This window comes from Lepisma saccharinum, chromosome 23 (genome assembly GCF_977018435.1).
Source record: "Lepisma saccharinum chromosome 23, izLepSacc3.1, whole genome shotgun sequence".
Taxonomy (NCBI): Eukaryota; Metazoa; Arthropoda; class Insecta; order Zygentoma; family Lepismatidae; genus Lepisma; species Lepisma saccharinum.
Genome location: NC_139251.1, coordinates 40,557,324 through 40,701,502, shown reverse-complemented (window position 1 = coordinate 40,701,502; position 144,179 = coordinate 40,557,324). Strand labels below are relative to the sequence as shown.

General features: G+C 37.8%; 1 protein-coding gene across 3 annotated transcripts; it reads right to left on the bottom strand.

The window, feature by feature from the left end:
- Positions 1-92,030: 92,030 nt before the first annotated feature.
- Positions 92,031-139,372, bottom strand: LOC146005194 (valine--tRNA ligase-like). Of its 3 annotated transcripts, XM_083144236.1 has the most exons (18): positions 138,938-139,372; positions 133,979-134,189; positions 130,148-130,394; positions 127,330-127,558; positions 124,704-124,883; positions 121,183-121,304; positions 120,495-120,640; positions 118,130-118,246; positions 115,969-116,215; positions 109,154-109,276; positions 106,686-106,793; positions 104,734-104,893; positions 99,461-99,747; positions 98,120-98,329; positions 94,881-94,995; positions 94,196-94,368; positions 92,780-92,926; positions 92,031-92,221 (listed from the first exon to the last, which is right to left on the bottom strand). In XM_083144236.1, exons 1-18 carry the CDS (start codon positions 139,086-139,088, stop codon positions 92,150-92,152), a joined length of 3,045 nt encoding a protein of 1,014 aa, XP_083000362.1. In that variant the 5' UTR covers positions 139,089-139,372; the 3' UTR covers positions 92,031-92,149. The 3 variants fall into 3 exon arrangements, with proteins under 3 accessions (XP_083000362.1, XP_083000363.1, XP_083000364.1); XM_083144237.1 differs by lacking the exon at positions 133,979-134,189 and having other exon boundaries at positions 138,938-139,018; XM_083144238.1 differs by lacking the exon at positions 138,938-139,372 and having other exon boundaries at positions 130,148-130,356; positions 133,979-134,111.
- Between the last annotated feature and the right edge of the window lie 4,807 nt (positions 139,373-144,179).

Sequence of the window (144,179 nt, the reverse complement as noted above, 5' to 3'; positions counted from 1 at the left end):
GAAACAATCTTGTCAGAGCCCTCCATGTCAACAGTACAATAAATCTCTAATGCATTTCCCGGGTTGATGTTTCGGAACTCAAAAGTAGCTGGGACAAATGCTCTACATGCGATGATTCCCACTAAATGGGCCATGAAACGCTCTTCGCTGGTCATTCGGGGCTGTTTACCGCTTCCAACTGCCAATTGAGAGTGATGGAGAGTTTCGCACATGGTGTACACTTTCCGCACATTCCACGTTCGCTGGATTGCATGAATAAAAAGTCTCAGTTTCGTTTGAAAGGATATCGGCAGTGTTGCCAACTGGACGTTTCTTACCCTACAGGCATGGAAATTTCTGGGTCGGGCCCAGAAGTGTAGAGATAGTTTCTTTTAGGAGTGACTGTCCAGAAGTGTGCAGAGAGTTTATTTTATGAGTTACTGTCCAGAAGTGTACAGAGAGTTTCTTTTAGGAGTGACTCTCCAGAAGTACTCAGAGAGATTTTAGGAATGACTGTCCAGAAGTGTACAGAGGATTTCTTTTAGGAGTGACTGTCCAGAAGTGTACAGAGAGTTTTTTAGGAGTGACTGTCCAGAAGTGTACAGAGGGTTTATTTTAGGAGTGACTCTCCAGAAGTCCTCAGAGAGATTTTAGGAATGACTGTCCAGAAGTGTACAGAGGATTTCTTTTAGGAGTGACTGTCCAGAAGTGTACAGAGGGTTTCTTTTAGGAGTGACTGTCCAGAAGTATACAGAGAGTTTTCTTTAGGAGTGACTGTCCAGAAGTGTACAGATGGTTTCTTTTAGGAATGACTGTCCAGAAGTGTACAGAGGGTATATTTTAGGAGTGACTGTCCAGAAGTGTACAGAGAGTTTCATTTAGGAGTTAACTGTCCAGAAGTGCACAGAGGGTTTATTTTAGGAGTAACTGAAAACCTGCTACTTACAGACAGACCCGGATTGTGATTGTCAAGAGGGCGGTGACAATTTTCATAAATGCCGTCCACTCACCTTGAATAATGTAATTAAAAATAAATCGTTGATTGTAATGGACATTCTTAGCAATATTATTACAATTTTGTCTCAACTTCGTGCACTACTAGAAAAGTCTTAGGTGTCTTGGCTACAGCGCCTTGAACAACGTAGTGTGGAAAACGACCCAAGAAACTGGTTCCCGAGACGATGATAACATAGATGGCAAGTGCGATCAGCACAGCTGCTAATTTTCTTATGAAAGTAATGCGGCTTAGTTAGTTTTTTGAATATATTGTGTAGATTTGTTTGTCTTGAAAGGCGGTACGTGAATTGATGGAAACAGTTATATTTGTGGAGTGATTTGCAGTCACGAAATGGCATTAATTTGGAAAGAAAAGTAAAATAAAATTAATAAATAAATAGCATGCCTAATACAAGAAGAAACATCGCAATGTGATTCCGGACGTGAGGTATTGGATTGTGTACTAGAGTTTATTTTTCTATGTTATTAGAATATAAATAGTATCGTGAGAGATATTTCATACCGAGGCGACAAACCACAAGTGTCGCTTGGAAGCGAGCCGTTGGTAATCAATGCAGCCTTTCGAACCGTAGGGACACAAGCTCTGACTGCACAGTTTCCTTAAGGAGATTAGATCAAGGCGACACGCGACACGCGACAAACGATACGGGGATTTCACACCAAAGCGACACGGGTCCTTCGGTCCAAGGCAACTTTCATACCGAAGCGACACGCGACACATGTCCCTTGGAAACGAGCCAATCAAGAGCAACATTTCACATCGTAGCGGCATGACGGGCAGCACAGGCCAGCGTTCGGTTGGTGAAATCCTCAAACGATAAGTGTCGCGTGCCGCTTTGGTGTGCAATCTCCCTACAGCAAGACACTTATTGCATCGCGCATGCGCGAAAAACAAACCACGGCAAAACTTTGCAAGCTATTGGGGAAAAGGGTCCAGTATGAGCGACACGCAAGCGACACGTGTGGCTTATCGTGTCGCCTAGATCTGTTGTTGTAACATGCGGTTTATCGTGTTGCCTAGATCTGCTGTTCACATAATTAGCAGCAAACGCTTGCTAATAGACTGAAGGCACGAACTTCTCGCTTGTCATTTAGCTGGGAACTCTCCCTGTGGCGCGTCGCTTCGGTCTGAGCACCCTTCCTTTAAGGGGCTTTCCGACCGAAGTAACAAGTAGCACGCGAATACGACAAATGAACGTGTCGTTTGCTGTTTGGACCCTCATGCGCAATGAATGATATTTTACAGTCTGGAAGTGTCTGGGTCACTAGTCGCATCAGTGTGAACATCCCGTGTCTTGTCCCATTGGTCTGAAAGTTTCCTTACACTCATGTCGATGGCACTAAGGAAGTTTTATGGGTTTCGACTTGTCGTTTCATGCAATCATTATCATCATCGCCGCAATTAGTTTAAAGCGGAAAAAAGAGACCAAAAATACAAATGCTTCAGTGTGTATATCTTTAAAACAAATGATGATGATGATAATAATAATAATGAACTTAATTCATACACAAGAATTTAGTTACCAAGAGCATCTCACGCGTATATTTTGTCCCGTATTATTAACGAAAGTATGACGATAACAGGACGTGGTCGACTGTCTAGAATGTTCGTTAATATATTCGCAACCACTGTACCAAATATCATAGCAATTATCACATTCATAGAAATCCATCATGTAAAAGAACCTGACGTTGCAGCGAAAACTCCATTTACTTCCATTATAAGCGGACGAATACCATGCAGCTGTGCCGACACCAGCGCCTCTAGCGAGTGGAACCAGCAAGAGAGCCCAGAACAGTGCCGTTTTCTACACTACGTTATTCAAGGCGCTGTATACCTTGGCTGCATAAAGACGAAACAGTCATTCGACAAAAAGTGCGAATTGAGTACTTGGCATTATTTACTTTTGTGTTCTATTGGGTAATTTACAATGCAATATTGAGTACAACTATTAGTTATTGCATTGATTGATTTCGTTATTTCAGTTCGCTTTTCTGCCACTTTTGGCTAATCGCGACGATGAGAAATGAATGGTGATAAGATGATCGGAAAGTATCGTTTGAATTTTCTTTATACCCAGGTCTTTAGACCTCGTACGGGTCCGTAAATATGCCACGTGACACTTCAACAAAGTCTAATTATCCTTAAATTATACAAAATTCAAAGTTTCTATTTATTTTGGACCAATATTGCTAACAAGCTTAAAGAAAGCCGCACTTATAATCATGTCGAGGAGAGCGTGAGGAAGTAAAGTCCGACTTCTCCCAAAATAGTGGAGCCTCCCCCATGGCGTAGTGGTAGCGTCGTCGCCTTGTAATCAAGGGGTCCCGGGTTCGATACCCGGTGGAGGCACAAGTGGTTGGGATCCCACTTTAAACTGTAGGTCCAGTCCCGATTAGCCTTACTGTGCATAAAGTGGACTTAAAACAGCAACTCAAACCCAAAATAGTGTTTACCGTATCGTACCCAAGGTATTGGATAGAAATTACAAGTCTTTATTATTTATTTATTATTATTATTAAACACAACAGGCCCAATTACAGTGTTCTACATTTCTTGCTTTGAGTTTGTAAATTTACAGTTTGATAAGAAATATTATTGTGCAGAAATGTAAATACACATAAAACATGTCAACGCTAAATTATATGTGTATACAACAGTTAACAAAGCGAGTTATAATAATACATATTAATTGAAGAGAGTGGAATAAAATATCTAACTATTATCTACAAAAATAGCCTACATGAATACAATATTTCAATTATTACAATGCACAACGTGTTTATCTTTACACTCAGTATTTCAGATCTTTACCACCATGTACAAAAAAAATATATATGTAGGGAGATACTAATATAATATATTATAAATTACATAAAATATGGAAATAAAATAAACACAGTATAAATCAAGGATAGAAGTCATTTACCTTGAAGAAATACATTAATTATTTATGTAATAATGGACCTGTAAATAATTGACACTCTAGAAAGTATGTACATATATGTAATTGGGTATAAACTACGAAAGAAATATATATATATTTACAAGAATTGTGTTTATGTTTACATTGTTGACATTTATTCTTCCATTCTTTGAATAGCTTTTTTAATGTCCCAATAGGCATGTGAAATATATCTAATTTTGGTTCCCTTTCGGAACATCTGCTGTACAGTTCACAGATTCTCCTGATAGTTGATTTATTTATAACGTTCGATCTTCTGTTACTACTTTGGATCGTGTCTTGGAGATAGGAACACGTATGTGTATTTGTTCTAGAAGATGTTGCACTTGAATATTATTGTTCATGATTTTGTATAAGAAACAGAGCAATTGCATCTTCCTTCTTTTGCTGAGAGAAGGCAGGTTGTTGTGTTTACAGAGGGAAGTGTATGATTCATATCGGGGATATATGCTTGTTTCTTTATAAGTGGCGTACTTTACGAATTTACACTGTAGCATTTCTATTTTATGCGTGTATTTTTTGTCCTGAGGAGCCCATATTTCTGCTGTATATTCTACTTTGCTTCGGACTAAAGCGTTAAATATTATTTTCATTATTTGTTTGTTCATAAACTCTTTACTCATTCTAATTGCGTACCCTAGGTTCCTGTGTGCCTCATTTACGACCCTTTCAACATGTGTTGCAAATGTAAGTTTTGAATCAAATGTAACTCCTAGATCTCTCATCTCGTTAACCCTTTTAATTTTTGTGTTATTTACTTTGTAATTTAATTAAATTTGCTTTCTGTTGCGCGAGTATGTCATCGCGCAGCATTTTTCTATGTTCAGATTAAGATCATTTATTCTGCACCATTTTGTTACTGTAATGATTTCATTTTGTAACGATTTGCAGTCATCAATATTACAAATAGTCCTACCGAATTTTAAGTCATCCGCGTATAAGAGTCTGAATGAGTCACACAGGTACTTTGGTAAGTCATTGATTAGAATTAAAAACAACAGAGGTCCGAGATTCGAACCCTGGGGGACTCCTGAGAAAACTGCGAATTCTTCTGTTAAAATTCAATTATAAGATATGTTCTGCTTACGGTCTTTTAGATAAGAAGCAAATACATTTAGTGCGAGTTTGGAGAGGTCGTAACACGAGAGTTTACTCAACAAAATATCGTGGTTTACTCTATCGAAGGCCTTGGATATATCTGTATAGATGACATCTACTTGCTTTCTTTCTTCTAGATTAGTTGCAACGAAATGACTTAGGAGGGATAGGTTCGTAACAGTGGATCTACCTGGGACGAAGCCGTGTCTTATGCCATTCTTAGCATAGTAGGAAACAGAGATAGGAATGCGGAATAAGCAATTAGGAAAACGTGAGGTTATTGACTTGGGAGACGAGGAGGCTTGGAGTGTTGGCATTGACAGGGAGTGAGATCAGTTGGCGAGAATACGAGACAGAGTAAGGACTGCAGATTGTGATAGAGAAGCGAAGTGGAGAAAGATTAGGACAATGGTGTGTGATGAGATTGATGTCAGACATGGAGGTCAGGCAAGTGATATTCGAGAGGACAAGTGTGGGAATAATCTTCATCTAATTGAAAGCAAGTAATATACTTTTCTAAACCAATCCATATCGGTTCAGTCATGGAGAGTACAAAAACCCAAATCTAATTTAAGTTAATTTCTATCGCCATTCCTTTAAAGGTAACCTCTCGCATTTATCACATTTAGGCCAAGCGAGTGATAACCATCTGAGAGATGAATACAATTTAAAGGTTCTTGGCTCGATCCCAAACGCAGAAGTAACATAGCGTTACTTGATGTAGCTGCGTTACGTTACACTCTTTGAATGTTAATAGCAGAGAAGCTACTAAAGATAAATTGACTGGACCTTTTGTATTTGAAGCTGCAATATCTACATCGAGTGTGTGCTGTGTGTGTGAGCATGTGTAGGCATTCTGTTGTCTTTAGTTCCATCACAGCCCACCAGGTGGTAGGCGGCATGTATACCCAAAGTGGCAGGGGTTTTCTTTTGAGCAATGTAAGAAGTGTCAAATAACCACCCAGATATCCCGTTTTAACACCGTTAGATTTCTATCTCTGGGCAACTGAAGAACGATGTGTACACCCACAAAGCTATGGTCACTGGATGACATGAAACATGCGATTGACACTACCTGTGCTTTCCTTTCTGTGGAAACCATATCTGCTGTTTGTTGATTTGTCGATCTTTTCTGTGGCCTTGCAGAGAAGGTATTGCTGCCAATGAACATCTATAACTTTAAGGTATGTGACACGCAGAAAAGTTCATACCTTCTGTTGTTAATGTACGCATTATTAACGTTCAAAGAGTGTAAGCACTATTTTGGGACACTCTGTATATACATATTAAAATATATTCCGTTTGCTCGGAACTGTAGCTGTATTCCTCTTGTTCTCCACCCCTTGATGTCCTTGGCAGCCCCCCTCTCTCTTTTGGCACCCCATTACCCTCTTCTAGCTACGGCCCTAATCACATCCCGCTTTGTTATGCATACCTTCTCGCACCGTGCACCATTACTTGTTAAGTCCAGGTTGTGGAACAGCACTTACGACGTCACTTCCGCTGAAATGCATACTTGAAGGAGGTACTTAACGGTTGCTACAGCAATCGATGCGCAGGGGACGTTTCTTTGAAGTGTTTCGGGACTCGACGAGTCAGCGATTAATAGATTCGTAGGAACAAGCGGGAAGCCTGCGATTTGAACAAAAAAGAAAGCTTATCTGGGGCAAGTGCTCTATCTTTAACGGGCTTATTCGCACCTTTGCAGACAACGGACGATCGATTTGCTGTTTAAAGAGGATGAACCCTTTTCTGTACGCTGATGACATTGCTTTTAGTCTCTGTCGTTAATGTCCCATGACTTTAAAGAGCTTTGTGGCGTCCATGATCGAGCTAAACGATCGAGAAAGCAGTCATCACGGATGTCTCATGATGAACCAAGTGATATAAGTGAGTGGTTATAGTAAAGACTTTGTATTCAAGTTCCTTTGACCATCCTGACTGTAGTTTTCAATTGTTTATCTCGTACACACCTAGGAGGATGTTGGGATGGTACTTTCCAGGGTAGTGACAATAAAAAGTTTCTTGGAGGGGTTGATGGTGTCATAATTTTCAAAAACAGTGTATGTACATTAGGGTGATGACTTTTTTACAACCTCATTTCCCTGTATCATAATTTGATGAGCTTTCATTAAAGATTACATAAAATCTTATTTTCAAGGTGATTAGATAAAAAAAACTCACGCACAAAATGATTTTTAAGATTTTATTTATCAGTTTTTTTGCCCATTTTTTGAAGTCACTGTAAGTAGATATAAAATTGAACACAAGCTTTAGAGTCACATATATACAACATTATATAGGGTCATCAAACACACAAGGAAGTCAATTATTCACGATAATGTCATTGGACAGGATGAATCTCAGTGGGAGGCTGTCCTTGTTGCGGCAGGAGTCGTGCAAGTCTTGCATAACTTTGATCGCACGCTCACAGCACTGGTTGCTTTGGGCAATGTTGATTGGAGATTCATCTGTTTTCCAGTGGGTTTTCAAGCATTTGAGACCTGTTGGGTAGTCATTCAGAACTGCAGATAGTTCATCAAAATCTTCAGCACTGAACAATTGACTGCTGAACCAATGGTCAGCCCATGAGTAGGAAATGAATGAACAAATTTCACGCAGCCTGTTCCGGGTTTCAGGCATCAGAATAAACTCAAGAAGGGCTAGAATGGCACGAGAGTTCCATCGTGCATTGCTGATGTTTGGGATCTGTTGAAACTTCATGAAGGGGATCTCCTTCCTGTCAGTGAAATGACGGAAGACACGAGTGAGGTGGTAGAGAAACTTCATGTCGTCTCTCCAGCTGCCTGTTTCCTTTATCTCAGTTTTACCGTTGCTGAAGGCTGCTTTCAATTTATCATAATTGCTCATCAAATCCTGCACAAAGAAGTACTCGATTTTGGTGATTTAGTCGAACCATGGAGTTCATCGTCCATGACAACGCGAAGAACGCGATCCAGCACATGGTGCTGGCAACTGATGAACTTGGGTTTGGGGTGACCTTTCTCTTCGAACATTTGCTGCAGCTGAACAACAACGCCCGTCTTCTTGCCGGTATTCACGCTTGTTGTGTCAGCAACAATCATCACACTTGATCCCCACAGGTTGAACTCCTCTAACACATCCTGGAGTCCTTCTGCGATTGTTTGAACTTTCCCATCTTTCATTTGAGTACAGACAACTTAATTTCTTTTGCTTCATTCTTGAGGACCACGGCCTGATATTCAAAGCCATCAATGTGTTTGCCGTCAAAGTGTATGCTCCACTTCTCCAGATGAAGCGTGCTCACCAAGTGCTTCTTCATCTGAGCAGCTCTCGTGTAGATAGCCTTGTGGATTGCTGACTGACATGGGGTTGGGATTTCAATGCCCTCACCAGAAAGCTGGCGGCACACCTTTGCTGCTTCGATGGACGACAGCTTTCAGCTTGTAACAAGGCATCTTGCAATGCCCGTTGTGTTATGCTTCCTTGTGCTCGTTGATGCTTCATTGTCGTCCTCCCAAGGACTGTCTTTGCTGTTGTCGGATGAGTCCGTGTAACTGTCGGAACAATCAGGTGATGCTGAGCTGGTAAGTGTTGACACAGTCGCTTCCATTGCCTTCTTTTACTTGGATGGGTGGATGGTCTTTGCACTAGCATGTTTGCAAATGGAATAACCAACCTGGCCCTTGCTCTCAATTTGCAGTTTGTAGAGGTTTTCTCATCCTCTTTGCACATCCATTCGTCTTTCACCTTGGTCACATCAAACAGTTCATTCAATGAATCAAAGTTTGTTTCTTTCTGCATCGCTCATAGTCTTTCAGAAGGTTTGCTAGTTTTGCACAAATGGCTTTATCAGACACATGCGGGAAGTTCAATGTTTTGCTCCATAGGGCTTTAAGCTCCACAGCAATTAGACTGATCCTCTCTCTCCGTTCTTTGGCAGTGGATTCAAGAAATTAGAAGCATCCAATGACGTGGCTTTTCAGGAGCATGCGACTCCGTTCACTCAAGGGTGCTACATAAATTGCCACGTTGCCTCTTCTTGATGGCGCTTGAAACTGGACTAAGTTCTTTGTCCAGGTTTCCTTGTTCTTCTCCGTGTTAGAAGAGGTCTTCTTGAACGACATGTTGTCTTCTACTCAGCAACAGAAATAGAAAAGGCCTTAACGTAAATATTAAATACGTAACAAATTAAAGAAACTGTTATTGAGTTTCCATATACTTTATTTAAAAACAAGCAAAAAACAATTATAGAAAATAAAAAAAAAGACAGATACTAATAATATATTAGATGCTCAATTATAATTAGCGAGAGAGTTCAATGTAGCTCACCAAATAATACAAGGATTTATTTATAATATACTCTGGATAATGCGAAATTGCGCATTGCGCAATAGTTATAAGGCAATAATAATGTTGACACCAAATTAATCTAATCAAAACTCAACTACCCGCTTTTAACACTTCGCTTATATAGCAGTTTAGTACTGTACAGAAGCTTCCCATGTAATTACGTCACCGTGACGTCACAATCCGGCCAGACGGCGCACAGCGTTCTATGATTTTCTGGAATATTCCATACAATTCTCTGGTGCATAAATTATTGCACAACTCTGTTTGCTGAATTATATTATATATAAATATTGTTAATACAATTTTATGAAATGGTAAAATGGCATACATAAAATTTAAAAATGGTTTGTGCGTGACCTTTTTCAATATTTCAGTGGAATATACCTCATTTTAGTCATTAATAGGCAAAAGTTCATCCATTTGTGCTACAGGAAATATTTTTTGAGAAAAAAAATGAAAAAGTCATCACCCTAATGTACATATAAGACACGCGGTGGTCCGGTAGGGTATTTGGCTGCCACGCAGAAGACCCGAGTTTAATTCTCGGGGTGGGTGTTTTCACATGGGAGCTTTTCCAGCAATACTTAGAACGGCTCGACTGGCTCTATGGTTCACTCAGCCTCTAATAATATGTTAGCCGGGAGCAACCCTGGAGTATAAAGGCGGTTGTAGCGTTTCGAACTCTAATTATAATATAATTACTTTAATTGCTTACTTCACAACTAACCATATGAAATGGCCGAAAGGGAAGAACTCTAATCATGGAATAATTACTTTTCATAGTTTGCTTCATAACTAACCATATGAAATGGCTGAAAGGGAAGAACTCTAATCATGATATAATTACTTTTCATAGTTTGCTTCATAACTAACCATATGAAATGGCTGAAAGGGAAGAACTCTAATCATGATATATTGTAATTACTTTCATCGTTTGCTTCATAACTAACCATATGAAATGGCTGAAAGGGAAGAACTCTAATCATGATATAATTACTTTCATCGTTTGCTTCATAACTAACCATATGAAATGGCTGAAAGGGAAGAACTCTAATCATGATATAATTACTTTTCATAGTTTGCTTCATAACTAACCATATGAAATGGCTGAAAGGGAAGAACTCTAATCATGATATAATTACTTTTCATCGTTTGCTTCATAACTAACCATATGAAATGGCTGAAAGGGAAGAACTCTAATCATGATATATTGTAATTACTTTCATCGTTTGCTTCATAACTAACCATATGAAATGGCTGAAAGGGAAGAACTCTAATCATGATATAATTACTTTCATCGTTTGCTTCATAACTAACCATATGAAATGGCTGAAAGGGAAGAACTCTAATCATGATATATTGTAATTACTTTCATCGTTTGCTTCATAACTAACCATATGAAATGGCTGAAAGGGAAGAACTCTAATCATGATATTACTTTCATTGCTTGCTTCATAACTAACCATATGAAATGGCTGAAAGGGAAGAACTCTAATCATGATATATTATAATTACTTTCATCGTTTGCTTCATAACTAACCATATGAAACGGCTAAAAGGGAAGAACTCTAATCATGATATAATTACTTTTCATAGTTTGCTTCATAACTAACCATATGAAATGGCTGAAAGGGAAGAACTCTAATCATGATATATTATAATTACTTTCATCGTTTGCTTCATAACTAACCATATGAAATGGCTAAAAGGGAAGAACTCTAATCAGGATATAATTACTTTCATTGTTTGCTTCATAACTACCCATATTAAATGGCTGAAAGGGAAGAACTCTAATCATGATATATTATAATTACTTTCATCGTTTGCTTCATAACTAACCATATGAAATGGCTAAAAGGGAAGAACTCTAATCATGATATAATTACTTTCATTGTTTCCTTCATAACTAACCATATGAAATGGCTGAAAGGGAAGAACTCTAATCATGATATAATTACTTTCATTATTTGCTTCATAACTAACCATGTGAAGTGGCTGAAAGAGAAGAACTGTAATCATTATATAATTACTTTCATAGTTTGCTTCATAATTAACCATATGAAATAGCTGAAAGTAACTTTTCGAACTCTAATCATAATATAATTACTATAATCGTTTACTTCATAACTAACCACATGAAACGTCTGAAAATAACTTTTCGAACTCTAAGTATGATTCAAATATTTTCAGTACACGTGTTTCCTCCATAACTAACCATACAAAATGGCTGATGGATCCTCACATCTAAATACAGTATATTTCACACTGCTTCAAAATGTTGCGAAACAGGAGAAAGCCTGTTTTGCATTCGCTCCAGCAAGATTAAAATAATAGTCCAGAAGACAGGCAAACCAAGAACACAGACAGCCTCTCCTGCAGATGAATATTCCACAAGCAAGCTTGTTTTACAAAAGCCCTCGCTCCCATTATTAACAAAGCGAATGACTTGTTTTGTATGCGCATCTTCAGAAAGCTTCGTTGTACAAACTTTGCGCCCAACTTTCGGCTCGAACTTGCTCTTAGCGTTGCATCGCAAGCGTCTCGTCAGGACATTTGCATACGGGAGGTTGAAAGCTGACGCAGAGAGCAGAACAACCCGAGTTCTGGAGGGAGGTAATTTGACCCACGTTTCCTTCTTTTTATTTCCGGGAAGCCTTTCTGGTGATGTTGACACAATAAGTCCTCAACAATGCTCTGTTGTCTGAATTAATTGTTCCAGAGGAATCTTTCACTTACACGAAGACAAAGGGATACATGGGAAGTTAGATGAACAGTTTGGTTTTGTAAAGGGGAAAGGTACAAGAAGTGCGATTGGATTACTGGGTCCAATTGGTGAATTGTGCGTGGGGAATGGATAGGAAGTGTTTGTATTTGTGTATATGCAGAAAGCATTTGATAAGGTGAATTGGGAGAACTTACCAGATGCTGAAGAGAATTCGTGTAGATTGGAAGAAGAGTCTTAAGCAATCTACATGAGACAACCAGTTAAAGTAAGAATAGGAGAAGACATGACAGAGGAAATGAAATTGGGAGAGTACGACAAGGTTACTGCCTATCACCTCCGCTATTCAACTTCTATTTAGGAGAATTGTTAAAGAACTGTTTCCAGAACAATTGAAGAAGAATACAATATGTAAGATTTGCCGACATGTTCTTATTAAAGCTTCTTTCCAGTCTTACGGCGGGCGCTATATATGCTGGCAATGGAAGTGAGGAGCAATCAAATTGATGTTAGGACAATCACAAAAAACAACGATACCCAACCAGAGATTCGAACCCGGGACCCCTGACGTCTCACGAATCAACCAATGCTGCTCAGTTGAAAATAATAGTTTACATATTTATACAAGGCAAAGTGACGCAATTGCTTTGTAAACACGATACGCTGCCAAGTGTTAACCGGTTAACCGCTATCATCATGTACAAATTTACGTAATTTATTTCTGACTGCACATTCACAAGATGAATGTTTATTCCATCCCCTTGTCATGAATACGTGTAACTTGTCAGCGGAAAATTAATTAATATTGAGCCTGATTGTTTGCCAAACGGTGTGTTATTAATGGTTTGTTGTTTTTGTTTGTGTTTATCCTTTTTCCATGTGCTAACTACATGTGCCTGCTTTTGTTTAGCACTGAAATTGAGGAAGCTGAGTGAGATATGCATATATCCATGCACAGAAAGAGCGTTAAAATAACTTACAATGTTTTGGTTGTAAAAATAAACGTTATAATGGATTTGAAAATTCGTATGGTGTGGTGTTACATTCAGTAAGATGCAGATTTTCTTACTGAATTAACATAGCTCAACAAGTAATTCCATAATTTCATAAGCTCAAATCTTGATACTGTGTACGCCCTCCCTCCATCTCTCTCTCTGTCTCTCTCTCTCTCTCTCTCTCTCTCTCTTTCTTTCTCCGTGTGTGTGTAAGGGAATGTGTGCTTGTAGATATATATCATCAGGGAACGGATTTATATGTAAATACATGTTTACATCTGAAGCTCAAATCAGTTATATTTTGTATTATCTTAGCGCATCATGGTATGTAGACTCGAGAGATTCAGTTTTTATTTTCCAAAAGTTTGCATATATTAGGTTTTGGCTCTATATTTCACATATTTTTACATATTATTTCAACATTTCTCAACATATATTCCATATTCGGGCAATAACTACACGTCCCCGTGTGATCGAAAGAACTGAGTGAATTTCTCGCGAATAACTGAGAAATTTTAAATACGCTCCCATTACATCTTGCGATATTGAACGCAGTTTTAGTCAATATAAATCCATCTTAAGAGACAAAGAAGGAAATTCACGTTCGAACACTTACAAGAAAATTTTGTTATTCATTGTTTTGGAAACAGAATATGAAAATACATTTTGTGTTATTTTACAATAAATATCAATGTAAGTGTACTGCATTTTATGTAGCTCGTGTAGTGTCATATTTTTTTTTTACAATTTTAAGTCCATATTTAACTCCATATTTTGGTAGAAATAACTACATATTTAGCACATTTTTACTACATATAAATTTGTTCCCTGTATATACGTATGTGAATGCATATGTCTACAGGTGTTATCTTCGCGATTAGCCAAAAGTGTCACAAAAGCGACGATAAAACATATCAATCAATTGATCACTCAACATATAAGCAATACACTAAAGTTCAGTGTTTTCTTGCAAGATGTATGTTTACCCATTGGTGACGTACCGTAGTTTTGTGTGGCTCTCCTGCCGCAAGTAAAATATTCGGTTCTCTCAGTAATACACACACACACAGGGTGATTCACATGAAACTAACACAATTCTTTCACTGGTATCACAGTTAAGCCTTGTTTCCATGTTAATAAAACATTGAAATGCTGAACAAGGCAAAATTTATTGTAGAAAAAAAATATATACGTATATACATATATATAAAATATAACTTTTTATTTTTTCTACAATACATTTTTCCTTGGTCAGCATTTCATTGTTTTATTTCTTTCACGTTTAATTTCAACAAAAATACGTCGTAGTAATCTGTGTTAGTTTCAGATGAGGCGGGAGATCTGGGAGATTTATATTTTCAAGAGAGTACGCAGTTTTTTATGATTTTGTAACTATCGTCGCCGTATTGCCTCAGTTGTTTTGAAGATGCAGTACACGCTACGAATTTCCATGGTGTTTGTTGAGCAACTGAATGGCATAGAGCTGCGTCAAGAGTACTTTAAATAAGATGGCACCACCTGCCATACAGCAAATAAGTCCAAAATCACGATTTTTATTATTTTTAAATCATTTCTGACGATTTTTTTTATTTATATCGATTTTTTTGTTTAATTAAAAAACACGCTTAAAATTGTTTGTATCGTTTTTGGCATCACACAAATAGATATAGTTTCTTTATATAGAAAGTATTTTTCTGTAAACAGCCCTGAAATTTTTCGAACAATTTGATTAAAGCAAATAAAAAATTATATGTAAATATATATTTTTCTATATGAACCTACTATGGAAATGTTTGTTGAGTGTGTTAATGAAACTATTATAATTTCAGCAATTTTTATTCCAGTGAAAATAAAACATTGTGGATGTACTCTAAAATTGCAACTTAAAATATTTTTTTGTAGTTCTTGTAGCTGAATTTTGGCAATTCTTCCTGTTTTGTATCTTATTTCATTTGTATTTGGTACAGAGTCTGAAGAAGACCTCCCTGGAAGGTTGAAACGTAACGTTCAGTTTATGTTTTAAAATAAAATAAATTCTGCCTTGGTCAGCATATTGGATTTTTGGTTATCATGGAAACAAGGCTTAATGGTGTTATAATTACAGCTTAATGATAATGACACTAGTTTTGGTTTAACATGATTAGTATTTTGTATATTATTATACACAAAATGTTTGCATTTTTTGCCTATAAAAATTATTGAATTTTAAATCAAAATAAATTTAATTGTGATTACACTTTACATATTGTATTTCCTTTCGTATGAGCTTCACCCCATTAGTACTTATATCTTGTTTCCTTTCTTTTCCTTTCTTAGAGCTAATAAACACCATAAAATGATTACGAGATTATTGTAATTTCACCAAAAGTGATTCTGATATCTACAAAATCTTTATGTGCATTATTCTATAAATTATTTCTTCAATCACCTGATTTAAATCAATCCACTTTGGCTTGAGGACAGGACAATTTGCTGAAACCTATGACCACGGAGATTATCTGATTTGACAGGATATCTTAAGAAAACGTCACTGGACGAATTGAATGAGGACATTGCAAACGAAATCACAAGTGAAGACGACAGCATTCTCCAACGAACAGCCAGGAACCTGGGACGACCAATCCAGCCGTGCCTTCAGTGGGCAGTAGGACATTTTCAGCATGTAACGTAAAGATTATTAAACTCCAGTATCTACGCTACATTTCACATGAAATAACTTGTTGCTGCTTTCTTTATTTGCTCACATTCATTGATAATGAAATGTGTCAGTTTTATATGAATCACCCTGTATATATCGAGAATACTACGTATAATATATATACGTACTAATGGTATCAGAGAGGGAGGTGGACATACAATAGTTTGCTACCCCCACCCCCACCCCCCTCCTCACCTTCTCCCATAGCCGCAAGGGGCAAGAAACTAACTTTTACTCCAAATATGCTCCACTCTGCTTCCCGATTCTTTGCTATCGACTTGCGTATATTTGGGAAGTTCTTCCTGGAAACTGAGTCAGGATGGTATGAGTCTCCCTGATAAATAACTAGAAGAGGAAATATGAAATATTCAACGCATTGAGAATTCTCCCTTCGTTGAGGAAGGAAGTTTCATTCGGCCAAATATTTAATGCGTGCTTTTTAGTAACTTTTGCTTGAGACAATGTTAAGACAAAAATGTCCGCAAAACTTTAACATGGAAGAAAAATGAACTTCACAAAATCGCCCAAATAGTATTAAGCCTTACGGCAAGCGTGTAACAGATAAAATAGAAATCAACCTTGTCACAGTATAGCTAAAAATCGAGTATAACGTGTAACACAACAGGTGTGTACAATGTGGGAAATTTATCTTAAATCTTATTTGAATCTAAAAAAAAATATTTCCAACTAGAGCAAATATGTGAAAAGGTGTCGAAGCATATTACGTGACAGTTTTCTATCAGCAAAATAATAGTTGTATTGTTTTACTTCTTAACTTCTCACATTTTGTTGAAATGAAAGCTACACGCATGAACTTGTGGGAAGATGGCAGCATTGTTGTATATTTTAATATCATTTGTTTCTTCGGATACCTTGAATATTTAAATAACATTGGTTTACATTCTAATCAAATTATATTTCTCGTGCTAAACATTCACTCATTTGTTCATATAGATTGGTAGCTATTATACTTCTTAGAAGTAACACATGACTATTGTTTCCATACTCGTAGTGCCAATAGTAGCTGTTTCATTGTTGATTATGTAAATTCAGGTCCCTGGTCTGAACATTCGTTTGTGTTTGTCTTGTCAGAAGTTTTATCTAATTATCATTCATTCTCCATAGGTGCGACTAACCTAGAGAGTCAGAAAAACTATGTACAATTATGCGAAACACAAATAGTATATTTTCTGGAAAGGGCCAAGTAGAATCATGCTTGGAAATTTCTTGATGGGCGGTAACCTGCTATAGTGTTGAAATGTGATTACAACGTTTGTTCTTAGCATGTACTAATTTTAGAAGGAAAATTAGGGAAGCGGTTTTAAAATGTTAGGGCATAATTTCATTAAGCACACGATATCTTCTTTACAAAATTTATATAAAAAGAAGCCCTTAGACTTTTTCATCGACAAAGAAGGCCTAATTAGGAGACCCAAAAACTCCCAGCAAATCCTTGTCTCGCAGCATAATAATATAGGATGAACCAACTTCATTATCCTAATGAGAATTTTCCTTGCAGCTGAACGAGTTCACGGCTCTATTTCCGGGGATAATTAGCCCAATCATCCGTCAAACCGCATGCAGGAAATCTGGACCCCTTAGTGTAGCGTCAGTGACTCTCAGCATATTAAAGTCTTGTCAGAATTCCACTTCCTGTTCTTTATTCGATAAGTCAAATAAATACTCCAGAACTGCACGCACGCCTTATTTGTGATTCGATACGTGAACCTATATTCTGTCTGTGAGAAATCCTTTTGGTTGTTCGAATGGCAGCTGGGCAGAAATCTTGCACATAGCGATGGATATACGTAGAATTGTGATAAAGTCTTGCCACTCAACGTAGCTGCTACATTGAAATTGTGGGCCCTTGTGCTGACCAACACATTCATGGGCAAAGTAATTGATGCGGATCAAGATAATAATTTCACCCGGGCGAGATGAATTATTGCCGCCCCTTATCTTCCACCCCTACATCTTTCTACCCTGGTCCTCCTATTCTCCACTATTCCTCCAATAAAAAAACATGGCCATGTTATATATTTAAGGTTTTAATGACGATAAATAGTAGCCTCATTTTTAAAATATTTTAAGTGTTACTATTAAAGAACACGTTTATTGTAGATATGTGTGTATTTAATACCTACATAATAATATCAAAATAACAGTAATATCTTATCATAAATTACTAGATGATTTTGTAATATACTTATTATGTTATTCAGCAGTAACTTCAATTAATTCTTTTCAGCAATAAATCCAACTCTTTTGAAACAAATAGACACGAACCGTTGAGGCAAATAGTAGCTAAATCCACTTTACACTGTAGATCCAATCACGGTTAGTCATTCTGTCTTTAAAGTGGACTTAAAATAATCTCAAGCAAGCAAACAGCCACGCTTATGTAATCAGAAATAAGGTTTCAGCGCTAATGAAGGAGGATGTTTTTTTTTGTTTCTTTTTTCTTTTATTGAACATACCCAATAAAAGTGGTAATGCTTCACAAAGTAATATCTTATGAGGCATTAAATAAAGCGAACTATTAATTGTTAGATTTGATTTCATTTAGATTATTTAACGTCGCATTAAATTTCCGAAACTTTTGGCTAATGGCGACGATATGGATGAATGGTGATAAGATGAAATGGATGAAGAGACAAGCACAAACATATATGGACAGGGCCGGCTCTACCGTACGTGCAACAAGTGCATTTTCACGGGGCGGCAAGCTCAAGGGGAACAAAATGGAAGCTGCATTTTTTGAGGCAGTTTGGTCATCTTGGGGCGCAGAAAATTCAAATTAAATCCATTTGCATATGCAGAAACTGATAAGAAGAGCAAAGATTAACTGCCGAAAGTTTATATTAGTTGTCCTCTTACAAAAGCAGCTATTATTGTTTTGTTTGTGAAAATGGTAAGCAACGTCTACTGTGCGTGTGCGGTGCCAAGTTACAACACTATCTATTGTTTGATCGCGCGCCAGTCCGCCAGTTCTCCGCCTCTGCTCCCTGTTATCGAGGTTTGAGTTAAACTGACGTGTCGCATTCGGTAGTCTAAATAGAGCTGCATTGTTCTTTGACGTGTTGATCGCGAAAAGTGGTGATGATAGGTATTGCCGAATCGCAATAGAAAGTACGAATATCCGCTATTTCTGTCGTTGCTGGTTGCACCTCATTTATGATCTTGACGGTGTAACGATAGTGTAGTTAGTGTCTGTCGTGTGTGAGAACGCGCTCGCGTTTGAGTGTGACAGTGTACTGAGATGAGAGACTTGTGTATTTCAGCTGCCATTAAAACAACCGGTTTCTCAAGTCGTCGTAAGAGATTTAAAGATTATTTGTTGCATTTGTAATTGTAAACTAAGTTATGTTTGATAAAAGGAAAAAAACTCTCGGGTGCAAAATATGGTAAACGCAAACGAGAAACATAGTTTTTCGAAACTGAAGCTTATTAAAATTTATTTACGTTCCACAATGGGCGAATCGCGGTTAGAAGGAGTTGCCATGATCTCAATTGAACATGAAATTGGTCAAAAATTAGACTGGTTCTGTTATTCGCGACTTGCAAATAGAAAAGCTAGAAAAGTTCAATTGTAAGCTTTCCAACTTAAAGGGGGGGAGGTACAAAGTGAATAGTGTAATCATGAAGAAATCGTGGTTTACGAGGCGTACATAATTGTACATACATAGTTTATTGTAAATAGTGATGAAGTGAAGATATGTTACTTAATGTACAACGTTGTGGAAATACATAATTATGTACAGTATAAATAGTCACGAAGAAATAGTGAAACAAAACAGGAGAGCTGAGAGTTCTGCACGTCGGCAGAAACTATGGTGGGTAGATAAATGCAACAGATATGTTATTATTATTAGGCTTAAATATATATTATTTTTTATTTATGAATAACTTATTTCCTCACATTATGTATTCTTTCATTTTATTATGTTAAAAATTGGTCTATGTGAAATTGCCACGGATAACAAGCTTAGATGTCCATACAGTACGTTTTCTTTGTTCGTATTTTGGGGTGGGGCGGCAAGAAGTAAAATTGCACTGGGAGGCAAAATTTCTAGGGCCGGGGCTGTATATGGATGACACAACACAAGCACCATAGGAGATTATACTGGCTGCGGTGACAGGCGCCAGAGCCTCGTTAGCCTGCAAAGAAAGCAACCCAGGATGTACTAGATAGAATTAAATAACTGTTGTTCTGGGGCATTGTGAGGTAGCTTAAGCCCGATAGCAAATTCTCAACACACGCCACTGTGCTGCACGATAGATTGCCCTTTTTTATTTTCTTTTTCAAACTGAAGATACACAGAGTTATTGAAAAGGCGAGAGAGAAATTTACGAGTTGGAACTATAGGCCCGGAACTTAACGCCCAGATTTGAGCCGTCGTATTTTCGAATGTCTGCGAGGGTCGTAAACCATACATAAACAATTTTTACGGCACCTTCGAGAACTCCACCTCTGTCCAGCTGCCAGCGCTTGTTTCCTAGCTCCTAGCAAGTCTGCAATAGCACACCTACATTATCTAGAATGCTAGAATCTAGCCCAAATTAGGGTATTTCTCCTCAGTTTCCCTAATATTTAGATCCTCTCGTGAAGGAATTAACGCCATTTTGCAATGAATTTACCCCGCGCTGCCGTAAAAGCTTTTAAGTGTTAATGTGTTTAGTTTATATCCTTTGCAATGTCTATATTTCAGATTTCATTGCGCCTCAGTGGCTGTAATGTTCATAACAAGTAAGAGCAATATTGAAGATATTGCAGAGAAAGTTCTGCAATTAAGCCAGCAAGGGAAAGTACTGCAGAAGTAGAAGTATCCAATCAATAAATCATGCAATGTTTTCATGAACTAAGATTAATCGAAATAATGAATTGTGGTTAGAGGTGGTTATAGTGAGTATTCATGTTCCGTTTGCCTCCCACTAGATCACACTCAAATCTAGAATTGATTCTGTGAGAAACATACAAAAATGTTTCCACAATATAACCAAGGTCTCTTCTTTATTTAACATTTGATGTCTTGTGAAATCATTTAGCATTTATTTTGATATCTAGTTTTTCATGCGCAAAGTTTGTTTCTAAGTCTACTTTATGGTCAGATGGACTAATCGAGTTTAAAGTGAGATACGAACCACTATGAAATACGCCTCCACCAGGGATTGAACACGGGACCCCTTCATTACAAGGCGACAGCGTTACCAGTGTGCAATGTGGGGAAATGTGCGTGAGGCTCATGTGCGTGCACAATGGAAGTAAGGTTATGTAATATACACACACACAAATTCATACAAGAGGGGGCATTTACCCTCCCTAATACCCGGCTGGCTGTAGAATAAATTGCCCAAGCATTGTTTGAAATCTGCTCTGTGAAAACATGTTTATACTTTTGCAAATTAGGCTCTGAAATTTAGAGGTAGGAAATAAAGGGGGGATTGTAATTTTTCATTGATAGATTTAACTTTCATGAGGGCTCTTAGCCTGGTGCAAATTCTCAGAAATGTGGCTGTAAAAAGTGTAGGAAGCATTTTTGAGGAAAAGCCGGCAAACAACATTTTCTGAATGTAATTGATGTGCTGATTACGAATATTTTGTTTGCCACTCTCGATTTTGATGTTATGTGCTTCAAATCGCTAAAAAACAAAATGGCGGCCATACGAAATGAGCTCCAAATAACTTTTGAAGGAACAGAAACAAAATAGTAATCTTGGTGTCAAACATTATGTTTTTGAGTATGCTAAATCCAAATATTATGTTTTGTAATATGAAATTTGAAGCTATTTGCTCCAAATCGCTAAAAAACAAAATGGCGGCAATACGAAATGAGATCCAAATAACTTTTGAAGGAGCAGAAAGAAAATAGTGATCTTGGTGTCAAACATTATGTTTTTGGGTATGCTGAATCCAAATATTATGTTTTCTAATCTGAAATTTGAAGCTATTTGCTCCAAATCACTAAAAAACAAAATGGCGGCAATACGAAATGAGATCCAAATAACTTTTGAAGGAGCAGAAACAAAATAGTGATCTTGGTGTCAAACATTATGTTTTTGGGTATGCTGAATCCAAATATTATGTTTTCTAATCTGAAATTTGAAGCTATTTGCTCCAAATCGCTAAAAAACAAAATGGCGGCAATACGAAATGAGATCCAAATAACTTTTGAAGGAGCAGAAAGAAAATAGTGATCTTGGTGTCAAACATTATGTTTTTGGGTATGCTGAATCCAAATATTATGTTTTCTAATCTGAAATTTGAAGCTATTTGCTCCAAATCGCTAAAAAACAAAATGGCGGCAATACGAAATGAGATCCAAATAACTTTTGAAGGAGCAGAAAGAAAATAGTGATCTTGGTGTCAAACATTATGTTTTTGGGTATGCTGAATCCAAATATTATGTTTTCTAATCTGAAATTTGAAGCTATTTGCTCCAAATCGCTAAAAAAACAAAATGGCGGCCATACGAAATGAGCTCCAAATAACTTTTGAAGGAGCAGAAAGAAAATAGTGATCTTGGTGTCAAACATTATGTTTTTGGGTATGCTGAATCCAAATATTATGTTTTCTAATCTGAAATTTTAAGCTATGTGATCCAAATCGCTAAAAAACAAAATGAGGGCCATACGAAATGAGCTCCAAATAACTTTTGAAGGAGCAGAAAGAAAATAGTGATCTTGGTGTCAAACATTATCTTTTTGGGTATGCTGAATCCGAATATTATGTTTTCTAATCTGACATTTTTGAAAATGGTTGTTGTTTTTTTTCCTCTTTTTTTAAACAAATGAACCACAAAAATGACTAAACCTATAATATATATTTTTATTTTTTTTACTTTATCTCAGAATGATAGGACCCGGTGGAGGCACAAGTGGTTCGGATCCCACTTTAAACTGTAGGTCCAGTCCCGATTAGCCTTACTGTGCATAAAGTGGACTTAAAACAACAAATCAATCAATCAATCAGAATGATAGAAACATAGAACCATGGATCCACTTATAAAGTTGAAAGACCTGCACCTATGATCCATCATCTTCAGATGTTTCTAATCAGTTCCTCCAAAACATTGCCACAAACAAAGGATTTAGCTACTTCAGATATTCAAGATACTCTCCTTAAAGCTAAAACACTGGGCCAGGTAAAGCTAGACACCTTCGTGAAGGAAAGGATGATGGCCCCTGGTAAAAGTCACACACAAGTCAAGTTAAGTGATCCTCTACATAAGTCAAATGCACAGACCTTCAAGTCCCTCTATGAAGTTAAATTGGTAGTAAGTGGCAAGGAAACCATTTTGAAAACTGACAGGAATATTCTCCAGCGTCTCGTAACTGCCTATGAGGCAGGTCGTAATGTGGATCTAAATCGCATTTTGTGTCATTAACTGATGCCAATTTCAATCTCCCTTGCCAACACAAACGGAAGTCTGAGAACAGGAAAGAAAACCATTCTAGTTGATGTGATGACCAAGGATGTAATTTGTCCACCTGATATATCAATTCCGTCTGCGTCATGCCTTATAATAGATGGTCAAGCATTAGTTGTTGCACTTGGAAAGCCTGCAGGAGTTTTTACAATTTGGTCAACTGGCAGATGTATTTCTTAACCTTGTTGTTTCTATGGGAAGAAGATTTAAGAGGATTGATGTCACCTTTGATCGGTATAACGCAACTTCAATCAAGGCTGGAACAAGGGATAGGCGCTTGAAACATGCTCATTTAGTAAGAAAAGTAATAGAAAATGGATCCGTCCCAATCCCCAACAAATTCAGTGACTTTCTTGCTAACTCAGAGAATAAAAAAATTTGGCCTGTTTTCTCTCTAATCATTTGATCAACAATGCTCCTGAAGACAAAATATTTGTGGTTTCCGGTGGATTTTACAAGGAGGATGACGTACGAACAAACAATCGTAATTTGTCTATTGAAGGATTGCAGGCAAACCACGAAGAGGCGGACACGCGTATTATAGTTCACTGTCTTAATTCTGGTGCTGATAACATTGTTGTCTCAGCACGTGATGCAGATGTATTAGTGCAATAGGTAGATTAGATGTACGAAATTGTGGTTGCGAGCAGGAACATACATTCCAGTACATGAAGTCAGGCAGGAGCTTTCATTTACGGATCCTGTCTTCGAAACTCTCATCCCATTCCACGCCATAACAGGATGCGACACAGCATCCTACATTGCTGGGATCAGTAAGAAGACGGTATGGAAAATATTTAACACTACTAAATCTTGGTGTTGACGAATTGAAACAAGAAACAGCACACAAGGCAGAGAAGTTCATGCAAGTTGTATGGTATACCGGATGCAAGCAGCTGTGATGAAGCCAGAGTAAAGCTATTCAGCAAAGGTAAAACACCACAAGCACTGCCCCCCCACTACCGATGCTCTACGGTTACATGTACAACGGGTCCACTATCACGCCATGGTGTGGAGGTAGTCGGTCATACCAAAACCTGTGTTACCACCACCTACTATCTTGGGATGAAAAATGGTTGATGGACAGCTCGTTCCAAAACTTCAATCGCTGCCACCAATTCCACAATCCTGCTACGACATTGTCACCTGTGGATGTTTGGGTGGTTGTATATCCGCTACATGTTCCTGCAGGGAAGGCCAGCTTGTATGTACTGCAGCTTGCAAATGTGCGGATACTGGCACTAAGGAGTGCATGAATATCCGTGACTAGATAAATGTTATACTATTTTTGTAGGCAAAATAAGGTTGAATAAGGATAACGTGCGGATTTATCATACACTGGTACTGTTAATATTTCAATATGGTCTTATGCTTTGAATAATATTATAATTTTGCATCTTTACTTCAGAAATGTTCTATACTTTTTTCTGTATTAAAAACCTACTGTTACACATTTTTATTCCTAGTTCAAAAGTATGGATACGAAACATTGCATGGATGCACGTAGCCGCCATTTTGTTTTTTAGCGATTTGGAGCAAATAGCTTCAAATTTCAGATTAGAAAACATAATATTTGGATTCAGCATATCAAAATACATAATGTTTGACACCAAGATCACTATTTTCTTTCTGCTCCCTCAAAAGTTATTACGACCTCATTTCGTATTGCCGCCATTTTGTTTTTTAGCGATTTGGAGCAAATAGCTTCAAATTTCATATTACAAAACATAATATTTGGATTCAGCATACCCAAAAACATAATGTTTGACACCAAGATTACTATTTTGTTTCTGTTCCTTCAAAAGTTATTTGGAGCTCATCTCGTATGGCCGCCATTTTGTTTTTTAACGATTTGAAGCATATAACATAAAAATCGAGAGTGGCAAACAAAATATTCGTAATCAGCACATCAAACACATTTAGAAAATGTTGTTTGTTGGCTATTCCTCAAAATTGCTTCCTACAGTCAGAATTTTCGAAAATTGTCCCAGTCCAGCTTGCTTCTCCATAATCAGAGGGTACGCACACGCCTATGATAACATACACATATGGAATGAAATTAATTTTGGTTCGCACATGTTAAACATTTTTCCCATGCAGAGATAAATACAAATTCATCCTGACCATGTTATATCATAAAAAAAAATATCGTCAACAGATACAAATCATGACCAATACAGTAAGAAAAAGGATTGCTTCATATTATGCGTCAAATCAGGTACAAAAGTATCAGATTCGACGTAATACCCATATTTCTTTCATTTTATAAACTCTCATTTTTAGGTATAAAATAGGGCGAAATATACTTATATGTGAGCGTCAGGTTTCGATGTGGTTACAGTAATAATGAGTTTCCGCTTTTGTACTATGTAATTGTCTTTCCGAATGAGTTTCGGGAAATCGGGGTTGCTTTGATGACGTGGAGACGACGTAAAAGTTCGGTTTAGTTTAATTCATCACGTGAAACCGCTTTAACCCTTCACTTCAATGTGGTTACATCTATTTTAATTCAACACGAGATCGACGAGGGTTGCGTTAGTAGGTGCGTCGTTTATTAAGTTATCCTACTCTTACTCTCCTCGCCAGTGAATTTTTAACATTGGAAAAGTTTTAAATTAAATTGTGGATTTCAAACCAACCAGGAACATTTTTATCCTGGGAAGGCTTATTTGTGAATTCTCAATAAGATAAAAAGCAAATTATACATAAGTAGTGGTGTGGTCGTACCAGGGCCTACCAGGATACCGCAAAATGACAGTGAATATCTAGTTTTTAAACTTGTTTCATTTAACATTAATTTGTTATGTGTGTGTCTAAACGAAACGTAGCACAATGTTGTTGTTAATAATTAAACAACTTTCCTAAGGACTTTTTTCTAGATTATTTCATATTGTACATGATTCTATCTGACACTTCTTCTTAAACAAACAGTATCTCAATTACCAAAACGTACTGTGATCCCAAGAAATATGAAATATATGTGATCCTAACAAGCAAGTTCACAGAATATAAACCTACTTGCTACTGGCTATTCTTCTATCCTGACATGATGACCATAAGACTAACGTTACCACGCCCATCAGCAACAATTTATATTGAAATGTATGCTTATGATTGCACGGCTAACTTAACAATTGATTATATCATCTTTTAGTCAATAGATCCTGGATTCAGTTCCTGCCGAAAGCACGAATTAGTTGTTAGGATCCCACTTTTATAGACTGCCCAGCGAATATAATAATCTAGGAAGCCAAATAGACATTTTTGAAAATCTGGATCGTTTTAGAAGAAAGTTAACTAAAAGTATGTAAGTCTCTTAACCACATGTAATTTTATTCTATGTTATTAATTTTGTTGTTTATGTTATTATTTTTGTCCTTATGTTCTGTTAATTCGTTCCAATGTAAAATGGCTAACGCTGTATTTGGAATCTTTTATTAAATGAATAAAATAAATAATAAATAAATAGTCAATCTGTGACTAAAGAGGACTTAAAATATGAGATCCGATGAGCTGGTTGTGACTTCATAATTTTTTGGCGGAGCAGAAGAAATTAATCTGTGAAAATTGTTTACGTAAATAAGTAAAATAGTTCTCCATATTTATTATAGGTACGTTTGGCAGCTATTTTTAAGAATAAATGGAAAATATGAGGAAGGTGCAATATTGAAATGTTTATACTTTTGTTTTGTATAATAATATGGAGTACAAATGTAAGGTTTACTGTGTCATTATGACTTATTGTGACTATTATACTTTGACAAGGTGCTGTATCTGGGGGGGCGGGGGCTGGCTGTTAATGGCACAAAAACATTAATATTAAGTTAGATAAGGCCCAATTGTCCCGTGTAGGTAGGCCCACTCAGGTGATGTGGTCAGCATGACGCTCTGTCCGCATTTCACCTGGTATCACCAGGTACCCATTTATTATAGGCTTGGTGACCCCTAGAGTCACTTTATACAGGAAGAAGGTCATAAAATTTTCCAACATTTATACTTATATCACCCACCCCGGAAATCGAACCCGGACCTCCAGCGTGACGGTCAAACATATACCGACTATACTAACGCAGTTCCAAGACACTAATATTGACAGTGATAATATTATTGTTATTGTTATTATTATTACTTCATTAGATTTTATCTGTATGGTATTTACATTCTAAGCTCCACAATTAACTAGCATATTCTAGTATTGGACGGAACACTTGTGATATATAAAAACCTGAAAAATACAAGTATAAAGCCTAGTATATTAGTTTCTAGCTTTTTTACAGGTTTGTTTTATGTGTTCATCAAATAATATTGCTGAATCAATAATTATTCCTGAATCCCTACAACTAGAACACGGTAGCTCGTTTTGAAATTTGATAAAATAATTGGAAACAACAGGGTTTTTTATTTTTTATTTTTTTTATTGTGTTGTTTCCAATAATTTACCAAGATAAATTTCATTCTATTTTTTTCACACCATTCCACACTCTCTAAAGATAATTTTGTAACTTTAAAACATCTGAGTTACTTTTCATTTATCGATGACATTTGCCCCCGCACCCCTTGCGAAAATTTGTGGTGACGCCCATGTATAGTGCCCCTTATTTAATCCTTCAGGGAGCGGAAAGCCAGTATTGCTGCTACTGACATCAGTAATACGAACGCAACCATCTAATTTCGGCAGGGAGCAATGTTTAAAGCTCTTGGTCGCCGGTGTCTTAATTACTTCCGGTTGCAGGAGCGAGAGGCTATTGACGGTTCCGCCAGAGGCAGGAGAGGATCATTCCGGGAAACAAATTGCGACCCTTTTTCTTCCCCTCGGCTGGGGAATGGCGTCTCGACCGGGGGGATGGAAAACTCCAAGAGGGTTCATTGAGACGCGGGCATCCATCTTCATCGGATCCAGCCACCGAAAGTTCTTCACGCCGGAAGTGGCTTGCGAGTCAGCGGAACACGCTCTTATAAATCTCATTTCGGGAAATCTAATTCTTTCTCTCCTCGCAACATGAAGGGAAGGGGAGGAGAAACGTTGACTAGACTTTGCCAACCGTCGGTTTTAGAGGATTCTCGAAGCTGAATACATCTTCACCCTGAGATAGTGACGTCAGCTGGATTTTCGTAGCGACGCGAACAAACCCTAATATCCTCCGACACCGACCGTCTGGGATGGTAACTTTAACAAAGCGCGCGTACGCTTCTTGGTATTTTCTTCTATCCGTTGTATCATATTCGCCGTCGCGGTTATTTTGAAGTTAGAAATAAGCGACGTTAAAGAAATCAGCCAATGGATGAAATCTTGAAATATTTTATTTATTTATAGGTAGGCAGATATTAAAGCAACAATAGACCACTCAAAATGGTGACCAAGACAGAATTTGCGTAACGTTTCCACCCTATAACTTCAAAGATTCACAATAGGCCTAATCCAAATTATATTCAGACAATCATAATATTCTCTAGTTGCATAAATACTTAATCATATATATAAGTAGAACCAGCTTTACTGTGATCGTCAGGTATGGGCAAAGGGCTACAAATCTTGAAAATTATCTCTCTCTCATGTTACAAATGGAAATTTGTAAAAACTATTTTGTTCATTCATGAAAGGAGCTCATATTTGAGTGTGTGTGAAAGAGAGAGAGAGAGCTTTAAGTCCACTCCCATGCAGAGACAGACTAATCGGGATAGACCTACAGTTTAAAGTGAGATCCACCTTTACTATGCGTCTTCAATGGATATCGAACCCGGTACCTTTTATTTACCAGGCAACAACGTTACCACTTCGCCATCGGGGAGGCCCAGAGAGAGGGGTTCATGAAGAAATATTAATTGAAACACAGATGGCGTTTCTTCAAACATCACAGTATCTCCCATTCTCTTTCCTTCCCTCGACTTCTCTCTCGAGGTGTGTGAGAGAGAGAAAGAGAGAAAGAGAATGACTCATTTGGCTGACGACAGAAAAGCACTATTCAAAATTTCTTCTTTCGAAAAACCGCTATGGTATTCCAAATTCCGAAAAAGATGCACGTAAATATTCGTATGTTTTGAATTCGCTGTTATTTGCATATTCGCAATAGTTTAATCGCCTTCTTCGGCCAGAAAACTACTGCCAAAATATGTATAAAATTCGCCAGATGTTCAGTTGTCTGTGAAGTTTATTGCAGCAAACGGTTTTATTATCAAGCCCTCACACAGTTATGGCCATTTCCAGTTCATAATGACGTCCCCGCAGATGAAAACGTCCCCGAATATTGTACATCCACCGGCAAAAAAAATGGGGCACCTACATCCTGAAATGCTCGCTAGCCCGCATGGCGTTATGTGTGTTGCCTAAGTCTACGGCGATGTGAGAAGGTCGTTACAAAGCGTTCCTTTTACACTAAAGTGAGAAACCTAATATGCAGTGTTTCAAACTTCACGCAATTCTAACTTTGGTCGCTTCAAATTCGAAAGCCGTAAAATATACTTACACTTGGATTTTTACTTTTCTACATATTTGTATGCCAATTTGTGCCGTAACCCCTAGAAATTAATTAATGGGGAGATTTAGTACAAATATTTCTCCCAAATAACAATTCCTGGAGAGAGAAATAAATTTACCATAGGATCACAATTATTATAAATTTAGTAAACTATTGACAAAGAGACCCGGAAAGTGAGCAGAACAAATTGCATTACCTCTTTTTTTACCTTTGCCAGGAGCCTGTATTGCAAAGGTATTCCTTTTCATTACCTGAGACGTTGTTTATCCTCACCTTGTAATAAAAAAGGATTAGCAGTTTAATAGAGTTAAATGTTGTCGAGAGCAAAAGCCTATTAAACCGTTGGCGCGAGGTTACATAAATTTCCTACGAAAGGGGCGAACGCTCTTAAAGCATCCAAAAGCCAATTAAGGTGAACATCGACTTGCAGGAAATACGGTTAAGCGCTGTAAGTGAGCTGCCCGTTGGCATACTCTTCTGAGAGGAAAGACTTTAACAGACATCGCAAGCGACAGGTTTGGCAGGTCGGAGGACGCTAGTTTCACGCTTGGCGATCGTTCACAATTTCAAGAAATGGGCGATCAATCAATACTAAGTTCCTCCAATGGAAGACTAAGGAAGCGAAAACTTGAAGCAAGTTTGGGAGACATAGACAGTTGAATTGGAGGAAGCACAATGCACACTGGTTCGGACTCCACTTTAAACCCCTTCTTTAAACAGTAGGCCCAATCCCGACATGATTACGTAACTGATAGGCAAAATTTATGTGTGGAATTAGGATTTCTAAATAGAATTAGCCACCCATTATCAATTCAATAATTCTGTTGCTGTTTCCAAACCCACACACACTTAAATGTCGAACTTGTCTTTCTTTCCATAAATTCGACACCTTTTCTTCTTTACTTCATCTGCATCTACAGATTATGTTGATCTTTTCGGCTAAACCTCTGACGCCCTCAAAACAAAGCACATCGTCAGCGCCAGGATTAATCATCTAGGGGTGCGGAATGAAATTTAAGGAGTGCGATGTTGAAAATAAAAGAAACATAAAACACGCATACATACTTTAGACACAACATCAAATACCAACCAACTTTTAATGGGCATCTATGATAATATGCCAATGAAACTAGAATACTAGTTAGCGACTTGCCTCATTTTCCCTTGATTTTAGCACAACAACGACATTTTTTTGGAAAAAAGAACAGCTTGTTCAAGAGAGGCCATTGGCGTACATGGATGTCGGAAGGACTTTTTGCCAGGGAAAGTCAAGCAAGGTATTTTTTTTCTTCAGAAGGGTGGGCGGAGGTGTGGGGTGGCAATCGAGGCATACTTTCTCTCCTAATAGTGTTTCCGTCTAAAAAAAACAGTCATTCAGTTTGAAGTTATGATGTTTCTGTAACGCTCTAATAATAATTAACAAATTACTGTCACTGAAATTAAACTTGACATCCACTTTCCAGAGGAGGCCGTGGCCCCTTGCCACTCCTTCTGGACGTCCATGATGACATATATTATGTCATATATTATTATAATGACTATTTAAGTCCATTTAAATGGAAGTGATGGAAATGTACGCGGAAATGTTTAAGCTGCATCAAGCTTAGATTGCCTGAACGTAACTAACTTTATGTTACAGAAATATAGTATCCATTATTACAGCATGGCGATTACACTAAATGCTGGCGATATTACTGTCCCATACAAAGCATTGTAGTCTATCGGCATAGAGCATGATGAAAATTTGGTTTCATGTGTAGTCTCATTTTATTGGATTTGTTGTGTGTACGTGAACTGGTATTTTGTGAGTCTAGTCTTATCATGTCGGGTTTGTACATACATTGTTGAGTTTCAGTCTTTGCGGAACTATGCCTAGGATATGTCATTTGTCTCTTCTTTTTCATGTCGGTTTATGCTGTAAATGTCAAGTGTCATGCCCTACAACTGTCGTAGAGTTTTTAGGTGTAGTGATATGGTGGAGAGGTAGAGTATGTTGCCGATGAGGCGTACAGGTGGGGTGGGTTTTCGAAGTTTGTATTTGGATTTCCGGAGGGTGCGGAGGGTCATTATGTTATTCTATCCTAGGCACTTTGTGGACATGTCGTGCAGGTTGGACTTGACCAATAAGGTGAATGGTAGGGTTGAAGTGATGAGGAACGGAAGCCCAAACTTTGGTCCGCATTCTTTGCATGAATTCAAATAACGTTTCAATATCCAAATCGTCATGTAGTTGCACGTTGGTGGTGAATCTGTCGACTCCAGCGATGACTCTTAGTGCTCTGTTCTGGACACTGTAATCTGCGCAAGGTGGTAGTAGCTGCGTGACCCCAAACTGCACACGCGTAGATTAGCATGGAGCGGATCACTATTTTATAGATGGAAACTCTAGTACTTAGAGGTAGCACTTGGCTTTTAAAGAGACTAAATAAGTTTCCTATTCATTGCGACCCTTTATTGGCGGTATCAAGAATATGCTGGCGAAAGGTGAGGCCTTTATCGAGTAGAACTTCTAGATATTTTGCAGAAGTTTGCAATGGAATGTTTCTTCGGTGGAACCGTAGTTGAGGATGGAATCTCTCTAGCTTCTTGGCAAAAAGGACTCCCGAACTCTTCTCCGGGTTTACTTCTATTCTCCATTTGGTGGTCCAATCTTCGTACAGCTGAAGGTAGCGCTGCATATAGGTCTTAGCATAACGTGCTCGTAAACTCGACGCAAAGATCGGCATAGACAGCTACCATGACTGAAGGAGCTGGCATATCATGAGTATACAGTGCATATAAAAGTGGCGATAGTAGAGAGCCCTGGGGCACACCTGCAGTGATTGGCCTCGTCGTGGATGTTCCGCCGTTGAATCGGACGATCAGTTGCTGATTGTGGAAAAAGGAATGAAGTAAATGTATGTCTGAGTCCGGAAACCCGAGACGGTGGAGCTTATAGAACAACCCCTCGTGCCGTGATCACGAGTGAAATTTGTGTTAAGATTTTTTCAAGTCGCCGAATGTGCTGAATCAAGGAGATCCAATAACATCGCTCCTCTCGTGATTGGCTGAAAAATCTACAGGGTATTTCAAACTTGTCACTTTTTTTTCTCATGAAATACGGCTCTCACAGTCTCATTATCAGTGAATGTGGTCTTAACATGGGTTGCCAATACAATTAGCATCATTATGTATGCAGAACCAGGTATAAATGGGGAGGGGTGATGACATAGAACGCGAGGCTGGTGTGCACATAGACCCAAACCACCAACCGCCACTGCATAGCAGTGTTGTTAAATAACAAGGAATGTTGTTGATAATAACATGCAACACTGTTCATAATGACAAAGCGTAACTGCTCGTAATAAACAACGCTGTTGATAATAACAAAGCAATAACGCTGTGGCTGTTCATAATTCCAATAAGTACTGCTGACAATAACAGAGGTTCACAGAATGCAAAAGACGAGAAAGATTTGAGTAAACCGATCCTTATTACTGTGACGTCACGTGAAGATCATGCCGTGACGCATTTACTTGTGACTACTTTGCGAGGAAGCAAGGCAATTGTTTGCTGATCAAGAGACGGACTAGCATGCGTACAAACTCTGCAGCTTTCAGAGAGAGAGAGAGAACGGGGCTCTCTTCGACATAATCAAACGAAGCCAATTTCCACGCTAATGACGTTCGGGTCGCGTTTCAGTGATCCTGCGGTTTTTATGGAGATGTGTGTCGTGTTCAGTGTCGAGCCGGTACTTGGGATTTTTCGAAAGGGTGGCTCGAGCACAGGCAACCAAAAACAACAAAGATTGTTTAGAATTGAGTGTAAACCGTTGTAATGTTTTTGTCAACTGTCGAAATTGGAGGATAAATGGATTGCGTGTTGTTTCGCACGACTTTAATTTCGTGTTTGTTCGCACGGTTTCTTATCTCATCGCAATCAGGGTGTTATTTCGCCCGGTGCACCAGGCGAACAGAAAGCATAGAGGAATTAAAGATTAATCGAATTAAAATCAAAATAAATGAGGAATGAAAATAACCACAAACGAAAACAAAACAAAGACACTAATAAACCCTTTGACGCAAAACTTGGAAAAATAAATGACAAAATTGAATTTTAAAAACATTTATTTATATTTTATATAAATATGTGCGGAGAACTCCTGGATATTGTTGAGTTTAATTTGAGGTGCCAACCCTCGACAGCAATGTTGGTTCTGTGTCTCTGACCGTAGCAGTTCCATGTTCTAACGGAATGGTTTGGTTTTCTAGTCATTGTTGTACAAAGTAATCGTTATACAGTTCAATTTTCTCTCCCGTTGGACAATCTTCCATAACGATCAGCCATCCATCACTAATACTTTCCCTAGGAATCAACGACAGAGATGAACACATCCTGAAATGGTGGCGTATATCTTCGTTATTTTTGTATTTCTCCGAGAGACCTAGGCTCTGAACTTTTCGCCAGATACTATGGCCGAAGTGGTAGTTCTATCCTGACACCTGGGCATCGGGGAATGTAATTTTTAACGAGTTTATAGCTGCTTGTTGGAAATCAACCTTCATCACCTTTGGCTGGTACCCACCACACCAGGCTTTCACAAAAGAAAACAGTAGACTGTAGATGCTCTGGGTTTTGTTGGGGAGCAATGTGTACAACACAGGAACAACTGCTGTGCAGTCAACTATGCTTCCAAGATCTGCGTGTATTGTGTACAACTGCGAAAAGTACTTGCAACAACTTTTAAATGTTCCGTCCAGAAACCATTCTTCGCTTCCCCGTGCTGCAGCCGCCATACCCTCGTATTCGAAACGCAATAATCGTTTCTCTCCTTCCACTTTGTCAAACTGCAAAATCGAGGTTTCATCTTCGAAACGTAGAACATCGGGAGGGAAAGATACATTGGCGGGGTAGGTGTTTCTTGGTGTATTCCCAGGGTTTTCCTCCTAACAGCGTTCAAACCTCCTTTGCGGTTACTGTATACTAGAACGGTGGTCACTAAGTCACTGGTTAACGGCCACAGCCATTGCCTCCTTACAAATGGTTAATATTTCTTCCCGCGCTCTCTTTTTGCAGTTAGCAAGTCGTTATCAGATCTCGCATTCCTCTATGCTTTCTGTTCGCCTGGTGCAGCCGTGCAAAACAACACCCTGATTCCGACGAGATAAGAAACCGTGCGAACAAACACGAAAATGACTATCGTTCGAAACAACACCGCACCGGATAAATGGGTGAGTATTGAGGTATCAAGAAAATCTGGTGAGAATCTCACGAATTCAGCACGAAAAACATATTTAAGTAACACAAGAATGTAGGAAATTTATCTCCAATTTAACTACATCAAATACGGCAAAATGAATCAGTATTTGCAACTCTGTATATACAGGGTCAGTCATAACTTCGTAACAGGCTTATAATTTCGAAAGGGATAATAAATGTCACATTTGAAGCAAACTTTCTAGGAAACATTTGTTTGCTTCGGCTGTTATTTTCAAATGAGCCTGAAAACAAAATTTCGCATTTCTATTTGTATTTTTTGTTATTTAGCATCGGTTTTTATCCACTTCTCGCTAATCACAACGCCTGAGGATGAATGGGGAAAAGGTGAAGGGACAATCACAAACGCACGCGGACAGCAAGTAATACAAATCCGTCCGAGTATTATACAGAGCCTTGTTGGTCTGCAAGACAGCAGTTCCCGGGGTGTCACTGAGACTGACTTTCGGGTGCCTTCGCAGCAGGTCAACCCTTACACCTAGAGGATGAGTGATGATTAGATAAAATTGATGAAGGGGCACTCACAAAGAACGCTCATACTCAGGCCGGAGTCTATGTGCCGAGAAGAACAGAAAAAACAGGCAGGAAGTCTGAAAGAATACAAATGAAACAAAGCAGTTGAACTAACACAGGGTGGCGCATATTGTATCTACCAATATAAGTTGGCAACCCTGTTGTAACGCAGCTGCGCATGCGCAGAAGTGCCCCATGCTTAAGCATCTGCAAGCAGTGTTGCCACACGAAGGGAAATTTCCCCTTTTGCAGGGAAATTCGGATCAAAATTTTAACGAAAAGACAATTTCAATGAAAAATATCACAATTGCAGGGACATTTCAAGGTCATCTGACTACATTACATTACAGTTTATGTTAATTTCGAATTTCATATCTACATTTTTATGTTATTTATTTTGCTATTCCTACTTGCTTCTGCTGCTTTAAGTTTATTGTACGTTGCTTTTATGTATCTGGAATAGTAACGATGATGATTAACAAATAAATGGATTCCTGACCAGGATTCAAACCTAGGACATATGGTCCCAGGTTTGAATCCTGGTCAGGAAATTATGAAACTGAAATGTGAAAATGTTTTAAAATATTTTTTATTCAAACAATTCAACGGAATACTTAACTACGTACTGCTACTGCTTCAACCACTATCACTAATAATGCTGCTACTACTACTACTACTAATTACTTTTATTACTTTTATTATATGATTTGCTTAGGTGAAAGGAAAAATTGGTCCAAAAAGGGAAATGTTGCCCCTTGGAAAGGGAAATTGTTCCTTCATATTGTGGCAACACTGTCTGCAAGTCTGCCAATCAGTCTGAAATGGAATGTTCACGTGTTCAGACAAGAATCGTGGCAGTGGAGGCGTTCATCCGAACAGATTCCATTCAGGAGACTCAGCAGGCACTGCGACGGCAGTCCAAGGAGGGTCGTCATAAACCCGTGCCAGAGTGTCACAACATGATACGATGGATCAGACAATAGAGAGCCAGTGGCAGCGCGCAGAAACAGGTCTCCAGGTCGGAGGAAGCGTATGCTCTGGCGTCTGATGCTTCTCGGTGCTGTGTCTCCTGAATAGAACCCGTTCGGATGAACGACTCCACAATCACTATTCGTGTCTCAAGTGAACATTCCATGGGGGACCACGCCTCCCCGATAGCGCAGTGGTAGCGTAGTCGCCTTGTAAACAAGGGGTCCCGGGTTCGATACCCGGTGGAGGCACAAGTGGTTCGGATCCCACTTTAAACTGTAGGTCCAGTCCCGATTAGCCTAAATGTGCATAAAGTGCACTTAAAACACCAAATCAATAAATGAACCATGGCAGACCGATTGCCACGATTTCCATCTGCCTAAACAGGGACTTCTGCGCATGCGCAGCTGCGTTTCGACAGGGTTGCCAACTGATATTGGTAGATACAATATGCGGCACCCTGTATAAGCAGTTTTTCCACATTCCAGGCAGAATGTCCAAGTGTCCCCCCATGTGAAAGTATTCCGTTGTGGATATGATAGATTTTCCCATAAATTCATCATAAAAATTCAGATCCGAATTTGTTTTCTGGATGTGAGACATGAAGAAGCTACAAACCTTGCGTTGACAGTTTCCAATTCACAGGTCATTTTTTGGGATGAAAATGGGAAATTTCGAGTCATAATTTGCTCCAATGGCTTCTCATCTCTATGATTAGTGTGTAATTCTATCTCCCGAAGGTTTTTTTTTCTTTTTTTCAACAGGTCGTCAGCATATTGTTGCAGCGTAAAAGCCCTTCCGAAACTAACAATATATCGCGTGCCTTGTTTCAGCGAACAAAGCAGACGGGACAGTGTATTTTGAACAAAGTGATAGGGCATTTACCTTCTCGCACGTCGTAATAAACCGCATTATCGTCTCGCTGAAAGGCGCCATTGTCGATGCAAGAGACTCCATTGAATTGGATTCAGCACCACCTGGTGTCGGGAGGGGAAAAAAGGGATCTACCGGGCGAGTGTAAACAGGCCCTGCGGGCAATTAAAACTTGTAATGACTTTGAACGATCAATGGATCAGCGCATTGTGTTCTTCTTTTGTCTTCTCTTGCTTTTCATTAGCAAATTCAAATTCCTCCTGGTAAACTAATCACAGATGGCGCGAGAGACTTGGGTGCGGAGTTCATTCAACGTGACGTAGCGAAGGGGAAATGGATCCAGATAAGAATCTCGCAGGTACTGCCGCTTTCATTGGATGTTGCGTAGATGGTAAATTCATGCTTCCATTTACTGGTCTCCCTTATCGCACAACGCGCCAGTAACCTTGCGTTCTGACGTTACCGCGGAATACTTTCATCGTTAGGCTAAATACCTAAGTTTGTTAGGTTCAATTCTCTCAGAATAAATAATACATTTGCAGTGTATTTATGCTAAGAAAACCAAACCTGCTTACAGACTTAACATAACAACGCAGGCATTCCGCCTGACCTCAGAACACAAAGTTGGTAGTTGTGCGATCCAACGCAGACCCAACAAGATTTATGGCTGGAACTAAGGCTACTATTCTGTAGAATGAAAGACGTTCTGTCACCGCTCTATAACTTCAAACAGTGCCACAGGAACGGGAGGGTACAGGGGTATATTCTACCCCAAAATTGCCTTAGAGGTGAATTTTACACTTGATTTATATCACTTAGTATTAAGTAGGTTTTTCTGTCCACCAAATTTTACGTTTCCATCTTCATAAGTTTTGAGAAATCGATATATATCGATTAGTCTCGATTGTCGACTAGAACAGACGGACCGATCGAGAAGTTGGATATGGTATCATCTAGAGAATTCAGTTCTTTCAACCCACCCAATTCCATACTCACAACTCGATTGATTTCGGAGATATCGAATCATTAAAAAATGTGCCGATTGTTTGAGTTACATTTGTTTGACCCCCACGGACATACGGACGTGTCGATCAAAATAATTTATGCCGTGTTAAGCCAGCATTTACTAGGTCCTCGTTTGTAGTAAATTTTAGATTTTCAGATTCGCTAGTTTCCGAGATATCGACAGGTCGATTGTGGCCCTCCATGACCAGACTAATCGAGTTGACTGTGTGTTGAACTATTCTTTCGGAGGTCCATCGGTCCTCCAAATTTTGGCTGTATCGCTCTTGTAGTTTTTGAGACATTAATAGCTGACACGGACGGACGGGTGGACGGACAGACAGGCAGACGAAGAGACGGACGGGCACACCTGGCGCATAATGGTACTTTTCTCCAGCTGAATTACAGTCAGAATGCTTCTTCTTCTTACGGTCATAATCAACCTTCCCCTCTCTCTCTTTCTCGAAATTAGAAATGGCCCTTCGTGTAGATTTTGAATACGGTGTAAAGATATGAGTTTATGAATGCGGTGTAAAGACATGAGTTAATGTTACGTTCAGACTGAGTGCACGGGAACACGGGCTATTTTTCAATAATGAAATAATTAAAGTTGAAAACACTCCCCTTCCTCCTTTTCGTGTCCATTACAGCTTGGTGGGTTTAAAAAAAAAGTGAGTAGTGGTCCTTTAAAAATATCTTCTAGAAGCACTGATGTACGTGGTAAATATTTTTTTTTCTTTGCTCACGTGAACCCAGCAGAATGAATTGCTGGTAGGATTAAATAGAGAAGATGTATGAGATGAATGTGAGGTAAGGAGGAGAAGAAATGGAGTCGGAACAATTGGAGAGAGTGATATTCTTTGTGGGAGAAAGGTAACAAATTAAAAAACCAAATACATTTCCCAGAAAAGAGAATGAACTGGAAGCGCGAGCGGATTAAGGGAGATAACCGCTTCAATTGACGTCTGAAACGAGAAAAAAAATGTCCCAAAAAAATTGCAGCGGAAATAAAAGGTCAGTGCCCTCTTTTCCGACAAGAAGCAGTTTATCCGCCAATGATAGGTAGGTAATACGAAAATAAAACAAACAAAGGGTAATTTACTCCTTATCGGAGAAGTCTAATCGTGGCCGAGAGCTTTAACGAGTATCCTTCCAGGGATTCATTCCATTCTCTGACGCAAGATGTCTCTGCAAACAGTCGTTCCGCAACGAGTGCAGCCAGTCATACAAACAGCCGTGCCATAACGAGCCACTTCTTCGCCCAATGTTTTGCCAGACTGATCTCAGGGTTAACAGAAGTGATAGAGTGAAAATCGCTGGGGCAAGTAAAGTGTAAATAATCACATGCGAAATATCAACATCTTCTATTCGCAATATTCGTGGCTCTTGTTCGAAAAGCATGATACAGAGCGGAAATATACGTATATCTCTTCACGTACAGTCACATGTCAAATATGGTTGTAGCACACACGCAATGAAATTAGAACTTTTAACCACATTCACATCTTAATGAATAAATACGAGTGTTTGTATGTGTGATTTGTTTGTAAATAAATCCAAGCTCAATAATGCAAGATCCGAGAAAATCTACTACATGTGACTAGTTACTTTCGCTCGAATTCTACACTTAATATCCGTGCCAGTTTAATTTTTCTTTGCGTCGTTCAATCGCGTTTAGGTCTGTTGTTAAAATGTTCGCGAATAGACATTCGCTCCTGTCCAATAGAGTGATATAAATTGTAAACAGTTGATTCCAACATTATCGCACAATAAACACAATACCATGGGTTTTGAAAAATGTATACCGCGATAAACCATCTCTAACTTAAGAAAAAATATTTTTCATCAGTCATCTTAAAACTTGCCGTCCGACTTTGCTCAAATGCAATACAGTTCCTTCCTTTAAAGCTGCACACAAGTCCCTTTCTTTGACTTCCTTTTCTTGAATAAAAATAGTCCAATATCATATCGATTCATTTTCCAACCCATAATGATGTTTAAAATGCTTTTTGAGCAGCTGAATGCGCTCATATTTAGCTTTAGGAAGACAGCTAAATGGCTCCAAACTTTAAATAAATTCTCCCTCCTACTGTCCTAAATCACATAAAAAAGAACTTACTGCCAAGTTGTATCCGAAGTTTTATCGCAACGTTCCTGAGTTACTGTCCATAATTTCTAAAATGATAGCGGAAGCAGAGGTTTGAAAAGTGTCAAAAATGGCCTATTAACATTATCGAGGGCATTTTCAACTTCATGTACATTCGTGTAAAGCACAGTCCGGGACTCAAATTTTTATATAGTCAGGAATAAATTGTCGTTGTTGGGGACTTGTTGAAAAGCACGCTGAAATTCCTAAGGATCCTAAGACCCTATCAAATATTTGAAAGAAGTATTTACTAAGGCACGGAACGCCTCATGAAAAAGAGCATTGGGCAAAGTTGGGAAATTGAAATTTTGTGGTAACATTTCGACAACAGGTGGCAGCACTATTGTCATAACAAAAATACGTTGGTTTAATACATATTAATGGGAAAATAATCTTCTATGATATCATAAGCTAATTTGAAAAATATAGAATGCATTTTATTCAACCAAAAATAGGACATCGTATATCGTATGGACTTAGCATTTGAGTTTCTAATATTTATTCTTTGGCTACACCTACTTACTTTACTATGTATCTTTGTATCACTGGTAGTTACTGAGATTGTCATCCTGAATATATGAGAAACCCTGCACCCAGGTTCAAAGATGCCACTTACGAATTAATTTTGCAATTACGATAAACTACACACACACACACACACATATATCTCTTTCGCTGCGGAATTCTCTGGCACACAATATCCCTTGGCTGCGTAATTAAATTTGAAAAAATATTTTTTTTATAAACAAATAATTTTCACAATTACATTGCGTTATATATGATAGAGAAATTACAAAAGTCATTCCTTGCACTGTGCAAACCATTCTGTAGTGCCTGATGGTATGGTATTTCTCAAAACACGGGATGACGCAGAGTGGTGGACCGGCGTGGAAATTCGTAAGTAGTATCAAGATACTGGGTGGCGAAATCTTCAGTTTGTTCTGCTGTGTGTTCAAGTACTGAGCGGGGGAAATATTTGATAAAACAAGAAAATGGTGTGCTAAATACTGTACTGTCACCAAGTAACTTAGCACTTGCCTGTGTCGAACTTCCCGCACCTAGATCAATGCTGCTTTGCAGTCTGCTCCATGATGTTACGGACGGCGGTACAAATTCTTCATCAGACACTACACAATCACTGTCACCACTTGAAGTCTCATAAAAACTGTCGCTATTATCGTCACAACTTAATTCACATTCTGATTCAACAGTTGAGTAACATCACTATCAGACAAGTGTTGACGACTTGACGAAGCCATGTTGTTTACATTCGAACATGCATTAGAAACTGACATGTCAGAGCACTCAACGCTCGCATTCTAAACGGAGGCGTAATTAGCGAATCATACGGATATAAAAAAAACTACAAGTTAAAATAGTTCCAAATAGTATCAACAGATGTCTGAAGGCTACTAAAAGTGACGTACTGCTGAAATGCGACACCCGCAGCGAGTGGAAGTATGAACTCGCAATAATGCGACTTCCGCAGAGCAAGGCACCTGGCGTGCTGTGCATAAATGCGACGAGCGCAGCGAAAGATATATATTTATGTATATATATATGTCAAATCAGGCAAGAGTTCACCCTCATAGTCACCGATTTTGATGATATTTTGTACACAGGTTTGCATTGCTCCAAAACCGATACCTGTGAACGGATTTTCCTTAAATATGATTATTACGAATTATATGAGGGTAGTTCAAAATGTCCACTTTTGAGCAACATGCTCTTTTCAATAAGTTATATCTCGGGAACGAATGAAGATACAGAAGCGTTCTTGACCTCGTTGTAAAGAGGAAAGATGGTTGCATATTATGAGATGATCAAATGTTGAAATTTATTAAAATTTGAACACTCTGTTCAAATGTTCAAATTTTAAGTTTGAACAGCTCAAAACACCCTCCCCCCAATCGACTTTTCTCATTTTTGGATATTTTTAACTACCATCCTTCCTCTTCATACTGAGAAAGTTTTATCGAAGTGTTGATTGATATAAGGGAGAAAAATGAGATTGAAATTTGTCCTGCATCAGCAATGAACTGAGCTGCAGCGTCCTTATGATGAGACTTTTCGTTTGTGTCGCGCTAAAGGATATACGTGCTCAGGGACAGATTATATTCCACTTGATAATTGGCTTCATTTTGTGCTGTTATTGCAAATTTATATGTTACTGTTTCCATATTTTTAACCGCGTTCGTGGGGACGAGATGTGGACGCACTGAAAAAACATATATGAGTGTTAAAACAACACAGACAGGCCCAGGAAGTCCACACCCCATTTTGGTCAACGTTTCACCTCAGTGGTGTTGAAATAACACAGATCAATGGTAAAAATCAACAGCTTTTTAACACCACTGAGGTGAAACTTTGACCAAAATGTGGTGTAGACTTCCTGGGACCACTGTCTGTGTTGTTTTAACACCGATATTTTTTTCAGTGCGTGTTGTGTTAAACTTCTGTGTTAGCCAAAAAAAATTAAGGCGGGAAAAACGACGATTGTCGGGAATCTTTGAGAACAAAATCATTACTTATAATACTTTATGAGAATAATTGTGAGTTAGAAGCAATGGCGGCGAGTAGGGGGACTTGGGGAAAATACCCCCAACTTTTTGCCACTTTTTTGCCTCGCACTATGGCCTCTTAATGCTAAGTCTTGTCTTATAAGAAAATTAACTGCCCTTTCCCCCATCGCCCAAGGTTCGGAACCCAATCGCCGCCATTAGTTAGCAGTCTTAAAAATATTCCCGAATCAAACGATAGTAATATTGGGTAATATTTGTTAGAAGTTTTAATTTAAATTTTAGATGAACTGAATACTTGAAATACTATTTTTATATTTATAAAGTTACTGGACAAATGACAATTATACAAAGTTTTATTGCTTGAGACTTCATTTCAAGATATTGGGATGAGCTCTAATTTATATGACTGAAAATGTAAGGAGATTACCATCAACATAACTTACACCACGCAGTTATTCTCACAAAATGCTTTGAAAAATGAGTTTTTCACAAAATAATCGCTTATTTTTTAGATATAGATTGATTGATTTAATGTGAAAGTTTATACTATTTAGAGCACTTCTGACGAAACCAGACATTGATAGGCGTCACCGTTCCCGAGATATATCAAACCAAAAGTATCCAATATGGCGGACTCTTTTCAACATGGGAGGCGTCAGCACGCACATAGCGATTGGCTCCTCGACTGAAAATACCTTAACTGACGTAACAGTTTTATTACTAAGTCTTTGCTTTTATCAAAAAGTGTAACAATTCGTCAATCATTAAGCACTTTGCCGCTGGAGAGTAATCAAGATGGTGGGTACGAAGTCCCCTATTTGGAGACACATTTCAATTTCAATTTCAATTTTCGTTTATTAAAGGGCAAGGTTCAGCCTGCGGCAGTTCTACCACCTTATGACGATCCTTTGATTAAACACATTAAAACTTATACCAGTTTAACGTTTGTAAATTAGGCTATAATTTTTATTCCAAATAATTTTCTGTCGCATAATTTATTCCAAAGTTACAATGGAGAAACTTCTAAAGGTACAGGAAGAATTGCCTTTTTTAAAAAGATAATTTCTTACATAACGTGAAAACCACTTACATTATTGAACAACGAAACATTACCTTTTCATCAGTGCATCTAATGAGGTGAGAATTAAAAGTTCAATAGAAAATAACTGCTTAGATATAGGCCAGTAACTAAGAGTCTGTGTGAATTCGATGCTTTAGGGAAAGCACAGGGGACAAGGGCGTGAACTTTTGAGATTTTGTACTTCTAGTAGTGATCTAACAACTAACCTAAATCCATCTTTCTGGAAATATTCCCGACATTCATCGTTTCTCCCCCTTCATTTTTTTTGGCTAACACTGAAGTTTTCACAACACGCCCACATCTCGTCTCTACGAACGCGGCTAAAAATATGGAAACAGTAACGTATAAATTAGCAATAACAGCACTATACAACAACACGATATACGACGGGAACGGTGACACCTATCAATGTCTGGTTTTCTCAGAAGTGCTCTAAATAGTATAAACTCGGACACAAAATCATTAAATCTATTTTCAAAAACAGACTATTATTTTGTGAGAAACTCATTTTTCAAAGCATTTTGTGAGAATAAGTGCGTGTTGGAAGTTATGTTGATGGTAATCTCCTTACATTTTCAGTCATATAAATTAGAGCTCATCCCAACATCTTGAAATGAGGTCTCAAACAATAAAACTTTGTATAATTGTCATTTGTCCAGTAACTTTATAAATATAAAAATAGTATTTCAAGTATTCAGTTCATCTAAAATTTAAATTAAAACTTCTAACAAACATTACCCAATATTACAATATATATAATACTATCGTTTGATTCGGGAATATTTTTAAGACTGCTAACTAATAGCGGCGATTGGGTTCCGAACCTTGGGCGATGGGGGAAAGGGCAGTTAATTTTCTTATTAGACAAGACTTAGCATTAAGAGGCCATAGTGCGAGGCAAAAAAGTGACAAAAAGTTGGGGGTATTTGCCCCAAGTCCCCCTAATCGCCGCCATTGCTTCTAACTCACAATTATTCTCATAAAGTATTTTTCCCTTGACATTCCCGACATTCGTCGATTTTCCCCGCTTCATTTTTTTGGCTAACACAGAAGTTTTCACAACACGCCCACATCTCATCCCCACGAACGCGGTTAAAAATATGGAAACAGTAACGTATAATTTAACAATAACAGCACAAAATGAGGCCAATTATGAAGTAGAATATCATCTGTCTCTGAGCACGTATATCCTTTAGCACGACACAAATTAAAAGTCTCATCATAAGGACGCTGCAGCTCAGTTCATTGCTGATGCAGGACAAATTTCAATCTCATTTTTCTCCCTTATATCAAAAAACACATCGATAAAACTTTCTCAGTATGAAGAGGAAGGATGGTAGTTAAAAATATCCAAAAATGAGAAAAATCGATTTGGGGGGGGAGGTGTTTTGAGCTGTTCAAACTTGAAATTTGAACATTTGAACAGAGTGTTCAAATTTTACTAAGTTTCAACATTTGATCATCTCATAATATGCAACCATCTTTCCTCTTTACAACGAGCTCAGAACGCTTCTGTATCTTCATTCGTTCCCGAGATATACTTAATTGAAAAGAGCATGTTGTTCAAAAATGAAATTCTGAATAAACCTCATATAATTCGTAATGATCGTATTTCAGCAAAATCCGTTCACAGGTATCGGTTTTGGAGCAAAGCAAAGCTGTGTACCAAATATCATCAAAATCGGTAACTATGAGGGTCAACTTCTGTCTGATTTGACATGGAATGACCCATCAGAACTGAGCCGATACCACTTTGAACCGATACCGATACTTGAAAATTACAATAATTAAAATTTGCTCAAAATATTGATCAATATTTGGTGTGTAAATAATATTTTCCAATTGTATGCACATATTTACCAATAAATTTGCTTTAGAATATTCAAGAATTACATCAGAATATTAAAATAGATTTTATGTAATTAAAAATACAGTTTTTCTTGCATAATTTGTGTAAATTAAAAAGTAATTTAGAATTGTTCATAATTTCCAAGATAATCAGACTCCGCAGAAGTGTTCCGCGGCATTAAAGACCAATATGGCGGAAAAGTATCGGCTGGTATCAGTAGATGAATTCCAACCGATACTTTCCGATACCGATACATCGGTATTGGTATCGGCTCAGCTCTAAAATATATAATCAGGTGAGGAAAAATTCGTCTTGACGACAGTCCGAGACACCCAGTCTCGTCTCTGTGTCTCGTTACGGGTTTGTCCTGACACATTTCGAACGGTGTAGTCTCGTTCTCGTCTCATAAACGGCTATCTCGGTGTTCGCGCCATGCCCAGTGCCTTCAGGCGTGGAAGAACTTGACTTGTATTTTTCTATAATTTCACTATAATTCAAATCTCTCATTTTTTTTCATTTTGCAGTCTTTTCAAAGCAATTTTTCCCAGTGGAGGGTAACCATTGAAGAAGATGGAAGGTTCAGGGCTATAGCCCCAACCCCCAAATCAGAGTTTGCGTGAAATGAGGCTCAATTGAACACCCATGTCCAGGCTGGGATTCGAACCACTCCACCATGCAGATCGGCTATAATATCAACATTCTTACATTATTCATTGCATGTTAACATTATAAAATATAATTTTGAGACAAATTCTCATTATTTGTACCCATTAAGATATTTAGTGCATTAGTTAACCATTCTCTTACTGTTGAATTGCAACAAAGTCTCCCAAATTCCCCTCTTGCTTCTTCAAGAAGTAACTCCGCCTAATTCTCGCCCACCAACCAACCCCACGCTCTACATTTAAATGAACATGCTGGTGAGTCTGGTAATGAACGAGCGGAGATGAGGCTAATCTGGTTAGAATTTGTTGCACGAGCGTTCCCAGCGCAGCCTTTCCCTTGGCTTTTCCCTTTTAATCCATCTTCCGGGTTGGCTCCGGGAACTCCGGCGTGGAGGCCCCCACCTGTTGCCTCTGGACTGGAGTCAACCGCCTCCCTAATATTCAGGGGAGGCGGCGAGCATTTTACGGTCTGCATCATAAGCAGCGAACACCAAGAAGCAACATGTTCTGAACACCCGGGAACTTGCTCTGTTTCTCTTTATCTGGTGTTTCGTTCCGTACCGAAAGAGGAAAGAAATAGTCACATTGAGACGTACTCTCGCGAGTTGTTTCTTTTTTTCTGCAGGTGGCGACGTTTTCTTTCCACTGTCCACCCACTACTTCACGATTGCGAACGCTCTTCTTAAGTCACATCCAGAGTACAAATAATTATGTACTAAAAAACAGGAAACTATGCACACCTCGTGAACTCATGCTGTGCGTGCTGCGCATGCGTCAATTGTGGGAAAAAGGACAGCTTGCTCTGCGACGACATTCATGATCGTTTCTACATTCTAATGTCTTCATATAGGAAAAGAATCATTACTTTCTTTCACTTCAGATCCAAGAAATGTAATATAAGCTTAGTTGAGCACTCTCGTGTAAAATAAATACTTCTCCTATATGAAGAAATTAGAATGTAGAAATGTTCATGAATGTCGCCGCAGAGCAAGCTGTCTTTTTCCCCACAATTGACGCATGCGCAGCATTCACCGCATGCGTTCACGAGACGCCTCTGTATGCACATATATATATATGCATTAAATTCCAAATATGAACTTCATTTTTTCTTAAAGAAAGTTACATATTTCGGTCATGGTGATTCATATCTGTGAAAACAATCCCATTTACAAAAGCATTCTCTTTCAAGCATCCACTGTTTGGAAAAACTAAAGTCCTTGCACCCCCCCCCCAAAAAAAAATTTAGCACCTTTCTCCCCCCCCCCCCCCCTACTTTTGGAACCCAATCGTGGCACTGGAGACAAGAGTAGTACATTTGCAATGAATCACACTTAATAGAACACTGAAGACAACAGGAAAACACACCTAAATTTTCATGTTTTTCGTTGTTTTTTAATAAGAGCAAGTTAAAGATTATTTTGTTAACCTCCCGAGGAGCAAAGTAATAAAGAGTTTTAACTGTATTGATATGTTGTTACACTATTATAAATTTTAACATTGTTTATGTATATATTTAACATTAACATTATTATTAACATCTGTGTGTATATTATGTTCAATATAAATGGGACTTAGGTCATATGAAGGACAAAGTAAATAAAATGAAAGAGTGTGATTTCGCAAATGCAACCGTTACTTAGCAAATAGTCTTGGTGCTATTTTTATGGGGCGGAAAACTTTTCGATTCTGCCCCTTCAAAGTTAAGCCCCAAATTACGCCCATGCTACTTTCTCCTCCAGTCGGCGCCACATCATAACTTCTAGTGATGATGATTTTTTTTTTTTAGAAATCATCACTTTTCATCGTTGCACTTCACGCGGTAAGCGGTAAAAATACATATTTACTTTTTCAGTATGTAGGTCTACACTACACACTGTCGTTGTTGTTGATCTGGTTTATTTTACTTAATTTTTCTTACACTTTTTGGCTAATCACGAAGATGAGGATGAGTGAAGATATGATGAAAGGACACTCGCTAAGTACAGTCATGCCCAGGCCTGGATTCGAACCTGGGACCCTTGCGTCGTAGCGCGCTGTGATAACCACTACGAGACGGAGGTCGGCTCTACACACTGCAAATAGAAGCAATCTCAGAATTGATTCTCCTACATCTGAGCGATGTAAAAAAATTAGTCAGTTTCATTCGGAAACCTCAAAAATCATGCGGCACTGTAAATAGCCTTTAAAGTAGTCATTTATTGCCACCGGTTTCGACCAATTAGAACTAGTTTGAAGAGGATGTCGCTGTTTCGAAGCCGACAAGCAGTCCGGAAAACAAGAACAGAAATTCATCACGTGGGAAACGATAATAGAATTTAAATTACGGAGCAGTTTGGACATGTCAGACAGAATGAAACACACAAAAACAGACAATCCCCCTCCTCCCCTCCCGTTGGGGGAGTTCTGCCTCTTGCAGAACAGACCTTTTGACACGTGTCCAATCGGACGACGGGCCAGCCGAGGGGAAGGCTGCACTACCGTCCCGGAAGGACATGCGGGCTAATTGTGTTACAGTGACAATTCTTGTTGCATGTAAATTCGATAGCGACGGAGAAAATTAGCTGCGGAGAGGAAATTTCGGTGCAACGAGGCGGCTGTGGATGGTAATTTCGGCATTTCCTTCCCGGAGGTAGGTCTTTTGTTGCACAGTCATTACATTCAAAATGCTGAACTAAGAAATTAAGAAACTTGTTGGTTAAACAAATATTAATACAATAATCAGATAAAAGTTGTATTGTAGTGAAAATACAGGTTACATTCGTGCAGGCACGTAGCCGGGGAGGTTGGGGGGGGGGCTGAAGCCTCCCCTGAAATCCCACAAATATATCGTTGGTTTATAATCCTGCCGCTTTGAACCCCCTCCGAAATGAAATTCTGCGTACGCAGAGAATATTTATTCTTTTTTATAACGGTTCTAAACATGCAATTCACAAACACCTACCGCCATATTAGTAATAGGGGATAGTGGGGCAAGTGAGAAAAGAAAGGTCATAGTGTGCACATTATTTATTTTAAGAAGAAACAAACTTTTACCAGGCTACACGTAGAACAGTTATGAACACTTTTATCTACAGCGTGTTCCGCTTATACGTGTAATAAAATAAAAAATCGCAACTTTTTTTATTTAACAAGATGTTTTGTTCAAACTTTGTACAAACATATAACAACCCAGAATTTTTTTTTTTACAAATTAAGAAACGTAGCGCACTTCCACATGTGGCACGGCAAATGTCAAACCGGTTGTCAGCCTCAAGCCACACGTTGAAGCATGTGCGGGGTAATGTTGCTTACTGCAACCACAATTCTTTCAGGCAAGTCTTGCAAATCTCTAACCGGTGTACAGTAAACTTTGTCCTTAACACACCCCCACAACAAAAAATCACACACAGTGAGGTCTGGTGACCGTGGGGGCCATTCAATAAAATTCGATCCTCTTCCTATCCATTTTCAATTGAAATGATCGTCCAGGAAGTCTCTAACGAGATTTGAGAAATGAACCGGTTTCGCGTAACTGTTTTTCCCATTTCTTTATTGAAATGTACGATGGAACTACTTCTTTAGCACCTAAACCATAACGTGCACGAAATCGTCTCTGCACAAGTGTCACAGACTTCACTTCAGACAACGTTAAAACACAAAACACCTTCTCTTGTGGCGACTACATGACGAATGGCTACTGAGAAACTAGTAACTAGTAATCAGTTTTCAAGACATTCTGGCTACTGCGCATGCGCAACTACCACTGAATGTGTTGCTAAAAAAGAATTCTGAGTCATTCTTTAAAATGAAACAACAATCACATCAATTTGAGTTTGTATAGAAGTTATGGATTTCTCTTTTATTATATGTACGTATAAGCGGGACACGCTGTAGTTCAAATACAAAAGAAATAATTAACTTATTTGTTAAAAAATTGAAATAAATCAAGTCTGCATGTGTACGCACTTGCCCCACCGGGTGGGGCAAATGAGACCAGCCAGATACAGAAATTGAACAATAAAACTTGGCAAATAACTTTCACCAGACAAACATTCTAAATCACTTAAATCATGTGTTCAGATTAATGGAATGTGCCCGAGAGTCCTTCAGGCAGCAAAATTAACTGGCAAAAGGAATGAGTGGGCATTCCCCAGAACAAAAAAATTAGCACACATACTGCTCAATACACATGGGGGCATTGTTGTTAAAATTAAACTATAACTGTAGCAACGCAACAAAAAATAACCTACCAGTGAATCAATCAAACTTGGAACAAGTGCGACTGTCTAAGATTCTAGGTGGACGCTCTTACCCCACCCCAAATGTTTTAATTACTTGACGCGTGTATGAGAGTCTAATAATGCTATATTCACCGGATGCCAGCAATAAATATATTACAAGCGTTAAAATGTATTGACAAAATGGAATGTAGACTTCTGTATACACCATAATCCTTATAAAGATAAGGGCCTCCCCGATGGCGCAGTGGTAGCATCGTCGCCTTGTAATCAAGGGGTCCCGGGTTCGATACCCGGTGGAGGAAGATAGTGGTTCGGATCGCACTTTAAACTGTAGGTCCAGTCCCGATTAGCCTTACTGTGCATAAAGTGGACTTAAATCACCAAATCAATCAATCAAATACTTATAAAGATAAAAAAGGTAAAGTGCTCCCCTGTACTTAGCACCACGCCATGGAGGCGTATAAGGGGTGTGGGGGTAACGCCCCACACTTTCTTGATCCGGTCGTGAGTGGTGGTGATGTGATCAGAATCACGCCCCTGATCGCCTAGCTCGGGACAGGAAACCAGTTTCTTCTCCCTTTCGTCTATCTTACACAAAACACAACATTGGTATGGCTGGAAACATCATGTAAACAATACGTCAACATGCAGGCGGAGGTTTCAGTCAGACGAACTTAGTTTCACAAATTGAAACTGCCTCGGGCGCAGACTGGTCACTGTATAGTTGATTCAACACCTTTCGGGATAAACATGAAAAACTCTCCTCTATGTGACTGCGAAGAAGAATCGCAAACTTCGAATCACCTTTTTCTTTCCAATGCTCACTTTAAAATAACCATTGCAATCCCCTATACAAAAAGACTGCATAAAGCAAGAGTTCTATTCCCCATATCAATAACAACCACCTTAAACCCCCTACACTCCGTTGGTGTATTTTGCACATACGTGCAATCATAACAATCGCTGCTGACAGTATTGTTAAAGCTGTCGCTACACTCGTGTAGGGAGCAGAGCACGAATTCCACACTACCTTCCTTCTGGACACCCTAGTCTAATTTAACGTAACGTAAAAAACAAAGGACAATAAACAAAGTGAAATTCGTGCAAGAGATTACTTACAGGTAGCAATGAAATCTCTGCACACTGCACATAACATGGAGTTCCTTGTGGATACAGTTCACCAGGAATAAGTTTAGGTTCCATTTATTGTCTTCACACTCAATCAAACTTGTTTTCTGCAAGAATGATTAAGTATCAGTCACAAATTATGTGGCAAATCAAGGTGTGCACAGTCAACAAACGCTTCTATGTACAGGGTAGCCACTCTAGGACCATGAAGAATATTCAAGTTTCATTCCCGGTTTTCAGGAAGGTTCCAAAAATTCAAGGCTACAAGCAGAAGCTTTCTCTATTTCAACCATACGTATTACCGCCTCTCACCATCCACACACAAACACACAAAATTATATTAACAACATAAAGGGTCTGTGTGATTCTAATGTATCCAAAAATGTTCTGCAAAGGACACTAATAAAGTAAACGGACTGAGAGAATTCTGTTTTATTTTCCGCGCAGCTTTCTTTTCCTTCCTCCTTAAAAAAAAAGAAGTAAACTGTGAATGGCATTTTCGGTCAATAAAAGTTGCAATTTTTCACGTCAACGAAGAAAAATTCACGCAGAATTCGCGGAGCCTATAATTCACGCGTAATTTAGCCACCCTGATATGTAATTGTGTGCATTACCGTGTCGTCACGAAAACTATAAAATGAAATGTTGTACGCAAGTCTAATAACGGGTCTGAAACAAACGTGTACAAATGCACTTTCTCTCGCGTAGACCTTAAGCCAAATCGATCACCGCGTCGTCGCCTTGTAACCAAGGGGTCTCGGGTTCGATACCCGATGGAGGCACATAGTGGTTCGGATCCCACTTTAAACTGTAGGTTCAGTCCCGATTAGCCGTACTGTGCATACATTGGACTTAAAAACACCAACTCAATCAATCAATCAAAAAAAATCGATCACCGGTTTAACATCAAAGAATGTGTTTGTTTTATTCACAAGTGCCGGAAGACGTTTTGAGTATTCACAGTTCCAAAAATTCAATCCACGATCTTATAAAATCATCTTGATGTGCAAAAAACATTTCAGATCTCTACTTTAAAGACACCATGAAGCATTTATCTGAGCCACAACTCACCAATTCAAAAATTAAATCCCACAAATTGACGAGACTTGAAGTATACGTTCTCTCAATTAATTACGTATTACAACGCGCCTCGATGTTTTATCCCCGTTATGAAGTTTTGAGTTGTATTTTACGCCATTTTACCTCTTCAAAGGCGTGAATATCCTGAAACAACACCTAGTAAACACACGACAGACATATGTTTGGAGTTTTTCAACAGCAAAAAACTATGTGGAATATGGGTCACTGGGTAACGTGCAGCGTAGAACAAGCTGGAACGTAGGTCCCTGCACGAAGCAACGCGACGCGTGGCGATGCCATACAACGCAATGCCTTCAATCATCATGAAATCTGTGAATCAGTGTCCAAAAATGTATACTTGGATACGACACTTTTCCTTCCACAAAGCACATGGTCACAAAAAATCTCTACATTTTTTTCCTTCGTATATTTATGCTGCATTCTGCACATGTGTTTTTATGCGTGATTCATGAATGTTAATGCACATTGGACAATGAAAATTTCATTTAACGTGATCTGGTGATTAGGTCAATTAAGCTTAGTTTCTCATTTCACTGCCATTAGTATTTTAGAACTGTAGTGTTGTAACCGTGTACTCACACACACACGTAAGCAAGAAACTATGCTAAATTCTAAGGCAACACAACAAAGCTAAGCTGAACAAATAAACGTAATGAAGCTCGATCACAAATAACAGCTTATTGCTATACACCAGTGCATAGGCACGATTGCATGAATGTAAATATTTTGCACGATGGATAATGTATACAGACGGAGAGAATATTATTGGAGTCTAATTTACTTGTTAAGTTATCAAATTAACATTTAAATACCGACACACTTTTCTAGCTGACACAACCACTTGTACAAGTATTCGCGCCAACTGCCAAAAATTAACGCTACACGGCGCTGGTGTCGCACCCCGTTTACAGGTAAAAAAAAAAAAGTGTTCCTCTGTGCATAGCACCACGCCATGAAGGCGTATAGGGGGTGTGGGGGTAACGCCCCACACTTTCTTGATCCGGTCGTGAGTGGGGTGATGTGATCAGCATCACGCCCCTGACCGCCTTTACCCCCCAGGGTTTCCCCCAGGTACCCATGTTATTCGACGCCGTCGCCGCTTCCATCGTTAGAAAAGTTCCCGGATTTGAACCGGCCGGGGATCGAACCCGGGACCTTTAGCATGGTAGTCAGACGCGTTACCGACTGAGCCACCGCGGCCCCCGTTTACATACAGGCACGTACGTACCAACCACAACCCGCCTAGACAGATTGATAACATCGCTCATACATAACTGCATGATACAGTAGAAAAAAATTATTATTATTCTCGATTTTAGGGTCTTTAGTTGACCCTTGATGAAGGGATTTCAATGCCAGTCTTGTCAGCAGCAGTTAAATTGTTCATAGCGACGTGGTCCCAAACACCGTAACGGACAGACTAAATGAATAGGCTAGTTGTTTTCGTTGTTTTAAACGAGTGTTGTTGTTGTAAGCATATGTGTATGCACGGGGGTCAACGGGGGTGTTTCCCACCTAATACTTTCATTCAGAATAAGTGTAGGACTCTTATCACAGTTATTAAACAACTCTGAAAAAATTACGTATTTTCAAGTCGATGAAAGTTTCAAGCAACTATGGGGGAGGGAGAGGGGGTGTGTGCATTATTTTCTATCGTATGTCAGACTGTCACACTTCGTTCTCTAGCAAATTTCTTATTATTAACACTCCCACATACTTTATTCGTTAGCTGTGTGGCTAGAGAATAAATTAATGGGAAATGAATGAACTGTGTGTAGTTGTCTTGAAGCTGCCATACGAAGTCATGTTTGCATGTAAATTAGTCTCTGAACACAGGGAAATAAAAGGGTTGGGGTTCAGAGAAAATTAGTTCCACACAAGTTGAAATTCTTGTAATATAGTGATTTACAGTGGGTCCGGACACACTATATGTACGGCACTGTATCGTACCCATCAATAATAATAATAATAATATATCTTTATTGAGCGGGCGAGGTTCAGCGTACGCTGTTCTCCCACCTAACCCTTGTCAGAATATGTAACGTTTTCGAATACTATACATTCGTAAACCTTCCATAAAAGAAAATTGAATTATAATAATGCTCATGGGTTCAATTTTCGGCCATCAGATGGCGTCGCCTCTGATAGCTCTCCATGTGCTGCCTCTAGTGGCAGATTCTAAACTAGCCGGCTTGCCGTAAATCTCGGCACACAGTCCGACACACTTGTTCGCCAGGAACGAAATGGCACACAACCAGTTTTTGCTGTATCTACATCTCTTTCCTCGTCAGCGAGAGACCTGCCTAGCCATGCTGCGTGTCAAATAGAAGCCAGCCGTTTGCACCACTCGTGCAATGGGACACAGCAAAAAGGGATATGGACCGAAATCGAGCACGGGTGTCTTTTGGGTTTTGGGCTGAACATTTTGTTAGGTACGTAAACTCATCGCTGTGGCTTTAGGAATGCAAAAAAAACACATTGCCGTATATTTGCCGTATTTAACGTTCCGTTTCATCCTATATTAAGGCGACGAAACTTTTGTTTTTGACCCCCCCCCCCCCCTTTGTGTATTGAACAGAATAAGGGAACCAATGCCAGTTTTTATACAAAAGGAAAAAGGAATTTGGGCACATGTATGTGTTGAACTTGAATTAAATCATGTTTGCCGGTAAAAGGTAAAAAAAAGGTAAAGTGCTCCCCTGTGCATAGCACCACGCCATGAAGGCGTATAGGGGGTGTGGGGGTAACGCCCCACACTTTCTTGATCCGGTCGTGAGTGGGGGTGATGTGATCAGCATCACGCCCCTGACCGCCTTTACCCCCCAGGGTTTCCCCCAGGTACCCATGTTATTCGACGCTGGGTGGGCGCCGGGGCCGCTTCCATCGTTAGAAAAGTTACCGGTCCTTGTGCAAATGCTTGTTCTTGCTATAAGCTTGATACGCAAGTGTAAATAACCTCTGAGCAGGTGTAGACCAAATTAATGAACATGCAGGTCGTGTTCTTCGATCCTGCAGTGCAACGTTTTGCGCGTTAATTTAACGTTTGCCCAATGATGCAATATCGCAACTAATTGAACTAGAATTTGTAAAATAACGTATAATCCTTCTTCGAACCCGCTAATTCTTGCAGAACTGTTCATCCCTATTACCCCCTTTAACGGTAGCATTAAAAATGCGTTAGAATCAGAACAAGAATTGGGATATACATGTATCTAAAGGTTACTAGTCAAATAAAAGGGAACATATAGTGTATTTGAAACACGTATTAGAGAGAGGAGAAGTTTTGATTTATTTTTGGGGTTTTGTGCGGACATCATTCATGTCCGTTGTCAAATATATACGTGTATGTACTATTTATCTGTAGTTGGCAGGTGATCAAATATTAATGATTGTAATAATGCACGCAGGCCGTGCTGTGAATTAACAAGCGTGGTTGCACGTCTTGAGCGTTGTATCTTTCTGTATGTACGGATTGATTGTTAGTTTTGCACTCTTTTTATAAGTCGTCTTGTTTTGATAAAATACGCAATAAATTGCACAATATATATATATATTGTTAAAAATTGAAATTTGAAATAGTATATTTTTGCTACCTCATTCTTGTCCGTAAGCCAGTGTAAGATACGTACATTACTAGTCAATAGCAAATTAAATCTAAGGTGATCATTGGGGCATAGCAACGACATAAGAAGGAGAGGGAATAACGTTAACTTAATTACGTAAACAAACAATTCGCAATGGAGAAAGCATAAAGGTGCCATTCATTGCCGGACCCTTCGACATATTTATATTTGTATTCTCTTACAGGGCCTTTGCCTCGTGCTTCTCGCAGATTTTGCCCGTAAACTCCCGCATTATCGCGTGAGAAGTACGACTCAAAATTAATAATTTGTGATCTATAGTACGGGTCTTATTTTCACTCACAGTTGCTGTTGCCCGTAGCCGCTTCCAGTTTAAATATTGTGGGCAACCGCAATTGACCCCACTATACCATTACAAATACAGTCTACAGTTACAAACGGTATATATATCCAATAAGAAAAAAAATAATAAGAATAAGAATAGTAAATAAGTAAGAAAGATGAAAGAAAAACGTATGGACAATTTGAAATCAAATAAGAACTGTAAAGATACAATTAATGAGTATAAACACATAAAACTAAATTCTAATACAATTTTAAGTATATATATATACAGTATGTAACATTGTTATTCGTACACATAGAATTTCCGAGGAAAAAACGTCATATCTAATAGTAAATATAGTTACTAATCATTTTCATATGTACCTGGAAATTAATGTTAATGAAGGTTTCACCAACAAATGTCAATAAAAATGTATGTTCAAAGTGTATAAACAGATCATATAATTTGTGTGAAAAGAGGAAAACACGCTGTTTCATTCAACATTGTTATTCGTACAGGCAAGAGTTTCAATCTTCCTCGCATACGGTTATACGTCAAAACATCGACGCAAAAACATCGATAACAAAAACATCGCCTACATTTCATCGACAGTACAAAACATCGACAGCACAAAACATCGACGACAAAAACATCGACGGTAAAAACATCGACGCCAAAAACATCGACGCCAAAAACATCGACACCAAAAACATCGACGGCAAAAACATCGCCACCAAAAACATCGACACGAAAAACATCGACGCCAAAAACATCGACGCCAAAAACATCGACACCAAAAACATCGACACCAAAAACATCGACGGCAAAAACATCGACGGCAAAAACATCGACGGCAAAAACATCAACAACAAAAACATCAACGGCAAAAACATCGACACCAAGAACATCGACGGTAAAAACTGACGGTAAAAACCGACGGCAAAAACATCGACGGCATAAACATCTACGGCAAAAACATCGACGGTAAAAACATCGACGGTAAAAACATCGACGGCAAAAACATCGACGGCAAAACCATCGACGGCAAAAACATCGACGGCAAAAACATCGACGACAAGAACATCGACACCAAGAACATCGACACCAAGAACATCGACGGCAAAAACATCGACGACAAAAACATCGACGCAAAAAACATCGACACCAAAAACATCGACGGAAAAAACATCGACGCCAAAAAATCGACACCAAAAATATCGACGGCGAAAACATCGACGGCAAAAACATCGACGGCAAAAACATCGACGCCAAAAACATCGCTATTTTTTTGTCATTAAAACCGTTAATTTATAATGCAGTCATGTTTTATTGTTATTGAAGGAAGGCGGAAAGGGAGTTCCGACATTTCCGACACCGTCATTTGCGACACTAAGGTAAAAACTGGATTTTTCCCGTCATAAGCGACACTGCTTGGATTTTCCCCTACGATTTCTGATTTGTTTACCAGAATTAGCGACATTTGCGTACGTGCAGCAGCAATAGCGTCTGTCCAGACAGTATTTCCCGAGGCTCAGTTCAGTGGTTGCAATTATCACTTTAACCAATGTTTGTGGCGAAAGGTGCAGGAGTTGGGACTGACAAACGATTACAAAACAGATGCAGACGTGCGGCTGTGTATAAGAATGTGTTCAGCTCTGACTTACCTCCCTGTGGCTGACGTCGATGATGGATGGCTGTGTGCGATGGAAGATGCGCCAAACCACGACATATTGAGAACATTTTTGGATTATTTCGTTGAACAGTGGATGAACAACTCTGTTTTCGACATTTCCATGTGGAACTGCTCCCAACAGCGGCACAGCACTAACAATGCAGTCCTAACAATGCTTTTGAGGAGAATGGCGTACGTTCAGAAATTAGAATGAAAATAGTAAAATGTTGGTTCAACTACAAGAGAAACGACATATTCTACATTTCTACATTGACAAGGGATTGCAGTCTGCTCCTATACTGACAAGGGATCTAAAAAATCAGTCATTGACAAAGGATAAATACATCCAGCTTTTAACACCCAGCTTCCATGATGCCAGTGTGAAGGAAAACTGATAAAGGTTTTAAAAAACACACCAGCTACCATGATGCTGCCAGTCCTAAGCCTGGATAAAGTGTGAAGGAAGTGTCGCAGATGACGGTGTCGCAACTGTCATGGAATATATTTTCCATACAGTGTCGCATATGACGGCAGAAATGCTAGTGTCGCATACGACGGTGTCGCAAAAGTCGTGGATTCGGCGGAAAGTAGGAGGAGCAGAGTAGAAAGACGGGGATGAGTAATAGAGTGGAAAGTAGAGGGGCGCTAAAACTCCAACTCGCCCAGGTTAAATTTATATCTTGATTCTCTCCATGAATTGGATTTAGAGTTGTGACCAAACTTGCCTACATTGGTAGATCTTGTTTTTAGATTTCTTATCAGCTATGGTTGTTGCGCAAGAGCGGTATTTTCATTGATTCGATAATTTCGCGCTGCACGCGCACCTTCTGATATCAAAACAATATTATTATTATTATTATTAGCACCTGAATCTTGCCCCAAAGCTCAAACAATGGAATCGTAAACAATGCGAAGTGTCATGTTTCCTTCTGCTTTCTAGCACGCTGCTTTTAACTTCATAGACCGGAACGTTGTGTGCTCGTTATATTGTGGATGTAGAAGAAATGTTCCTTGATGAGTATGGTACGAAACCGACTGAGGGCCCCTTTGCTTTACCTCCCCCGCCCACCTTCACCTTCACACAGCGGTATCTGCAGACCCCTTGTGACAGCCACTGGACGGAAGCCTTCAAAACATCGTCTCTCCCAAACATCAGGGTTTATCCGCAACTGATATCAATTCTGCCAGTCACACCTGAAGTGTTGCTAGAATTTTTGTCACAAATGTAGATTGTGCATTAAGTGTTTTTAACAAACAACGTGTTTTATTTTTTAAAATACACAGCCTTATATGAACTTAAGAAAATAAGGAGAATAATTTAAGGAATTCCGTCCATTGGAATTTATTTAGCTGTAATTTTTTGCTACTAGTTTGTGTTAGACATAAATACACAGGTTGTCGCCATACACGTAGGCGGATCTAGAATTTGTTTCTGGGAATAGCACGGAATATAGAATATATATATATACACGTATATCCTGGCCTAGGGATGTGCATTCTTTGCGAGTGTCCATCAATTTCATTATATCTCTCGTCCTCATCGTCACGATTAGCCAAATGTGGCAGAAAAGTGAAACTAATTAACAAAAGTAATATATACCTATTAGGGCTGAGACTATACCGATATCGTTGTATGAGTGTCGGCTGATAACAATAGTATCGACATCGGAAAGTATCCGCTGGATTCAGTGGCGGCGATTGGGTTCCAAAACCGTGGGGCAAGGTGCCAAAACTGGGGGGGAGGGGGCAAAGACAGTATATTTCCCTTTGTAGGTAAGGTTCAGCATAGTGCGGGAGCAAAAGTGGCGAAAAATGGGTTGGCAACTGCCCCCCCCCCGCCCTCCCCCTTAATCGCCGCCACTGGCTGGATTTTTATTTCAGATACTGGCCGATACTTTTCCTGCGTTTTGAGAGTTGGCGGGTCCATAAAATACCGCGCGACAATTTCACAGGGTCTAAGTTTCTTGGGTGTTCAGCAAAATTTAAGTTTCCATTGATTTTGTGCCAATATTGAGTGAGAAAACTATATTTTGTGATTCCTTAACACATATATTTATATACTGGTACAATTTTTTAATAGTTGGATGTATTTGGTGGGTGTGGGGTTGTTCTTTTGTTGAAGGTTCAAACGGTGACGAAGAATATGTGCATACAGCTAAGTGTGTATAATTCCCCTATAAATCGAATCGCTATTTTTAGAATAGGTCTAATAGGTGAGAAAATATTTTTTTTATAAGCAGGAGGACGTTCAACATCTAAAGAACCTTTAAGCTTCATTTCTGTTTGTTAGTTAGTTCCTCATTCGAGTACCGACAATATTAGTGTTAGCAATGTTCTCTCATTCGTGTCATAATTATACATTGCCTTTCACGGCCGAGGTGGCCGTGGAGCGACGGAAAGCGCGCCGGGAAGTAGGAACGCGTCTTCCGGCAAACTGGGTGCAACATTCGCGTAACTGGAACCGCTAGCTATGTAATTAAATATGCTCGTACAATTGCATCGACAGTTACAATTAAAAGGAACACGTACCGTGTTACAAAAGGTGTTTGGAATGATGTCCTCTTGCATCCACATATTTATAGGAAATTTTCACTAACACGTATCAGTTCCTCTTTCGAAATTGCTTCAATTTATTTCTTCATATTTTCTTTCAATTCTTCTGATGTATGGCTTCCGGTATAAAAGCTTGGTAGCTCGCCATGATGACGTTAGAAATATGTCTGTTTCTTGTGCAAGGCGTCGGAGAGATTTCTGAGGAGTATATTTCAATCGTGTTCCAACGTCGTCTAGTTTATCCTCAGTAAGCACATGCCGTTTTACCTTAACAAGAGCAGACCCTATTTTCCTAAATTTGTTCACAAGTAACAGATCACTGTCTGTGTGAAACAGGAACATCTGGGAATTCTGCTCCGAAACTCATTCTAACTTCCCTACAAGAATTCGTAATGACGTAACAGTCGTATATAAAAATTCGTTGTTTAAAATTTTACGGATAGCGTGGTATTATTAGACTGCAGAAAAAAACTGGCAATACGTAAACTTAAACAAAACAATCTGAAACACTTGTTAACAATTTAACACTTCACAACCACGTTCAAACTGGACAACAGCTGTCTGGATACTGAAGCAGACGTGTCTAATGCCAAGGTCAGCGTACAGTTGTTGGTTTGAATGTCGGCAGATGTGGTCTTACTTTCCGACGCGCTAGCCGCCGTCCAACGGCCACCTCGGCCGTGAAAGGAACCGTATACATATATCCTTTTCGCTAAAATTTCCAAGAGAGAGAAATACGACGTTATGAAATCAAGGAGTTAACAAACTATGAATTAGAAATATCGAAATTGAGTTCCAGACCCAGGTAGTCTGGCAATAAGACTGCTGCCTTGTAACCAAGTGTGCCCGTGTTCGATCCCTGGTGGGGGTACATTTCATTAAGTGGCTCGAATTCCACTATAAAATACTGCAATTTGTGCAAAAGTCAGCACGCTTGGGCAAGTTAATGCTCTTCGGAGTCTTAGGAGTAGCTATGCCTACATTCCCCAAGCGTGCTGATTTTTGCACCGCATTGCAGTATTTAGTTGGTTGGATGTATATTAACCTCATTTCTGAGGTTAGAAAAGTATTATGCACTGTCATGGTAGCCCATTTCGATTCCAGCATGTGAAAGCAGAAGAGCTACATGTGAAGAGAATATTAAAATTATGATTTATTAATTTCTAAATTAAAGAAAAGCTTTACTAAGGACAGTAAGTGATGTGTTAATTGGATTTGGCCGTTTCAATTCAGAAAGTTCCGAATTTATGAACTACGGAAAGCTACAATCTTCCGCCGCTCACTACCGTTGTAATATGGAAGAGAATTAGAAATAAGAACCCTTCAGCAACTGCTTGCAATGGTTGAAAAGTTCAAAATTGCCTTTAACGAACTTTATAAGCTTTGTCTTATTCATCAACAGTTAAATGCAGTGGAGGCGATTGGGTTCCAAAACTTTGGGTGGGGGGGGGGGGGGGGCAAGAACAATTTACTTTCTCTTCGTACATACGGTTTAGCATAATGCGGGGGCAAAAGCGGCAAAAAGTGTGGGGGGCATCTCCACCCAGATGCCAACCTAATCGCCACCACTGCACTAATCGAGAATCAAAAAGTTTGCACCCCCCATACATTTTGCCACATTTTCTCTCGCACTATGCTAAACCTTATGTACCAAGGGAAAGTACACTGTCCTTGTCCTCCCCCCCCCCCCCCCAGTTTTGGAAACCAATCGCCGCCACTTTTAGACATCATTTTGCCACGTATTATCTATTTTTTTGTTTGACAAGGAATTTCTCAAGGGGTCCCGGGATCGATACCCGGTGGAGGCACAAGTGGTTCGGATCCCACTTTAAACTGTAGGTCCAGTCCCGATTAGCCTTACTGTGCATAAAGTACTTAAAACAGCAACTCAAACAAACAGACAAGGAATTTTTCTATCCAAGTTCATGGGCGTAACTTGGAATCTAACTTTAGGGGGTCACAATCGAACTTGCCACTTAACTTTTTTGGGGAGGATTCAAAAGTTTTCTAGGCCATAAAAATAGCGTTAAGGTTATTTTTATTTTGTGAAACAACTGTCACATTTGTGAAATCATAAAAAATGCTCCTCTGGTCCGAAGAGGTCAATAAAAGTACCATTGACTTGTAAATTTTAATAAACCTGAAAATTTTAGACGGGCAATGCTACCCTTGCTTCCGCCATTCTCATTTGCGAAAGCAGCCCAGCCAACAAGGTAATGTTGCCACAACGTTGTGGCAACGTTAGCACCTAACATACCTAACGTTGTTACAACGTTGAATGTATGTTGATACAACGTTGTGAAAACGTTGTGTCAACGTTTAAGGGTCATTTTTTTCAACGTTGCTGCAACGTTTGTTGACAATGTTGTCACAACGTATACTGAACATTATGTAGCAATGTTAGGTATGTCAGGGGTTAACGTTGCCACAACTTTTTTGCAACATTACCTTGCTGCCTGTGTAATTTATGAATATAACAATGCATATTTAAAATATGGTTATTTCACATGGTAAGCTATTAGCAATCTTGCCTGCCAAGCCATTTTTGTATATAATATATATGCATAACAGGAAAACCTCATGTTTGTAACGTCACAGTTTTTCTTTACATATTATAAAAACTTTTCCTCCACCAAAATAGACAATTGTTAGTCTGGAGATTGTGATGAATTAACCAATCTCTAACTTCACCTGGTAATCAGTTTCTTTTTGCAGTACTTAGCTCCTGATCATATAGTCTGGAATAAAAATGTTTATCATGGGAGTTTCACTTGTATTCAACACATTTCATTTTCTGATCTTCCTTTCAACTTCAATATTCACACATCTTTCGAAGGATAATAAAACACATTTTATCACTAATTACAATCTAAAGATTCCTTATTTGTGTTACTAAAAGTTATGTTTGTTTGGCATTTGAGTCGCACTGCCATCTATTGTACGCTGTAGGAAATATAAGGTTTGGTGGTCAGTGCACACACAAATTCAGATTAAACAAAACACTCCGATCTGATGTTTGTGGCGCTCATGGTGGTGATCATCCAAACTAAAGTGTATTCAGTGGAATGTTTTTTGCAACGTTGATGCAACGTTATCACAACGTTGTTCCCCTACATACAACATTAATCATAAATACAACGTTGTGGCAACGTTATCACAACGTTGTTCCCCTACATACAACATTCATCATAAATACAACATTCATACAACGTTGTGGCAATGTTAGTGTGTTGACTGGGAGTCCTCTTCTATTGCCTTCACTTCAGTTATTTTTGTATTTGAGACTATTTCCTATGTCAAATATTTACGGAAAGAATTTATGACTGTCATAGCATTCGCACAGCAAGCCCATCTTGTTACAGATAGGATCTTTAAAGGAATAAGTTTCTATCCTGCATCTCTTAAGATGCTTTCGAAGATAATATGCCTTGTTGGACTACTTGGAATTAAGCTTTATATGTATTGCATTATTAAAAAAAATATCACACTGTTTAAATTATATGTGACTTTAAATTAATCTCTCAGGTTCAGATTCAAAACAACTACACATAATTTATTAATTTCCAAGTATGAGCCATTTATTCGCCAGCCACATTAAGCAACACAGCTCACAACTCACAGCTAACGAATAAAGTATGGGTGAGTGTTAATAACAAGAAATTTCCTACAAAAAGGAGTGGAATAGTTCAATTATATAAAAAGTAATACAAGCAACCCATTCTCCCGTAGTTGCTTGGACATGTATCGACTTAAAAATAGGTAACATTCTTTTAGAGTATAATATTATAACTGCAATAAGATTACATTGCATTTCTAAGTAAAGGATTAGGGGAGACAGTCGGCCACCTTTGCCTCCCGTGCGCACGCCTATGAAAATGAAGCTTAAAGGTTCGTTAGGTGTTGAACGTTCTCCTACTTATAAAAAATTATTTTCGCACCTGTTACACCTATTCCTAATAATAGTGATTCAATTTTTGTAGCAAGTTTGGTGAGTTATGATTGACCAAATGGAAGTTTGTTAATGGAAAATATTGAGTGAGAAAACTTCTAGTTTTTCCTATTTTTGGTCGAAATGCGTCTAACCTACTATAAAAATCTTGGGGAGAAGGGAGCCAGAGATGTTTTGTCCTCTAGCCCGCCTGGAACGCCGTTCCTGATGAGGTGGACATAAGGGAATAAGAGCGAATATTCTGAGGGAAAGTGACTCACTAGATGGACAGTTTGATTCAGATGGTCATTGATACCCATCACTGTAACATTTGTAAGAGTGCAGTGAAAAATTTAAAAATACTTCAATCACCAGTTACTTTATTTGCAAAAGAAACTAATTTTTCCAATTGTCTCTGCAATAAACGCAGTGTTACCCTGTAATCAATGGGTCCCGGGTTCGATACCCAGTGAAAGCACATGGTGGTTCAGATCCTATTTTAAACTGTGGGTCCAGTCCCGATTAACTTCTCTGTGCATAAAGAGGACTTAAACTATTATTATTATTATTATTATTAGTTTATGGGTGCACATGTAACATTGAAATTTTCGGTATTTGGAATAGCCTATTATTTATTTTGTACTGTATATTTTTTTTTTAAACTGAAACATGCAATTCGTAGTTTTATACAATCTCAATTGTTTGCAAATATATTTATAACAAAAAACAATATATATTTAATCGTAATAATTGAGGATTTGGCGTTTTAGACCTTTAATTTAACATATATTAAGAGCCCGGTCTCTGGCACCGTGAGCGATCAACGAGGTAATTTTTCTCGTGTGACCCACGAAGGGTTAATTGGAACTGAACCTATAGTTTAAAGAATCCATACCACTGTGCAACTATCCTCCACCGGGGATCGAACTTCGGACCCCTTGATTCAAATACAGCAGCGGTACCGATACACAGTGACGGCTCTTCGTGGTGCGGCACCCAGGGCAAATGTCTGGAGGGGAAGGGGCAAGACAATATTGCAAGGGGGCAGTTATATTACTTGCACGCGTTGTATACCAGTGCATGAACCGAAAGAAAGTCACTACGGAAAAGTCAAGTTGTATTTGGTCCTTTCGGTCTCCTGCGTCTAATAAACGAGGAATAACAATAGTCGGTGGTCTTTTCATCTTTCACACGGACGAGCCTTCCTTTCCCTTCCCCCGACCACAAACGCTGCCGGCGAGAAGTCATAAATGGTTACCAGAAACTTAAACAATCACGATCACTGCACAATCTCATTGTTTGTAATTTTATCAATAATAATAATAATAATAATAATAACGTCTTTATTGAGAGGGCGTGTTTCGACCTAACGGGCCGTTCTTACAACAATGACCATTGTACATTGGTAGCACGGTAGCACTGTAAGTTGGCAACTTGAGTTCGCTCATTACGCATTGTTGATTTCACTGAAATACTTTATAATTTAGGGTAGCCATCTCAAAATATTCGGGATTAGATTTGAATTTCTTAGTGTGGAAAACTTTGTCAAAAAAGAATTTTCCCGTCGATGTTTTTAGTGTCGATGTTTTTTGTGTCGATGTATTTGCCGTCGATGTTTTTGGCGTCGATGTTTTTGCCGTCGATGTTTTTACCGTTGATGTTTTTGCCGTCGATGTTTTTGGCGTCGATGTTTTTGTTGTCGATGTTTTTACCGTCGATGTTTTTGCCGTCGATGTTTTTACCGTCGATGTTTTTGCCGTCGATGTTTTTGCCGTCGATGTTTTTACCGTCGATGTTTTTGGCGTCGATGTTTTTGCCGTCGATGTTTTTGCCGTCGATGTTTTTACCGTCGATGTTTTTGCCGTCGATGTTTTGTACTGTCGATGTTTTGTGCTGTCGATGTTTTGTACCGTCGATGTTTTGTTGGCGATGTTTTGTCGGCGATGATTTGACGCTACGCCCTCGCATACAGCGCCACCGCTATTCGGGCGATTTCGTGCAGTTTGCAACACGTTTAAACATGCAGGCGCGGTCCCCGTCAAGCGGAATGCTGGCGTAGGTATTGTTGTAGGCCCATCGTCTATTAACGTGTTCGAAATAGGCAAGGTGAAGGAACTTAGTTCCGATCTGAAGGATGTTATTATAAATTAGGCCCTTAGAGGTTATTAATTAAAAAAAATAGACAGAATATGCCGAGAAAACCAAGAGAGACGGTTGAATAAACGTAATGAACGCTTTATTTTAAAAAGAGTGCGAGAAAACCCCCCGACTAAGTGTTCCTCAGTTACGACGGTTAGTAGCAAATGTTGCTGGAAAGATGTTGTCCGATCAAACTGTCCGACGTGCCTTGTGGAAGCATGGATATCATGGCAGAATACCACGAAAGAGGCCGTATGTAAATAAGGTGAAGCGCAGGAATAGACTTTCATTCGCGAAAGAGCACATCCACAAGGACCAGGAATTTTGGGATAGTGTCATATGGTCAGACGAGCTCAAGATTAATATATACGGGTCAGATGGGATAAATAAAGTCTGGAGAAAATAAAGTCAATGATCACATTAACACAATTCCAACAGTTAAACACGGTGGTGGGTCATTAATGATTTGGGGCTGTATGTCGTCTAAAGGTGTTGGTGCCGTCCAGTTTATTGATGGTATCATGGATGCATATGTCTATTTGGACATATTGAACAACAATGTAAAGCAGAGTGCCCAAAAAATGGGCATGCCGCCTATCTACAGATTCCAACAAGACAATGACAATAAGCATAAGGCGCGAGTTAACATGAATTGGCTAATATGGAATGTGCCCAAACTACTACAAACACCAGCTCAAAGTCCAGACTTAAATCCCATTGGACATTTATGGGCAATTTTGAAGAGGCGAGTCCATAAAGCAGGCGTCAAGTCCAAACAAGAGTTGAAAACTGTTGTGCAAGCCGAAGTGGAATAAAATAAGCTCTGAAACATGTCGGAAACTGGTTAATTCTATGAAGAACAGGTGTCAAGCAGTAATTAAAGCCAAAGAATACGCATCAAAGTATTAGAACTGTCAGTCAATTTGCTCTGAATATACTTCTTTCTTTTATATTATTAAGTGTACGAATAGAAAAGTTGTACAAAAAATGGCATGTTTCTCTTTCAGTTTCATTTAATTTATTATTGTCATTGGTTATACAGAATGTGGGTAAGATTTTATGTTACTAATGATATTAGTTATTGAATTGTAAAGAAACGATTTCAAAAGAGTGTATTTCCTTTCAGATATTAAAGCATTTTCTTTGAAAATCCGTGTGTACGAATAAGAATGTTACATACTGTGTGTATATATATAGGCACACACACATGTACACGTAAATGTGTATTTGTTAATGTTTGATGGTGCAAGAATAGAAATATTTGACATGAAGTAATATCAAATTCTTACATTGACATTAATACATTGTGGGATGTATTTTTATTCGTGTGTGCTTCTAGATTCAACCTGTTTACATAGTAGATAGTCCTTTGCTGTGGCTTTAAGAACATGCAGTGTTGATTGGTGAGTTATTGTTATGGGCAATTTATTCCAGGTTGAAACGGCATTTACCGAGAATGATTATTTGGAGGAGGAGGTACTGTAATGACATGTAAAAAGTTTGTTATGCCCTCGCGTGAAGGGTGAGTGTATTTGAGTGCCTCTTTTAAGTTTTCTGAATAGATAATCTGGTTGACTTACTTTCAAAATTTTGTTTATGAAGGTGATATAGTGCAGATACCTTCTTCTGTCCATTGTTAATATTTTCTTTGCATTCAAATGAGGCAGGATATGTTCATATTTTCTTATGTTCAATGCAAATCGTATACAAGAATTTTGCATCACCTGAATTTTCCTTTTATCTGACTGAGATCCCAGGACCATAAACTATGTACATCAAAGTAATCAAAGAGTGACCATAATAAGAGCTCGGCGAGCTTGAGTTTAACTTTTTCGGTTAGATAATTTTGAGACCTATATAAATTTCTGAGAATGTAGAATGAGTTTCTACACAATCCATTGATGTGTTCTGTCCAAGTAAGAGAACTATCGATCACCAAACCGAGGTTTTTAGATATTGTTTTATGCGGTATGCACGTCCCACGTATCTTCAAGACTATGTCGTTATACTTGTCGTTCGTAATTGTTTGTCTGTTCCCCAGTAACATGTATGTAGATTTTCTGGGATTTAATACCAGTGCATTGGAATGACACCAGGTGGAAATTCCTTTTAATTCATCGTTGAGGACCATAACATCACGTCTAACTGTAATTGGCGTGGTAGGTAGGTATATCTGTGTGTCATCGGCATAGAAATGATATGTACATGTTTGTATTGCTCGCGTTAAGTCTGCTGTGTATAAAGTAAACAATAGTGGCCCCAATATTGATCCCTGAGGTACCCTAGTTTATATTGGCACAGATTTTGAAAATGATAGTGGAGTGCCAGGCATTTGTACTTTCTGGTGTCTGTCTGTAAGATACGAGTTGAACCACTTGATTGCTAATGGGCTGAAGTTATAATATCTGAGTTTACTAAAAGTAGATCATGCCGTACACTATCGAAGGCAAACCTGATATCTAGGAGGACTAGTATGAATGCACTCCGTTCATCCATGAAATGAAGGAAGTCATGTACTACTTTTGTGAGTGCAGTGGCTGTACTATGTTTACTGCGAAAACCTAACTGTAATTCTGGTAATATATTGTTCGCATAAACGAATTTGGTGAGTTGCTGACACACTACTTTTTCAATAATTTTGGAGACAACAGGCAGCAAGCTTATTGGTCTGTCATCAAGACTTTTAATATTCTTCTTCTTTGCTAGTGGGATTACGTGAGCTTCCTTCCATATGGAGGGAAATTCTCCAGTGCAGATAGAGAAATTGATGATTTGTGTTAGTGCAGGCAGTACAAAGGAAAGCGATAACTTTAACATTTTAACTGTGATTTTATCAGTGTGTATACTATGTATTGCCTTATATATGTCAAGTTGTGTTATTGTTTTAATTGTGAAACATAAATCTGTGGTATTCTCATTCTTGTTTGTCATGAAGTAATTGTAGGTATTGTTTTTGGATAAGCGTTTCAGAAAAATTGAGATTCTGTGTTACGCTAACAAAATGTTGTTTATAATATCTGCATCCCTAAGATTAGATGGAAGGGCATCAATATTATTTGTAGTTTTATCTGTCACGGTATCCAGTGACATGTGAAAAAACACCGTTTGATATTAATCACTTTTGTTCATTGATTCATATTATGTTTAAATGTAAAGTGTGAGGTTTGGTTTATTATGTGGCAAAATTGGTATCAGAGCCAGGCATCGGGAGTTGAGAGACGGGTTTTCCTGAGTGACAGCCGAACTGTCAATACGGCAACGTGCATATCATATTTGCACCAAAGCGGGTCGTCACGGAGAAAGGATGGACTTATTTGCGTCGGGACCGACCGAGAAGTCACCGCGGGAAGCCAAAACTACTTTCACGGACGACCAGGATAATCAGCTGGAGCCCAAGCTAGCAAGAACCGAGGACAAGCCTTGTGACCGCATTTCGAGACAATGGACCAGAGGTCATTTCCATGTCTTCGGAAACCCAAGCCAAGCCACTCTAACGTGTTTTCATCGGACAATTTTGAATCTGGTATAAATCTGCAGGACTTCGAGTTCACCACACAGTTTTATCCAGATTTTGTAGAGAGAGCATCTCCGCGCTACACTCTCGCGTGACTATTGTTTTGTCTCCGTGGACTTTGTTTTTCTTGCGTACCGTGAGCGAGTTATCGATAGTGAGTTTACCAGTGTGCGCTTTATTCTGTGAAGCATTTCGTGGTGGTTTGTATTTTACCAAGCGTGGACTACCATAAGGATGCCCGGCTAAAAAGATAGAGGAAGGAGGCCGTCGCCTCCCCGACTCCCGCAACGATGTACCACCACCATCCGGTGAAGCCAGCCGGCGCCACGACCAACGACCGACACGCAACGCTGCGAAGCCAACCATTGCCCGACGCCCAGAAGGACGTTTCCTGTCCGACGTCCAACAGAAGCCCGTTACCAGAAAGATAGAGAAGGATGACTCCAGATCAACGCCCGACAAACGCCCAATGAGAGAGGGAGAGAGATGATTCCAGGACGACGTTTGATTGATGCCCGACACACAAGAGAGAGTCCGGACCGACGCGTGAGAACGTACAGCCGACGCTTGTGAGAAGAGAGACACGCGACGTTCCATGAAAGTGAAAATGCCCAATATCGCCGCAATCATCCTTCGCCGCGTTCGACCTCGAAGAACATTTTCGCCGAAAAGGAACCTTGTGCAAATTCCCGCATCCAGGAAAGATGAACGATCACACGATGTAGCAGAGTCTGGTAGAGTATTCTTCAGATGGCCTATGTAAGCATGTATTGTTTATATCAACGCCGTACCGTAAAAGCCTAAGTCTCACTGATTTGCAAAGTGACTCAGGAACCCCGAACCTAACTTCCGTGTATGATATTTTTAGTAATGTTATATAAACGGTCATTTCATGTTCATATGTAATAATTTGATTGTCTGCATTCAGAGTTAGAAGCTCCATTACATAACGCTAATTTTTTGTGTAAATTGTCAAAGTGTGCTCCATTTTTGTGTAACCGACCGCCGCGTCGCGTCATTTAGCTTGTCAATAGTTGACCGATTAGTCTTTTTATTTGTGGAAAGCGTATTTTATATTGCAAGGTCGTGCGAGTGTAGTATTCTTTATTGCATAGTGGTTTTTGTTGTAATTTTTGCTCGCGCTGACGGTTGATTTGTGTATTCCGGCAGCTGGAGCCGATTAAGTTTCTCATCACTATGTAATGGTGTATCTGTTCTCAATGGACGAGAGAGGCTTGTGTGTGATACCCCGTCCGAGAAAGTTGGTAAATGTCGTGCTTACGACTTGATGCGTACGTTCATTCGAACGAAAGGTTCAACTACGCCGACCATTCCTCAGATGTAATGAATGAGAGAGAGAATGAGAGAGAGTGATTGAGGAGGCGATGTAAACTGTTTGTTGATAACAAAAAAAATTTGTTGATACAATATATTCATATTTTTACCGTTCGTCAGTGTTATCATTTGATGTTTTTCAGGTATCTGGTATAACGCTATTAGTGTGTTATTAATTTAGAGCTAGGAATTTTAGGTGCTGCACCTTAATTTTTTTTGTGTGAAAATGGGTAAAAAAGTGACTCATCCCCAAAATAAGCACGTATTGAACTTTACTCATGGTGTTTTGGTTGCACCTTTTTGCACCTTTTTCACAATCTCAGAACCTTTTCCACCTTTTTCACAATCTCAGAACCTTTTGCACCTTTTTGCCCTTTTTGCATCTTTATCATTTTTTTTAAAACAACTCGCATGCTGTTTAACCCGACCCACATTTGAGGCACGGCTTCTTGGCACGTGATTCTTGTGTACAGCACAACAATGAATCGGCTTTCTTCAGTTCTTGGACGTTAATGTAGTAAGCGCTTGGACTTTAAACAGTGCCAACAATGACGCGTTACAATTGCTAGAAGTTGTGCTCTTTTTGTCCTATGCTGTATTGTTTACGACTTGTTGTAGGAAAGCTGTTTTGTTTTCGTTTCCTTCTCCCGTCTCGGCGAGCAAGATAACTGCTGCAGTCTGTGATCGACTGCTTGTTTACCATGCCAAAACATAAAGTAAATGTTGGGAAACTGCAGGACATTGTTAAACAGTTTAGCTGTGACGGCATTCAGAGTGATGGATCTGTTCTGAGGTGTGATGTGTGTGATATTTCTATTGCTCTTGATGACAAACACCAACGCACTCGGGTTGTGCAGCATATACAAAGTGGGAAGCACGTCAGGAATAAAGAACTACGAGATGGTAAAGGTGGGAAGCGATAGCAATTCATTGGTGAGGCGCTTGCATCTTCGAGTTCCAGAAATACAAATGAATTTTTCAGTTGGACAGCATGGACATTTTTAGCGTGTGGAATACCTCTTTCGAAACTTAACAATCCTGTCATGAAATCATATTTGCAAAAATATACTGGGAAGTCATTTCCAGATGAGAGCACCTTAAGGAAATCTTACCTTCAACCTCTTTATGAAGCTAAAATCTCGCAGATCAGGCAAGTAGTAGCTGACCATTCAGTCTATTTCATACTAGATGAAACCACAGATAGGCAAAACAGGTACGTTTTGAACATTTTAGTAGCACCTCTCAATGGACATCAAGTGAAACCCATGCTTTTAAAAACTTATTTTCTCGGCAAAACAAATAATGCAAGTGTAATGCAAAGTTTCAATGTTGCATGTTTTGTATTGTGGCCGGAGGGTGTAAAATATGATAGTGTGTGGTTAGTTCTTACAGACCAAGCATCTTACATGTTAGCTGCATTTTCTAATGTGAAGAATATGTATCCTAACTTAAAACATGTGACCTGCTTTGTTCATGCTTTGCATCGAGTTTGTGAAGCTCTTAAAGATGAATATACATATGTGAACGAATTTGTTTCTAGCATTAAGAAAATACTGAAAAAGGCTCCTTCTAGAATACAGAAGTACGTAGAAATTATGAAACTTCCACTACCACCCTCTCCCATCCTCACTAGGTGGGGTACAAGGTTAAAAGCTGTAGTGTTTATTTGCAATAATTTCTATACAATATCGAAATTTTTAGATGCTTTGCCTAGTGATTCCTCAGCTGTAGAAAAAGCGAAAAAACTTGCACTTAAACAGGAATTCCAAAATGAACTCTATATTGTACATGGCTTCTCTTTCCTTACTACTGCAATCACAAAACTGGAGGAGCATTGTCCTGAAAAGAAGCACAATGGGTTGTTTTGATGGATGTGCAACGAGAGCTGCAAGGGGTCGGGAAAGAGAAGTTAGAACAAAGTTTAGCGAAAAACTCTGATGTTCAAGAAGTTGCAACCAACAAGGATGGGGATTACCGGTTGAAAACAAAATATACACCACTTGTGTCTGTTGACGTTGAACGTTCTTTTTCAACTTACAAGTATCTGCTTAGTGACCGCAGATGTAGCCTCACTTAGAAGAACATAGAAATTTTGAATGTAATCTATTTTAACAGTTTTCGAGATGACTGATTCTAAGCAATTATGTTGCTTTCTAATGTATCAGAGAATTTTCTTTGCTTAGTTATATTAAACGTTTAAAACCGAGAATACTCTATGTGTTTATCCAGACAAGTTGAATCATATATGTATGGACTGCTCACAATAAATTCTACATCTGAAAATTAGCACCTATTTTAGCACCTTTTTTGTACAAAAATTGGCACCTTTTTTGCACCTTTATTGGCAAATTTTTGCACCTAAAATTCCTAGCTCTAGTTATTATTGTTCGAGTCTACTTATCTAAGGTAAACCAAAAAAGTGTAACATTTCTAGGTATTTATCTCCGCCTCGCACTAGTACAACAACAAACGACCGTCTCAGTAACTAAAAAAACCTGGACCGTAAGTAAAAAGTCACGACCGGTTTCCCGTACCCATAATGACGTCTGGCCCCGTGCCGGGGTATGAAAGATACATCATTTCGGGGACCGCGAGTGCACTTATTACATATCAACAATACTTAAATCTTTTAATTTTTGCCAGGTACCACGTGTGTTCATATTTCTGCTGTTTACATGGGATGTGAAATATGCTGTCTTGTAATTGACATTGTGAAGTTACGGAGATCCTTGTAATGTAGCCAGTCGTGTATTTGTTCGTTTAAATTTGCGTAAGGCATTATCCCTGAGTTTCATTACTAGTTTTACATTATCTGTGATCCATGGAGTATATATTTTACCTGCCCTTGCCGTTTTAGTAGGTGCATGAATTTCAAAGATGCTGATGATTTTTGAATTAAAATAGTTTATTTTGCCTTCAATATCATGGATAGGTTTCAGCAATTCCCAATCTACGACTTTCATATCATTTTCGATGGAATGAAGTTTTACTTTTCCCGACTGCAGGCAGGGGTTTTTCTTGGTGTAAGGGCAAATTTAGAACCAAAATTATCATAAATTGGCCCTTCGTGAAAAAATTTATGGTGGTGTGTGGATAAATCACTGCCCGATTGAACCCTCATCAAGGCTTTGCCCCCCTTAATCTGAGGGTCTACGTACGGCTATGGTTAGGATATGGATAGGAGTATAATTACTACAATTACTGTGTGTTCCGGCCCTCGTGTGGTTACCACACCACGCTACGACGCCAGGGGTCCCGGATTCGAATCTAAGCCTGGACATAGATGTTTGTGATGTCATCACAAACGATTCATCACCTATCCCTATCTTCGCAAACTAGCCAAAAGTGGCACAAAAAGCGAAGTAACATAAAGCAAATCAATCAATCAGTTACTGTGTGCTTTTACGTTTAAAGAATGATTCTCTAGAGCTGTGGAAATATTTCAATTTAAGTTGAGGACGAATTTTATGTTTATTACGGGAAGTAGATGAAATGTTGACACAGAAAATTCAATTTTACACAAGACTCAAAACGAAGTAACGTATAAATCATGATATTAAAAATATCGTTTGGTCGAATTATTAATGATATTTCTCATTCTACTATGCAGTCAAAAACATATATAGATATGCAAGCATATACAACATAAAAAGAAGTGAAGAAGTAACTTACAACATAACTTTTGACTTGAAAATTATATTATGAGAACATTTTCTCTTCTGTAGAGCTCGATCTCGTTACAGTAAGCAGATTAACACGTGTAAACGAATAGTCTGCCGCATACAAGTAGAGCAGTGGGGCCCATCCACAACGGCAATGGCACGTTTGGCCCAAATTATGTCATAATCACCATCAAGCATTTAACTAAAACAGTGTGTCTACTACTACCCAATAATTTTAAGACACTATTTTTTTAGCTTTACTGAACGCTTTACTTGATCTGCACCCCCTAAACTCGTCATTTACTTCATCTATCGCAGTGATTCCCAAAGTGTGCGCCGCGGCGCCCCGTGCCGCAAAACGTTCCAATATTTTCACTGAAATGAAATGATTGTTCCAAATATGTGCTTATTTAGTAGTTACATATAAAATATTTCTAATGAAATATGTGTTTATTTTTTTCACTTAAGGCAAGCAACCTAACCACACCAACTGAGCGTTGCAAGTGTTAGATAGGCCTACATTCTGACTTGGGTGCCGCGGACGCCGTGAAACGAAAATGTTTGGGAACCCCTGATCTAACGGATGAGGAGACAGGTGAGTGGAGAAGGTTACATAATTTAGAACTACATAATTTGTATTCATGTCCAGATATTATTAGAATAATTAAATCAAGAAGACTTAGGTGGGCATGCCATGTGGCACGAATGGGAGAGGAAAGAGGAGTTTACAGGATTCTTGTTGGGAAACCTGATGGTAAGAGACCTGTAGGAAGGCCAAGACGAAGATGGAGGGACAACGTTGAGATGGACCTAAGGGAAATTGGTAGGGATGGAAAAGAGTATATAGATCTTGCTGAAGATAGGGAAAGATGGAAGGCCTGTGTTGCTGCAGCCATGAACCTTCGGGTTTAAGAAGGCTAGGGAGTTAGTTAGTAGTAGTGATCTAACGGATTAAATATGGTACACCTATGTTTTAGTAGTAAAAGTGACTTGGAACCAGCTAAAGTAAATGAATTACTCAGGAAATATATTCTGATTCCCCCTCCCTTGCTTCGTCCACACCCCTGGCTTTATAAAACACTTGTCTTTCACCATAGAAATCACATAGCATTTTAAAAATATATTTTACTTGCATTTCCATCATTTCCACACAATCGAAGAACTACAATCAACACTTTCGATTTCCATGATTGCAAACAAGTTAGTAGTTAATAACGAGCACACTTTTTGGACATTTCGGACAGAGCCTCTGTCTTTACCTTGCGTGTCACGAAAACGGGCTACTGTTTATCTTTGACTTCCTATGATTTATAGCTGGTGAAACTAAAAGAAAAAAAATGACAGTTCGAGCAGTTACGTTCCAGGAGACAGGCTCGAAATGGCGCCGTGCAAAACGGGGCCGCAGTACGTGAGAGCTGCGAGTTTTTTCCCTGCCGATTCTTTCACCGGGAAAGTTGCCCGGTTCCAGACGAACTGTCTCCCTGGAGAAAGTCTCATCTCCAGCTGCCACGTTCCCTCGGGTGCTGTAACTCATCCCGGAGGCGTTTCCTCCACTTTATCTGGCCGCATCGCCTCCGAAACGACTCCCCAGGGACCCGCCAAAAACACTTACAGATAGTGGCTCACGTTATCATTCGTGTCTCCTCCTAATTTAACTCTGTTGTACTTCCTCAGCCGGGTACAAATGGCGGTGGAGAATTCTATATCTGCGTTGCTGCAAAGATTGCCTGTCGCTTTAATCCGGCGTTACAACTCCCTCACTGCTCACCAGGGGAACAATAGTGGCTGTTAACCAGACTCTTGCAATCTTCTCCGTGATTCTATATGTTTGTGTCACGCTCCGCAATGACTTGATTTTCGTGTTTTCGTTGAATTCCAAGCAGTGACGCACAAATGTCTGACTTTGAGTGGTTCGCCTTCACAAGTTACTTTCTAAAAGTTACTCACAATTACTCATTTTAGTCGCCCCCGTGGCGGAGTGGTTAGCACATCGCGCTAGGAGGCCAGGGGTCCCGGGTTCGAATCCCGACCTGGGCATGGATGTTTGTGAGTGCCCATTCATTAATTTCATCATGTCATCACACATCCCCATCTTCGCAAATTAGCCAAAAGTGGCACAAAAAGCAAAGTAAAATAAAACAAATCAATCAATGGAGCAATAATTTTAAAAAGTAACTCAGTTAAAGTTATAAGTTACTTTTACAGTTACTTTCTGCTTGAAACTTTCTTGCAACCAAATTACTAACTGTAAATTTATTGCAATCAATGATTATAAATTGTAATAAAATAAATCATGGAAATGTGAGTGGTTACTCCAATCGAAAACCATAAATGTGAACATAGCCAGGAAGTTTTGCATGACGTAATTATAGATACTCATGGACGTCCGCAGGATTTTTCCATGGAGAGGCAGCAAAATATTTTTTCAGGGGGGACAAACTCCACATATCCCCCCATGATGGTGTTGCTCTTCAAAAAAAATATCTCTCCTTCAGTGTGAAGCTATGTTACTGCAACGTCCTCATAATAATTAACATAATTTACGTAATACTTAACAATGATCGAGATCTCTCTCTATGCATCTTCAAGATTTTCATTGTTTCTGTGCAATTGTTGCCATGGAAACTAGAATCGTTCAAACAGCGTGTCCAACAATATTTTTTGTACTTTTCAACTTGTTAATTTTTTTGTCAGCTGAACCTATCTTTATCTGTGTCAACGAGATAAAGGATTTCTTTCTACAATCCACATTCACATAAAAAGGTAATTAGAATGTCGGGCTAAATGAGATTTATCAATCAACTAGAACGAATGTATGTAAATGAACTTTCCTAAATACTAATTAAAAGAACTACTAACATAAAATTAAAACTATAATAAAGTAGAAACTGTAAAAGCACACGTAATTCAGATAGTGCATGTTACTCTTCTATTCACAAACTTGTATCCTAAAATCTAACAGCCTATCAAAATATTCTAGGTCTCAGATTAAAGGACGAATTAAGTTTCTGGAAATACTTAGAAAACATTTAGAACTAAAATGGATTAAAAAAATAGGCAAATGCTTTATGTCCATCTTTTATTAATATTATTATTAGAATAAAGAAATCAAGGGGGGATTTAGAGAAGTGGATCACGTGGCACGGATGGGAGAGGAAAGAACATACAACAGAAATTATTCCGTCGCCACAGCCTCGTTAACTTACATTCGAGAAAATTCAGTGGTACGGAGATGATGTTATTTGAGTGATGTTAAAATGTCACAGATGAGACGGTACACATTAATTTCCGGAAAGTAAGTCATATGTACGCATCCATTTCTACTTACAGATGACCACACATGGAGAGCCAGGGGAGCTAGAATCATTCCATCCTTCCATATCCAACCTTGAAGGGTAAAGGACTTCATCTTTTCAGGCACTCGCATCTCGAAGGACGTTCCCAATGCACAAACTTGCGTGAGTATATACATGCATGCATAACGATAGGTACGTGGTGGCGAAGAGTATATTATAAGTAGGGAGCGGATTTTTACGTAAAAACACATTTTCTCCCTTGCTTCAGAAGTTGGCCATGCTCGGTAAGAGTGCCGACCATATAGTTGCAATATAATCTGCGAAGTCTTATTTCACATAGAAATGTATAATTTTACTTTTAGCACATAAAACACACGCTTCTAGGGAAAGGTATTTCAGAAATTCCAGACAAAATAAAGTTTCCAAAATCTTTATGTATATGCATGTAATAGAGTTAATGCGTAAAATAGACGAAATATTTTGCGACACTTCATGATTTATTGAAATATGAATGTTTACAAATCGATTTGGGGTTTCTTATCTGCAAATCTAAATTTTTTGCGTAGCGTGATAGAAGAACTAGAAACACAAAACAGCTTTTCCAAACAGTGAAGGGCGTTATTGGTGTTGAAAGGAAAGTGAACTCTCTATGAGGGACACGCTTGCAGGTGTTCAAAGAAAGGGGTACCAAAAACCGTGTAAGATTGCCATGGTGTGACCGTGTAGTTGTGTAAGTGCACATTTCGCACTTCAAATATGCACGTCCGACGTGGTGTGATGCATAAATGTCGTTTTCACAATACAAAAAATTGTTCAGAGGTAATCGGCATACATTTTCGAAATAAACTTTACTGTTCATTGTAACCAACAGAATGAAACAAGCAACTAACGTCCACTGTCACTGGACACAATGTTGGAATTTTGTATGAAAATATTTTCGACTTTTAGTCACATATTTCCATTGTTTCTAGAGCATTAAAAATTGACATTTTCTGAATTTTTGCACCTAAAAATCCGCTCCCTAACTATAAGAATTGCATTTGTAGTCTTTACATGACACTCTTCCTTCCCTCTCAACAAGAAGAAACACGAAAACACCAAATGTGGGCCTCCTCGGCAGCCTGGTGGTTAAGGTTGTCGCCTTGTACTCAAGGATTTCCGGGTTAGATCCCGGTGGAGGCTCCATTTCTCAATTTCCTGACGGGAGAGATTCAAACGCATTGTTCATTGTTCGAATAGTTATAATCTCAATTGTGGTATCGTATTCACAGTCTTCAATGCAGTCTCGATGTGGTGGCTAGTCAAAAAAAATGTATTTATATTGTTTTTCGGATTTCATACTGCTTTTCTGCCTCTCGAGACTAATCGCGACGATGAGGATGAATAGTATCAGATGAAAGGGCAAACACAAACTAATAAACTCGTCCAGGCAGGGATTCGAACTTAAGATACTTCGGAATTAAGATTGTGAGCATACCACTCGATGTACCGGTTACGAATGCAACGTTTCTTGCAAGTTTCAATGCTCTTGATTTCTCTCTTATTGATTTATTATTAGATGCGGGCCTGTATTTCCCCACACCTTTACAAAAATTTCACGTGTGCTGGACGCACTCTAAAATACAGTGCTTAATAATACATTTACTTCCAGTCTTTTTTAAAGTGGTGTAAAGGAAAACTTCCTGTGAGATTGGACACATATTGTCATATCAAACCAATAATATCTTTCAACTGCTATAAAAGAAATGTACAAAAAACGACACTTAAAAATCTGGAATTAATTATTAACAATTCATCTTTTGTTTTAAAAACTATGTAAATATCTTGCGAAATTTAGAAGCTATTGTAATTTTAGTAACTATGCCATCTAGTGATGGAATTTTAATTTACAAAATATACTTATCATATAGTTATTCCAAGGATGAGTTGTACCTGGATAAGTTCATTTTGATTCTGAAAAGAAGGAAATTCCATACCAAAATGGAACATCATTTGAAATGAGAACCAATGCTTTAGACTCAAAATCTGCAGAGGGTATGAGCTAAGTTTTGTGAAATGTTAAGGGAAGACAATTTTTTCATGAACTTTTGATTCTGTTCTCATTAAATATGTGGATAAAATTGATTAACTTCTGCGAACAAGAATGCCATGTGGTGGAATACTGATGACACTGTTATAGGGATAAGGCATATTACAATAGACAAGGCATTTTTTAAAAAATATGAAATACTTATTTTAACGATTGCATTTAAACATAAAAGCTACAGGTGTTTTTATAGGTTGCAGTACAGCATGTTACTTTATTCTATTTTGTAGTTGATTTTTTTTTGTGAATTATCAGTTACTAACTTTACAAATGGTAATAGCTTTAACAATGCTGATAATAACACTATTTTTTGATTAACTTGGGAAAATACTTTAGTCAATACTTATGTTGAGCAATCTAGTCTTCTTCTGGAACTGTTTCTACCTGCCTACTCGAAAACAGTTCGAAGTGCCTCTTTTGATACGTCATCACACGTATCAACCGGTGGGCCTTCTCGACATTATGTTCCTGATCACATGAAATCAGATGTATTTCATAGTAATACGCTCACTGGAGTAGAAGGTAGATATGTAGTACAAGGTACACTCTAGCAGTGGCGACTCATGTCGCCACTCATGACACCTGTAGGAAGAAGTTATATGGTAAACCGTGGAAGGTTTGAAAAATGCGTTCAATTACAGTCACACCTATCGCTTGTTCAATCCATTGCATTTAGAATGTTAGCTGCAGACCCATGCACAAGGTAGAGTAAGGGACCTTTGCTTCCCTAGAACTACAAAATGTGAACCCATAAAAACATCGATGATGTTTCAGATTTTGAAATAATTTCCATTTTGTCCTCCCTTCCTGTCATTGTGTGGACTAAAGATAATAAAAAGTTCTGCTTAAACTCTGAAATCATTATAAGTGCTCTAAATTGTGCTGTGGTTCATTATTAATCTTTTTTTTTCCGGATAACTGTAGTTTTAAGTTCAATTATGCATCTACTTTTCGCATTTTGGACTTGCGTTACATATTATTCACTACAGTTATGTAATATTGTTAATTTTTCCACAAAATTGTTTACAATGGCTCAAAAAAATAAATTGGTTCAGCATGCTTGTTTACCCCCAACTTTTTACCAATTCCTCCCCTATAATTTCTTCACAAACTAAATCGAGAAAAGATAAAGAATGAATCGTGGATGGTTGTAAAAAGCTTGTCGCTGGGTCGACATACTCCTTTTTGTTTGAAACATGTCCACTGGTGAAATAGAAATTAGATTTGGATGTTATTTTACTTTTATTTCCTGCAAACATATTCTTTTGAATTCGATTTCCCTCTACCAGGGACTTGTATTTGTAGATTATGCTAAATTTTTCCATTATGCCAAAAACTGGGTGCTAGGTGCCAACAAAGATCAAACTGTCATAGCTTTAGTACCATTTTGCTCGGGTTAGCATCACCAATTGAGGAAACTCTTACTGGTTCCTCAGCCCTTGCCGATCTTCGAAAATCCCCCCTCCCTTCACTGCCCCTTCCACTCCTCATCCATCTGGTGGAATGAGCGAGAGCAGTCAACTCTTGACAGTACCTAACCTAATCAAGTGTATGCGCATTGTGCTCATAATTTTATAATGTGCATTAAACTCCTAAAAAGTAGAGGACTGGAAATACGTATAAATAAACTGTAGGAAGTTCCTCACTTCCTACATGGAGGAATCGCCCCTGCACTCTAGTAAGTTTATCCAGAGGGTATATGGCATATACCACCATATACCCTCGACTACAGCCCTGAAGAGATCTATAGGAACACAAATAAAGTTTCAGAAAACAAAAAAAAATAACTATATACAATTGTCCAAGATTCGCAAGCCATGATTGCATTACAGTTGTTCCTTATGACATATTATTATTTTTGTGTTAGAAGGCTCAACCCCCATTATTTTATTGTTTTGTCTCTATCAAAATACAATACTTATAGCCAAGGGCTTCGAACCCACTGCTGCATCTGTGATAAAATACAATGCTCTATAGGAGATCCCAGGATAAAACACAGCCATGGATGTCCTGAAAGGGGGGGAGGGGAAGCCACAACCCCTTTGGAAAATTTATGTTAACCTAAGAGCATATATTTCACACATAAAATTTCATTTCAGCCACAGTAATTTATGTTACTTATTATAAGAACGTTGAAGGAACATGATAACTTGAAATTGATGGAGAGTTTGAGGGGGAAATATGCCTCGTTTATTTCCCTGGGGAAAAAAAAGTGCTTTGCTTGCCCCTCCCTGGGAAAAACCTGCAGACGTCCATGAGTGAATATGGCTGCCATGGACTGCTACAGACAACGGCAAAGATAATAGTAATGTAATTTACATCTCTATGCTGGGAGAAACCAGGCAGCATCGACATCTACAGTGTTTCAAAGGCAACAGATCCCATCAAGGTAGCACTAGAAGAGAAGATTCCACACAGGTAAAACAATGACAACTAAAAATCAGGAAAAGGCAAGCCAGGTCAGTAGCTCAGTGTTAGAGCAATGGCTCGGTATGCTGGATACCCAGGTTCAAGTCCTGGTCGAGCCTGAATTTTTTGCTGAAAATTCTATGTAGTACATCTGTGTGTGCCAAATCTTCATGTAACAGTTGGGCTGAAAAGTTCATAGGCTGACTCATAGATGGCGTTACTAGAATTAAATCCATGTGATTTTTACTTTGTACTAACCTTCAAAAGATACGTGTATAAATTTCACAGCTGCCGGATAATTAGTTCGTGAGATATAGCATTGTGAGTGAAGCAGCTTTTCTTATTGTGAAAAAATGGATAAAAAAGAATTTCGTGTGTTAATAAAGCATTGCTTTTTGGCGAAAAAAAATACTCTTGAAGCCAAGGCTTGGCTTGATAAACATTATTCGGACTCTGCACCAGGAATATCAACCGTTGAGAAGTGGTTTGCTAAATTTAAACAAGGCGAAATGAGCATCGAAGACGATGCACGAAGTGGACGCCCCAAAGAGGCTGTTACCGACGAAAACATAAAAAAAGTCCAGAAAATAATTTTAAATGATCGTAAAGTGAAGTTGATCGAGATAGCCGAGACTTTAAAAATATCAAAGGAACGTGTTGGACATATTGTGCATGAATATTTGAACATGCGAAAGCTGTGTGCAAAATGGGTGCCGCGCGTGCTCACAATCGATCAAAAGCAACAACGTTTTGATGATTCGGAGGAATGTTTAGCGATATTCAACCGTAATAAACACGAATTTTTCCGTCGATATATTACAATGAATGAAACATGGCTCCAGAACTACACTCCAGAGTCCAATCGACAGTCAGCCGAGTGGACTGCACGTGATGAACCGAATCCAAAGCATGGAAAGATGCAACAGTCGGCTGGCAAGGTTATGGCATCAGTATTCTGGGATGCGCATGGTATAGATCCACCAACTTATTTGAAACCCTGGCCAGAAACAAGTGGCGCTAGTGTCGAATGTTTAGGAGGCGAGCTCGGGAACTCTGGGGCAAGGGAAGGGATGGCAGAAACACGTGTTTTCCCCCCTGTGTTGCCAAATCTAGAAGTGGGCGTGTGCCGTGAAAGGTTTGCAAGTAAACAAATATACAGGCCGAATATTAAGTTTCGTTTCTAGACGTGGTAATTCAAATAACATAGCATAAGGGAGAGGAGGGAGGGGACACTAAAGTTAAAAACGCCTGCTGTCTCGCAGAAGGATATCAACAATTTAAACACAGAAGATTAATATTCTAAATTATGTAAACTATAAAAAAATTATTTTAAAAAAAGAAAAAAACATGAATCCAAGTTTCATCAATGTAAACAACAGGCCTCCCTTTGTTGCGGAATCTGTTGATCGCACGAAGATATCTTGCTCTCCAAACGACAATGTTGCTTCGTTCAACCAGAGCTAAGCGAGAGTTTCTACATTTTTTTAAATTTAACGCCTATTTGTTTCATAATTTTCCGTAATGTTTCTCGCCCCCCCTGATAATTAATTTCTTCCTTAGCAATAGCTAAAAGTTTCAATATTGTAGGAACTTCTCTTTTCACTACGTACATTTCATGGACAATTTCTGGTCAGGGGTTTGTAAATCTTTTTTCTCTCTCTTCAGTTTTTTAAGCAATGACTCCGACCGTCCCGTTAGATATACTGCTTGGTCTCTTTAGGGGTTGATCGCGAGGATAATTCCACCCGTCTCTTTTCTCTTCTTCACACTTCTCGATGATTCGTAGTAACAAATTTCGCTCACTGCTGTGCACAACTTTCGACACTTTACACTTACTCAAAAACACGTCTACGCACATCAACAACACTCCTCGAATTCTTGAAGAGAGTAAAATTAGCAACACTGTGTCAGCGGAAGTGGGAAGGTCCTTGCCTGACCAGCGCCAGAGCAAACACCGGGGGTGAAAGAAGGGGGTGGGGGAGGCCGGTTAGTTCGCATATTTTCCGAGGTTTCAGAAAGCTTGGTGGATCTATATTATATTCATCGATTACCTCAAAAAGGGCCAGACCATCAACAGCGATTATTACATAGCGTTGTTGGAGCGTTTAAAGGATGAAATCACGAAAAAACGGCCCCATTTGAAGAAGAAAAAAGTGCTGTTTCATCAAGACAATGCACCATGTCACAAATCAATGAAAACGATGGCAAAATTATATGAATTAGACTACGAATTGCTTCCCCATCCACCATATTCTCCAGATCTGGCCCCCAGTGACTTTTTCCTGTTTGCAGACCTTAAAAGAATGCTCGCTGGAAAGAAATTTAGCACTGATGAAGAGGTAATCGCCGAAACTGAGGCCTATTTTGAGGCTAAAGAGAAATCGTACTATAAAAATGGCATCGAAAAATTGTATGACCGCTCTAATCGTTGTATCGCCCTAAAAAGGCAACTATATTGAATAATAAAATCTAATTTTGTCAAAAAAATATTTTTTACTATGTTAGCCTACGAACTTTTCAGCCCAACTGTTAAATGCTAAGAGATCTAAACTTGGCCCTCTTACACACATGCATTATTAGACCTAAGCAGAATTGTAGGTTAGGAATTGCCTCCCACTTAAAATTTGCAAGTTAGTTAACGTAGTGAGACCTGAGAATTAAATGAATGAGTATGATTTCGCAAAAGAAACAGTTTTTAAGCATAGTAACTAAATTACTGTTAGGTGCCTGTTTTTATGGAGAAAACCTTTGATTCTTTTCCAAAGTTAAGCCCCAAGTTATATTCTGAACCCCTCCCCCAAAATTAGGTCGTAAGTTACAGCCATGGGTTTTGTGAAGAATAACAACATTAAGTGACAACAGGAATATTAATTCTTTGTTTCTGTGTAAGGGAACCTGCTCTTCCAAGTAGAGCCCAGCATCTGGAAGAACACCAACAGCGGGAACATCTCTTGAGTATGGGCATCGAGATATAAAGTCCAACCACACCGTTAAAAAATTTGTGGCACATCCATGCTTCGGAGCAATGCAGGAGATCCAACACAGACCTGGAGACCAAGAGGACCAATTCGTGAATGAGAAACACACCTTCTGGAATTTGTGTAGACTCCCGTACACCAACAATTATATATGCTTTTAAGCTGAAAATCTTAGCTTTTTTATTTCAAAGCTTTACAAATTTTGTAAGTGTGAAAATATACCTTCTCCACATGTTTTTCACTATATAGTTCATATTTCACGCAAAATGGTAAATGGTAAAATTCACTTCACATTTGATATTCATTACATTTGTTTTCTTAAATGAAAATTAATTGTTCAGACAAAAAAGTTTTATATTTGAGTATTTACAGATAGGCTATGCATGTTGTTTTAATGTGCATAAAATTAATTTCTTGTACTAAGCATTTGTTGCTGCCTCAGTCGAACTTCTTGGCGGAGTGGTTAGCAGGAGTCCCAGGTTCGATAACACTGGTCTGCAAAAAAAAAAAAAAAAATTCGAGCCCTGACACCATTCCTGCTGATTCTTATGTAAAATGACCTCCTGAATCCGAATATGACCCCCATTTTCCCCCATCATCCACCATTTTCGGGGGGGAGCCCCCACCTATTTTTTTCACTTTTCGATAATTTGGAAGGATGGATAGGATTATTTTAGCCTTTACATTTCTTCTGAGGGGCCAGAGAGGTGAAAAGTTATAAAACATGAACATTTGTAGCAAGGAGGTAGATTTATAGACTCATTAAAGGCAAGCTTGAAAGTTGTCCCATTGGCCAATGGGAATGAGTTACCGTCAGTCCAGGTTGTATACTCTGTGGATATGAAGGAGACGTACGAAAACATCAGCCGAATCCTTGATCGAATCAGTTATCATGATTATAATTGGAAACTTTGCGCTGACTTAAAAGTTGTTGCTCTACTCACGGGCCTGCAATCAGGCTTCACAAAATACTACTGCTTCCTATGCGAATGGGATAGCCGAGCCCGAGACAAACATTACATCGTACGGAACTGGCCTCTCCCAGAAAGTTTTACTCACGGTCAGAAAAATGTCACTCACGATCCTCTGGTCCCGATGGAAAATATTTACTTGCACCTTTACACATCAAACTCGGATTGATCAAACAGTTTGTAAAAGCAATGGACAAGACAGGTGATGCATTTCAATTTTTGAAAACAAATTTCCTCGTCTCAGTGAGGCTAAAATCAAGGAAGGAGTTTTCGTGGGCCCCCAGATAAGACAACTTTTCCAAGATTCGACGTTTATTGAACATCTGAATCGAAAAGAAACAGGAGCTTGGCTTGCATTCCAAAACGTGTGTGACAACTTTTTGGGTAATAACAAAAGTGATGATTGTGTCGCTCATGTCGAGGAATTGCTGTCAGCATACAAGGCCATGGGGTGTAACATGTCTCTTAAAGTGCAAAAGTGCATTTCCTTCACTCACACCTGGACTTCTTCCCTGAAAATTTAGGAGCAGTTTCGGATGAACACGGGAAACGGTTCCATCAAGACATCAATAAGTTTGAGAGGAGATTTTCAGGGAAGTGGAACGCGAGCATGTTAGCAGAGTACTGCTGGTTTTTGGTACGAGAAACTTCTACCTCAGGGTACAAAAGGAAAAGAAGCACCAAATAAAGGTACTTATCTTATTTATTTATTATTCTCTAGATTTATTTTTTTACCTTTTATTTATTATTCTTTACAGCTGAAATATTCTTTTCACCCCTCCAAATCAAAATCATGGTCATAAAATATCAAAAAGTGATAAAAATAAGGGGGCTCCCCCAAAAACGGCGGATGATGGGGGAAAATGGGGGGGGGGCATGAAGTATTGAGAGCGCCAGCATGGTACAGTGAATCTTCTGAACTGTTGCTATATATATTTTTATTATTGTTGCTATATATTTTTAATATTGTTGCTATATATTTTTATTATTGTTGCTATATATTTTTACTATTGTTGCTATATATTTTTATTACTTGGTGGTGTTTGGGGGAGGATGAGGGGGCTGGAAGCTAGAATATGTAGAAAAAAGTGAAAAAATTGCGAAAAAACTGGAAAAATAGATTATTTTTAATGATTTTTTTTACAATTTAAGGGGGCAAATCCCCCCCCCCTACCAAATCTAACTCCTTGCTACAAATGTTCATGTTTTATAACTTTTCACCTCTCTAGCCCCTCAGAAGAAATGTAAAGGGTGAAATAATCCTTTTCATCCCTCCAAATTATCGAAAACTGATAAAAATAGGTGGTGGGGCTCCCCCCGAAAACGGTGGGTGATGGCGGAAAACGGGGGTCATATTCAGATTCAGGAGGTCATTTTACATGAGAATCAGCAGGAAAAGTGTCAGGGCCGATTTTCATGCAGACCAGTGTAATTGAAGGGGTCGGGTGTAAAACATGGTAAGTGACATTTTAGTCATTTCGGAGTTCATTACGAAAAAAGGTTATTAGAAGCTATACTGTAAAATTGTTTTCGTGTTGTGTTTACCAATTTCGGAACCCTTCACCGAGTCCAATGCAAATTGTATGACATGGCAATTTCACTTGAAAATTGAAGGATGACACATTTTACTTTGCAACTCAAAAATGACCAAAATGTCACTTAACATGTTTTACACCCAAGCAGATTTTCAACTTAAAAACACATGTAATTGTTGGTCCACGGTGAGTCTACACGAATTCCAGACTGTGCATTTCTCCTTCACGAATTTGTCCTCTCAGGTCTGTGTTCGATCTCTTGCATTGCTCCAACCGAGAAGACAAATTCGTGAAGGAGAATCATTTTCCTTGCTCTTGATAACTCATTTTCACTCTTCAATTTTCAACAAGACAGACAATCACAAATTTCAAACCCAAAGATTTTCAACTTAAAAACACATGCAATTGTTGGTCCACGGTGAGTCTACACGAATTCCAGACTGTGCATTTCTCCTTCACGAATTTGTCCTCTCAGGTCTGTGTTCGATCTCTTGCGTTGCTCCAACCGAGAGGACAAATTCATGAAGGAGAAATGCACAGTCTGGAATTCGTGTAGACTCACCGTGGACCAACAATTACATGTGTTTTTAAGTTGAAAATCTTAGCCTCTTTATTTCAAAGTGTTGGGTTCGATATTTGTGATTGTCTGTCTTGTTGAAAATTGAAGAGTAAAAATGAGTTATCAAGAGCACGAAAAATGAAAACATGATGTAAAAAAAAAAGTTTTAAAAAAATAAAAAATAAAAGTCGTCGACCATCAAAGGTTCTGGGTTCAAGTCTCAGCCATCAAAGATCCTGGGTTCAAGTCTCGACCTAAGCATAGGTGTTTATGAAGTGATCCATCATTAATTTCCTCTTACCACCATTCATCCTCATTGTCGCGATTAACCAAAACTAGAAGGAAAGTTATCTACAATAAGAGAATAAAATATTACGACTAATTTGCGATTACATGTTTTATTTCCTATCTTGAACCTGGGAGGATAACGGTTGCTTTCCCTTTGAGATGGATGAGAACAAAATCAGAAGTTCACACACCAAGAAAAAACCAAGATCATGAGATGAAAACGAGACAGGCTCTTCCTTCAACCCTACGCTTCTGCGGCACCTCATTCAAGTGATAATAATAACACTGACAGTGGTTGCACAATTTTTTGAAAACACCACAGTTAAATGAATGCACGTTTGCCTCCTAAAATCTGACACTGCGCGACATCAGGGTGGCCATTCTAGGACCAGGATAAAATTCAAGCATAATTCAGTTTTCAGGATGAACTTTCCAAAAATTCAAGGGTTCAAGCAGATGTTTTCTCCATTTCAACATTACATATTATCACCCCTTACCATCCACACACAATGAAACGGTATACATATACACACACACACATTTCAAATATTTAGTTTAAGGTGCAAAGCTTAGATTTACCATTTCACACACTCAAGACTCGAAATATGTCTACAAACACAAGCAACAAGTGTTTTGAGATATATAATATTAATCTAGGAAAAATTGTTAATCGTATAAGAATTTCAAACTCAAATTTACTTAATCACTTCAAGATATTCTATCTTGCAATAATATTCCATCTGTCAGATAGATTAGTCTGCAAAAAACACTAACAAAGTAAGTGGATCCAGAGAATTCTGTTTTATTTTCCATGTAGCTTTCTTGTCCTTCTCGATAAGAATAAAAGCTTAACTGTAAAAAATGCCCCAGGGCATTAATAAATATGTATAAATTCAATGGGATTTGGATTAATAAAAGTTGCAATTTTTCACATCTGAGAAAAATTTATGCAGTATCCCCAGAGCCAATATTTCATGCATAATTCCCAGAATTCCCAGTGAGTAGCCACCCTGGACATGCATGGGCTTATCCTATATGATAGGAACCATTTTGAACCATTATGAGGCTGCCATTGCTCTATAGATTTAGTTGATAGTGAATATTGTCTGAACTTAAGAGTTTCACAGGACAAATTGTTGGTGCCCGCCAAGATGGTGTGTCCTACGAGGCAATTGGACGACCTGTACCAATACATGTTGCAAAAGTTGTATTCAGGAAATCTCTCACCATCGTAGTCCAATGTGGTGGTGCACCATCTTGCTGAAAATTAAGACATCATATGAACTGCAGTATGTTTCTGTATGTCAATTGCAATTCATGTTTTTGGGGTTGTAGTCATAAACTACTTTTATGGACACCCTGTACATACACTGCTGGACAAAAAAAACTGACACTTGTATTTTTTGTGATAACGCATAAATTCTGATTCGAAGGCTAACTAAATTATTGGAAATATATTCAACAGAAACAAACTTTGAGGATGTTCTACATACATTAATAAGTTAAATTAGAACAAAAACGAAAGTTGCAGAAAACTACCAAACTGAGAGCGTAATTGCAATTCAGATGTCAAATTAAGGTGTCTGTTTTTTTTTGTCTACAGTATGTAACAGCAGTGGTGAGCGACAGAAGGGGGTGCACACACACACATGCAGATGCTCTCCCCCTTCCCCTCTCTCTCTCCCTTCCTCTCCTGCCCTCTCCCTTCACAGATATGGAAACAAATTGTCTTAACCATTTCACACACTTCTTGAATGAATCATCAGGTACTGAAGGATTCACATCAGAAGATCAAATGCATTACTTCCATTTCTGTTTATATATCAAATGGCCTGTTCTCAAGAAATGGGTGTGATTTTTCGAATGTGAAATCTTCCATCCCGATGTTGGAAACATTTTGTTTCAATTTCTGTGTTGTGTACATCAAGATTACAGTGGAACCCCCATTTTACATTACACAATTTTACATTGTCGCACATTATACATTCAATTTTCATGGTCCCAATAGAAGAAAATGTTTATAAAATTTTCCTCGATTTATACTTATTTGTTTATACCAACAAAATTAAGAACTCAATTGTTGTCATGTACTTGTTGAGATATTGGCCTTACATATGTAGAAAGAAAACATTTTCTTAATGTAAACAGTAAATTTTTTATACTTAAAAAAAGCTATACAATAGTTTATACATAGTATCTACTCAATAAATATCACATGTTTGCTTTAAGCATCTTTCATCACATGCTCTTTTAAAACACACTAGCGTAATCCTTCACAAATCACGATATGAGTCTAGTTGCTGCATCATGAACATATTTCAACTTTTTCAATTCAGCTTGTAATGCTTCTATCTGTAAAAAAAAATAAGTGCAAGATTACTAAAAATCTTATTAGATGTATTTGTATGCATGTACTGTGAATACTACAGAAGTGGCCATTGTGATAGTGTATGTTTGTGATGAGCAGTGCTTTAAAAATATAATATAAAAATTATATATATTTTTAAAAGCATATGCAAAACCCATTAATGAAAGTTGGGTCGAGCAACATTGTTTACAGAAATAGGGCTGGTCAACCTGCCATATTTGAGCACATACAGTCATGCATATTTTGTTTTTGATGAAAACACGAAACGTAAAATAACATGCTATAATGTTAATTTTTCATGTTTTTGAAAATGTGAGGTGTGTTTTCCTACTTTGTTTTGTCATGAGAGAATGTGAAATTAATTGGAAAATGCGTAATAAACTCTAACACACGAAATTTGGAGTTTATTTACCAATGAGACTCTTTCTGAAGTGAGAATTATCCTGTGTTTAAAGAGATAATGGTTTGCTAAATACGTAGCACACTACTTCTCTTCTGAATTAGAGAGAAAACTTTCTTTTAAACGGAATGAAATCACCTACCTTCTCTGCATGCTTTTTTTGTATGTTCTCGGGAGCTTTTGTTCGGAAGCCTGGAACTGAAACAACTTTTTGTAATCTCTGCAGTTCTTTTACTAGCTTCTCTACCTTCTTCATCATTTGTTCGTCAGCAGAAGCATTTGCCACATCCTACAAAAAACGAACATTGGTAAAAAATAAAGAACAACTAAAATTCCACTGAAAATAAGAATCATCCACATTCCTTATATTCCTTCCTCTGGGGAAGCAATATAATGTACACTAGGGATTGAATCTTAATGATAAAGTAGCAATACAAAATTTACCAATATCGATTTGTACGTATTACTTGCATAGGAGAATGTTATTATGCTTGTAACAGCCGTAAACTACAAGAGAAATATGTAACTCCGATAACTAATATTTGATTGATCAAATATTCGCTGAATATTGTTGAGTTGAGTTTATGTTTTACGTTCGCATTATGCACAGGCTGTGTAGGGACTGGACTTACACTTTAAAGTGGGTTCCAAACCACTATGTGCCTCAACCAGGAAACGAACCTGGGACCTCTTGATGACAAGGCAACAGTGTTACTGCTACACCATCTGGGAAACCCTTTTGAAGAACGTGAATGGTTCATTAAACACATTAATTAATATATGTAAACAAGTGACTGCAACTGGCTTTGCCTTTGAAGAAGAAACTGCACATTTAAAATAATGTCCAGATGATTACCTTAAAAACAATCCAAATTTTTAAACACACCTGGGTTCTTCTTCAAGGATTGAAACATTAGTCTTATATTCTACTTAAAATACTGATGAAGAAGTTTTAGCATATTTATATTCAAACTAGCAAAATGGAAGTATTGCACTAAATTACAGACTATTTCTCTATTTATATATATGCACAAGACATGTTCAATGTATAACCAGAATTTGGCACCAACATTACTCCAGTTGAGCATAGTTGCTTCGTTGATGTTATTTTTCATTATAGTCACCTTGTCTATTGATGCACTTCTGTCAACATGGTAGGGCAAAGATTGAACAAATAACAAATAAACCAATACATTTATAACTATATCAGACAATAATTATAGATTGTCGATTGTAAACAATGCATTATTGCATTATCCTGATGTGAACTTTTTAACATAAATTTATTACTGAAAACAAAATCATGTAACCTAAGAAGTTAAGTCTTGAAGCTTTCCTGGCGACGAATGACGAATAAATTCTCTTGGGCTATCGACCAGGTCAATTCTAGAAAAGTTTCCAAGCTTTCGAAAGCTAATGTCACTCTCATCTTCAGGGTAGAAGTGAAGATGAGAGTGACATTAGCCCTCGAAAGCTCGGAAACTTTTCCAGATTTGACCTGGTCGATACCCCGAGATAATCTATTCATCATGTAACATAAGTGCAAAATTTTGATTACCTGTAAGATGAGAAATACTGAGCAATTGTGGTCCACTGTATCACAAACAAGCTGCCTCTTGGATACAGAAGATTGACCATCCTCTACTGATACATCACCACAGCCAGATAGGTTTTGAATGATACTCAGATGCTGCTCATCAACATACGGCTCTCCTTGAATTTGAATGATAACTGCAATGGACAAAAACAACTTAAAAAGAAAGTTGCTGGATATGTAGGCACATAAAAATATAACATACATCATGAATTACACTAAAATTGCTTCTAGAAACACCATATACTAAAACAAATCATTCAGTGGCATATTCTGAAAATTTTACCTGGTTTACCGCAACAATTCTTATTTATTGTACATATTTATTATGAATTAATTAGGTATGATAGAAATAAAACACCAACGTAGGCATTCAAGTAAAACTAAAACAGACGTCCAAGAAGTTCAAATTTTGTGGAAATTTCTACACACAAGAACAAAGTTGGTTTACAGGCAGTATACCAGGTAACATGGGAGAATATGCCACTAGATATTATTGCAATAGGTAAAGATTGTCACTTATTAATACTTCCTCCAAAATGAAAGCACAACAAAACAAAAGGACACTAGTTACATTTGCATTAAAGTTCAGCTACACGTTTATTATCAATATCATATAGAAGGAGGTATGTAATGCTTAATTACTTACCATCAGGTTTCCCTTTACTTTTAACATGTAATGCTTTCAGACGTCGTATGGTAACAATGATATCATTTATTTTCTGGATTTCTGCCTCAATAATTGGATTTCGCCACGAGGCCCACTGAAAGTATAATAATAATAAAACAAATATAAAGTGAAAACACAAGCATCAGGAGATAACTATCACTACTCTATAATTGGGAATATGAAGTAAGCTGGTAATAAATTCAAGTAGAGGAAGTAAAATAAGTGTTTTGATTTCTTTTTAATATTTTGTTAACCCAGTATGTCTATAATAAGTTACTAACTCTCTGGTACTCCTAAACTCAAAGGTTTACTGCTATAACAAAATAAGTTTTTCACTTGTCCCTATCCTGGACAAGATGAATCCACTCGTGACCATTCTTACCAAATTCTTTCAGATGTATCTTTGTCTCTGCTTTTCTACTGGTCCCTTATCATCACCTCACTTGAATTCCTGAAGATGAGAGTGACGTTAGCTCTTGAAAGCATCAGAAACCTATCTTGCTGACATTCCGTAGCGGAGTAGTTAGAACAGAGTGCTACAATGCCAGGGGTCCCAGGTTTGAATCCCAGCCTGGGCATGGATATTCCTTGAGAGTGCCTCTTGATACGCACCCACTTAATTTATGAATTCAGTGTTTAATATGTTAATTGTCTACGACGTCATAATTTGTTTTACTGAGTTTTGCAGTATGTGCATTTGTTATTGACTAACCTTGATATAATTGAATGTTGGTTGCTGTGGGAAATATATTATGGATTCTGATGGCTGAAGTAAGTGTCTTTTAAACTGAATGTCGTAATTTGTGTACTCGTGTAATAATTTCGAGCTTAATGCAGTTTTAATTCTAAAAGGAAGTTTATTTTTGAGTGCAAGTATGTGTTATGAAGATCAAGTCAAGTTTTAAGGTATTTTAATTGTGAGAGATTTAATATATTTTACATAAGCATACCCGTAAGTGATTCCCATGTCTTGAGATTGTGTTCACCGGAATGGATTAACTGTAAGTATATTCACCTATATTCACCTAGTTTAACTGGGAACGTAACACCCTTCATCAGTTTCATCATATCATCACTCAACCTCATCTTTGCAATTAACCAAAAGTGGCAGAAAAGCAAAGTAAAATAAACCAAATCAATCAATCGAAAGCATATCTCAGGAGTGGAAACTAGTGAAAGGGTGCAAATTACTGACTAAAAGTGACCAAAATACTGAAAAACTGACCAAATTCTAATTATTGACCAATTTAATTTCAGTCTATCGATAAATTAGCATTTGAAAAGTGAAACAGCAATTCCATTAATATGAAACTATTATCTGGCAACCAACATCATCATAGTCCGTTATGGTATGACACACCTCTTTATTGAATGCCAAATTATAATTTTTATGAAGATAAGATAATTAGAGGCATGCAAATTTCCTTTTGACGAAAACACGAAATATGAAATAACATGCTGTAATGTTCATTTTTCATGTTTCTGAAAAGTCTGAGGTGCATTTTTCTACCCTGTTTTGTCACGAAATAATGTGAAATGAACTGCAAAATGCGAAATTGACTCTTAAACATGAAATTTACCGTTTATATACCAACGCGACACTTTCTGAAGTCTAAAGTATCCTGTGAGTTATGCAATTCACGGAAAATTGATTAATTCTGCTGTAAATATTTGAGAAGCAAAAATGGACCCCTTTATACAGGAATAAACTTAATACTCTGGTAACTACATAAATGTGCTATTAGAAGGGATAAGTTTATTTTGTGTAATAAGTGCAGTTTTTAAATCTAATTTAGGATTATATTCACAATTTTAAAACCAAAATGTCATTTTATATAGGACTTTTGATGTGATTATTCACCGCTATAACACCGAAATTTTATTTTATTTACCACTTTTGAACCCGAAATCGACTCTGTTTTTGTACCGAAATTTTGCTATTTTATTTACCAAAAATATGTGCCTCTACAGATAATGTTTTCAATATTGTACTACATATTTACATTTTGTATTAAAATATTAATTAACTGTAAAGAAATGTGACTTGATAACAAAGTGGTGTATAAGATATGAAGCAGAGAAGGAAACCTTTCAAACCGCAATATATAAATTTTTCAGCAATTATGGGGAGTCAATGCTCAAGAAATGTTTTAATAACTGTGCTACCTGTACAATAATAGTAACTACAAGGCTAGGAAACAATATATAAAGAATGCGTTATCTTTTATGAACTTTAAAAAAGTCTGTCATGTATAAGCACAAATTGCAGTCAACATTAAAAATACTGACTTTACTGACATACCTAAGAAAAATACAATAAAATTACAGATCAAGATGAAAGAAGTGTATTTTTAATTACATTACTGATCCATTAACCACCATTGATATCCAGAACTGACCTGGCTGGCATTCTCTAGAGCATGAATTCCTAACTTTTTTAAGTCTGCGTCACCCTTGGAAATGAGATTAAAAACTTGGGACACACTTGTTAAGGTTTTTCGTTTTTAAATTTTCGATCTTAAATCGAAGTGGAATATGTTATCAGGAGCAAGTTAAATTTATTGTCAAATAAATACCTACTCCAGTGCTAATGTTATTCATTTATTGAAAGATGATACAAGGAACAAACATGAGAATAGGATACAGTTCACTAAATGGAAATCACCCTAAAGAGTTTTGTTCTATTAATACGGGACTTGCCATTGATGTTTAGAGCTCAAATGTTTGATATCAGGCCTTACAGTTGACAATGAAACATGCATATCATCCTTAAGTTTATGCAGTTCATTTCTTGCTTTGGATTTTATTGTCACCATAGCAGAGAAGGCTTGCTTGCACAAATATGAAGTTGCAAAGGGCAAAAGTACGTCTATTGTTTTCTTTACTAGTTTAGGATACTCCTCCTCTCCTCTTGGTGAACTTCCTAATATTTTTTTTTTGTTTGCTTTTAATCCATAAAATATCTCGTGGTACCCTGGTTTGGAATCGCTGCTCTAGAGAATCTCTTCATCTTACCACCAGTACTATTGATTTAACTATTCTAATACCTGGTGTTGAATATACATTATGCAGTTCAGTATTACAAAATCTTCTCCACCCACCTGTTGTTTTATCTTTTCACATCCAAATAGTTCTATAGTTCCTACAGAAAATTATATTTCTTTTTTAATCATTTCACATACACAAATAAACACACACACAAACAACAGTATACAAACCTCTTTTGACTCAGGATATGAAGTTGATAAAATACTTTCTTTGTATTCATGGCCACAGACAAGAGGAAGCAGATGGTAGAGTTCTTCTGATAAATATGGCATAAATGGCGTAAGTACACGAATCGAGCTTTCCAAGCAGTGAAACAAAATTTGGGCAGCCACTTTAGCCTCAGGACTAGAAGGATCTTTTGATAAGGGCTTAGTAACTTCCTGGGGAAAACAAAAGTCATACATAAAGACACTGAAGCATACAATATAATTTTAACATTTGAAGGGCATGGGGATAAAATAAGTAAGTTAATTTTCTGTTTAAGTGAGGCAGTGATGTTCTTTCAATTCAAGATGAAGAGAGGCATGGCTGAGAGGTATGAAATTGTGATAGAAGCCTAAAACTCATTACCAAGTTGACTCCTTCCTAATTTCATACCTCTCAGCCATGCCCTCTTCAACTAAGATCAAAAGACCACCACCTCGCTTAAAACAGAACTTGACTTACATGCTTCCCCCCACCCCCAACCCTTCATTTGTGAAATTAAAGGACAAATACTTGAACTATATGTTTTGTTAACAAGTTACAAATTTACATACAATACAAAAAGAAATTCTTTTTTCTGCTCTTTCCTCTATTAAACAGATGGGAAGTGTGTTGTGGTGTGGATGGGGCACATGTTAAAAGTACAGTAGACTCGCGATTAACAGAGTCCCGATTAACCGAGGCTCCGGGTTAACCGAGGGAGTGGTTGGAAAACATCGCGCTTCATAACGCACCCCCCTGTTTGTTTATGGAGTCAAGTCACCGTCTGCGCTGCACGTGTTTGTTACATTGTCGGTGTATCCGATTGTTACAGTGGTGTTTAAGTCTGTGTAGGCCTATTTTAAGCGGAAAAGATAATCTTCTCATTTATGTTGTACTAATAATAAATAATTACTATACAGTTTTAAGTGTTGTTTCGTCATTTAGCACATTATCTCTGTATTAGCAGAGTTTTTCCATATCTGAGGTAATCTCGATCCCAATTAGCTAGATAATCGCGAGTCTACTGTAATGTGTAATGAACATATACCATGGAAAACATTGCGAGTAAAATCACGATTTCAACAAAATAGATACTTAATTTATGGACACCCTGTAAAATCACAAGTCTGTCATTATATTATCCCAACCAGCAGTTAGCACTGGCATTCTTGAAACGTACCTTGTATCTTGAGCATCATATCTTACTATTAAATGAGATCTAGTGGACAAGACTGGTAACTCGCACATATGTAGAATAGTTTAGACTCACATGCAGAAAATGAAATACCCAAAAATGATAAATAACAAGTGTCCAACATACTCACCAGATAAACATCACAGAGTTCATTGTGTAAAAAAATTCTTATTGCTTCAGTTGCAATATGAAAATTGCAGTTTTCAAATCCCAAATTCACTTGGATAATCATATGCGACATTCGACTCAGTATCCATTGGTCATATTTTGTTAACTGTTTACTAGAGGTGAGCAAATCAAACTTCAAGTCAGGGATCTTTTCAATAAACTTGAATACATACTTTGTTGCTTGCCAAATCTTGTTACAGAAGTTCCTCATCAATTGGCACTGGTGCACATCAAATGTTATGTAATGATCTGTAACAACAATAATAATAATTCTTGTAATTCTTAAGTTCAGACCAAATTATATCTAATGATAGTAAAGCATAGCTTCTGCCAGCATAATTATGATAAATAATTACATCTTATATTTGCTTTGTTTTAAAGGGAGACTTCACATCGAAGTGACAAGCGACATGGAACACACGCCACTGGGCACATACCAAACAATGTTTCATGGCATGTAACGCAAGCCTGCATTCAAACTTAGGTGTGAAATCTCTGTAACAATTTTTCCAATGTGAACATCTGACACAATAAAGGAAATACTTTATGTGGAAATTAATTGTTCAAATATATATATATATATATATATATATATATATAAACACAGGAATAGGATCAGAAAAGGTGCCAGAAGGGCACATACCCTCCACTCCCTCCTCCCCATCCTGCACAGTGATCCTGATACCAGGGACATCTTTCGGGATAAACCCAGGGTCGTCTTCCGTCACCCCCCAACCTCCAAAACATCTTGGTCCGAAACACTCCCACCCCATCCACACCACTCCCCCCAGCTCACAGGTGCAACAAACCCAGATGCAAGACCTGCCCCATACTCATCACCTCCCCACCCTCCTCATCCCCACAGCGGCAGGCGAGTTCACCCTTCACCCAAAGGGCACCTGCCACTCATCCAACCTAATTTACACCCTCATCTGCCAAATCTGCGGCAACTTCTACATAGGCGAAACCTCCACCCCCTTGAACCTAAGGATTAATAATCACCGTTCCTACACCCAAAACTCCAATTTCACTGTTGCCATCCACACCAACAGCCATAACACCACCTTCAATAACTGCTTCCGTGTTGCCATCATCCATCTTTTACCCCCCGCTCTGACACATCTTTCCGCAGGCGCTGGGAAAGGGCCTACATAACAGGCACACATGCCACTATACCCCCCGGACTCAACCTAGCCAACCAGTAACACTTTCCTCTCCTCCCCAAAATTACCCACCCACCTTACAGTAAACACTGGTGAAAGTACTTCTCGTCATCTATCAACTGTTTCTGGCAAACACTGATCGTAGAGACGCTACCGTCAGTATTCTGTGCCTCTTCGCTTAGTAACGCCGATCTTTCTTCTTCAACTTGAAAATGCGACATAGATCGCGAAATATAGAATAATTTCTCTTCGTGTGGTAAGTGTTTACTGTCTCCATCATTAGTGTGTGTATGTATATATATATATATATATATATATATATATATATATTTAATTAAATGATTCTGAAGTTATGGGCAGATTTATAATATGTGCTGAAGTATCTAATGCTTGCTGTGGTTTATACAACTTCCATGCCTCCATCATAATCATCATCATTATTATTATAAACATGATGAGGAAGTGTATATTACTCACTATTGAATTCAAAATAAATACATAAAATAGTATTAAAACTTTTCAAACTTACGTGAGTGAGTATATGTTAATCCGGACGACGTTTCGAAGGTAAATACTTCCTCCTTCTTCAGGTCTAACTAGATATCTAGACACCGGACATGGTGTCACGTGAAATAGTGTTAAATAAGTATATGGTTAAAGGAAGATGTTAGGAAAGTCTATTATAGAAGTGTATGGGCAAGTTGAACGCCTTAACCACGATTAGTTATGGGTTACATCTAGAAATCGAGAAGTAACTGGAACCGGTGACATGGAGATGCATTGAAGAACGGCATTTTAAGGCTGTCGATGTGGCAAGGGATAGAAATTATGATACTATCGGTAGGAAAATGGCAAAATTGGGGATAAGTAAAGGGATTACCGGAAAAAAGGAAAAACGTGTAATAAGTGATATGACAAGTGAGACTGTTTTGAATTTGACTAAACACGAACCCCCAATGGCCTTAATGGAGATAATGGGTAAAGGGCATAAATTTGCTGTTAGAGGGGAAAACATTGAGAAAGAGTAGTTTATTATTGCCACTGAGAAAATTGTAGGAATGTTGGATGAAAATGAGGATCGAAGGAAAGTTAGACAAAAGATGTGGGATTTATTGGACAAACAAATGCATATTAACATTAAGGGGGATAAGTTTCGGAAAAATTTACATGTTGCGAAAAAATGGGTTAAGAGGAACAATGTATTTTTGATTAGATCTGACAAAGAAAATAAAATGGTGATCATGGAGGGAAGTTGGGAAATAGTTTTAGAAATGGTGATTATGAGAAAATTTCGGTGAACTGAATTATCAGGATAAAAAGGGAAATTACGAAAGGTATAGAAACGTATTACTCTGGGAAGGGGGAAAAAGACACTCCTGAAAAAGGTTAAAGAAGGGAATATTCCTACCGCATTTGGCATTCCAAAGACTCACAAAGTTGGTGTTCCTCTTAGGCCCATTATTCCTACATACGAACACCCGGGATACGGATTGGCTACGGAACTGATAAAAAGAATGGGATAAATCAGAGGGAGTACCCAATTCAGCGTTAAAAATTCAGTCGAAGTTAAAAAATACATTGAAGGATTGGAAATTGAGGATAGCTATATAATCAGCAGTTTTGACGTAATAAATTTGTACCCCAGTGTTCCAAGAGATAAAGTCTTCAGAGGTAGAAAGGGGTAGAAATTTTGGTTGCATGGGAATACATTAGGTGGTTTTTCCTCATAACCGGTTACAATTAATTTTACGTTAATGAGAAGATCTTTACACAGAAAGAAGGATTGGCCATGGGCAACCCGATCTCAGGCCACGTTGCTAACATCTTCATGCATTACATCGAAAAAGCTGCTTTAGACTTAGTTTTGGGGGGGGGGGGGGTGATAAAGTTCTACGGCAGATATGTCGATGACATTCTCATTATCAGGAAAGAAAGTAACCTAGACCTTGTTTTTACTGAATTGGGAAAACAGGAGGAAAGGATTAATTTCACTAGGAAAGACCTAATCGACAATAAGATCAATTTGCTAGATTTGAGCATAACAAAAACTGATAACAGAATAATGTCCGGTGTATTTCATAAGCCACTGGCAGGTAATCTGTACCTTAGCAAGAGTTCTGAACACTCGTGTAGAGTCAAATATAATGTTTACCTTAATTTCTACATCAGGGCGGAGAGATTGTGTAATGACAAAAATGAGAAGGAGAAAGAAATGGCTTGGATAAGGTGAGTGGGTTTAAAGAATTGGTATTCGACCTTGAAGATGGATAAGATTGCAAGGAAAGCGAGGAGAATTGTAGGGAAGGAACTGATTAATATTGCTGTTAGGGACGTTAAAAAGGGGGAACAGGATAGGGGGACATGCTTTGTCAGTATTCGCTACTATAAAGGAATTTCTGAAAAAATAGAAAAAACAATGAAAGGATATGGTGTGAAATGTGGAATGAAAGCATTTCTTGTAGCACTGAAAAATGTTTTACGGAATATAAGAAAGGGGGAACAAAGAAGAACAGAAAGGTGTCTACAAAATTGTGTGCGAATGCGGGAGGGAATACGCAGGACAAACGGGAAGGAACATGCGAATCCGATGGGGTGAGCATGATAAAGATATCAGAGAAGGGGTTCCAAAAACTGGCCTCGCGGAACACATTATTGAGAGCAAGCATACAATTATAAAAAGGGAAGTTATTAGGAAAAGTAATAATAAATTGAACCAGAACATATATGAAGCAGCATATATATATATATATATATATATATATATATGCACAGGAAGTGGCAATATGCTCAATAGGGACGACGGTAATTTGGAAGAGCCATGGATACATTTCCTTAGAAAATGGGATAATGCCGGTAAAAATTACGCTAAGTTGGGTTTTCACGTCGAAGGTTTGAGAGTTGTAGGGGAAGAATGTGAATTCTCATTGGATTGGTGACGTTGCGGTTGAGGGGAATCAGTCCCGTGGGGGAGGAGGTAATCTCTAACTCTGCGCATGTAGACTATTACCCAAGTGCTTCACCTTACTGCTGGATGGGAGTTTCTTGGCTGCCATGTGGGCACCTGTTTTTAGTTTTTCAGTTTTGAAGATGAGTATTTTAGAGCGTTTTTCCTGGATAGGAATTTTTACGATTTTAATGACTAAGATTTTTAAGTGTTTTTTAACGATTCCTTTAACCATATCCCTATTTAACACTATTTCATGTAACACCATGTCCAGTGTCTAGATATCTAGTTAGACGTGAAGAAGGAGGAAGTATTTACCTCCGAAACGTCGTCTGGATTAACATATACTCACTCACATAAGTTTGAAAAGTTTTAATACTATTTTACGTATTTATTTTGCATCATTATTATTATTATTATTATTATTATTATTATGGTGTATATATAAATATTAACACAATACAGAAAATATTTTGCCAGTTGTGTAGATTATTGGCAAAATATTTTCTGTATTGCGTTAATATTTTTTTATCAAAATAGTTTGTTCTGATACTTGAAAATAAAATAAAATAAAATACCTTGATTAACAAAAGATTTCATGATTTAAGGCCAAGGTGTTTCATATTAATCTTTATTCTTTGCGCAAACAGAAATAAATTTCATGCAGGGGAATTTGTGTTGAAATATGAGAGCATTTGTATTTGAATTTTTGTTACTTTTACACTGCTTTTCTGCCAGTTTGACTCACTGCAACGACGAGGATAAATGATGATAGATTAAATTGATGAATGTACACATCCAGACTGGGACTTGAACTTCAATACTTCAGTGGCATGATTAAAAGTTGCCCACGTAACTTCCTCTACCACTAAGCTAGCATTACTCAATTTCTACTCTATATTCTTTACTTTAGGGAACTTTAATCACACTTCAACTCCATTATTTTACACTTTTATATCTTTCAAACATTACAAACTTATAGCAAAGGTTTCTCAATAGCTGTGATACGAAACCACCTGTCCCTTATAGCTGATACTTGCTGTAACATATGCATAATAATTTCTTTTCCATAGCCATTGTGTGTCAAATCAAAATTAATATTATATCAGATATTTTAATAAAACTCACTTTTGATGTTCTGTGAACACAAGGCAAACCTAAGAGCATCAGTTCCACATTCTGGGATTCCACTGGGAAATAATTTTGCTTGTGTTTCAATCATCTTCTCGACTTCAGTATTTGACAAATATCCACTTTTCATTGCGTTGACCAGATTCTGGTTCATATCCTGCAGAAAGACCAGCAACTGATTATGTATTTCTTAATTAATTTTCATTAAATTTAAACAATAAAATAAATTAATTTTCATTAAATTTAAACAATAAAATAAAACAACAACAATTGGTACTCTCATTTATGCAATAATTAACCAATATGCATAGCACTTCTCGCAGTATTTATTCACAGTGAGGATATCAGAAAGAAATGGAAGGTTTGGACATGCACCGTCTTTTTGTTCCCCAAAAGAAAAGGACCAAAGAACTAAAGTGCATTTATTTTCAAATTAAAGTATAACATCAATATTCAAGTGGAGCAAAAATTAGGAAAAATCCACCCTCAATCAAGCATAATTACAATAAACTTGTAGATTCTCTTTACTTCATGTAAAATTATACACATTATGGAGGGATACATTGCAAGTAATTATAATATTCTTATTAGTGGCATAAAAAATGGAGCAAATCAGTTTCGAGTCAATCATATATGAACTGAAATGTTGTTTTAAGTTCACTTTATGCACAGATAGGCTAATCGGGGCTGGAACTACGTTTTACAGTAGGATCCGAACCACTGTGCAATGTGGCTCAAACGGGTATCGAACTCAGGACCTTGATTACAAGGCAAAGATGTTACCACAATGCCATCAGGGAGGCCGACAATCATATATTTTAAACAGTATAATTCCAGAACTTGTAAATTACCAGGATTCTCTTTACAAAAGCTACCAACAAAATAAGTACTGTTTGCAAATGCAGTGCAACTTCGATTTTAAGTTCCCTGATTTTACATTTTCCCATATTATACACTCAATCTTGATGGTAAACATAGCAAAATGTTACAAAAGTTTCCTCGATTTTACATTTTCCTGTATTTTAAGTTTTTTCAGCTTGGTCCTCTGCAAAATGTAAAATCGAGGTTCCACTGTATTGGCACAGAGGTTATGATGGTACACATCATGTGTGTCTGATGGTTCTTTGGAATGGCACGCGCATCATTTACACATCATGCTGTGTGCTTATATTGTTTAAGAAAAATAAGATAACTCTTCACCCCGAAAAGTCAGGGTTAGCAGAACATTCTATCCAGGAGGGCTATAGAATTGACTTCACAACAACCAAGATCATCAATAAGTCATCCAATTACTGGGACCTAATCATCGAAGAAGCAATAGCCATCCACTGGGAAAAGGATAACCTCAACAGGGACATGGGACACTTACCCTGACACATCTCTGCACTTGAATACCTGATGATGATGTTACCTCTCAAAACCTCGGAAACCTATACAGAAAACACCTGGTTGATATTACAAGAAAACTTCATCATTCGGCGCCAGGAAAGCTTCAAGAATTATTTGGCAACATAAATAGTTTGTAAACATATTCATGGTTTTGGGAATTATATTTAACATAGCTTTCATTTTGATATTTATTATATTAATTTGTGGAAGATGAGAACATACTTTGTGTCTAACCATTGCAATTTCAGAGGGATATTGTAAGGGGAAAAACACTTCTATGAAAGTAAAGGTTTGGGAAACTTAATAATTGCACAAATGAGTAAAGAATATTCAAGATCTGTATTCTGAAAAATTGGTATAGCAAAGTTACAATGTATTATTTAAGTTCTATGCTATACGACTATTAGCAACATTTTTAATTTGTGAAATAATGGTTACCTGTTCCAGTGAAAATCATTAATCTTATTACTAAGTCAAATGGTATAAGGTTCCTGCTTTTTTATGATCTGCTCAACTCTTATCTTAAGGCAGCAGAATGGATTGTTTGGCAGCACACCTACCTCTAAAGAAATCCCATTTATTACATCTTCAGGACAAATCACATTTCCTAGAGATTTGGACATTTTTCTTCCATGACTATCACAAATAATACCATGTAGTATAATTTTCTGTAAGAAAATACATTGTTTTATTATTATTTAATTTATTTACACACCCATCTTTTAATTAATAAAATTAAGAGTAGATTTATATACATGAAAAATTAATAAAGGGGAACCCTGATTGTAAATTCCCGGATTTTACATTTTCCTGCATTATGCAGGCAATGTTGAAGGTCCCAACATTGCAAAAGGTTATAAAATTTTACTCAATTTTACATTTTCCTGCATTTTACGTTTTTTCAGCTTGTCTGCTGAAAAACGTAAAATTGAGGTTCGACTGTATTATGTATCACAGACATTGTTATGCAATATGAAATGTAAAAATACAGGAAAGAAGAAAAATATAGTTTCCATAAATGTAAATAAAAAAAAGTCATACAAATTCTGACAGATAAGATATTCCTGTATCATAAAATAATGTGGCTAACTTAGAAAATATGCTGGACAAACAATGCACAAGTACAGTGGAACCTCGATTTTACGTTTTCCAGGGGACAAAGCTGAAAAAACTTAAGGGCATGCGATACAGTCTCCACGGGACTCTTCCCAAGCTCTTCCGTCCGTCGTAGCGTGCCAACTTAGCTCTCTTGGAGCCAGATCTGGCTCTTTGGTGCACTCATTCGGCTGTGAACTGGGACGCCCACCCCTGTGCTACACTATGAAGCAATCACTGGTTCCAGTCCACATAGGCCACCTTTCGTCATAATTATACATTTTGAATGTGACGTGATATTGTTATATTGGCTGCGTCGCCCCACTCCCTCTTATCTCCCCAGCTACTTCTTTATAGCACCGTGTTTGACGTGAAATTGACATAATATTGTTATCAGGGAATTCTTTATTTTCGATTTCATAAGACCATTGGTGGAATATTGCGATGGGCGATGCTGCCGGATCTAGATGTTGAAAATTAAGAAATAAATTGTCATCAATTTAGAGTTAACGATAATAGCAGTGCCCCCACCCCTTTGACAACTAACATTACCCTAGGAGGAGCTTTATCCAGCCTTCGTAAATCTAGCTCCTTGAAAGTCAGTTTTAACTCCATTTAAGGTGAAATTTAGTTGTTTTATTCGCATCAGGTTTGGCAACACTGCCAGGAGGCAAGGAGAAAAGCATGATGATATAGGAGTATGATTTGATTCGTTTTCTTGGGAATATAAAACTTCCGATTGAATAGGAAAAGATGTCAACAGGAAGAGGGCAGTTTGAAGATGCATTTCACCAGCGGAAAAGTCGAAACTTCCATTTGATTAGCCGTAACTTGATGTTGAAGTTGATTCCCCATAAGGGGGATTCCGAACATTCTTATTCATCATATTTTTCAAACATCGTGTCCAGCTTTATAAACATAAAAAAACACTTCCACTTGCAACATGGAGAGAAATTCATACCCTTGGATACACCCAGGTTTTTTTAGTAGCAGTGCCCATTCGGGCTATATTGAAATAAATGCACAATTGGTGCATAACTATATCTCCTCCCCTTAAAATGTAAAATGGGTGGAAATTTTATAACATTTTGCTATGCTGGGAACATCAACCTCGAATGTATAATGCGAAAAAATGTAAAATTCAGGCATTCCACTGTATATGTTTACAATGAACACTTTCGTTTTGTATGGTTTTTAACAAGAATGTTGCCAGCACGTGACGTAAGAAGTTTTTTAGAACACTTGGGATTTTAAACTGTTTCAATTGGTTTATTTTCATGTAGTTTAGGGTTATTACAAGCATAAGAAAACTGTTTTTCGTTGTGACGTTTCAGGAGAACACACGCTCCCTTCATCAGACATTTGTTTTCATTTTGACTACAGATACAGTTTAACAATGGTTAGCAATTTTTTAAACATTTTCACAACGAAAAACAGTTTTCTTATGCTTGTAATAACCGTAAACTACAGGAAAATAATTCTAGAATGCAAGCAATGCATACACACAAGAAAAACTATTAATCAATTGGTTTGTTGAATTATTTTTCCATATCAAGAATCAGGCCTGGATTTATACAAGTGGTGATGGCCTGAGGGTAAGAACACTGTGAGCTCCCTGCTCTCCTCCATATACAATTCCATTTATAACCTTTCCAGCAAAATGGTTGCTTAGTTATATTTTCCCCACATTTCAAATAAATTATTTATTTAATTTCCTAGCCTTTTTCAGAGCATATTTTCCCCTAGTGGAGGTCTGGAGCTCTAGCTACCCCCTCCCCTGTCCCCTAAGCCCAAACCTGCTCAAGATATTTCACAGTACTACAAGACGTTAAACAAGAACTTTGTTATTTTTCTATAAAATTTTACAAATCTCCCTTTAACCTTAAATTGACAAATCTGTCAAGTTTTGATGACCCATGTAAGAAAAAGTTACCTTAAATGGTATCTGTCCTGTTAGATGAGTCCCAAGCATCACCATTCGAGCCACCCAAAAGAACAAGATGTCATGCCCCGTTTCCATTAATGACAAAGGATAGAATTCCTTAAATTCCTTGGTCTGAAATATATAAAAATAAAGGAAAAAGTTATAAAAAATATGTTAAGCCAGTCACTACTTCCGGAAATATCACATCTGTATAGATAGATAGGTATGACATTTTTGCTTTGTTTGTTGGAATTGTTGCTTCAAGTCCACTTTATGCACAGATAGACTAATCAGGACTGGGATCCGAACCAAGTGCCTCCACCAGCTATCGAACCTGCAACCTCTTGATTACAAGGTAACGACATTACCACAATGCCATTTGGGAGGCCCGTATCACATATTTGCAAATGCTAGTAAAGTACCTATATGAAATTTAATAATACCAATCTACCAATCTGGCATAAAACAACAAGTTGTACATGAAGACTGGTACAATTATGAGTTATCACTGATCGAATACTGATTACAATTTGCACTTTCCCCAATCCTTGTAGCAATACTCATATTTTAACTGAATAACAAATGAAAAAGGCTCTAAATCAGATCAAACAAGTGCAACAATTATTTAAGTAAATGTGACATTGTTGCTGAAAATATGGATAGGAAACAATTGTGAAAATTATGGGAGAACATGGTTGCCTTCCCCTGAGAGAGACAACATAAAAGTCAATGTTACTCTATTGATACCAATGTATCACTGAACAACGATCAAAATGTTCTTAACTACTTTTGTAGATGCAAAATAATATAATACTGTTATTTTTAATTGATTTTCATTCTTCCTGTAACGTTTTGTTCTGGTTTCCCAGAACTTTCTCGAAGAAAAATTAAATAAAACAACTTAAAATAACAGTATTATATTATTCTGCAACAGCAAAAATGTCTTTGAGACAAAGGTTCCTATTTTTAACTAATTTGGACATCCCGGTTCTTTCTCCACTGGTCTCTCACGTGGTAGTCAGACATCCTAACGACTGAGCTACCATGGCTGCAATAGTCAATTTGTATATCATGACAAAATTATCAAATTGTGCAATATTTTGAATTCATATTTATAACAGTTTTGACTGGTAATATGAAAAAGAAAATATCTTCAATCTTGTGTGTTCTTTCAAAGAAGCAAGATAACAAACTTTCTAATTTATAATTAAATTTATTGAAATTGTGTACATTTGCATTGGCATCAAGGTTTACATACAAAGGGGTCATTCCATGCCATTTCAACGAGGTCATGTCACCCACCAACTCAGATTTCGATGAAATTTGGTATACACCCTTCCTTTATGGTTGAAAGAAACCCCCTAATTTTTTTCACTCTATCTCAAATGGTTTTCCGTACCAAATGGTTCAGCACTGGTCGCTTGACCATTTTTAAAATTTTTCATTTGTTTGTCATTGTAACACCTGTACAACGGTAGTTCAAACAGGCATTATCTTTCTAAAACTAGACTTTGTTTTAAAATGGTGGCCATTTTTGTTTCACAACATTTTTGGCATATGCAGACATATGCATATGCATATGATAACTCAGCTAAGAAAACTTATAGAAATCTGGGGTAAAAAACATTGTTTTCAGTACATTTCAGGCTACATTTTATGTTCCGCATCTTTTTCACCACATCCAATGCAAATGGCTGAAATTTAGGATCAAAACTGACTGATATTCAATTTTGAAGGGAAATCAATGTATAGGATATATTTTTTTAGTAGGTAAGCAATGAAATATCTTGAGCAGGTGGTGGAACTTACAAAAGGACAGGAGGTGAGTGGGGGCAAGATGACAATGTTTAGCCTAGATGATGTAAAAAGCATGTTCCTGAGCATCAAGAGGGGACACATAGTGGAAATTGTTAGGAAGAAGATGGGACAAGAAATAATAGGAGAATGGGACGGTGAACATGTAGTGAAAGCTCTGCAAACTGTTTGGGATAATGGTTACTGCAAAGTGGGGAATAAACTAATGAAAATGATTGAAGGCCTAATTATAGGCTCTAGCTTAAGCCCAGTTATCAGAATAGGTAATGAACAAGTGGGAAAAGAAGGTGGCAAGATAATTCTGTTCTGCAGATATGTAGACGATTGTTTCGGCATATGGAGGGGAACAAGGAGGCAGCTGGCCATATTTGTCAAGGAAATAGAAGATGAAGCAAGAGGGATATTACTGGAGCTTGAATAGAAGAGGAAGAGAAGATAAAGTTTCCTGGATATAATGATGAAAATGGAGAGAGGAAAGAAGATTGAGACACTTGGCATCAGAAAAAGTATGCAGCAGGGGTCTTCTGTCATGTGAGTGAAGGGACAAAAATAAATTTTATAAAGAATATGGAAGACAGAATGAAGAAAATATGCACAAAAGAAGAAGAAAAAAGAGCAAAATAGAGAGCCTATGGCAGCAGCTAGAAAATAATGGGTACGAAAAGGAAGATTGGCTTGACATAAACAGAAGAAGAAAGAAGATAAAGAAAAAGACAAGGGGGAAGAGAAAGAAAAAGAGAGGTGGTTTGGTATAAAGAGTATGGGGAAAGCCACAGAGATGATAAGCAAAGTCCTTAGAAGAGCAGGCATAAAAACACAGAAAGGGAGGCCGCAACATTTTAAGGATAGCAAACAAGAAGGAAGAAAACAGAGAGGAGGAAGAGGAGATGATTATATATGAGGTTCAATGCAAGGAATGTCATAGTGTACATAGGGGAAACAAAAAAAGAGACTGAAAAACAGGTTGAAGTAACATAAGGATGATGAAAGATTAAAGAGGGAGAAAAATGTTATATTCAAGCAAACAAAAGAAGCGGGACACAACATAGAATGGGAGGAGGATAGGGAGGGAGAAGAGAGGAATAGTGAGGAAGTGGAAAGAGGCCAAGGAAATAGAGAAAAAAGGAGAAGAAGAAATAATGAACTCGAATGGGGGGCTGAAAATCAACAAAAAATGGAAAGGAGTGTTAGAAAGAGTGGAAAGGATGAGAGAAAGGAAGGAGAAAAGAAGAAGGATGAAAGAAGAGAGGAGGGAAGGAGTTCAGGAGATAAGGAATCTGTCTAAAGTGTAAATCACCAACCCTGAGACCTTCTGTAAACAAACCGTCTCACCAATTCGATGTATCACTCCGCGTCAGCTGATTCATGACTGCAATCATCTGCTGTTACACTCATAGTTCGCCGCACCTATTCATTTTACATAAGAGCCTCATCAGACAAATATGCAGCCACATACATTGTTACTTTCCCGGTCATACTCTCTTTCATAACCCTTAAAACTGCAGACACTGACACACCACTGCATATAAGATGATGTTTTGTATCTTTCATCAATTTATTGTGAAGATTTATCTGAAGAAGACCCTGTTAGAGGGTGGAAACGTTACGTTTTTAGTGTATATATTTTTTATACTATAAAATTTTGCCTTGGTCAGTATTTTAATGTTTTTTTTAAAAAAAAAATGAATGTGCACATTTCTACATCTCTCAATTTATAAACAGCAAAACTGCTTCTTTAAATAATTTTTCCTTTCCGATATATCTTTCTTTCAGGGCATTAATAATATACTTTACTTCCAATTGAGAATCTCTCACATTCATAATGGACATTTTTAGTGTCATCTTTAATGATTATGTTATTTGCAGTGTTGTAAGAAAACATTGATGAACTTTGTTGATGGCAATGGAGTATTGTTATGCCAGTGTATTACTGTATGCAGCAGTGATTCTGCTTAAGTATTAAATTTTCTTACATCTTCCCCTTGGAAAATCTCCTATGAGGGTTAGATACCTTTTCACGGTATTGACTGTTCTCTCAGCCAACCCATTTCCAGAAGGTTTATATGGACATGAGTGCCTTAGCTCAATTCCAAACCTTTGACAGAACATTTTAAATTGTTCACTAGCAAAGAGTTGTCCATTATCTGATACGAATTCTTTTGGAGAACCAAGTATGTAAAATTGGCTTTTTAAATGTCTAATTGCTTCCTGAGCCGTTAAATTAGAACATTGCCAAACATCCAAAAATTTTGTGTGGGCATCAACACACAACAGGAATAAATAACCTTTGAAATAAAAATGATCAACATGTATGCGTTCCATGGGTTGTGATGTCGGTGGCCATGACACAAATTTTCCTTTTGTTGAAGCTCTTGCATTCGTTTGACAAGCATCACATTTTACAACAAAACTTTCAATGTCAGAAGTCATTTTAGGCCACCAAACTGCAAATCTGTTTTAATCTCACTACACCACTGTGCAGACCATGAATTTGAGTCAGAAACTTGCATCGCAGTGTCTCTGGCAATACAATGCTATTTCCCCACATCAATAATCCATCGTCTGTTGACAGTTCCAGACGTTTCTTCCTTAAAGCTACTGCTTCCTCACTGATTTGTGACTCAATTCCCTTCCCAACCATTTTTAACATAAATTATTATTTTAGACATCAAACTATCGCTGTTTGTATGCTCCTTGATCTCAGATATGTGTAATGGCTACAACTTTTGTTCTAGATCTGCATACGCTGTCAAAACAAAATCCAATTGCAATTCTTCTGGCAGTGGTAATCTTGACAAGGCGTTTGCTATTGGAACCTTCTTAGAATACAGCATTTCGTAATTCAGAGATGCCATAAATATCTTCCACCTCTGCCAACATGCATTGTGTTGCATTGTCACTGGTGTATTCGAGTCAAGCAATGATTTGGCAGTCGTTGAATCAGTGTATATTGTAAATTTTTGACCAGCCAAATATAAATAAAAATGTCTAACAGACGAAACAATTACTAATGCCTCTCTTTCTCCCTGACAGTAATTTTTCTGAGCAGGTGAAAGTGTAGCTGAAAAACATGCCACTGTTCGATGTTCACCATCTACCCAGTGCCCTAATTGTCCTCCAACACCGTAGCAAGAACTATCAGTTTCTAGGATTATTTCTTTTGAAGGATTGAAAGGAATTATAGCAGGTGTATGAACAATCTTATCTTTAACAGCCTTAAATTCCAATGCACATTGATTAGTCCACAACCATCTTTTGCCTTTCCTCAGAAATCAATATAGGTGTGGTATTGTAGATGACAAGTTGTGTAGGAAACAGCTTTGAAATGCAACCATCCCTAAAAAACTTTGTAGTTGAACCTTATCCTTTGGCTCTGGACTTTCTAAAATAGCATGCACATGCTTTTCAGTTGGTGTGATTCCATTTGCTGTAAAACGTCTTCCTAAGTAAATCACTTCTGCACTAGGAATTCAGATTTACTTAAATTGACTTTAACATTATAATCTTAAACGCGTTCCAGGATTTGTTTTGTTCTTAGGAAACATTCTTGTAGACTATCTCCGGAAATGATAACATCATAAATAAATGCTGCAACTCTTTCCAAGCCTGTTAAAATTTGATTGGAATATGTTTGTCCAACATATTCCCTCCCGCATTTGCACACAATTCTGTAAACTCCTTTCAGCCCTTCAAGGTCTTCTTTCACCCGCCCCCCTTTCTTATATTTTACAGAATATAAACTCATTGGTTTGATTGATGGTGTTTTAAGTCCACTTTATGCACAGTAAGGCTAATCGGGACTGAACCTACAGTTTAAAGTGGGATCTATGTGCTTCCACCGGTTATCAAACCCGGGACCGGAATATAAACTGGAAGGAGCATGCGAATCCGATGGGGGGAGCATGATAAAGATATTAAGGAAGGGGTTCCTCAAACCGGTCTCCCTCGGAACACATAATTGAAAGTAAACATAGAATCGTAAAAAGAGAAGTTATTAAGAAAAGTAGTAATAAATTGGACCGGAATGTATATGAGACATATATGCACTGGAAATGATAATAAACGCAATAGAGATTATGGCAATTTAGAGGAGGGGTGGGTCAATTTTCTTAAAAAGTGGGATAAAGCTGGTAATAATTACGCTTAGATGGGTTTTCATGTTACCGCCGAAGTTTCGAGCTGCGGGGAAAGACCGTGAATTTTCATTGGATTGGTGACACGAGAGTTGAGGGTAATCGGTCCGATGGAAGGGAGGTAACCTTCAACTCTGTGTATGGAGACTGTTACTCACATGCCTTGCCTCACCTGCAGGGGACCTGCTTTTAAATCTTTTAGTATCTTAACATGGGCTTTTTAGGAACACAGGAACTTTTACTTTGTCAGAGTCAAGGGTTTTATAAGTGTTTTTTACCACCACCTTCAACCTATATCCCTATATAACACTTTTTTACATCACACCATGTCTGGTGTCTGGATATTCATGTGGACCTGAAGAAGGAGGAAGTATTGACCTCCGAAACGTAGTTTGGATAAATTTATACTCACTCACATAAGTTGTGATTTTTGATACTATTTAGGTATTTACTCTTTTACACCAGACAGATATATATGTAAAATGATGTGCCAGTCAGGACTTCAGATTTAGCCGAGGGCATTTACCAAAGTGATTAGTGAGATAGATTTACAGAATAGGTTGACCATGCGGTCTTCTTCTCTATTTATTCTCACTGTCTGCAACTTTTTATTTGTAATAATACCAATTCCAATACTCTTACTGATTCTCACCAATACCGATACTAGAAAATTGCAATAATAAAAATTTCTTCAAAAATATTCCATAATTACATTCAGAATTTCAAAATAGATGTTATGTAATCACAAAAAGCAGTTTTTCGTGCAAATTGGTGTAAAATAAAAATAAAGTTTGAATTTTGCATAATTTTGAGGATAATTAGGCTCGGCGAAAGTGTCTCCCTACTTTTAGCTTTAAAAGTCGAAGGCAGTTTTACCTGATTAGGCCAACCAAATACTGAAAAAGGGAACAGAGCTGAAGAGAACCAAGTATCCAATACATCTGCATCCTGCTGTATTTCTACCCTTTCATCAGGACCAGTTCCCAATTTCTCCACTGCTTTCTTCTTAGCCTCTTCCACGTTCCTAGCTGCTACCCACGTACTTCTCTCCCCATCAACAGTCTGGCAAAAGTAAGCAGGTATCTGATGCCCCCACCACAGCTGGCGGGATATGCACCAATCTCTGGAACCAAATAACGGACGTCACTTACATGAAGAACTGATGATATAACATCTACTCCAATAATTCTATTAATACTTTATTAATTCCTCATATCCCCATTCCAATCCATTAACAAAAATATAAAACAACCAAAAATAAGTGCAGTTTGAATCACCAATCACAAAGAACTATTAAATTATAAAAGGATTAAGAAAGAGTAAAAAAGACACTAACATTTCAATAATACAAACAAATTAAAATAATCATTACCAAGAATTATAACAGATAGCCCAAGAGCACGCTCACAAAATGAAAGAAATAATAAACGAAAGTAAGATTCCTCTTGGTTATTAACAAAACAATGTGTTATATAAAGGGTGTTTTTTTAAGAGTGATAGAACTTTTGATAGGGATAGCTGTCATTTGTTTTGTTTTGATGACATGTTGCTTTGTTATTTCATATCAGTGAGCATTGGCAAATGATCATGGAAAGACTGACGCCGCAACAACGTTTACAAATTGTGTAAATATATTTCCAAAATCAATGTTCTGTTCGCCAAACGTATAGAGCACTTCGGACATATCGGCGCTGTCAGTGAATTGGCCTCACAAGATCATGGGACCTAACACCACTGGATTATTTTCTTTGGGATATCTAAAGTTTGGTTTGATTTGGTGTTTTAAGTCCACTTTATGCACAGTAAGGCTAATCGGGACTGGACCTACAGTTTAAAGTGGGATCCGAACCACTTGTGCCTCCACCGGGTATCGAACCCGGGACCCCTTGATTACAAGGCAATGACGCTACCACTGCGCCATGGGGGAGGCCCTGGGGATATCTAAAGTCTCTGGTTTATGCTGATAAACCAGCAACAATTGACGCTTTGAAAGCCAACATAACTCGTGTTATTAACGACATACGTCCCCCATTACTTGAAAAGTGGTTCAAAATTGGACTGATCCGATTCTATCACAGCTAGTCGTGGTGGACATAAGCCGGAAATTATTTTCAAAAAGTAAATGTCAGAAAGTTATCTTTCAAATGAAAACACAATTGGCTTCAAACTTATTGTTTTGTGTTTTTTATTTCAATTCAAAGTTCTATCACTCTAAAAAAAAACACCCTATATAAATATAAAAAATTACAATCAATTTTAGTTTTAATAAAGTTACTAATAAATGCCTATGCTGAGAAACGAAACACAGAAAGCTAATAAATAAAACATTTAATATAATTTTCAATTATATTATTAACAATACTAATTTTAATTTATTCATGATGAATGTGGTAAACACAGCTTAAGTATTATGTATGTGAAGTTTTTGTGTTTCCGCATCTCCGCTTCAGATACCATACCCTTAGTGAATAAAGGCAATGAGCGTTCGAAATTAATCGGAAAAAAAACTTATCCAATTGTGCAACGCGGAATCACGAAAACTTCACATAGGTAATAAATCTTAAAATTAGTTCAGAATATTTAAAAAAAAAAATGTATAGTTTTGATTTTGAACTACATCACATTAATCTATCAGCATTTCTTTGAAGTATTCATCATTTCACATAAAATATGGAACCGGGGTGGTCTAGTCGGTAGAGCATGTGACTGCCACGTGGGCTTTTACGTTTCCTGCATTTTGGTGTTCCATTGTATTATAAACTACTTGGAATTGTTACAATTTACATGCATTGGTATCAGTGGGAATGGTATGAGCACCAACAGTGGAATCAGCTTCGCCCTATGACATACTGATTCCAGAACAGCACAATGGCACAAATTCCAGTCTTTCCTACGTTACTCGCACTTTTAGTGGATGACAGTGCACCAGCACTACAGGCACGTCAGCCATGTACAGCCCCATTTCTATAACACACTGTGGTGGAGATGCTGGATATATTTTATTTTAAAACGATATTCCACTCACTGAAAAACTTACCTAATATTTTCAAGCCAATCAAACCAAACCTTCTCAAAACGTTTTGGTTCAATTTCTAATTCGCCTTTCCTTACAGATTCTATGGCATGATTTGCCATGTTCTGACATTTAAGGAACCTGAAATAAGAAGCACTTTGGTATCATACGAGAATAATAATAATACAGCGGAACCCCGATTTTATGTTCTCAGATTTAACATTTTCCCCACCTTCAATTTTCATGATACCAATAGAGCAGTGGTTCCCAAAGTGTTCCAACATTTTCAATGAAATAATATGATTCCTCCAAGTATGTGCTTATTTAGTACTTTTTACACACAAAATCTTTCTGAATTTGAAATGTGTGTTTATTTTTAAGTTCAGGCAACCAACCTAACATCACTAACTGAGCGTTGCAAGTGTTAGATAGGCCTACATTCTGACTTGGGCACTGCGGTGTCTTGAAACACCAAGGGCTTCGTGACACGAAAAAGTTTGAGAACCCCTGCAATAGAGCATAATGTTATAAAATTTTCCCACATTTTAACTTTTTTCATCTAAATCTATTGACAAATGTAAAATCGAGGTTCCACTGTATTGAAAACACACATCAGAGACAACAGATTTAACATATTTATGGAAAATGTGCATTACAGTTGAGTCTAAGGGTCAGAATAATCATCCATTAACAACTTTCAATGTACTAAACCATATTAATGCTAATAGATTACAATTGTTTTTTTTTTTATTTGTAGAACTTACAAACAAGTAATAGTTATTTATTTTAATTTACATTTCAGCTCAATACAATATGAATAAGATAATAAATAACTAGTCTTCTGCTATACACATAATTAATTAACCAATGGCATAGTTACTTTGTAATCAGGGTCCGGGATTCGATTCCTGGAGGAGGTACTGTGTGCACTGGTTCAGATTGCAATTTAAATTGTGGGTCCACTCCCTACTGTCCTGTGTGAACATGAAGTGGACTTTAAACAAACCATGACAATATTTATTGGATGTAATCAAATGGTTAACATTTTTGCCTTTGGAGCAAGTGGTACCACGTTGAATTCTTGGTGGGAACTCAAAAATATCGGTGTTGATCCAGCATCGTAAGGACAATTGGGCAAATACTGAAAAAGAAGGAGCAGTAGGATATGGTCTCACAAAACCAGAAAATAGTGATGGGACTCGATGCACTCATCATGTGTCACCCAATGACAAAACAAATGATGGGCCTTGGCACTCAACTGGCTGTTGCACCATGGAGTAGCAGACATAATTAATTAAATCTTTAAGTTTTCCAAAGGTGAGTAAAGTAACTAATAATCAAGGTAGAACTATTATGTTGTCCTTACAATGTACAAAATTCAATCTTCCATGAATAATGATACCAAATTAATTTTATTTAAACACTTCGAAGTAATTACTGCTTTTTGATCCACTACCCAAGGATCTGGCTTGAAGTCCCAGCCTGGGCATGGTTGTTTGTTGTGAATGTCTTTTCACCTTAGCATCACTCATTCTCATCATTAACCAAAAGTGGAAGAAAAGTGACATAAAATAAAAAATACAAAAACAATACTTATTCTTTTAATAGTGACAATATTAATTCAATCTAATGAATTCATGCTTCACTTTTTATTTGTGATCAATTTCACCAATAGACAGGTGCGCAGAAAAATGAAGCGTGAACTCATTAGAATGAATAATCTATCTCCGCGTAACCTCCAAACAGATATCTTTAGATACAGGGTGAGCCTAAAAGAAATACACAGATTAAACGCTTTATATATCAAACCCTGTTAGTTTTATCAGGTTGCATTTAGTACTGTTTTATAGATACAATCTTCAAGTTTACGACCTCCACTTTTCATATGTTTTTGTGACATCATCATGTGAGCACCCTTGATGTCAGTTGAGCAATATGGCCGCTAGACAGGTAGAAAAGGCTTTCTGTGTGCTTGTGATTTAACACTGTGTGACTACTTCTTGTGGGGATACATCAAGGACTGGGTTTTTGTTCCTCCCCTTCCAACAAGTGTGGACGATCTTAAACAACACATCACAACAGCTGCTGCTACTGTTGCCATGTACATGCTGATATGTGTTTGGGGAGAACTGGAGTACCACATTGATATCTGTCATGTTACATAGAACATTTGTAACTTAACCATGTAAACTTCAAGACATACTCTTCCAACCAGGTAAGTATTACAGCCATGTTATTAAAACTCTTGTTTCTGTAAAACTTTGAAACTGTCTATTTCTTTTAAGCTCATCCTGTATATCAAGTGGAAAATCTCTCAAATCACAAAAAAACATTTTAAAAAATCAACAAATCAAGTCTTAAAAATGCAAAATGGGGACAACAATCTCACCATTGTGGCTTTAGCAGGAACTCTACGACATCTCCTGATCTGCTACAAAATGGAACCTGCATGGAGTGATCTTTCCTTCCTCGCCAGAGATCCATTGCTTCAAGTTCAGATGTAATGGCAACTCTTGCATCAAATCTATCCATGCCCTAAATCAAACAATATGATAATTGATGAAGACCTACAAAAATTCCACAAAGAATGCATCACAAATATTTCAACAGTGCATACCTATGCCAAAAAAATTAAATTCTACTTCAGTACAATAAAATCATATGTGGTATGCCAACACTTACGTTACACCTATATGACTTTGTTGTAAGGATCTGACAGATAAATAGGTCCTATATCGGTATTGGTCAATATATGAATATCGGTGTCTATACTACACATAAAAATTTAAAATCACAGGCTCTATATGAAATGAATATTAAAAAAAATTACACTCGAAATAATGATATATATCTGGCACTCTACAAATGAAAAATGTCTTCTGTAAACCAGATATAAGTACATGCACTGATGGACAATACCTGCATAATGCCTAAATTTTAAAACTATATTTTAATATTTTTTTTATAAGTTCATGAAAATTCTTAGTAAATATATTACATATTGACAGTGAGTAGCAACCAATACCTTAGTTATCTTATATATTTATTACTAGTTATTATAAGGCTTTTTAACAAACCTCAAACCGCCCACTGTTTATAAGTTTTCCTTCCTCATTGATCACTGGCAGTATCTGCAAGTTATGTCTTTTTGCTACTTCAAAGTCTGTCATGTTATGGGCTGGTGTTATTTTTACAGCACCTAGAAGAATACAGTAGATCATGTATGAAGGACAATATGAATATATGCAACGCCTTACACAATTATCTTTGTGATGACTAAAAATTTTTAATACCCCAATGTACAAAGTGTATGAGCAATGATTTAAAAGTACCTAGTTCTGCAAATACAATACAAAATACTACAAAATGTATAAACTGTAAAAATACACTATAACAACAAGGGCTGAACTGATATTAAATATTAGTATTGGCATTCCATACTATCAGCATCAGAATGTATCAGCTGGAATTTTTCCAGAGCGTGCAAAAATGCATGGGAATTATGCAAAATTCATAATTTTGATTATTTTTTACAACAATATTGTGGTGAGAAATGGATTTTGTGATTAAATTCGAAAATATAAATATCTTAAAGCAAAACTGTGGTAGTTATGATATAGTTGCAATGGAAAATGTTTATTTAATTTTTTTTCTTTTTGGAATTGTTACAATTTCTAAGTATCTCTATTGGTACAATAGGGAATCAGTAAGAGTGCGGGCATTGGTTCAGCCCTAACAGGGGCATAATAGGAAACATCTATTCTATCTCAAATTCCTTTGTTCAATAACAGAAATCCAGATCTGAATCCATAAGAATGGAAACTCAATTTATTATCTGCAGAATTTGTATAATTAAGAAGACATAGGTGGGCAGCCATGGGAGAGGAAAGAAGAGTTTACAGGATTCTTGTTAGGAAACCTGATGGTAAGAGACCTGTAGGAAGATGAAGATTGAGGCATAACGTTGAGCTGGACCTAAAGGAAACCGGTAAGGATGGAAAGATTGGATTGATCTTACCCAGGATAGGGACAGATGGAAGACTTGTGTTGCTGCAGCCATAAACCTTAGGGTTTAAGAAGGCTAGATTGTTAGTTAGTTAGAGTTAGAATTTGTATAATTGTCTACACTCCTAAGGATTAAATTATTTTTAAAAAAAATCACGAGTTTCACATCAGTTCAGCACTAAAATAATTAAACTAAGTGTTGAAGCTTTCCTTGCAATGATTGATGAAAAGATTCTCCCAGGTTACGGCCAGGTGAGATGTCAACAGCCTGATTGATAGCTCAAGAGAATCTTTCCAGTAAAATAATTGTCACCTATTTTTACAATCTTACTCTAATTTCTTGAAAACCATTAATATTTTATTAGGATATCACAACAATATTTTCTTTCTCAATTTCCCAACAGTAATGAATTCTATCATGATCCAGATATCACTATTCCAGATCACTGCTATCAAATAAGCAATAGGTTAGATCAATGCTTTTTTGGGGGGAAGAAACGTTTTGGTATTCTTCAAGTTGGTTTGTTGTTGTTATTATTTGTTATTGTGTTCATCATAAGAACTAACTAACTAACTAACTCTCTAGCCTTCTTAAACCCGAAGGTTCATGGCTGCAGCAACACAGGCCTTCCATCTTTCCCTATCTTGAGCAAGATCTATATACTCTTTTCCATCCCTACCGATTTCCTTTAGGTCCATCTCAACGTTGACCCTCCATCTTCATCTTGGCCTTCCTACATGTCTCTTACCATCTGGTTTCCCAACAAGAATCCTGTAAACTCCTCTTTCCTCTCCCATTCGTGCCACATGGCCTGCCCACCTAAGTCTTCTTGATTTAATTATTCTAATAATATCTGGACATGAGTACAAATTATGTAGTTCTAAATTATGTAACCTTCTCCACTCACCTGTCTCCTCATCCCTTTTAGGTCCAAAGATTTTCCTAAGGATCTTATTTTCAAATACTTTCAATTTATGTTCAGGCAAAATTACTGTTTTGTATATTTTAACTTTTAGTTTCTTAGATATTAAACGAGAAGACAAAAGTTTATGAAGAGAGAAGTAACATGCATTTCCTGAATTAAGCCTACTTTTTATTTCCTCTTTAATAGAATTTTCATTTGTTAATATTACTCCTAAGTATTTGAATTTGGAAACTGGTTCAAACGAGTTGTTATCAATAATTAGATTTTGATTATTACCTAACACTTGGTTTCGGCCTGTAAGCATATATTTAGTTTTCTCTTTGTTAACTTCTAAACCTATCTCTTCAGCAGTTTTGAAAAATATTTTAGAATTATTCTTAATTGTATTCACATCATCCCCCAGTAAGTCTACATCATCTGCATATGCTAACAACTGAGTCACACCATTTAATTTTAGTCCTTCTTTAGTTTCTTTTACCTTCCTTACAGCATATTCTAAGGCAAAATTAAAGAGCAATGCAGATAATGCATCTCCTTGTTTTAACCCATCATGAATTATAAATTTGTCAGACATATTATTACCCACACGAATTTTACTTTCTGTTTCACTGGTGCATATTTTTATCATACTAACAAGCTTCTTAGGTATTCCAAACTCTACTAATATATTATATAATTTATCTCTTTTGACCGAATCATATGCTTTTTTGAAATCAATGAATAGCTGATGGACATTTTGATTATATTCCCACTTTTTTTCAAGTGTCTGTCTGATGTGAAAAATTTGATCTGTAGTTGATCGGTTACGTTTAAATCCACATTGATAATCACCTATAATTTCATTAGCATATGGGGTTAGTCTTGTTAAAAGAATGTTAGACAATATTTTGTATGTTGTTGAGAGTAGAGAAATTCCACGGTAATTACTGCAGTTCATTTTATCACCTTTTTTAAACACAGGAACATAAGAACTACTCTAAATATTGAGGTATGTTTATAAATGATCCAAGTACACACTGTGACTGATCCAAAGATGTTCATTTATTTCATTTATTATTTGTTTAATAACCATGATGCATAATACATTATATTGTTATTAATTGCTGTTTTGTTACATTACGTGAAAATGTTGTGTCAAATTAATATGATGTATAATTAATTATAATCACATTATTGCTAATATAAAATTATGATGTTTAAATTTATATAAATTTTGAGCGTAACAAAAGAAAAGAAACAAATGAATGTACATAAATAAGTGATTATGATATGGAGATTTTAAGAGTGACTACCTAGTTTTCATTGGACTTATCAATGTGTAAGAAGCATTTTGATAAAAGAAAATACTAGAATGATCCTTTGCGGTGTGAGTGAAAGAGCTTGCTTCAACACACACACATTCCTTTCATTAAAATTAAATGTTCTGTTAGTTATATTCTCACCTATAAAAAGGTAGTACCGTTTTGTACCACCAGAAAAAAAGCTCTGGGTTGGATGATAAGACAAGCTGACTGTTCTTTCCAAGTAATGAACTCAAAACTCTCATTAGTTGCTACCTTCAGCCAAATATACTGCAAAATTTCATGAGAAATTTGCTGAGAAAGAAGCAGAGCTGGTTGAAATGCAACGTCTTGATGAAGGAAATAAAGAGATGACTTTTTATTTACCTGAACCAAATTCTCTGTCAACAAACTCGTCACATATAATTGGAAGCTTTTGTTTCCTGAAAGGATGCCACACGTACTTTCCATGAAGAGATGAATATCGTTCATCTTTAGGATGTACAGCTACTGCTACATCTCCAACCATCGTCTCAGTTCGAGTAGTTGAAACTATAATTTCGGAATCTAAAAATAAGATTTAGATTTAAGTTTTTCACAATAAATTAATGCTGGAAATGGTAAAGATTAACATCACAAAATATGCATATTCTTGTCATCAAAGTCCCCTGGGGTTTGAGTCCTAACCTGGACATGGGTGTTCTTTATGAGTGCCTTCATCACTTTCATTTAATCATCATTCTCAGTTCACAATTAGCCAAAAGTGGCAGAAAAGCAATACTAAATAACAAATGTACAAAGTATTCACAACTAATACCACATGTGACATCACAGAAGAATCTTATATGAACATGGGGAAAAATAGTTTCTTGGACAAAGTTGTCACTGGTGATCCAAAAATTAATATTAGGTGCTGCTGTGCTCAGCAAAACATATTTAACAACCCTGTTCTCAATGTAAATAAATAAATAAATAAATATACACACACAAATGATGAAGGAGACAGTAAATACTTACCACGCAAAAAAAATAGTTTGATATTTCGCGGCATATGCCGCATTATCATCGGAGAAGAAAGAAATATCGGTGTTACGTAGCATAGAGGACAGAATACTTACGGTAGCGTTTGTACAGTCAGTGTTGCCAGAAACAGTTGATAGATAACAAATGTACTTTCACTAGTGTTTACTGCATGGTGGGTGGGCAGTTTCGGAGAGGAGGAGAAAGGGTTATTGGTTGGCTAGGTTGAGTCCGGGGGGTATACTGGTGTGCATGCCTGATAAATAGGCCCTTTCCCATCGCCTGCGGAAAGATATGTCAGAGAGGGGGGGGGGGGGGGGTAAAAGATGGATGATGGCCACACGGAAACAGTTGTTAAAGGTGGTGATATGGATGTTGGTGTGGATGGCAACTGTGAAATCGAAGCTTTGGGTGGAGGAACGGTGATTATTGATCCTTAGGTTCAAGGGTGTGGAGGTTTCGCCCAGGTAGAAGTTACCGCAGATTTGGCAGATGAGGGTGTAAATCAGGTTGGATGAGTGGCAGGTGCCCTTAGGGTAAAAGGTGAACTCACCTATTGCTGTGGGGATCAGGAGGGTGGGGGAGGTGATGAGTATGGGGCAGGTCTTGCACCTGGGTTTGTTGCACCTGTGAGCTGGGGGGAGTGATGTGGAAGGGGTGGGAGTGTTTTGGACCAAGATGTTCTTGAGGTTGCAGAGGCGATGGAAAATGACCCTAGGTTTATCCCGAAAGATGTCCCTGGTGTCAGGATCACTGTGCAGGATGGAAAGGACCGAGTGGAGGGTATCTCTGGTTTTCGTAAGGTGGGGGGTGGTATTGGGTGATCATAGCTGGAGGGTTAGTTTTGGGTTGTTTGCTGCGGTTGTGGCTCTTGTGATTTGTTTGTTGATGAAGGTGGAGGGGTAGCCACATTTGGTTAGGGCTTGGTGCAGGCGTAGGTTGTAGTTTTGGCAGGATGAGGGGGGGATGAGTTGTGGCATTGGCCTCTGAGAGCAAGGGAAAATGGGATGGCTTTTTTGGTGTGGTAGGGGTGTGAGCTGGAGTAGTGGAGATACTGGGGGTGGTTGGTCAGTTTGATGCGTATGGAAGTTTCCAAGTGGTCACCCGCAATGTGGATGTCCACATCTAGGAAGGTCACTTGGTCTTTGGAGTGGAACCAGGTGAATTTGAGGGTAGTGAAGTCGTTCAGTTCGTTTAGGAATGTAGTGTATATATTCTCATTAAACTTCATATTCTCCAATATACTCATTGAAAGCAGGGTTGCAATACCTCATCCCTTTCCACAATATTGTTGTGATTCTGGAACGTGCATGTATTGTACAGCAAAATACTTTTTTACTTGGAATTCTTCTATAATTATCTTCTATCATCTCAAAATAACTTGTAGATCTCCCAGTTGCAGTTTGTTCATTTTCGAGATGGAAACCCTTAGCACCATCTTGTGGTGATTTGGTAAAACATCTGTGTATTTTGCCCAACCTGCTGGGCCCAGGGGAAGTAGGATATAAATGGGACTAGGTGACCTTGACCTTCTGTAGGGCTGTGTGTGTGTACTGTCCTATTTCTGGTACTTATATATGCTGAGTGTCACTTTACAGCCTCAGTTTTTAGCCCAGGTAAGAATATTTTTGTCCTCAGACACATTTATTTTAATCAATCAATCAATCAAACTAGCAGATGAACATCACAATATAATCTTCAGGCAAGGAAAGCAAGTTCAGGAATACCATAACAAACTTCAGAATCTTCATGTGCACACTTTATGAATGGCAAGTTGCATTAACTCATTTAACAGGTTCGGAACATGTCCAAAAGAAGGAGCCACATAAATTGTGTATTCTTGACAAAAGAAATACATAAATAAACCCATACTATAAAATATAACATCATATATTGAGTGTGTTTATATGCTATACATTCCCAATAGTGCATTCATAAATATGTCCATTCAAACATGCAAACATTATACCATTTATGATTACAAAATACATACCCTCTCCATCAACTTTGTATGCAAAGTCATGTAACACTCCAAACTCTATAGGCTTTTCATACCCTGGAACATTCAATAATGTTGGGCCCTCTACTGGTTTCAAGTCAACCTCTATATCAGAAATAGCTGACCGAAGAGTGCACGACCAATTGACTAGGGAGTTAGCACGGTATATCAGGCCTGCATCAAATAGTAGAACAAAGGCTTCCATTACTGCCCGTGATTGTTTCTGCACAAAAAGATAAATAATAAACAAAGTCAGGTGTAAAATATGGCATCTACTTCATTCATTTTACATTCATATACAATAATACAGCATGTAACAATAGTCCGGGAACACTTTAAAAAAATTATTGTAGCCAAACGAGTAGCATTACAAAGTGACAAAGTACATCATTTCAAAGAGTAAAGTTGTACGTTTTTTTTCTCATTGCAGGTGTTACATGTAGTTCCATATATCGTCGCTAGGTGGTGTCATAATCAAGATGGCAATTTCTGGAGCTGAGAAGGCTTTCTGCATGCTAGAATTTGACAAAACAAAGAGTGCAACGGATGATTTTTTTTATGAGGTTATGTAAAGGAGCATGTATATGTCCCTCCTCTTCCACGTGATGTTGTGGAACTCAAAAGGAGAATTGAACAAGTAACAGCCAAGTCTCGGAAGACATGTTGGGCCGTGTGTGGGTAGAGTTTGATTATCGCATCGACATTTGTTGGGTCACAAATGGTTCCCACATAGTGTGTTTGTAAAGTGAGTGTTGTTGAAAAAACTTACAACTTTACTCTTTGAAATTATGTACTTTGTTACTTTGTAATGCTACTCGTTTGGCTACAATAATTTCTTTAAAGTGTTTTTTGTTACACGTACGAGCGGATGCAAAAAAATTCGTAGACCGACCAAGTTACGAAACTGGTTAGAGGACGGTCACATTATGTCTTGAAAGTACATATCCTTGTATGTACATATACCAAAAGGCATTGCATGATTGGACAGGTTTTCTTGTTGTTTCAGGTTTATTAAGTGACCTTGTTTGCTCATGTCTGTTTCTCCATGACAATGGCCCTGCCCATCGAGCAGCATCAACACAGCACAAATTGCGAGACCTGGGCTTTCAGTGTCTTGATCATCCACCCTATTCGCCGATCTGGCTCCATCGGACTACTTTCTGTTTCCCCCAGCTCAAAAAACACCTGAAGGGACACCATTTCGCCTCAGATCAGAAGGTGATTACTGCCATAGAGCATTGGTGCAAGGAGCAAACTTCTGAATTTTTTTTTAAGTGGTTTTTAAAAGTTGCAGCACCGGGCTAGAAAGTGCATCAAGCTTCAAGGGGAGTATGTTAAGTAACTATGAAGTCTCATCATTCCAAGTGCATACCTTCTACGTCGGGCTAACAAAATTTTAAGCATCCCCTCATAATAAGCATATATAAGAAGACTCACACATGTTCTGAATTGCAGTTTACTTTTTACTTTATTTTCATTTAACATATTTTTTTTAATGAAATTTGCATTTTCGAAGAAGTAAATGAGTGTATATTCTCAACGAGGTATATAAATTCTTGCTTACACTACCAAGATACACACACCAAAAACCTTACACGTCTAGTAAGGTTGTGTGTATATGTTTCTTGGGAGTGTAAGCTTGGAAAAGTTTTGGGCAACTAGAAAGAAGCGTGGATGCAAGAATAAAAATCACTTAATAGGAACATTTACTATATTCTTTTGTAGAATCCAAGCAAAATTTTAAAACCAAATGAGGTACTACAATTCTAAAACAAAATATTACTAAAAAACAAATTGCATGAAATAAATGTTTTATAATGTAGTGAAAAGTTCTGTGAGAATTTAACTCAACCACAGATCAAGCCTGGGTCCATTGTATGCTATCAGAATATGCTAGATGGCACTAATATGTTCTGTGAAGCCTGTATTACACACACAGCATCAGGAAGTTGCTGCTATACAACTTGAAATTTTGGTACAAATTATTGATCAGCAAGGTAGTCTAAAATACAAAAAATGTAAAATCCATGAACATAAAATCAGTTATTATTCCACTGTGCATGGGCGTTCACACAGAAAGAAAATTAAAACATGTACAGGGTGGTCCAAAAGTTTTGCCCCCCTCCAATGTTCTTATTAAGCATTATTAAGCAGTATGTATCAAAACAAAATACCAGATGACTCCAGAGTTGAAAGAAGCTGAAATGGAAGCATTCACAAGAATCACAAAGTCATGTGAAGTGAAATATGGACAAGAAATACACATTTGTGCAAAGAAAATTGGGAGAGGGTAACAAGACTTTCGGACCACCCTGTACTATGCATGTATTCTATATACAGTCAAGGATACTTCTGGATTGTTATGATCCCATTGAATTTCAATGAAATCGTTACAACCCAGAAGTATCCATGAGTATGACTGTACAAGTGAATAAATTTTTACTCATGCATAAGTAACATTTAAAATGCATAGATCTGTACAAACCATTTACTTGACACCAAAAAAATATATTTTTATATATCCTGCAAACCTAGTTTATTGATTAAAAACATCCAAAACACACAAACAGCATGATAAAAAACACTTTAGGAGTTCTTCCAAGCTTTCGATTCCATCTCGGAATCATCATCAGGGCTGGTTGAGAGACAATGAATAGGACACGGTTGAAGTTCCGCTAGCGCCACTCGCAGCATTTTTCATCATGCTGTTTGTGTGTTTTGTTGTTTTTAACAAGTAAGTTGCTGGCACATGACGTAAGAAGCTTTTTACTGCCATACTAGTTTATTGAGTTGGGCAAAATTTAATACTAACCGGATCCATAGAAAACAAGTGCCTGTTCCAATCAGCTGATACACCAAGCTGCCTTAACTGCTGGAATATCACATCCTCCTTCTCGCTTTTCCATTTCCACACTTCTTGTAAGAATTTCTCTCTGCCAATATCATGCCTTGTAATCTGTTTTTCTTGCCACATCTTCTTTTCAACCACAACTTGGGTTGCGATTCCAGCATGATCAGTGCCTGGAACCCAAAGAACAGGAATACCCCTCATCTGATGCCTGTGAAGATCGTAAGAAGTATACGAAGTACTCACATGAACACATGGTTTAAGAGAAACAATACAAGTGAATGAAATGACATGCTGCTCAATGTAAAAGTTATTGCATTCCAAAATATTGCTCTCCATGTTCATGCAAATTTTCATATGTTTATCACACTATCTAAGATATCAAAAAACTTAGCTACTTTTTATAAAACATTAACAATTACATATACACACGTAGGAATCAAATCCGGGACCACTCCTACCAAAAGCCAGAGTAGTAGACCCACGTATACATACACTATGTAGCCAAAAGTCATTCTAAAGACACCAGCAAGGTAACTAATAAAATGTCGAGCACCCCTTCACAATTATTACAGCATTTACTCTTCGGGGACAGGCTTTTCACTAAGCTCTGGTATATTGCTGGTGGAATTATTTTCCATTCGTCCTGTAGCCTCGTGAATGGTTCATGGGTGGTTTTCGGTCGGGTGGGTCTGGCACGCAACCAAATCTCCAGTTAATCCCAAATATATTCTATGGAGTTCCAATCAGGATTTTGAGCGGGCCAGCAAAGCACAACCACCTGATTATCCACAAACCACGATGCAATAGACCCTGCTTTATGGGTAAGGGCATTATCGTGCTGATAAAGAAAATGGCCCATTCCAAACTGTTACCACATGGTTGGCAGCATGCTATTGTCTAAAATGACCTCATAAACACCACTTTGCATGTTGCCATTGACCAAAACTAATGGTCCGAGACCAAACCAGGGAAAAGAGTCCCAGACCTTGACACTACAGCCACGTTCACTTGGGTGTCTGGTGACTTTTGGCTATATAGTGTACATATATGGAAGGAAACACCCCATAAAGTTAAAGTTTGAATATATTATGGCCTGGTGGCCCTTCTGACTCCCTTCCTCTCCCCCTTCACCACACACACATACAGAGACAGACAGATAGCAATTTTCTGATGACATGGTGGTAATGTCCTCACCTTGAAAGCAAGGGGCTCCAGGTTTGATGCCCAGTGGAGAAAGGGCTTCGGATCCCACTTTAAACTTTATGTCCACCCCCAATTAGCCTATCTGTGCTCCAAGTGAATTTAAGCCAAACAGTCAAACTCAGATATACAGGGTGTCCCAGAAGTCTTTACCTGATTACAAACTTTATTCATATCCGCTATATGCAATGTAGAGAAAAGAAAGTGGTGCCAAAATGTTGGAAAACTAACTAAGTTTATTTGTTGCAGGTTTCAGTAATGTGTAGTGTAGCAATGTCAGTGCCAAGGAATCCGGAATTAATGCTCTTGACATCAGGTGGCATCTTTCCATACAATGTTTCTTGGACTTGACAGGATTTGGGAATGAAGATGAATTCCATTTTTTAAATACCAACTTATTGATGGCAGATATTCTAGACGAAAGAATTCTGTACATTTGAAAGTTCCTCTGCACTGTTATTGGTGACCGGGTCTCGTGATACCAGAGGACATGCTGAGCTTTTTCCTCATTTGTGAACATTTCCAGTTTTCTGGGCACTGACACTGCTACACTACAGCCACGTTACTCCAACCTGCAACAAAAAAACTTGGTTAGTTTTCCAACATTTTGGCACCACTTTCACATCTCTACCTTGCATATAGAGGATATGAATAAAGTTTGTAATCAGGGAAAGACTTCTGGGACACCCTGTATATTGACAATAATTATGTGTGTTTATTGTGATGTACGGTAAAGTTCCCCATTCATATGGCACTGTGCCACGAAGGCACATTTAGGGGATGTGGAGGTAGCACTCTACACATTCTCAATCTCGGCCATTTTGGAGTTTGTGATAAGCACCATGCTCCGGCTGCCTCTACCACTAAGGTTGCCCGTAGGCTGGAAAAATTGACCTTAGATTAACCAAACTGGAGAACGATGCCAGGTCTCGTGCATTGCAGTCAGATGCCCTACTGACTAAACCACAGCAGCTCCTTATTGCAAAGTGTTACATCAAAAATCCAAGAGAAACCACCAAAAATGAAATTATTTTCAAATCTATTATTTGCATTTTTTTTATTTTTCTGCACATTTGAAACAACCACACTTTAAAATTCAAATACATTTCTTTAAACTGCAGTTTTTGGGATAAAAATAAAATATTCACATGGCTAACGTTGATATTACTTGTAATTCAAACATGTTATAGTGGCATATGCATATAGATGCATAAAAAGAATGAAACATCCATCTTGGGCACATGAGGGATTCAGAGAACAAATGGCAAAAATCCACTTTTTATGAAAATTGAACTTAGAGATGTGGAAGTGAGAAATATGAGCCTTTCACAGCACTTCATCCCTGCAGCGAATGCCTCCTTTTTTTTGTCATAGGATAAGTGAAGTAACTCCATTCATAACACATTAGAAGATGGCATGTTAAGGAATTTCTGGTGATATGAACCAAAAAGTGATGATAATACTTTTGATAAGGAACAAAAACAAAAACCATAAATTTGTCATTAGAATAGTGTTTGAAAAAATGGGTCTAAACTTCTAGTGCACATGGTATTGATAACAAATGTGTTGTTTAGTTCTGATTTACAAGAGACTTCTGTGGTATAAACTGAAATGGCAGTCTCTCAATGAAGAAAATCATATGTATATGCAAAACAAAAAAGAGGGAAGGGGGGAGCAAAGATTTCAGAATATTGCATCATGTATTCTAAGGCACTTCGAGGAAAATGCACAAAATTATAAAGTTATAACTTGATACTCTAATGCTCAAACAGGAATCAAAATTGCATCGTACATTTCTAAATTGAAATCACTGCAGCATTGAAAGTGGAAGTAATATGTCACAAATGTATATTATCCTTGCACAGTTACCTTTCTAAGACTGCAGATTGGATTTCGGCAAGGTACATGTAAGAAATGGTTTTTACTCAATAGATCGTTAGTAGATATTGTGACACAAAGCAAAAAGAAAACTCTGGCCAGCTTTTGGCTACACAAGACCTGCAACAGGTGACAGAAGACACACCAATGTGACAACACTCAACTACAATTTCAATACACCTGACAAGCCACTTTCCATCTCAGTACACATATACAGTCCCTGTTCAGATACAGTGCCACATACTTTAACTGTCCAGCCTCGTAATATGTGCAACTTTATGTGAACAGGAGTGTACAAGACACACAGCAAGATGACATACTACTCATTATAAAAGAAAAACAATTCTATCCAAGTAACAAATGACATATGATGCATACAACTCTATTTTGTTTGTTTGAGTTGGGTTTAAAGTTCACTTTATTCACAGATAGGCTAATCGGGACTAGACCTACTGTTTGAAGTGGGATCCAAACCAATGTGCAATGTGCCTCCACAAGGTATCGAACCCAGGACCCCTTGATTGCAAAGCGACAACATTACCACTATACCAACGGGGGGGGGCCCCATATGCCACTCTACTCCAATGTAAGTACTTGTAATTATTTCAGTGTAACATGGCATTCAATTTCATGTGACGTGTTATGTGCCACTTGTCACTTTAGTATGAAATGTTCATGCTTTCGAAAGAATAAGTCGATCCAAATATCAATTACCATTTTACTAATGCATCTTGAACAGCACAAGTTAAAGCATGGCCCAAATGCAATGTCCCCGTGACATTAGGAGGAGGCATTATAATACTAAAGGGTGTTTCTTGTTTCTCCATTGGCTGGAAATATCCTTTGCTCTCCCACCAATCATACCATCCGCTCTGCACATCTTTAGGAACATACACTGGAGGATATGCTGAGCCATTGTTTTTATCTAAAAAAATATGAAAATCACATTAGTTTACTAACGTACACAAAAAATAGAATGCCTTTGAATTTGATGAAAATGATCTGTAGATCAATCCCTGTAGATAAATGAAAAAAATGGCTACAATTAAATTCCTCCCTACATTTTTACCAAGTATTTTGACATTTTTTCTGAAAAAAATGGATTCCTTCTCCCTTTTTCATATCCATGGAAAAAGCAGAAAATAATATGAACCATAAAAATGTGCCTAATTATATATTTATTCTGTATTTTTCAGAAAGCTGGCTGGTGGTGATATTTGGAAGAGATCTCATAATTCTCTTGAGTGTGGATGTATTTTCCCTTTACATAGAAATTTACTCATTACATATAGTTAGTTCCCTTTGCACAGCTGTTAGATTAGACAGTTCAGTGGTACTCTTTAAAGTAATCTGTGGGATGTTACTATGTTTGCTGAAATTTCTACAAAGTTACTGACTCTATATAAATAATAATTATCTATTTTTTACAGTTTTGTGTGTGAATGATTTAACTTATGATAAGCTGATAACAAATTATTGTAATGTGAAAACAATGGGAAAAATTAAAGATAACATCTATTATGATGAGAGAAACATAACATTTCATATATTCTAACACCTGTGGCTTAATAAATACATATTCCCAGGCCCTAAGAACTTTATCTTATTAAAATATATGACAAAATAAAATTTTCCAAAAATTGGAGAAGGAAGTATTACACCTAAAAATATTTGCACATTCTGGTCTAGAAAGCCAAAGAAAAAGTGTTACTCAAAGTGATGAGCATGTGCATGATCAGGCTTTGAAGTTGTCACTGTCTGAACTGCTCTTTTCAACAGTGACATTATAGGGCTCTATATACACAGGCGTAGCTTGCGACCTAACTGTTGGGGGTACAGAATAAAAAAAAATCTAACCTATAAAAGTAGTAGTGCTAAGTAACTGTAAATTTATGAAATCATTAAAAAAAATCATTACTTTTTTTGGATACCAGTTTAGATCAGAGACACGGAATGACTTAAGATGACCGGACCCCTCTCACATTTTCTTCATATTTGCCATACTCGCTAATTGAGGCATCCTAATCATGAATCTGAAGTTAAAAGTTGTTGGAAACGTCTAGAAATTGCAAAATAAGCTAAAATAAGGCATTAGTTTTCGGAATGGAAACCTTCAATTTTCATGATTTTTTTTTTTGTTTCACAAGGAAATATGTTATATTCCTGATACTACCACGACACCAAATTTTAACTAGGTTTGCCTAACCTAACCACACGTCAATGGTTCGTGTGGCTAGCGTCAATGGTTCGCAATTATTTTGCAATTTCTAGACGTTTCCGACAAATTTTAACTTCAGATTCCTCATTAGCAGGCCTCAATTAGTAAGTATACCAAATATGAAGAAAATCGGAGAGAGGTCTGGTCATCTTAAGTCATACCCGGATACACATTAAAATCGGATATTTTGTGTTTCGCATGGTATGTACTTACCAATTGTGTATTGCGGAACATAGTTCAAGGTGCTATTATGCTTTTTACACGGAAAAAAAAAACAACACAATTTTTCACATAGAGAGTAATTTCTTTGACTCCTTTCTTCACTTCCATAACACAGAATATGGTGGGCAAACCTTGTGCATGCAGTGTTTCCAACATCCTTCACCGAAAAATACCTACTACTGTGTTCGTCACTTGTGTAAATTGTACATTATGCACGGGTAGCTGATGGACAGCCCCACGAACCATACACAGATAGCCCCACGAACCATACACAGATAGCCCCACGAACCATTTCCGATAAGGTTAGGTTTGGTTACGTTAGGCAAGCATAGTAAAAAAAATGGGGGTTTGAAACACTGACAGGGGCAATTTCATCGAACGTACGCAGCATCCGGTTGTCGTAGGGCAAGCAAATGAAAGCAATGGCAATTGTGCGTCGGTGAGATATTTCTCTTGAAAAATACATGATTTCCCGGTCAAATATATTCCACGATGAAAGAAAATACCTCGACGAACGTCGTAAACCTTGGAGAAACTCATTTCCGTAAGTACTTTCTTGTGTAAAATTGAAGAAATGTGTTTCTGTCACTTGTGTAAATTGTACATTATGCACGGGTAGCTGATGGACAGCCCCACGAACCATACACAGATAGCCCCACGAACCATTTCCGATAAGGTTAGGTTTGGTTACGTTAGGCAAGCATAGTAAAAAAAAATGGGGGTTTGAAACACTGACAGGGGCAATTTCATCAAACGTACGCAGCATCCGGTTGTCGTAGGGCAAGCAATTGAAAGCAATGGCAATTGTGCGTCGGTGAGATATTTCTCTTGAAAAATACATGATTTCCCGGTCAAATATATTCCACGATGAAAGAAAATACCTCGACGAACGTCATAAACCTTGGAGAAACTCATTTCCGTAAGTACTTTCTTGTGTAAAATTGAAGAAATGTGTTTCTGATGTATGAAACTGTTATCCCTTGTTTCTCAGGTCCAAGGAGGTTAATAAAAGTAGCATTAACTTGTAAGGGTACATTTTTACAAACCAGCAAATTTTCCTTGCCCTGCCAAATATGCAGGAAATTAAGGAATGTGCTAAAATACTTGAAATGGTTGCGGAAGTAGGTTTGTGCTTGGAGACATTGAAACATATTATAAACTACAGAAAGTACTGACTTGTGAGTGTTACGTTGTGAAATGAAAAACTGTGTGAGTGACTGCCAAGTTTTTCTTGGAAATACTAAGATAATAAAACCTAACAATCCTAAACTACTCAAAGAACATAATAGTAACATCATGAGCACGTTGGGGTAAAATTAATTCTAAGAAGGCAAAACTTGGTCCACCTAACTACAATGGAAAAATCTGTCCGCACAAAAGATAAACTGTTCAGTATGTGTTTATAGGCATATATAGAATTACATTCATGTAGAAAATGCGTGTCTATCACAATGATGCTGTTATTATACAATCTCAACTTGGGCCCATGACAGCAAAGTTGGAGGGCAGTCAATTTTCTTTTAAGTCTTTATTCTCGTCTTTAGTTACTTCGCACAATTACTAATATGAAATGACTTAAGTGTAATGTGCGAAATATTTTTGCTTGGAGACAATTCTGTATTCTGAACTTTCGAAAATCCTGATAATTTCTCTCACTCACCTCAGGCTGTCAATCCTCAATAAATAATTCGAGTAAAACTGTCAAAGCCGGGAATCGGCTGTAACTAGTTTATTCTGTAATTGTTGACATTCGTACTTACTTATTCTGCATTGCAAAAGATTGTTTAACAAGGGATTTCCCTTTTTTTAACGAAATTAGTATCTATTGTCGACATATCGAGTAATTATTGTTCTTTTTTTTTTCTCGCTTCCTGAACACGCAAAATGACGGGCAAATCTTGACTAGTGTTGTGTTTCAAATGGCAAAGCAGAGTTTCAACCTTCTTAACAGAAAAATGCCCGCATAGACCAGAAAACCATTAGGGATATTATGACCATCCACAAATAACCGCAAAAACCATTCCCACATAGCCCCAAAAACCATTCTGGATCGTATAACCATCCACAAATAGCCCCACGCACAATCACGGTAAGGTTAGGTTAGGATGCTTTAGGTTCGACAATATAGTGAAAAAACTGTGTGTTTGGAAACACTACTGGGGGATTACGTCATCAGATGCTCCCAACATCTGGTTCAAGTACATGGATGGAAATGCAAGCAACAGCTTTCGTGCATCTGACGAATATTATTATAGAAAAATACATGAATTAGCAGCCAAATACATTGAAAAAAAATGCGAGAAAACACTTCTACAACCTTCCGATATTACACAGAAACTCAATTCCGTTAGTACTTTCTCTTGTAAATTTGAAGAAGTCCGATTCCCAGCTTTGACAGTTTTACCATAATTCGAACTAAGTCTATAAGTGTAGAAAATAAAATTTGATAGAATTTAACAATACAGGGAATTTATCCAATTTGTTTGAAATTTGAAATACTTACTAATTTGGGCCTCGTAATCACGAATCTGCACTTAAAATTTGGCGCTTATTTGGGGGCAAGTGAATCCGGCCAATTTCTAACATGCCTTTAACAGGGACTCTATAGAGAAAGCCGGGGAGCCGGAGCGGAGGCGGGGCCACGTTAGCGGTTGGGGGTGGTAGGTCAATTACCCCAGGGACAGAGCGCCAAATTTTAACTGCAGATTCGTGATTAGGGGTCCAAAATTAGTGAGTATGCCGAATTTCAAACAAAATGGAGAAATTCCCGGTATTTTAAAATCGCTCCTAAAATATATAAGGCTACTCTACTTTACGTCCTTATCTGCATGGTGATTGCTTCTTTGCGTTCGTGTTGCAGCAGCCGGCATCTCTTCGGGTAAGTACCTTTTTCTTTTTACACTTTGTTCACTATAGCCCCACTAACCAATCACGGGGACGAGGTATGGCTACAAGGTTAGGTTCCATTAGCACTCATTTCCCCCCTAAATATGTGCTTCATCATCGAAAAAATTCCTCAGTACGTTCAATTACGCATATCCGGACAACATCGGTTTTTCTCGATTTACTCTTCCAGGAAATTTCTCCTCGCTTTGAGATTTACGTTGTTGAATTCCTTATAAAATAAGCTTTCCAAAGATATATGACACGTAGTCCTTAGGAAAAGAACGTAAACTAGAGTCTTACCAATTTATAATCTACACAAAGTGGAAATATGAACAAAATCAACTTACACCGAGCCTTCTCGATTTTATAATGTTCAAAATTAACACTTGTAGTACTTTGTCCTTGCACTGAATTCACCAGGATATACCTTGCATTTCTTTTAAGATTGGACAACGAACTCCCAGCCTTTACACCACATCGTAGACACTTTAATACCATAATTATAATTTATGTGAGACACAAATACTCCCTGCACACCATAGATAAGTGCATAGATAAGTGTGGAGAACGAACAGGCGCCGGCCGAATATACTGTTGTCATGTAATTTATAAAATGTTACATACTCCACTACTTTTTACGCTTTGATGTAACTTAATTAGAGCCGTTTTTAATTTTACACATTTAGGGAAACATAAAATACAAATTCAACAGAATGTCGTTTTCGTGCCTTTAAGTATGCTGTATTATATATATAATTTAAAAAAAAGGAGATACACAACAAAGAGCGTATATAAAAAGAGACCTCAGTTATCAACCCATATATCGAAGCGTATCAAATGCGCAGTCCTGCCACCTTCGGTAAAGTGCCAAACTACTTCCAGTTGTAGGTAGTACGTACAGTCACGGACATTTCTGGATTGTAACAACCCAGTTGACTTTCAATAGGATCATTACAAGCCAGAAGTGTCCGTGACTGTACATACCAATGCTACATACGCGCGAACTGATCCTGATTGGCTCTCCCACAGACAAGAAATGAATAACTTGACCGCGATTTAATTATTTTACGTTCTTGCGCAGACCCTCTGAATAGGGGGGCAAAAGCCTTGAAAGTTCAGTCGGGAAAGAAACACCTCACTTTATCTCAATGGTCATTGATGGGTATCTGTGTGTGTGTGTGTGTGCGCGTGTATGTGTATGTATGTATGTGTGTGTGGGGTAGGGGGGTGCGTGTGTGTGTGTGTGTGTGTGTATAAAAATAAGCCGGCCCCGTGGCGGAGTGGTTAGCCCATCGCGCAACGACCACCGGGATCCCAGCATGGATGTTTATGAGTGTCCATTCATTAATTTCATCACATCATCATTCATCCCCATCTTCGCAAATTAGCCAAAAAGTGGCACAAGAAACGAAGTAAAATAAAGTAAATCAATCAATATATAAATTAAACATATTATTTAAGTACATTACATAATCAATTCATCCGCCCCATAACAAACCAACAGGAAACATGATATAAATTGTATCTGAAATGTCCGCGCTCCTTTTCCTCCAATGAAAAGAAACTACGAGCGAACCGAGCAAAAACATTTTTCGATCCAAATGTTTGCAGGTTGATAACAGTATTGATTTAATAGAGCGCAAAATATTTCACGGGACTGGCGCCATGGCATTCCCTTTTACAATTATTCTCAATGAGATTGATCGGTGCCAGGACAACTCCCCGCCGCCACTTAGCCATGGCACTGAACTTGACAAGACTGTAGGAAAAGCAGACATTGCGAGCGAAGCGATCAAGAAAATTTTACGAAATGTGTTTTTACTTGTATAAAATTTGAAGTCGAAAGGACAATTGCCCCTTTGTTCCCCTTCAGGTGCTCCTGGCCGTCTGGAAGAAATAATTCAAGAAAGACGTGAAAACTAATGGACATTTCCACTTTGACATGAAAAACGTTTTAAATCCATTCATTTTACAGATAATGACACAAACATGAGATGTGCAAAATATCTCGGCGATATTTGTTTCGGTTCTCGAGAAACACGCCTTCAAACACCGCTGAAATTCACCTACAACGTCACGGATTTGAAAACGTCCTCTCCACAGACAGGAGGTCCTCTGACGTCATCACTTAGAAATCCGTGCAGGCGGGGCTTCTGCTCGTCCCGTCAACTTAGCATGAGCCGCGGAAGCGACAGAAAATTCACTTGCTACTGTGTAAAACAAGTATCTTGTAACTTCCAGTGCAAAAATCGGTGCTCCATTTCTTGGAGATGAATTATGCCCTAGCAGTATAGCAGGATTTGCTATAATTCTGCCACTCGGTAGAGGGTTTTCCCATTAGGGTGACAAAGCAAACCTTGTAACAGTCAATGGCTGAACACGAGAACAGCCTTGTTCATTGCGAATACATAGGTTGGTTCTGACTGGCAAGAACTTAATGTTATAGGAATTCCTTTTCTGGAATTACAATTATTTTCGTCATAATATTTTCTTCAGAAATTTTAAGATAATGCTTTTAGAACACACTGGTTTACACGCCAATCTCTGCAATATAAGAGGTGATACGGTATAAAAAGGTACGGTGAGTTTTTTAATTTCCTGCAGTAAATGACAGTTTTCTTCAGTTAATATATATATTGCAAATTTTTGTATTTAGCCTACTTTTACTTCGCTTTTCCGTTCACTTTGTTTAACCGCAACGATGAGAACGCATGGTTAATTTATTATGTATCATCTCTAACATCACATTTCTTCCCACTTTTGGCTAATTGCTACAATGAAGATGAATAACTACAAGCAGTATTCGAAGTCGGGGTGCAGGAGTACACCCTCCCCCCCCCACACACACACACACTACCACCACCACCAACAAGCACAATCTAAGTATCACCCAACCTGCCACGATACGAGACGAAATTTTTCATCTGTCCCATCTCATTTCGAAAACATTCACTAGTTCTTGTCCCATCTCCTTTTATGAGACGAGACTGAAAATGTCTCGTCTCGTGAGCAACACTAACATTAACAATAGAAGCATCCCCCCTAGGTGTCCCCAAAGTCTCGAGCAAACATCCTCCCATGTAACAATTTCCAGTTCAATGAAATGTCACTCACAAGGAAACAGTCATGCCCAGGTCGAGAGTCAAACCTGGAACATGCGACTTCCTCAGATAAATCATGAATTTTGTGTATAATAATTACAACGCCAGTTCATTCCTGGTAATTCTGAATCTGTAGTTTGGTTTGCATATATAAGCAGGATAATATTTAGTTTTCGAGGGCTGTACCGTCGAAACGAGGAGTCAAAAAAATAATAATAATAAAAATATTAAGAAAGGTTTATTTTGTATTTATAATGATAAGCCTTTGCATACGTTGTTAATTCTATATTTTTCTAGACTCGAGACAAGAACGAGAATTGCCCTCCCAAACCGAGACGGATGTTTATAAATTGAGACGAGACTGTCAATGAGACATTTACAAATAAACACGAGACAGACATTTACAACTCTCAACGAGAACGAGACCAAGGCTGCCATGTCTCGTCTCGATAGGATCCTTAGTTGTGAAGTTGTAAACCAACCAATTAATGCGTTCGGGGTAACGAGATGAGGCGGCTTTTTTCGCAGTACAAAATTCAAAATAATTATACCGTACCATTTCAGTATGGGCTATTGTTATACACATGGGCGTAGACAGGGGCGCCGACTTTTCAAAATTATTGGGGGGGGGCTCTGATCACTGAAATAAACGAATGAATGATTCACTCCCTCCCTTTTTTAAAAATAAAAATTACGTCTTCGTATAGCAGTTTTTAAACAGCTATTATATTCCTCATGCAAATGAAATGTAACATGAAAAACGTTTGTCTGCTCTTTGTTTTTTAGATAACAATTAACGTTTTTATTTAAAAGTAGGCTATGTATTTACATTAAGAGGCCAACATAACAGTTTTATGCCGGCCTCGGTAGCCGAGCGTGTTGGGTGGTCGGCTCAACTCGCTTTCATCCGGAGGTCTCGGGTTCGAGTCCCGGCATGGGTGTGTTTTAATGTCCGCAACAGACTTGTAAAGAAAGGACATGTGACAGGTGCAAAGAACCTTAGTGTTGACGTACTCATAAAAATAACAAATATTTACAATATTTAACAGTTTTATTTAATTATTTACATAAATGCTAACACAAATCGCAGGCAAATAGTTTTACTTCTTTGTTCTTGCTACAATATTTTATTTTTTAAATTTAATTTTGCAATAATAAATAAACACATAGCACGCCGTGCTTTAGCAATAATGCCTTTGATCATAGCCGTTCCCGCTTTCGCAATACAGACTTTTCATAAGCTTTCGTTGCGTACTTTACTGCAAGCCAGTGTTAAATAAACTCAAAGACTTTAGAATTACTTTCTCCTTATTCTTCGGACTAAAGGAAGAGATTTCGAGGATAACTAAATATCGTACATATCAATATTGCCTGAAAGTCGTGTTTACTACCTCAAATTGTTCAGAATTCACTAAACAACATACTGGTATAATTGTCATATCACCTCGTTATTTTGAAACTCTTTTTAGTAAAAATGTTAACAATACTCATAATTATATACTTAGTATATAGTAATAGGTCATGTGTTTTGCTGTCTCCGTTTATAGCCCCCCCCCAAAGTTGATGGTTTAGCGGTCTCAACCCCCCAAAGTTGATGGTCTAGAACATTTCAAATGTGTATTTTAAGTTAAGTTCATGTTGCACAATTCAGAGTAAACTTTACAAGAGAATCAAAATAATACATTAGATCCTCTTAAGCAAAATTATTTGAGGGGCTCTGCCCCCACATCATTAACATTGGGTAGGGGCTAAACCCCCCCCCCCCCAAGCCCCATGGAGTCGGCGCCTATGGGCGTATATATAGTTCACGGGGGGGAGGGATGGATCACCTTTTGGTATGATTAGGGTTGCTTTTTTTCGTAAGTGAAAATCCAGGACACTGCTGGCCGGAAGCTTGTTGGGGAGCATGGGAGCAGGGGATATTGGACCCGACAAAGTTGTGTGTTTGTAATCACGAAGTATTGATACTTTTCTGTTCATCTTGTGTCACTACGTTTTTAAGAACCAAATTTATTTAATATGATTCGAGGGGAGGGGGGGGGGGAAATAACTGATTTGACAGTGTCAATTATCAGAAAATTGCAGATATTGGTCTGCAGTTCCATCTGGTGTGTGGAATTACGAAATGTCCTTCCCATCCGTATCCCGTCCTATACGTCTCTAATTTAAGAGAATGAAATAAGTTCGAAGGAATTTTTTATGAACAAGCTGATAGAACAAGGAAACTGGTAATTTTAGTGAACCAAAAAAAGAGGGGGTTTAGACCCGTTGAATCCCCCTTAAATACGCCCATGGTTATACACATTATTTCCTTGTAATAATTATACATAAACTAAGTATAGATATGTACTGTGCAACTAATGTAATCTTCTCAGTGTATTTTCTCTTATCTGCACAAAAATATTTGATCATAATTTGCGCAACAGAAATGGAACACAAACTGAAATTGCTTTATGGAAAAGAAAGTTAAATAGGCTTTATAAATAAA

Coding starts and splice junctions, on each gene's coding strand:
- LOC146005194 (XM_083144236.1), bottom strand. CDS start 139,088: ATGGTATTAAAGTGTCTACGATGTGGTGTAAAGGCTGGGAGTTCGTTG. Junction 124,884..127,329: donor ATACAAAGTTGATGGAGAGG/GTATGTATTTTG, acceptor TCTTATTTTTAG/ATTCCGAAATTATAGTTTCA. Junction 120,641..121,182: donor TAAACAGTGGGCGGTTTGAG/GTTTGTTAAAAA, acceptor TGTTTGATTTAG/GGCATGGATAGATTTGATGC.